The 144,179-nt window shown below is 44.8% G+C and overlaps 1 protein-coding gene and 1 pseudogene across 1 annotated transcript; one reads left to right on the top strand and one right to left on the bottom strand.

Moving 5' to 3' along the window:
- Positions 1-83,781: 83,781 nt before the first annotated feature.
- Positions 83,782-88,677, bottom strand: LOC120876972 (annotated as a pseudogene).
- A 10,761-nt stretch (positions 88,678-99,438) lies between these two features.
- NUP160 (nucleoporin 160) lies at positions 99,439-142,518 on the top strand. Its single transcript, XM_040259279.1, has 36 exons — positions 99,439-99,567; positions 99,846-99,957; positions 104,670-104,880; positions 105,404-105,626; positions 107,688-107,766; positions 108,087-108,201; positions 108,898-109,056; positions 115,628-115,705; positions 115,983-116,080; positions 118,360-118,444; positions 119,975-120,043; positions 121,640-121,723; positions 122,021-122,191; positions 123,123-123,222; positions 123,495-123,660; positions 124,327-124,454; positions 124,548-124,708; positions 126,226-126,359; positions 127,222-127,292; positions 128,179-128,338; positions 128,952-129,021; positions 129,606-129,704; positions 130,429-130,548; positions 131,018-131,113; positions 131,210-131,304; positions 131,402-131,498; positions 131,586-131,691; positions 134,450-134,610; positions 135,825-135,885; positions 136,688-136,798; positions 136,973-137,096; positions 137,789-137,890; positions 138,537-138,678; positions 139,818-139,943; positions 140,675-140,779; positions 141,431-142,518. Exons 1-36 carry the CDS (start codon positions 99,468-99,470, stop codon positions 141,518-141,520), a joined length of 4,209 nt encoding a protein of 1,402 aa, XP_040115213.1. The 5' UTR covers positions 99,439-99,467; the 3' UTR covers positions 141,521-142,518.
- The last annotated feature ends 1,661 nt before the right edge of the window (positions 142,519-144,179 follow it).

The raw sequence follows: 144,179 nt of genomic DNA, 5'->3' as shown, positions 1-144,179 counted from the left end.
GCACTGCACAGCATGTCGGATCTTAGTTCCCTGGCTAGGAATTGAACCCAATCCCCCTGCCTTGGAATCATGGAGTCTTAACCACTGGACTGCCAAGGAAATCCCAAGCCTCAGCTTCTTTACCTGTAGAATGAAGATAGTATCCATTTGGGGAGTTTGCTGTGAGGATGGGGAGAAAGCAATGGCAACCCACTCCAGTACTCTTGCCTGGAAAATCCCATGGACGGAGGAGCCTAGTAGGCTCCAGTCCATGGGGTCGCTAGAAGTCGGACACGACTGAGCGACCTCACTTTCACTTTTCACTTTCATGCATTGGAGAAGGAAATGGCAACCCACTCCAGTGTTCTTGCCTGGAGAATCCCAGGGATGGGCGAGCCTAGTGGGCTGCCATCTCTGGGGTCGCACCGAGTCGGACACGACTGAAGCGACTTAGCAGCAGCAGCAGCAGCAGCTGTGACGATGAAATGAATTAACTTACACAGCATGGCCGTCACAGGGCTTGAACTTCCTACAAAGCACAGAGCAGATATGGTGTCTGATTGCCAAACTCAGTTCCCCTTCTTCCTGGTGACAAGGCCACAGAACATTTTCTAGGCTCCCGTAGATGCGGCCATATGATCAAGATCTGACAGTGGAGTGTGGGAAAAAGTGTTCTGTGCTTGCCTCCTCCAGGCTCAGCCCAGAAAACCTTCTATGTTTCCAGCCCCAGGGCGGCCTTGATCTCTTGGAACTGGCAAAATCTATGTATCTGGATCCCTGAATGACGACGGGAAGTCCTTGCTGCTCAATGAGGAGCATCTGATTTGGACTTTATACACGCAAGATATCAACCTTTAGAGTGTTAACCAGTGTGGTTTTCGGGTTTATCTTTTACAGCAGCTAGCATTGCATGAATCAAAGGTCAACGCTAGGGAACTTCCCCGGGCAGTCCAGTGGCTAAGATTCTGCATTCCCAATGCAGGGGGCCTGGGTTTGATCCCTGGTCAGGGAACTAGATCCCACAAGCCGAAACTAGGAGTTAGCAAGTCGCGACTGAAGATCCTACATGCTGCAACTAACACCCAGCACCGCCAAATAAATACATAAATTTTTTTAAAAAAAGCTCAGTGCTAAAGATGAAGCCGTTACTTAGAGGGAAAACCTACACAGGTTTGATTTAAACCACGGTGGCTTTTGAAGCACCAAATAAGGAACAACACAACTGGTAGGGAGGACATTTAAATTCTCATATTGTACTCCATCAAACTTACGACGTCTTTTTCCCCATAATTTTAACATCTCTGAAATAAGGCCGTGTGCAGTAACGGGCGGCATCTCAAATCGCAAGCAGCCGGGAGATGGCGGTGACGTAGCGCGCATGCAGGAACTTGGCCAAGGTTGTGCATCTTGTCATCCTTGCCCTTAAGCTTTGGGCAGCGTCAGCACCGCAGGTGTTGGTTTAATCTCCGGTGACAATGTCTTCAAAAAGACTTCACGCTGATTTGGCACTGAAATGAAAAGTTATTGTGTTTTTTAAAAAGCAAGGAAACAGCAGCTTGATACACGATAAAAATCTATGTCTAAATAATACTTAAAAGAGCTCTTTCAATATGCACGAAATGGAAATTCTAAGTGATAAGAAAGCTTTATGCCATGTTTCTGTATTTCTTAGAAATCCATTAGTAATGGTGTGTGTTATAATTGATGGGTGCTTTGGCTCAGACGGTAAAGAACCTGCCTGCAATGAAGAAGACCTGGGTTCGATCCCTGGGTCAGGAAGAACCCCTGGAGTAGAAAATGGCAACCCACTCCAACATTCTGGCCTGGAGAATTCCATGGACAGAGGAGCAGGGTGGGCTACAGTCCACGGAGTCACAAAGAGTCAGACGCAGCTGAGCGAATAACGCTTAGATTTCGTGAAATTGTCAGCACGTCACTATATCAATGTTTTCAACCAAGGAAGGCATCCGGTGTAAATAGTTGGTGATAATAATTTAACAGCTTACCCTTGCCAAGAGCCAAACATGTGCCACATTCTCTCCTTTAATCTTCATAACAACGCGGTGAAGTGGTTACTGCTGTACGCGACTGCAAGTCATCCTAAGGCTGTCTGGGAAAGGAGCAGGGTGCTCAGAGGTGGGGACATAATTCATGTTGGGTGGGGGTGGGGAGGGCGCCTCCCTGAGGAAACAGGGAGACCTGAAGCACAGTACTAGGCGGCAGGTGCTGAGTGTTTGCCATGAAACAGGTGTGACGCAAGGCTATTGTTTTGACACTTCCTTGGTGGGCCTGTGGTTAAGACTCTGCGCTCCCCATGCAGGGGAGCAAGGTTCAATTCCTGCTCACAGAATGAGATCCCACAGGCGGCAACTCAGAGTTCACTTGTCACAACAAGAGTTCCCGAGAGCCACAAACGGAGACCTGGAGCAGCCAAATAAATAAAAATAAATCAAAAACAGAGTTTACTGGGTTAACTCTCTCTTCTCACAAAAGGCCTAAGAGTATTACTTTCAGCTCCATTTCACAGATGAGGAAATCAAGGCAGGGATAGAGAAGTGAAGTGATTTGCTCATAACTGCTGCCGTTGCCACTTCAGTCTTTGTGACCCCGTGGACTGTAACCCAGCAGGCTCCTGTGTCCATAGGATCGCCCAGGCGAGAACACAGAAGTGGGTTGCCATGCCCTCCTCCAGGGGATCTTCCCCATCCAGGGATCGAACCCACGTCTCTTATGTCTCCTACATTGGCAGGCAGATTCTAAACCTGGGATTTGAACCCCCCGGTCAGTGTGGCTCCAGAACCCTTCCATCTTACCACTTTCTTATCCTTTCTAGTGATTGAAACAAAGGAGTCATCTCCATCTTACCAAGAAGGGTGGCGGTAAGTGACCTGGTTATATGCACAAGCTTTGGAGCCAGGCTCCCTGAGTTCAAAGCCAGACTTTACAACTGACCGGCAAGGCATCTGACCTACCTAAGCCTTGATTTCTTCATCTGTTGTGAAGGTTTAATGAGTTAAGACACATACAGTGCTTGGATTGGAGCCAGAATATAGTCAGCCCTCAAAAAAAAACATTCCATAGGGATTTCCCTGCTAGTCCAGTGGCTGAGACTCCATGCTCCCAAGGCGGGGCCTGGGTTCGATCCCTAGTCAGGGAACTAGATCCCACACGCTGCAACTAAGAACAGCCCAGACACACAATTTTTAATTACCTATTATCTTCATAAAATACTCCTAATAACTCAGAGAACACTGAGCCTCAAGAGTTTAGCAATTTGTCAAAATCCACCCTTTTCAAGAAAGGAATCAGTATTCCAACCCAAGTTTCTTCACTCAGAAGCCCTTGCTCTCTGCATTACCCCATGGACATGCCTAGCAAGGATGAGTCAGCGGTTTAGACCTTCATCCTGAAGGTTTCCAGGAAAGGAGGTTCCCACTCCCAGTGTGACGCCTCGTGTTAGTATCTCAGATCCCTCTCAATAGTAAGGTTCTCTTGCCAATCTGGATTTCGTCTGTTTCATTTTAAAGTCGTTTCCGCTTTGAGAAGGAGAGAAGGTGGAGACTCACCAGCTGGTTTCTTTCTTTTGCAGCTTTCATACACTGTTCCTCACATTTCCTCACCCACGGAGAGAAAGCAGGGAAGGTTTTAGACTCCGGCACGAAATAGGTGCTCAAAAGAAAAACGTGTTGTGTGGAGAACAGATGGATGGTGTCAGAGGTGGGGGGTGGGGGGGTGGGCATGGGAGTCAGGGTGTGGGGGTGGGCAAAAATGGGGAAAGAGGACCAAAAGGTACAAACTTCCACTGAAAATAAATGTCACAGCATGTAACATGCAGCGTGTTGACTACAGTTAATAATACTGTCGTAGGGAATTCCATGGGCTTCCCAGGTGCCGCTAGTGGTAAAGAACCCCCCTGCCAGTGCAGGAGACATAGAGGCTCAGGCTTGCTCCCTGGGTCAGGAAGATCCCCTGGAGAAGGGCATGGCAATCCACTCCACTATTCTTGCCTGGAGAAGCTCACGGACAGAGGAACCCAGTGGGCTACGGTCCATAGGGTCTCAAGAGTCGGACACAGCTGAAGTGACTTAGCACAGCACAGGGAATTCCCTGGTCGTCCAGAGATTAGGACTCAGCGCTGTCACTGCTGAGGGCCCAGGTTCAATCCCTGATTGAGGAACTAAGACCTCACAAGCCAAATGAGGTGCAGCAAAATATGTGTGTGTATATATACACTAATGTGTTTTCTGAATAACAAATGGGTGAGAGAAGAGATACACATTCCCAAAGGCCCCTCCCGGACCACACAGACCCTGTGCACCCCACCCAGACCACTTTTCTCTCACACCCATTTCTTAGCTCCAGTGTTTCTCAGACAAAGGTGTTACAAAATAGTGCATTCTGGGCACACTGTGGAGCTCAGGATGGTATGTGGTGACACCCTAGGTTTCCCCATTCTTCATTCCTTTGGGCCAGTTTTGACCAAGAAGGTAGAGACAGAGGTGTGTGTGTGTGTGTGTGTGTGTGTGTGTATGTGTGTGTGATGGGGAGGGGTGCTCATTGAGGATGGGCAGGAGAATGACATGTGACTGGAGCCCTTACTCACATCCTAACAGCCCGTTGAGGTCATAGCTGTTGCAGACAGAGGAAGGTTGAGAGCCCTGTTAAACATTTGCTGTCAAGATGGAAGACCTGGGCCTTTGGTTACAAATAATAGAAACCCATCTCAACACACAGAAGGAACAAAGAAGGGCATGTATTGTTCACATAACTTGGAATTCCAGGGCTGGTGCTGGTTTCAGGTATGAATCAGGACATTCAAAAAAGACTTTGACTTTTCTTTCTCTTCCTTGCCACTCTGTTGCTCTTCTCTGTGTGTCTGAGGCGCACTCACCTTGGAAGGCAGGCTTTCTCTAGACAATGGCTGCTGGCAACCCTCACCTGACATGCTCCCCCAGCTTGCAGGGCTCTCCAGCCGTCGTGACTGTATTTACGTTGCGGGCAGTAGGAAGGGCTGCCCCCAGCAGCCCTGGGGTAGGGCCTGTTTCCTTTTGTCAAAAAACCAAAAACTTTCTCAGAAGCCTCGGAGCAGACTTCCCTGCAGGTCTTGTTGTCAATAGCTGTGTCACACGGATACCCTAGCTGCAAGGGAGTCGGGAAAGTGGGAAACGGCGCTGTCTTCGGTTTAGACCCATGGCCCGGGGCTGGCCACACGGTCACCTGGAAGAAAACTGGGGTTTCTTAAACCAGGCAGGAAAGAGACTAGACTGGGTAAGTAACCCAATGATGCCCACCACAAGGAGGTGTTGTGCTGCTGCTGCTAAGTCACTTCAGTCATGTCCAACTCTGTGCGACCCCATAGACGGCAGCCCACCAGGCTCCCCTATCCCTGGGATTCTCCAGGCAAGAACACTGGAGTGGGTTGCCATTTCCTTCTCCAATGCATGAAACTGAAAAGTGAAAGTGAAGTCGCTCAGTCGTGTCCAACTCTTAACGACCCCATGGACTGAAGCCTACTGGGCTCCTCCATCCATGGGATTTTCCAGGCAAGAGTACTGGAGTGGGGTGCCATTGCCTTCTCCAAGGTGTTGTGAGGCAACCTGAACAGATCTCATAAGACGCACAGAGAGGAGAAGTTTTGCAAAAAGCAGAGGAAATGCTAGCTAAACAGAAACAACTTCGGTGCACATTAGAATTGGGGAGGAAAGAGACGAAGGCCAGGAGAAGAAGTGAATCAGGGGAGGTGGGCGTGGCCAGGGTGGAGAGGATCAGCCAGCTGTGGACAGCACAGCACATTCTTGGAACACACAATTCACTTTTTTTTTTTTTTTAAGATAATACAACACATTTTTTCTTTTAAAATTTTTTTTTACTTATTTCTTTTTGGCTCTGCTGGGTCTTCTTTGCTACATGGGCTTTCCTCTAGTTGCTACAAGTGGGGGCTACTCTCTCATCACAGTACACAGGCTTCTCATTGCAGTGGCTTCTCCTTCTGTGGAGCACTGGCTCTGGGACGTGTGGGCTTCAGTACCTGTGGTGGGTGGGCTCAGTAGTTGCGGTTCCTGGGCTCTGGAGCACAGGATGAGTAGTTGTGGTGCACGGGCTTAGGTGCTCTGCAGCATGTGGAATCCTCCCCGACCAGAGATCAGACCTGCGTCTCCTGCTTTGGCAGGTGGATTCTTTACCACTGAGCCATCAGGGAAGTCCTGCAATTCTTACCTAAGGATATTCTGGAGAAGTTCAGCAGATACAGAGGATGCTTGGTGAGCAAGGAGCCAGGGAGGGATGTCACCCCACAGGCAGTCTGAGTTCTTCCCACTGTGTTTGTTCAGTCTCCATTATCGGAGCTCCAAGGTCACCCTAAACTAAAGCAACAAGGACGCAATACCTCTGGGGCACCAAGGAGAAACACGGCGGAAAATCTTCAGTGGTTCCCTGCCACCACGAACTCAAGCCCACACTCCGCAGTCTGGTCCCATTGGTCCTCTCCAGCTTCAGCTGTCACTGTCCTCCTCTGTCCTTTTGTTTTGTTTTGGCTGTGCCATGTAGCACGTGGGATCTTCAGTTCCCCAACCAGGGACTGAACCCGTGCCCCTTGTAGTGGAAACACAGAGTCTTAACCTGTGGCTCTCCAGGGAACCAACCCCCTGCCTGTACTTTCCTGACTCCAGGATTCTGTTCACACTGTCCTTCTGGCCCTTTCTTGGGTAAGGCCTCTCTGAGGCTCCTTTCTATAAAACAGGAAGCGCCTCCCTTGCTAGGTGGCGAGGGAACTATGAAGATGAGATAAACTATGGTAAGCGTTTCAAACACTACCAGGGCTCAGTCCATGCTAGCTATTATTTGTCAGTCCCTGTTTTGAAATCTTAACAAACTTGATATACACATTATAGTACTTATGGGTTCCTTCCTTGCCGTCTGCCTGAATGAATATGTCAAGAGGGTGAGCCTCACGAGGCCCAGGAAAGTGTGGGTGGCTGCCCTCTGCATCTGGCTGTCTGTAGTGGCGGGGCAAGCATGCAGCTGTTCTTGAAGATGACAGCCAGCCAGTCTGACGAGAGGCAGAACGCCTCCATCCGGCACGTGCTGGACGGTGCTGGGCCAGGCTGGGCAGAGGGTCAGCCTCCAGGGCTGGTCCCTCTCGCTGGCCATGGGGCCACACTGGCAAACAGAGCCCACCCACAAGTCTGCAGCAGAGCTCTTAGGAAAGTCAGACGAATTCGCCCACTGACGATGTGTGGTTCAGGCCGGCTGCCAGGAAGGTCTCCCCCGGAAGGCGGGAACCGACCAGTGTGAGGAGGAGAGGCCTGAGTGCCCCTCACCTCCCTTCACGGCCTGTCGGCAGTGACTCAGCAGGAAGCCAGCCAAGGCCCGAGTCACTCGCTCCCCTCCCACCACACCCAGCGTTTTCCTCCAGGGCTGGGAAGGCTGCTTATAGCTGAAGGTGTGAATCCTCCGTACCTGGGTCTAATTTCTTCAGCTTAGCATTTACAGGCACAAGATCTGGAGTCAGGCTGCTTGGGTTAGAAGCACGGTTCTGCCTCTTATGAACCCACAGGAGTTTTCTTAGGTTCTCCAGCCACAGTCTGCCCATCTGCAAGTGGGAACAATGACAGTACCTCCCTCACGGAAGAGAAGTGACTCAGAGCGTGCATGGTGTGCCCACGGGCTCCTCTAACCCCTCTGCCCTTGCCGCTTTTTCCTGCCTAGGTCTTCACTCCAAAGGCAGCTCCCACACTAAATCAAGATCTTTACTACATATTCATTTTCTCAGTGCAGCCCACAATGGCCACCCCACCTGACCCTTCCTCTTCCAATACTTCTTACCTTCTTTCCCAATTTTCCTCCGTAGTGCTTACCACCATCTAATATGATGATGTATCTTCTCTATTGTCTGTCTCCCTCCACCCACACTGGAATTCAAGTTTCATTTTTGTCTGTTTTCTTCGCTGCTGTATTCCCTGAGACCTAGAAAAGTGCTAACACAGAGCAGCTCTCAATAAACATGTGGAATGAGTGGAAACGAATGCCAACTTATTCACTATTATTTATCACCAATTATCATTATCATCAGTGAAGATCACCAGTAAAGTCTAGCATATTCTCATTCCGGTGAGAATGAGAGAGAAGTTCAAAGTTTAAAACTACACTAGATTCTGCAACTCTGCCTTTGGTTTGTTTCTACTTGAATTAATAGACTCTCAAAACTTAGAGACATCCACCGTTGGGGTGGAAAATCCTGTTAGCCACAGGGCTGGGCAGATGGCCGGTCATGTAAATACATAAATCTGATGGGGCCAATAAGGAGCGGTGAGAACCCAGGAAGCTGGGAATGGGATCCCCACCTAAAGGCATTTAAATTCAAATTTAAAAACAGCCTATACTAACCAAATGCGAAGATCCCCTGGAGAAGGAAATGGCAATCCACTCCAGTAGTCTTGCCTGTGAAATCCCATGGACAGAGAAGCCTGGCAAGGCTACAGTTCATGGGGTCACGAAGAGTCAGACACGACTGAGCGACTAACAACCAAACACATGTCTAAACTGCATTTCCCTGATTCCAGACTCTAACTGGAAATTTATCTCGTCACCACTAGATTGTCCTGATCTCACACTCTCCAAATATTGACATGACCCAGAGCCCCTCCTTCTCCCACCACCCTGACGTCAAGACTCCCGGTGGGCTGCACAAGTCTCACCGTCAGTTCCAATCTTTTTCTTTTTTAAACTGTATTTATGTATTTATCTTTGGCTGCACGGGCTCTTCCGTACTGCATGCAGGCTCTTCTCTGGCTGCTGTGAGCAGGGCTACCCTCTAGTGTGGTGTGCGGGCTTCTCCTCACGGTGGTTTCTCTTGCTGCCGGCCTGGTTTCTCTTGCTGCCGGCCAAGGGGCCCTAGGGCACTCAGGCTTCAGGAGCGGCAGCTCGGGGGCTCGAGAGTTTGGGCTTCCTAGTTGCAGCGCACGGGCTGAGAGGTTCTGAGGCACGTGGGATCTTCCCGACATGGGACTGGACCCTGCGTCCCTTGCGTTGGCGTGGGATCTTCCCGACATGGGACTGGACCCTGTGTCCCTTGCGTTGGCAGGTGGATCCTTTCTTGTTTTGTTTCTAATCAGAGGATAGCGGCTTCTGCCATCAACATGAATCAGCCACAGGTATGTGTCCCCTCCCTCTGGACCCTCCCGCCCACCTCCCACCCATCCCTTCCCACCCCTCTCGGTTGTCACAGAGCACCGGGCTGCTGAGCTCCCTGTATGACACAGCAAGGTCCCCTCAGCCGTCCACTGTATCTGTGGACACGTACACATTTCCGTGCTGCTCTCTCAGTCCCTCCCACCCTCTCCTGCCCCTGCTGTGTCCAGAAGTCTGTCCTCTAGGTCTGAGTCTCTCTTTGGCAGGTGGATTCTTAACCACCAGACCACCGGGGAAGTCCCGGGCAGTTCCAGTCTTAGCTACCTATTTTGAGCTGCTTTGCTGCCCTTTTAACTCTCCCAGAGTTCAGCTGGGAGCAACTCACCAGTAAATTCCCAAAGCCGAGCAGAGCTTTGGTGAATTAATGAATGACTGGATAACTCACACCAGTCACATGGGTGCGAGGCAGCTTCCTCACCTCCGTTATTCAGTCTGCAAAGACCTCCCACGGAGGCGCCTAACTTGCCGTTGGGATCTCTCTCTGGGAAGACTTTCCCCCTCACTCCTCCTCCAGGGTAAAGGGTGGTTAAAAAGACACAGATTCACATCGTGAAAGGGAACTCAATACTCTCCGCTCCATCTGTGTACAGACTGGGGTGACCCCACCTCCTCCCCGAGGACAGTGGGCGGGGACTTGCCTCGAGTTTGTATAAAGCCCCATCCTGGTGAAATTCCCAAACAGAGAGAGACTCCTCCCAAAGTACGGGACATTTACTCCTAGTTATGGAGACTGAGCCTCCCCTCCCCCGCCAGCCCCCCATCCAGCCGCCCCCTACCCCACCCCGTGGCATTCTCTTGTTAAAGTGGAAGAAGGAATTAAGCCCCTCTGCACACATACACATTCACACACCCAGCATAAAACTGGGAAACGGAGCTTAGACAGACTAGAGTTCTGACCTTCACTGGCTACATGACCTTGACGTTCCCTGAGCCTCTGCCTTCTCCTCTGTGAACTGGGAAGAAAACTCAAGTGACCTGATTGGGTGTGGGGAAAATGACAAGTGAGCCTGCCTCCTCCCCCAAGCTTGAACCCACCCTCCACACTCTGACCAGACATGAGTGGTCCTTCTCCCAGCTCCCCCCATGTACGCTCCAGCCCCCCGCCCCACATATACACTCCAGCTCCCCAGCCCTGATGTAGACTCATTAACTGTTACAGCCATAGTGTTCATCACTCAGTCGTGCCCAACTCTTTGTGACCCCATGGACGGTGGCCCACCAGGCTCTTCTGTCCATGGAATTATCCAGGCAGAATACTAGAATGGGTTGCTGTTCTCTTCTCCAGAGGCTCTTCTTGACCCAGTGATTGAACCCCCGTCTCCTGCATTGCAAGCAGATTCTTTACTGTCTGAGCTACAGGGAAGTCCCCAAAGCTTTGGAGATCCCTGGCATAGGGGATAAGCTGGCTAGAGCTACAAGAACTACTTATTTTGGAGGAAGAACAGGTCGGGCTTGGCGTCTGAAGTAAGAGTAGTAGCGGTCGTGCAGTCGCTCAGTCTTTGAGGCCCCATGTCCCAGGCAAGAATACTGGAGTGGGTTGCCATTCCCTTCTCTAGGGGATCTTCCTGACCCCGGGGTTGAACCTGGGTCTCCTGCTTTGCAGGCAGACTCTTTACTGTCTGAGCCACCAGGGAAACTGTTAGCTATTAACTATTACTGTTATTTAGGCTCAACCTGTGAATGAGAATGTGGAACCAAGACAGCCAGCCCACAGTCAGCTGGCAGTGCCCGCCACCACCCTGACTCTCAAAGCAAAGCACTTTGAAGAGCAGGTCCGATGTGACAGGTGCCAGTCTGTGCATCGTAAGAGAAAGCATGGCTATCTTTGAGCATCAGCCCACCAGCTCCCTGCTACTCCCGGTTACTGGCCCCAGAGCCCCACCCACCCCACCCATTCCTCTGTAGGCATCATTTCAGTAGAAGTCTTAAAGGATCACTGCTCTCCAGTCCTGACAGCTCTTCCTCTCTCTCTCTGTCACTGACACTAGAGCCTTTCACCTCTAAGGCCTTACGGGGCACGGAGAGAAGTGAAAACATGTAGAAGTCCCAAGGCTGCCTTAGTCTATGAGCTTTGCCACTAAGCCGCCTTGTAAACCTCAGAGAAGTAACTTCTTTTCTCTAAACTGTTGGGTTTCTGATCTGCAAAGACAGGAAACCAACATCCATTCATGGCTACCAGGTGTTTAGGCGCACGTTCGTATTGTTGTTTGATCTGCAAAATGAAGGGGTTAGACTATGTAATTTCTGAATTGCTTCTGGGAAAGGTTTCAGAAGTTGCTTTCAAAACCACTGCAGCTCTCAGTCCAGGGAAGGGGCTGTGACCTCGCAGAGAGAGCACGGGGCACACACCCAGGATGGCCTGGGTTTAAACCTCTGGTCTGTCCTTTCTCAGCTATGCTGACACTGAGCAAGTCATGCAGGCCCTCCGCACTTCAGTTTCCTCATCTATAAAATGGGAATGATAAAAAAAAATAAAAATAAAATAAAATGGGAATGATAACGTTCCCTCATAGGGCTGCCTGGAGGGTAAAATGAGATGGAGGAGGGGGTGGGAGCGAGCACTGCACTTCGGACACAATGGGGTTGCAAAGAGTCAGGCACTACTGAGCGCACACACACACAGGCTGCAGTGTGGGTTCCTGCCTGCTTGCGGAACTACCTAAAGATTTCAGGATGTCTTTATGCAAATCATTTCTGCTAACCCCCGAAGGTTTTTGCTTGGGTTTGGTTTGTGAGAAGGAAGCAGAAAGTTGCATCTGACGGTCTAAAAGAATGCTGATGACAAAGGTTTCATTTCTGCAGCCCGTGCCCCAGGCCAGCGTCAGAGGGCCACTGCCACAGACCTGAGCAAAGTCAGCCTTTCCCTGGAGACTCTGCTGCCCAAGAACAAATATACTTCTTTCCACACACAAAAAAATTATTTCCATTTTAAAAGTTCCCCTCCACTGTGCTGGGTGCAGTCCGGGATCTGGGTCACTTTCTCTGAGGGGCCCTCTTGACCCCCTCCTCTGTGTGTAGTTCTAGCCCCTCTTCCCACCTCTGGCCACTTGCCGTCCACCCTTCTGCTCTGCTCTTCTCCACAGCATTGATTACCACACAGCAAACACACCCACACTCACAGTCGCCCTGTAAGCACTGCAGGGATTAGGGCTTGTGGACGATGTGTTCACCGCAGGGTTTCCACTGCTGAGAGCAGACCCTGCACTAGCAGGCACTAAGCAAGATGTGCTGGGAGAAAGAATCTGAACCTGAGTTAAAGTCAAGCTGGCAGTTATGGCCAGATAATAATAAAACCCACTCCAGTGTTCTTGCCTAGAAAATCCCATGGACAGAAGAGCCTGGTGGGCTATAGTCCCTAGGGTCACAAAGAGACACCACTGAAGTGACTTAGCACAAATAAAATACCACATGAGCCCCTCACTTCACAACTTGCAAAGCCCTCTCACAGTATCCGTTTGATGCTGTTCATCTGATCTGCGTATTCTAGGTGAGGGACCTCAACGTAGACATGACGGGTCTCTGGAAGACAAAGCAAGCTCTCCTGGTCTCCTGGCCTTGAACGAGTCATTTCCCTTCTCTAAGCTCATTTTTCCTTATAGGTGAAAATGACAAGATGTAAACTGGGTCCTTTCTGGGGCTCAGACTTTTAAATTCTTAAATCCTATGACCTGACTGTTAAGCTTTTAAATGATGCTACCCATAAACCATAATTGCAGAATCAGAAGAAGCGGATGTGTCTGTCCATCTGACTCCATTTCCAGTCTTCTTCCAGACCTCACACCACGGGGGGATGCTCCAGGTGGGTCTGCTGAGGCGAACAGAAGCACGCAGAGTCTGTACAATGAGTCTGGTCATTATTTGTGTTATATGGTCAAGGCAATTCGTTTAGTTTAAAAAGAAATGACTCTGTAATTGGCTAGCTTTGCACTAGTCTCCTAACTCCATCATCTCCAGGCTCTCCTCTCCAAACAACCTTACATGGATTGCAGCCCGCCAGCCTCCTCTGTCCATGGAATTTTCCAGGCAAGAATACCGAGTTGCCATTTCCTCCTCCAAGAGATCTTCCCAACCCAGGGATTGAATCTGTATCTCCTGTGTCTGCTGTACTGCAGGGCCCCCAGGGAAGACCATCCTACACACTGCTTGGAGACTATATGAACAAACCTTGCTTTCAGGAAATCAAAAACCATCAGTGCCTCCCTGCTCCCTACAGCGCACACATAGAGGGGTCAGTCTACCACTCGAGGCCCTCCTCAGTCCCATCCTGACCCTTTCAAACAGGCCTCTCCACCCCACCCTGCTTCACTGCACAAGAATTCTCTGCTCCAATCAATTCAACTCATCCATTCATTCATTAACTATGTTTTACATTCCTGCTATGTGTCTGCTACTCCCAACTCTAGGCGCTGCTGTGCTGAACAAGAATACATTGTAGAAAGACAGGTAAAGGAGACAAGAGACAAATAAACAAGCTCAGTTCAGTTCAGTTGCTCAGTCGTGTCCGACTCTTTGCGACCCCATGAATCGCAGCACGCCAGGCCTCCCTGTTCATCACCATCTCCCGGAGTTCACTCAGACTCACGTCCATCGAGTCCGTGATGCCATCCAGCCATCTCATCCTCAGCCGTCCCCTTCTTCTCCTGCCCCCAACCCCTCCCAGCATCACAGTCTTTTCCAATGAGTCAACTCTTCTCATGAGGTGGCCAAAGTACTGGAGCTTCAGCTTTAGCATCATTCCTTCCAAAGAAATCCCAGGGTTGATCTCCTTCAGGATGGACTGGTTGGATCTCCTTGCAGTCCAAGGGACTCTCAAGAGTCTTCCCCAACACCACAGTTCAAAAGCATCAGTTCTTCGGTGCTCAGCCTTCTTCACAGTCCAACTCTCACATCCATACATGACCATAGGAAAAACCATAGCCTTGACTAGATGGACCTTAGTTGGCAAAGTAATGTCTCTGCTTTTGAATATGCTATCTAGGTTGGTCATAACTTTTCTTCCAAAGAGCAAGCGTCTTTTAATTTCATGGCTGCAATCACCATCTGTGGTGATTTTGGAGCCAAAAAAAATAAAGTCTGACACTGTTTCTACTGTTTCCCCATCTATTTCCCATGAAGAGATGGGACCAGATGCCATGATCTTCGTTTTCTGAATGTTGAGCTTTAAGCCAACTTTTTCACTCTCCTCTTTCACTTTCATCAAGAGGCTTTTTAGCTCCTCTTCACTTTCTGCCATAAGGGTATTGTCATCTGCATATCTGAGGTTATTGATATTTCTCCAGGCAATCTTGATTCCAGCTTGTGTTTCTTCCAGTCCAGCGTTTCTCATGATGTACTCTGCATAGAAGTTCAATAAGCAGGGTGACAATATACAGCCTTGACATACTCCTTTTCCTGTTTGGAACCAGTCTGTTGTTCCATGTCCAGTTCTAACTGTTGCTTCCTGACCTGCATACAGATTTCTCAAGAGGCAGGTTAGGTGGTCTGGTATTCCCATCTCTTTCAGAATTTTCCATAGTTTATTGTGATCCACACAGTCAAAGGCTTTGGCATAGTCAATGAAGCAGAAATAGATGTTTTTCTGGAACTCTCTTGCTTAGTATTTCAGATAAGGATAAGGATAATGTTACTGATGCTTTGATAACAATAGCGCCAACAAGGCAGGATGCAGTGATAGAAAGGCAGTGGGACTCCCTTCCATCCTGTCATCAGGAAGGTCTCCCTGTGGGGTCACATTTAGGGAAGGTTTGAGGCACATGGAACAACAGACTGGCTCCAAATAGGAAAAGGAGTATATCAAGGCTGTATATTGTCACCCTGCTTATTGAACTTCTATGCAGAGTACATCATGAGAAAGGCTGGGCTGGAAGAAGCACAAGCTGGAATCAAGATTGCTGGGAGAAATATCAATAACCTCAGATATGCAAATGACACCACCCTTATGGCAGAAAGTGAAAAGGAGCTAAAAAGCCTCTTGATGAAAGTGAAAGTGGAGAGTGAAAAAGTTGGCTTAAAGCTCAACATTCAGAAAACGAAGATCATGGCATCTGGTCCCATCACTTCATGGGAAATAGATAGGGAAACAGTGGAAACAGTGTCAGACTTTATTTTTCTGGGCTTCAAAACCACTGCAGATGGTGACTGCAGCCATGAAATTAAAAGACGCTTACTCCTTGGAATCAAAGTTATGACCAACCTAGATAGCATATTGAAAAGCAGAGATATTACTTTGCCAACAAAGGTGCATTGAGTCAAGGCTATGGTTTTTCCTATGGTCATGTATGGATGTGAGAGTTGGACTGTGAAGAAAGGTGAGTGCCAAAGAATCGATGCCTTTGAACTGTGGTACTGGAGAAGACTGTTGAGAGTCCCCTGGACTACTAGGAGATCCAACCAGTCCATTCTAAAGGAGACCAGTCCTGGGTGTTCATTGGAAGGACTGATGCTGAAGCTGAAACTCCAATACTTTGCCCACCTCATGTGAAGAGTTGACTCATTGGAAAAGACTTTGATGCTGGGAGGGACTGGGGGCAGGAGGAGAAGGGGACGACAGAGGATGAGACGGCTGGATGGCATCACCGACGCAATGCACATGAGTTTGGGTGAACTCCAAGAGTTGGTGATGGACAGGGAGGCCTGGCGTGCTGCAATTCATGAGGTCGCAAAGAGTCAGACACAACTGAGCGACTGAACTGAACTGAACTGAGGGAGAAGAAAAGGACAGCCATGTGGAGACCTGTGAAGACTCTTCCAGGCAAAAGTGAGAACAAGTGCAAAGGCCCTACAGATGGCAACAAACTTTACGTGTGCTTGGGGTGGAACAAAGGCCAGTATGGCTAAAGTAACGTAAGGCCAGCAGGAGGTTAGTAGCAGATGAGCTCAGAGAGGGAGGCAGGGGCCCTTTCACGCAGAGCCTGGTGAGACCTTTGGATTTTATTCTGAGTGCATGGGAAGCTGCTAGAAGATGTTCATAGGAGAATGACCTGATTGCTGCATGACCACTGCATGTGTGGAGTGTAGGTTGTGGATAGTACAAGAGGAGAAGCAAGAGGACCAGCTCAGAGGCTTTTGAAAAGTCAAGGTGAGGGGTGATGCAGCCTGAGCCAGGGTGAGGCAGTGCAGATGGAGGGAAGTCGCGGGACCACAGATGTTTCTGGATGTAGAGCTAACACCATCCATCTAACCCATCTAATGACAGATTCATTAGAGGGGACACTGGACTCTCCAGGTGGCGCTAGAGGTGAAGAACCTGCCTGCCAACACAGGGGACCTAAGAGATGAGGATGGGGTTGGATCCCGGGGTCGGAAGAGCCTCTGGAGGCGGGCATGGCAGCCCACTCCAGTATTCTTGCCTGGAGAATCCCCATGGACAGAGGAGCCTGGCGGGCTACAGTCCACGGGGTCACACAGAGTCGGACACGACTGAAACGACTTAGCGTGCAGGGCAGCAGAGACAGGAGGAGCCAGCACATTAGACTCACGCCTTCCCAGCAAGACTGTGTGCATGCCCCCTTCATCTTCTCTCCACCGCCACTCTCCGCTCTCTCCTCACCATCTCTGAATCCACCATTCCCACATGCCACCGATGCCCCACTATTTCAAGGGCACCTCCCTTTACGGCTTTCTTCAGTCCTAGGACTCTTTCTTCACTAGATCTCTGGTTCCTTGTGTGTGCGTGTGTGTGTGTATCTGTCAGCAGAAGCTGAGATAAATTCCTCTTCTGATGGCTGTGTCCTCCTTCCCCTATGAGGAGACTGGCTTCAAGGGTAGGGTGGGCACATCAGCAAAACTGGAGCACAGAATATGCCACGTTAGCTACGAGCACAGCCCTCCACTGGCGCCACCCGTCAGGGAAGTTACTGACTTCTCTGAGCCTCCGCTACATAGCTGGAGGGAAAAAAGAGAGAGATGGGGTGGAGGTGAATGCATGTGAAGTGCTCACTAGCTACCATGCCTGGCAGAGAGTAAGCCTTCCACTAATCATAGCTGTGGCTATTATTTGCAAGGCACTCGTGCTACTGGTGGCTACGACTTTGGGCAAGTTTCTTCCCCTCTTTGAGTCTCAGTTTATGCATCTGTAAAATGGGATGCAGACAGATTCGGCTCTAAGATTCTCCATGCCTCTATTTGGAAACACTTTAGAATCCACTTGAAGTAACGTTGTCCAAAACCTATGGTACGTGGTTTATTCTTCATAATGTTGCACCGCCCTCTATTGGAGGTACTCTGCCAGGATACTTGCTGGAAACAAATCAGCAGATGCTTAAACAGAAGCCCAGAACTCTTTCACCTTTATTCTGACAACTGCCTCTTCTTAAGGAAGATCTCTTTCCCTATAGCTATGGATTATTTTTAAAACAACAAAAAATGGTTTCTTTGCATTTTTAAATTCTGTCCCTATTCTCTTCCATTTTTAGAACTTTGTAAAAGTTTTTAGGGTTTAAAAAAAAATGTATCTATTTTAAGGTAATCCCAGAGTTACAAAAAAGTTGGAAGGATAACACAAGAAATACACTATATCCTCAGCCAGATTCCCTAGATACTTACAACTGATCACATTTGTCTTATTATTTTCTCTCTCTCTGCACACGCACACACATGTACACACACACATATATAATACATATATATTATTTCTGAATTATTTGAGAGTAAACTACAGACAAGATAAGCCCTTTTATCCCTAAATATTTTATTGATGATCATGTGATAGTATAAAATCTTCAGACTTTGTTCAGATTTCTCATTATCTCAACAGTTTCCTTAGAGCAGAACAAAATCTTGCATCCCATTTTACCTTTGGCTGTGCTGTTTATAGTTTTATTTACTCTGGAATAGTTCCAAATTTTTTCTTCCTCTCTCAAGACATTGACATTTTTGAAGACCACAGGCCAGGTATTTTGTAGAATATTCTTCTATTTGGTTCTGTCAAATGTTTCCTAACAATTAAATTCAGGTTAGGCACTTTTGGCAATAACATCACGAAAGTTTGGGGTTGTTTTGAGTTTTAAAAATAAAAAATCAATACGTTTAGGAAAGATATGCAATAATGATATATTAGAAATTATTATAATTGTGTATTTATTTGTTTATCTGCATAAACAATCACTTGAGCTCTTTTAAAAAGTACCAAGCCCCACCCCTAGACATCTTTATTATTTTGGGGTATCGCTTGCATACTATAGAAGTTTTTTAAAAAACTCTCCGGGTGCCTCTAATGGGGAATTGGGATTGAGTCATTGATTTCTATTCTGCTAACTCAGAAAAGAATATGAGACAAATTACAGAGATCCGCATAAATACTATAAGATAGGACAGATTGAAAGAAGGGAAGGACTCTCAGCAGGAGAAGGAGCCCCATGAAGTCTCACAGGCTCACTTTGAACGGCCTATAAATTTCTTCCAACAAACAACATGAAGATAATGAAGTAATGTTACAGACTGAGGCCACAGTTTTTTTCTTTTTGGCCATTGCAAGGCAGGTGGAGTCCAGTTCCCCTCTGCAAGGATCAAATGGGCAGCCCCTGCCTGGAAGGGCCTAGTCTTAACCACTGGACCACTAGAGGAGTCCTGACTGAGAGCCAGGTTTTAAATGCTATATAGAAGGGTTCCCTGGTGGTCCAGTGGTTCAGAATCTGCCTTGCAATACAAGGGATACCGGTTCGATCCAAACGCCCTGGAACCACTGGGCCCATGTGCCACCACTACGGAAGCCCGAATGCCTAGATCCTGTGTTCTGCAACAAGAAGAGCCGCTGCAACGAGAAGCCCGCACAGCGCAGTGAAGAGCGGCCCCCACTCGCCACACCAGAGAAAGCCCGTGCACAGCGACAGAGACCCAGCACAGCCAAAACTGCACCAATTAGTCAACCTCTTTAAAAATTGTATATACAAGATGAAACTACACTTATGTCTAGAAAAAGAAATTGAAGAAATAGACTAAAAAAATGTGTCAGTGGTTGCGTTTGAATGGTGACGTTATGGGTGATCTTAATTTTTCCCACACTTTTCTTTATTTTCAATATTTCCCTTAAATAATCTGAGGTATTTTTAGTAATTAAATTGTTTTCAAAATATCAATATATAATTATTAAAATAATTTTCATTTGCATAAGCACTTAATTTGCAAAGCTCACATTATTTCATAATAGTAATATGCAATAAGCAAATGACAATAATGATTTATTGAATGCTTACTATCTGTCAAGTACTATACTATAAGCTTTACATGCATTCTCTTTAAATCCTAACAGCTACTCTTTGAGGTCAATACTATTATGAACTTCATTTTATAAGATGAAGAAACAGACTCAGAAAAGTTAGTTGACTTGCCCAGGCTCAAATAGCTTCTAGGTGTCAGCAAGGATTTTGCTCTAAACATTTAGCATCTAACCACTGAGTACACTATTGTCTAATTGCTAGGAAAAACAAGCACTCTTATGCAAACTCCACTAAATTTAGTTATTTTGCATGTCATTTGTTAAAGATTGCTTTCCATATCGCATGAATGTTTAGTATGAAAAATGCCTTGGTATGCTTTGGTTAGTGGCTTAGAAAATGAGATGAAAACTCTTGCTATTACTTTGGTTAGTAGCTTCCCACCAAGATGCAAGCACAAGCAGAGTCACAAAATATTGAATAAATTACAATATTGCCAGGCAATATTCAGTCATTTTGTTTACAAGGATTTTAAACATGATGCAACATTTTAAAACATTACTAGAACAGAGTCATTCTTCATTCAAAAGACACTCAAAGTACGTCTTTAATTATTTTCCCATGTATCAAGACCAAACATTTGTTACTGAGCTCCATCTAAAAGGTTTAGTAGTAGATAAACAAAATTTAAAAGTCGGGTTTGGTTTAGTGTAGTTGAGTTTTAATCACTTTTGTTTTTAAGAAAAAGAACTGGAAAAATATGTGAGCTGTCCACTGTGAGTTACAGAACAAGCAGAGGGCTCAGGGTCAGGAGGCCTGGGTTTTGGTCGTCACTTCCCTTCTCTGGGCTTTTATTTCCTTATTTATAAAATGAAGGGACTGGACCAGACAATCTCGAAGGAATGTCCCAGCTCAAAAACTCATGATTTTACAATTGGAGTGTCCTGCCTTGCTCTGTGCTACCTGAATCTAATGAACAGCGAAACCGGCAGCCCTCTCCTAGCACTGAGATGGACAACAGAGGAGAAAGAGATCGAAGCGGTTTTCTCCCTGTCAACCATCCATCTGCTGAGGCTGCTCTCAGCTCTAGCCCCAGAAAGAAAAGAAAAACAGGAAATGAGACTGCCCTGGCAGTCCAATGGTTCAGACTCCCCACGTCCACTGCAGAGGGCACAGGTTCAATCCCTGGTCAGGCAACTAAGATCCCCACATCCAATACGCCAGGCAGCCAAAAAAAAAAAAAAAAAACTAGGAAAGAAAGCAGAAAAACTGAATTTTAAGAAGTAAGAGGGTTAGAGGAAGGAGAAAGTGGAGGAGCAGAAAGTGAAGGGAAAAGATGTCCCTTTTTGTTAAGGATTTTCATATATTTAAACATCCCAATACTTTATAAGCAGATCAAATTTCATATAATATATTTTGGTGTTCCAAATCAGATATAGTAGGTTTATATCTGTAAAGAACACTTTAAAAATACTGCATTTATTTAAACAATAGCTAGAAGGCAAAAAAAAAAAAAAAAAAGTACTGCATTTACTTAAAATTCTCCCATTTTCATTAAAAGAAAATTTTTTTATTCCCATCACTTCTAGTTTCTACAGCCTCCCTGTCCAAAATGGTAGCTGCTGGCTCCACAAGGCTATTTAAACATAAATTTAGATTAATTAAAATGAAATAAAATGTAAAAGTTAGCTCTTTAGCTGCTGTACTAACCATTTATCAAGTGTTCAATAGCCACAGGGGCTAGTAGCTATTGTACCGGGCAGTGCAAACTTAGAACATTTCAATTACGGAAGTTCTACTGGACACCACTATTCTTGAGAGTTTGATTAAAGGGAAACAGAGGGACTTCCCTCATGGTCCAGTGGCTAAGACGCCACTCCCAACTCAGGGTTTCTGGGTTCGATCCCTGGTCAGGGAACTAGATCCCTCATGCCACAACTAAGACCCAAAATATTTAAGTAAATAAATATTTTTAAAAAGAAGGGGAGAATGGAGTTCAAAACATTTGAGGGAAGATTAATTCAACAATAGGATAAATGAAAATGATGTAAATAGGCAGTTGTTAATAGTTTCAGTGGTTTCAGATGTGGATTTAGCCATTTATACGCATTCTGTCACTCCTTAAAATTTCCTCAGGAGGTGAACACACATATTAGCCCCATTTTACAAATGGTAAAACTGAGGCGTAAAGAGATTACATTGCCCAGGTTCACATAGCAACTGAGCGCACCTGGTTTAAACAGCACCAGACTCCTCGCCAAGAGACTCCTCAGGCACGACACACTCTAGAGAGTGGCACAGCCAACAGAAACGGAATGCAAACCACACATGTGAGTTTAAATTTACCTGTAGCCTCATTAAAAGAAGCAACAATTAAACAGGTGAAGCGAGTTCTAATGACGCATTTTAACTCAATAATCCAAACGCTGTCATTTCAACATGTAATAATTATTTTTTTAATATTTATTTACTTATTTCACTGCACTGCGACTTAGCTGTGGCACGTGGTTGAAGCATGTGGGATTTCGTTCCCTGACCAGGGATGGACCCCAAGTCCCCTGCGTTGGGAGTGAAGAGTCTTAGCCACTGGACCACCAGAGAAGTCCCTCTGCTAAGTCACTTCAGTCGTGCCCGACTCTGTGCGACCCCATAGACGGCAGCCCACCAGGCTCCCCCGTCCCTGGGATTCTCCAGGCAAGAACACTGGAGTGGGTTGCCATTTCCTTCTCCAATGCGTGAAAGTGAAAAGTGAAAGCGAAGTGCTCAGTCGTGTCCGACCCTCAGCAACCCCATGGACTGCAGCCTTCCAGGCTCCTCCATCCATGGGATTTTCCAGGCAAGAGTACTGGAGTGGGGTGCCATTGCCTTCTCTGGGGAAGTCTCTCAACATGTACTAATTATTAATGAGATATTTTTAAGTTCTCTTTCCATACAAAGACTTGGATATTCAGGGTGTATTTTACACCTACAACACATCTCCCCTTGGACCAGCCACATTGCAAGCACTCAAGAACCACATGGGCAAGTGGCTCTCCCCAGTATGGGGGTCCATGATGTCCAAGCAAGAACTTGGGCCACTGACCAGAAAAGCTCACTTCCGCAGAAGCAGCCAAGCCTCTTTCTCCTTCCCTCAGCCCCTGCCCTAGGCCAGTTTAGGCTCTGAGATCTCCCTTGGGTGCTGTGCATTCCTGCCCCTTTCAAGCCTCTTTCCCTTGGAGATATCCACACCCCCTGCCATGACACCCTGTGACCCACTGGGGACCCAGACTCTCTGCAGTGGGAGTGTCCGTGGTCAGCCTCCTCCTCCATCAAGGGGAGGAATGAGGGAGAGCAGACCCTGTCTCCCCTGCCCTGGGAATGGAATGCACACAGGGGTTCCTCCTCTTCGGGGAGGGGAGCAGCACCCCCAGCCCAGAGCATGGGGGAGGGGAGGTGGCTATAGGCCCTTTGGCTGGAATTTCTGTTCACGCCTCTTTCCAGGAACAGCAACAACAACAACAAAAACTCTGGAGCAACTTTGGCTTCCCTCTCACAAGTCAGGACAGTTGACCAGTTCCCAGGGTGGAAGTATGTGGACTTCAGCAACCCCTTCTTACAGCTCTTCCCCAAAGACTGCCATGTGGTCCTGTTGTGTATCCGCTCTTGCTTCGGCTCGTGTCCAGGCTTCCCGATCACCAGGATGCTGACTGTAATTTTATCACCTTCCCCTCAACCCCACACGCTCATTTCTACCTGTGCCTCTGCACTTAACGGTTGTTGTTTGTTTTGTTTTGTTTTTACGATGATGATTTCCCCTTTGTTTAATCGTTCCGGTGAAATTGGACTCAAAATAGAAAACAAGAGAGTGCTGACACGGAAGGGAAATAGGTCCGCTAGAACAACTACAAGTCCAACAATTGTTTCCTTACAGTTTCGAGTAACAACGCGCCAATCACCGCCCCTAAATATCACCAGCTCACCCACTTATGGACGTGACGTCACCTCACAATCCAGGGGCAGCCCTTTCACTCCCCAGACAGCATGCGTGAGTCAGGGTTCTACTAGGGACAAAGGTCTGGGGGAGATGGAAGTGGGTTTGGCTGTCAAGGCTTCTACCCTAAAGGGCCTCGTAGGGAATAAAGAGGATGCCCGCCCCGACCTTAGAGCAGAAACAGCAAGGAACTGCCTGCTTTGCCACAGGAGGAAGGGAACTGGAGAGGTGGGAGCAGGAGGGACATACCCATTTGTAAAGCAACCAGCTTTGGCCTGATTGGCCAATGCTGGTACAGTTGGTTCAAAGGTCTTTAATATCATCCCCAAATGGGGCCTCCCTGGTGGCTTAATGGTGAAGAATCTACCTACCAGTGCAGGAAACACAGGTTCAAACCCTCATCTGGGAGGATCCCACATGCTGCAGAGCAAGTAAGCTCATCACCACAACTGTTCAGCCCTCCCTGGTGGCTCAGATGGTAAAGAATCCACCCGCAGTGTGGGAGACCTGGGTTTGATCTCTGGGTTGGGAAGATCCCTTGGAGGAGGGCATGGCAACCCATTCCAGTATCCTTGCTTGGAGAATCCCCATGGACAGAGGTGCCTGGCAGGCTACAGTCCTTGGGGTCACAAAGAGTTGGACACGACTAGCGACTAAGCACTAGAGCCTGGGAATTGCAAGTACTGAGGCCATGCACTACATGCCCGAGTGCCTGTGCTATGCAGTAAGAGAGCAGCCCCTGCTCGCCACAACTGGAGAAAAGTCTGTGCAGCAACAAAGACCCAGCGCGCCCTAAAATAAAGAAAGAATAAAAAAACATCATCCCTGGATTGAAGGGATATTATCCCAGCACGGTCTGTCTTCTTCACTGTGAGAGGCAACCTTCCTTGGAGAGCACAGTTGAAGATTATGTTCTCTGTTGCAAAAAGAGAGAGAGAAGAGAAGGCCTCCAGCCTCTCCAGCCTCAAGAAACGTATTCCTGCTCTTTAGGGAACCAGGGGATGGGGAACGTCTGAAAGAGCTCCACATATGACAGAGATTCAGTGCTGCATTTGTTTTTACCTCTTCTGGAACTTCTTGGAACCTCTTCCAAGCACAGTTCAGATATTCAAGAGCAGTCATGCTTGGTCCCCATTTCAGCGGTTCTTTGCACATGCTCCATCACACCTCCTGGGTTTGACTTTTTCCCCACAGCATTGATCACTATCTGAAATTCTCTTATTCATTCATCTGGGTTCCAGTTGACCACTGGCCCACAAGTAAGACTGTATTGTCAGAAGGGCAGGATCTGTCAGGGCACTGCAGTAAACTGCCCCCCCAACCCCACCCCGGGTTTTGCAACAGTGTTAGCTGAAGTGGGCACTCAATAAGTATTTGTGGAAGTCCACAGAGGGCTGAATAGTAGTACCCAACAAAGTTACAAAGGCACATGCCTACAAAGGCACTCACAGTGACTGAAAATGAGATCAGGAGAGTGAATCTTATTTTTATTTTCCTTAAAAGAACCAAGGGAATCTCTGAACCCCAGTTATCAAAGTAATCCATCACACACAAAAGACCGGGAGAACCTAAGTCTACTTGGTTATAGACATTTAGGTAAACGAAGATACCTCAAATACCTGTGAAAGAACAATGACGCTCTTTGTGAACTAATACAGAAGGATTTCCTGAATCTACATTTTTCTTTTATCATAGTTGATTTACAATGTTTTGATAGTTCCAGGTGTACAGCAAAGTGATTCAGATATATATACATACATTCCTTTTTGGATCCTATTACAGGATATTGAAAACAGTATTCCCTGTGCTATATGGTAGGTCCTTGTTGTTAACCTATTTTACATACTGTATCTGTTCATCCTAAGCTCCTCATTTATCTCTGTCCTCTCCTTCCCCTTTCAGTTCAGTTCAGTTCAGTCGCTCAGTCGTGTCCGACTCTTTGCGACCCCATGAATCGCAGCACGCCAGGCCTCCCTGTCCATCACCAACTCCCGGAGTTCACTCAGACTCACGTCCATCAAGTCCGTGATGCCATCCAGGCATCTCATCCTTGGTCGTCCCCTTCTCCTCCTGCCCCCAATCCTTCCCAGCATCAGTCTTTTCCAATGAGTCAACTCTTCGCATGAGGTGGCCAAAGTACTGGAGTTTCAGCTTTACCATCATTCCCCTTTAGTAACCTTAAATTTGTTTTCTATGTCTACGAGTCTATTTCTGTTTCGTAAAAAAGTTCATTTGCATCATTTTTTTTGATCCCACGTATAAGCGCTATCATATTTGTCTTTCTCTGACTTATCTCGCTTGGTATGAGAATCTCTAGGTCCACCCAGATTGCTGCGCCGGCGTGATTTCACTCCTTTCTATGGCTGAGCACTGCTCCACTGTATATCTGCACCATATCTTCTCTATCCGTTCCTCTGTCAGTGAACATTTAGGTTGCTTCCATACATTGGCTATCGCAAATAGTGCTGCTATGAACACTGAGGTACACCGGGGTACATATATCTTTTTAAGTTAGAGTTTTCTAATCTTAAGGAAAAAGCAAAGTACAGGACAGTGTTAAAATACACTATTTAATGGTGGGGAGAAAAAAAAAGAGAGAGAGGCCGTGTATTTGTATTTTCTTATTTATGCAAATAACATTCCTACCAGGGTACCAAAAAACTAGCTATTAATATAGCAACAACCTACAGGGAGGCAAGATGGACTAGTTGGGAACAAGGAAGAATTTTCACCATAAACCTGTCTGTAACTTTTGAGTTTTGAACCATAAGAATGTATTACCTATTCAAAAATAAAGTCAATCAAACTGATAACTGTATTTATTTAAAATATAGATTGATTGAATCAACTGAAGACTGCAGTTCAGAGTTTCCCTTGGGGGCTTTCAGGAAATGTAAACCAGTGTGCCTCCCATTTTCATCCACAGGCTCAACCCTGGGCCTGCCCTCACTGTTCGTCTCCCTACCTCTCCCTACCACTAAAATAAGGCCAAATTCCTGAAGGCTGGGCCCCTGAGGGAGCTGTCTCACTCGCTCACAGGAGGTGTGTGAAGGACAAGCAGACAGTGGCCTGTGCTGACAAGAGAAACCCCCTGCATGCCAGTGTGTCCGTGTGCACAGAACGCGAGCGTGTCATCGTGTTTACCTTCCGGGGAGTTTGATAAAAACGAACTTCCTGCTTCCTTAAACTACTAGATAAGAGAAAATAAACTTGGCTCTGCTCTCAATCAACTGGCTTAGTTGAAACCATGGCGTCTGGGGAAAATCTGGGGTAAAGAGGTGGCAGCAGCCTCTGGTAGGCCTGGTGTATTCTGGCTACCAAGAGATAGAGTTGCCGTCTAGAGTTAGGATCACTCTTGAGCTGATGGGAAAAGGGTCTCTTAGAAGCCACAGCATCCAGAAAGATCAGGGCCAGCTCAGAGAATCCAAACTGGTCTCCTGGCCTGCCCCTGGAGGCAGCGAGCACGCACGGCCATTTTTGTGGGTGTGCAACCCACACTTAGAAGGACGCTTACCCTTGGTTCAATGCTCTGCTGCCAACATCTTGGAATTCTTAGTAAGTGCTTAACAAGCAGCCCACATTTTCGTTTTGTACTGGACCCCACAAATGAATCATCAGTTCTGCAGGAAGTGTCAGAAAAGTCCTTGCCATCTCAGGGCTCTGGTTTATTGTTTGCTGTAAAATACATACCGTCTGTTCTTGCATGCGTGCGTGCTCACTCAGTCGTGTCTGACTCTTTGCGACCCCATGGACTGTAGCCCGCCAGACTCCTCTGTCCATGGGATTTCCCAGGCAACAATATTGGAGTGGGTTGCCATTTCCTACTCCAGGGGATCTTTCTGACCCAGGGATCAAACCCCCATCTCTTGAGTCTCCTGCGTTGGCAGGCAGGCAGGTTCTTTACCACTGTGCCACCTGGGAAGTCCAATTTCCTATGAGCATGTTCTCGTTCACCAGTAAACCTGGGTTTATCAGACCCTTTCCTGAAAGCCATTTTAGGAGAGCTTGAGGGTCCAGGTACTTGCAACAGTGGACAGGCAGGAGGAGAAGGGCAAGGTCAAGGTCAAGGGACAGGCCACTTCAACAACTTGCGTACAACCAGACATTGCCAGCACTTCTTTCTATTCCTGGCTTCCACAGGGTGCCAAGAATTACTGGTTCACACCATAACACCTCTGAGGGAAATCTTCTCAAGAAAACAGAAGGGCAAGACCTCTAAGTGTTTGCACTTGTCCTTTCTTTCCAGAAATATTTATTGAACAAATAGGCGCTAGACATACAATAGGAAGGCACCTCCCCTGACTCATGAGCTTACAGTGTATGGAGCTAGGCAATAAGCAACTAAATGAACACAATCATGGGTATGAATTGCAATAAGTGCTACAGAGGAAACACACCGCTAAGAGATAAGAACTGGCGGGCAATGAGGAGGGGTAACGGGGCTGGGATAGGGTCATTAGAGGAGGCCTCTCTGAAAATGTGACCTTTGGCTGAGACCTGGAGGATGAACAGAAACGGCTATGTGTGAAGAAAAGAGGGAAGAGCCTGTGAAAGGACGTTGAGGTGTGCAGGAACCTGGCCTGTTGATGAACTGAACAAAGGCCAGAGAACAAGAGGGAGAGTGAGGAAGAGAGGGGCTGGGGCTGGAGAAGTGAGCGGGCGCCAGTTCCTGCAGGACTTGATAGACCCCACTGGGGAACTTGGTTTCCACTCCAAAGGTGCTGAGTAGTCTTTGAGGACTAGTAAGAGGGATAGCAGCATCGTCAGATTCGCATTCTGGCAAGGTCACTGTAGCTGATATATGTCCCCTTTCTCTGGAATGAAGTGGGGCAGGAGACCCCATGTGAGAAATAGTTAGGAGGCAGTTGCGGGTAAGAGATGACAGTGTCTCAGATAGGTGTGTTAGTGGTGGGAATGGGGGTAGGGGGTAGGGTGGAATCAGTGTAAATATACTTTAAAAGGGGGCTAGACAGGATTTGATGATGGATTTGGGGGATGGGAGTGAAGGGTCATGACCAGTAGGTATCTTACATGGGAGACTCAATGGCTGTAAATGACATTTACAGAATCAGGAGAAAACAGCTTTGGGGGGTGGGCACTGAGATTAAGAAACTGATTCTGAGCATGAATTTGAGATGACTGTGAGATATCATAGAGCAGAGATGGCTAACTCACTCCCCACTAGACAAGTGAGAGGGAGGCTTGGTCCAAAGCCCACTCAGAGGGACAGGATGCTCAGAAGAGAAGGGCAGGGCCAGGCTTCCTACTTCCTGTGAGTCACTGGGTCCTGGGCCCTCAGCTGAGACTCCAGGACAGACTCTCCCTGCGAAATCTGCAATGACCAGTGGCCTCCTCCTTCTACCCCCACTCCAGCCTCCCAGTGGCCTCAGTTTTTGACCTGATATGGTATTCACAGGCAGAATAACAAGGTTGAGGACAAATGCCCTATAAGGAGCAGGCTTGTGCCCATGGACGGGCTCATGCTCACTGAATGTGGGCACTAACTTTCTCTTAGAGCGCTGGGTCCCAGAACTGCCCTAGGAGGCAAGAGCCTTGGGTTGGTAAATCCTCCATCTGCATGGCGCCCGGGGGCTTACAGAGCATTTTCACATCCACTTTCTCATTCTCTGGACAACATTAGAGACCAGGCAGCGATTATTATTAATATTACTTTATATAAGGAGGTTCAGAGAGGTTAATCTAATTTTCCTAGGTCACACAGGTAATTGAGGAGTCAGTCTGTCTGATGCCAAAGCCAAAAGTCTTTCTAGAAAGCTGGGTCATTTCATGGCGGGGACTGCTCACTGCTGCCTTCGTTTCTGAGAAACAGAGAGGCAACTGGGAGAGCCCCACTGCCTAAGACACTACCCAGAACCACAGCCTATTAGAGTTGCAAGCGCCCACAGAGCTCCTATCCATCTCCTCATTTTACAGCTGACAGGAAAACAGACTCACAGAGGGAAGGAAGTTCGTGGCAGAACAGGACTAAAACCCCAATCTCTCGCCTAGATCTCTTTCCACTTCACTCAAGGCTTCCTGGGTTTGGCCCTCTTCCATCTACAGAAGAGTCAGCCCTTGTGCTAGGAGAACTCTGGGGGAAAGAAAGTAGGTAAAAGGTTGCTTGGCAACTAGAAAGGTGGGTGGGTGTGGCACCTGCCATCCATTTACCCTTCTTTCTTGTGTCCACATCCCCAGGCTTCCTCCAGGGGGGACCACTCCCAACTCCTCTTCAAGGCTCTGCACCTGGACGGAATTCATTTCCAGAGGTCCACGTTACTTCCTGCTTTAGGAGCAGGCCTGCGAGGCAGGTCTGGCCAATCAGAGCATCCCCTTTCTCTGGCCACAGTGATTGGCTCAGAAATGGGCATGTGACCTAAGCTCAGCCACTCACAAGCTCTCCCTCAGGACTGTCAATCTTATGAAGACTGCTTCAGTGGCTCCTAGGTCTGGCGGTGAAGACTGCCTGCTTCCAAAGCAGGGGGTACTGAGGTGATACCTGGTTGGGGAAATAAGATCCTTCCTGCTGCCGGGCACCGCCAAAAACCTGAAGGAAAAAAAAAAAAAGATTCCCTCACAGACCGAAGAAATGCCTGAAGTTACTTGTTTTTGCTGCCGCAGCCTGTGTCTTTTTTGGGCTTCCCTGGTGGCTCAGACAATACACGACTCGCCTGCAATGCAGGAGACTTGGTTCGATCCCTGGGTGGGGAAGATCCCCCTGAGAAGGAAATGGCACCCCACTCCAGGATTCTTGCTGGATAATTCCATGGAAAGAGAAGCCTGGCGGGCTACAGTCCATGGGACTGCAAAGAGTCGGACACGACTGAGTGACTAACACCTCATTTCCTGTGCTTTTTAGCCTAAATCTTTAGCCTTCCTGACAATTCATCCCAACTGAAGACCCCTCACCAACTCTTTTGAGGGGGTAGTTGGGAAATCAAACAGTAATACCATTTCTTGTATCTCCTGACAAATTGCTATTTCCGTGAGATGTAGTAGCTTTGTTCCTGAGGATTTATCTGGAAAATGAGACCTAGTGCAAGAAAATGCAGCTGACAAAAAATCTTTTAGTGATTCCTTTAAATCGATGACTCTCTGTTTGTGGTCCCCAGATGAGCACTGTCAGCATCGCCTGGGAACTTGCTAAATCCCTATCTACTGGCCACACCCCAGACATATAGTGGATTAGGAACTCTGGGGGAGGGGCCCAGGTTTTCAGAAGGTCCCTTAGATGCCCAACTGGGTGCGCGCTAAGTTGCTTCAGTCATGTCTGACTCTTTGAAACACTATAGACAGTACCCACCAGGCTCTTCTGTCCATGGGATTCTCCAGGCAAGAATATTGGAATGGGTTGCCATGCCCTCTTCCAGAGGATCTTCCCCACCCAGGGATCAGACTCACTCTTTTAAGTCTCCTGCATTGGCAGGTGAGTTCTTTACCAGTAGTGCCCCCCGGGAAGCCCTCTGATGCCCACTAGAGCTTGAGAACTACTTCTTTAAACCATTGAGCACACTCCCGTATAGATTTACTTAAACATTCAGATATGAAGAAAAATGACGCTTGAAAGTCATGTCTCATTTCAGACCAAACTTTGCGGGATCATTTTCTGTTACTCTTGGGAGGTGGAGACATCAGACTTAAGTTCTAATCCGCTCTCAGCCATCTGCTCACTGTGTGACTTTGGGCCAGTAATGCCACCCCTGAAGTTTCTGTTTTCTCGTGTGAAACACTTGGAGTAACAACATCTCCTTTATAGGAGATGGGCATGAAGTGAGCTCATCCCTGTAACCTTGCTAGCATATAACAAAATCTGGATAAATCTCAGCTCATTATTATCACATTCATAGGGCTTCCCTGGAGGCTCAGATGGTAAAGAATCTGCCTGCAATCAGGAGACCCGGGTTCAATTCCTGGGTTGGAAAGATGCCCTGGAGAAGGAAATGGCTACCCACTCCCGTATTCTTGCCTGGAGAATCCCAAGCACAGAGGAGCGTGGCGGGCTGCAGTCCACGGGGGTCACAAAGAGTCAGACACAACAGAGCAACTAACACACACATATCATTGTTTAATGGAACTAAGGCTACTAATCACTTACATGAAAACCCTAACTCCCCTCACTGGCTGAGAACACACTTCCCACGTGTCTGAAGTTAATGTTTGGCGAAAAGAATGAAACAAGAAGACCTAAGTGTTAGGCCTGGCACTGCCGATAATTTACCATATGACATGCAGTGAGCCAGTTTATATCTCTAAACCTCAGTTTCCCCATGTGTTAAATAAGCTGGTTGGGACTAAATAGGCTGCAAGGTCCTTCTGGGCTCAGACAATCTGAAATTCTAAGTCTTAAGCCTTGAACAGAGTTTTTTTAATTGCTCATAGAAAGCACAGTCTTCAGTCAAAATTATCTGGAAGCAGCTATTTCTTAGGAACTGTGAAAGGAGGGCCACCCCCTATAAGTAGGCGTTAGAGGGAAGCAAATCTTCCTACAGAGCAAATGTCTCTATAGATTTACTCCCTTCTCTTGGGGACCACCCCACCCTCCGCGCTGTATCACCAAGGAGCACCTCCTCACTCAACCAAGAGAAACACTTTCCCTTTCTCTGTCTACTGGTGATTGTTTCATTGCCTGGCTTGGGTTGAGCACTCAGAACACTCTGGCCAAGGGCCCTCCCAAAACAGAAAGCAGAGTGGCCACTAGCCCGTGAACCTGCCAACAAGAACAAGAAGTTCAGTCTCTGCTGGGTTTTAAGCCAGACTCCAGTTTAGCTTACAAAGTCCCAGGACTGCTTAAGCCAAAACGGCAGGACATCGAATCACCCCATTGCTTATCTACATTTTCTATGTTTTCCCCCCTACACTGGATGTTTGGCGTGTCTGTTTAAACTTCAAAGCAGTAACTTCAAACAAAGACTCTCATCAAGCGCAGGACTGATTTTCCTGGGTGATAACAGTACGGTGCGTGGGGGAGGCCCCATTCCAGTACCAGGGAACTGGGTGTCCTGGGAAAGTCGTTTCGCACCCCAGGGTCTGCTTTGCAACGTTGAAACGTAGGGGGAACAGGACCAGCTCTTGAGCTACACTACTTCCCAAGACAGTAACAGGCACCCCTCGAGGTTTGCTGGCTGGTGAAACCTCTGCAGAGTGGTCACCCTACAGGTAAAGTCTTGAGTCTGGTCCCGTGCCCTCCACGACCGCAGGCCACTGCCTGGTTTGGGGCAGCTGTTTGTGGATGTGAGTCAGTAGGGAAAATGTGCATTGACTGAGGCAGATCTATCGACGGTACCACCTGGGTGTCCTGCCAAGGGAGGGGGGCGTGAATGGGGAGGTCTCGGAAGGCTCACATTGTCCCCCAGACTCCCAGACTCACAAAGGATAAATCGGGAAGACAGTGGCGGAACACTGGATTCACCCATCTCCTCCAGGTTTCAGATAAGGTCCCTGGGGCCCAACCTGGGCAAGTGAGCCTTTAAGGCCACTCAGAGAGTAGGTGACCCCAGGGCACTGCTCCACCAACAACAGCCTGACTCTGCTTTTATGTCATGAAAGCTAGTGGGTCCTAGGATATTTTTTTTTTTTGCTACTAAGTTGATAGGCTAGGTGGACCCTTTAGCCCTGCTGGCAGGGTTGCTTGTCAAAACTGAAGAACTGCCTCTGGCACCCCTACCCTCTCAGCAGGAACCAGAGAGGCAGTCCAGACCCTGGCTGCATTTTTCCCAGGCTGTCTCAGACAAAGGGCTGGCCTGGCCTCGCCTCGTTATCTCTCGCTGTTAATCAGCCCCACTCCATTTTCTATCATGATTTATCCACAAAAGCCTCTTTGGTTGCCCAACAGGAAAGCCAGGCTAAGGTCCCAGGGTTAGTATGAAGGCCAGGCTGGGTCTGGTTTGATGAGAAAAAATACAACGGGTGTGCCAGGCTTGCAGGCTGCAGGACCTTCAGAAAGCCACATCTCTATAGAAAGAGGCAGCAGGGGTGGTGGAAAGAGCAGGCAGACAGGCCTGGGTTCAAACTCTGGGGACCTCCCAGCTGTGTGACTTTGAGTAAGATATTCAGCTTTCTGAGCCTCACTTTCCTCATCTATGAAATAAGGGTGAGGCTTCCCTGGTGGCTCTGTGGTAAAGAATCCGCCTGCCAGCGCAGAAGACACGGGTTCAATCGGAGGTCCAGGAGGATCCCACAAGCCGCAGAGCACCTAAGCCCGCGCACCCCAACTCGCTTTAGAGCCTGGGAACTGCAACCCCTGAGCCCACACAACACATGCCCTACAGCCCCTGCTTGGCACCAAAAGAGGAGCTGCCACTTGCCGCAACTAGAGAAAAGCCTGCGCAGCAAGGAAGACCCAGCCCAGCCAAAAAGAATAAATAAATTTTTAAAGTAAAATAAAATGAATTTTATAAAATAGGGATGATACCACTGACTACCCTGGTGGCTCAGATGGTAAAGTGTCTACAATGCAGGAGACCTGGGTTCAATCCCTGGGTCGGGAAGATCCTCTGGAAAAGGAAACAGCAACCCACTCCAGTATTCTTGCCTGGAAAATCCCATGGACAGAGGAGCCTGGTGGGCTACAGTCCATGGGATCGCAAAGAGTCAGACACAACTGAGCAACTTCACTTCACTTCACTGACTTCACTGCTGACCCCACAACTTGTTAGGCTGTGTAGGTAATACCATTAGCTCTGGGCCTGGAAAATGGGACTCTGGGCTTGTGTGTTTCCCTGATGCTCCTTATGGAGTTGTGCTAGTGAAGAATCAGAGGTTCAGCCCTGACCTGTGGACAAGCCACAGTGTGACCAGCAGAGTCCGTGCATAGGGTTTGAGGATGACTCTGATGTTTACCAGCTGTGGAAAACCCCTCCTCTTCTCTGAGATTCAATTTCCTAGTCTCTAAGTGGAAAGTTTAATGCCTTTCCTGCACCTAAGATTATGGTTATGAATGTGCTTCATAAACTATATGAAAGGCCAGTGTTATGCCTTCTCATTAACACATACCGTTAATCAAATCCTCCTGAGACCTCGGGCAAGTCACTAAACCTCTCTGGGTGTATCAGTCAGGGTCCCACCAGGCAACAGATGGCACATCCAAACTGGGTAATCCTATTAGAGTATAATAACAGGGCTATTTACAAAGATATGTGCATGAATGAATAGTGGGTATCTCAAGGTTAGTGGCCCCAAGGAGGCTTTACTTCTGCTTGGCCATGAAAGAGCAAAAGGAGAAGCAGTCACCAGGATCAGAGGCAGCAGCTGCATTGAGAGGCCACCCTCAGAGGAGGGGTGCAGCCCATTCAGGGCACCCTAGCATTGTGGTCCAGTGGCTAAAACTCTACACTCCCAATGGAGGGGGCCTGGGTTCGATCCCTGGTCAGGGAACTAGATCCCACATGCTGCATCTAAGAGTTCACGTGCCGCAACTAGAGAGCCTGCATTCTGCAACTAAGACCTGGTGCAGCCAGATGAATAAATATGAAATGTGTTTTTAAAATACCTTTGCTTTGATTTCCTCCTGCCCTTGGATCTGTGGGTGCTTTCCTTTGGCCTAATCAAACCAGAGACTTGAGAATAAGGGAACCCAGTCATACCGTACATCCAGGGCAGCCTCCCAGGATATAGCACAGAGCGGAAAAGGGTGAAGAGAAGATCTGGAGGGGCAATCGGCAGTATCCAGCACACTGGGCATCAGTGTCCTCAACAGTTAAAGGAACGTATGAAGGTAGCTCAGCTGGTAGGGAATCTGCCTGCAATGCAGGAGACCCCAGTTCGATTCCTGGATCGGAAAGTTCCTGTGGAAAAAGAATAGGCCTCCCACTCCAGTATTCTTGGGCTTCCCTGGTGGCTCAGCTGGTAAAGAATCTGCCTGCAATGCGGGAGACCTGGGTTCAATCCCTGGATTGGGAAGATGTCCTAGAGGAGCGAATGGCAAGCCACGCCAGTATTCTCGCCTGGAGAATCCCCATGGACAGAGGAGCCTGGCAGGCAACAGACCATGGGGTCGCACAGAGTCAGACATGACTAAGTGACTAAGAATAGCACAGCATGAAGGAGGTAGCCTCTCCTTCTGTCTCACCCTCTGATAGATTCTCAGCACTTTTTCTAAGCTTCAGATCCAGGTCTAGAAGGGTTAGACCCTAGAAGGGAACCCAAGCCCCCTCCTTGGGATATCTTTAGTCTTCCCAATTAATCGAGAGCAAAGGCATCCTTTCCTGGCAGCCCCCAATTTCAATTATTGCCTCTGAGGTCCATACTCAAAGCAGAGAGCAAGCCAGCCCAGAGGGAATCATCCCTTGGACTACTATGTTTTAATACTTAGTTTCCTCTTTTAACCAAAGGGAGCCAGGGGCATGTCTCAAATGCTAAACACATGCCCTTCTGCTTCCATTTACTGGAGGAAATGTAATGCAGTGAGGTCTCTTTAGGCCTTATCTTTAGAAATGATAAATTGCATACACGTGAACACACTGGAGCAATCTAATTTTTTCCAGCACCTTCTAGCTGGCAGTCAGCGTGGCTCCCAGGGGAGAAATCAAAGAGCTGAGCAATCTTGAAGAGACAATAGTTCCCGAATCCCATTTTTTCACTCCATCCCATTCCAGATGGGCGATATAAATCATGTGCCTATAAAAGAAAAGATAAGAGAGCTCTTCCCAGGAAAGCTCAACATGGGTGATCTGGGCGAGAGGTAAACCCGTGGGCTCTAGAGTTTTTAAAGTACAGATTCAAGTCCTTGCTGTGTCACTCACTCGTCTTCGTGGCCTTGGACAAGTGACCTAAGCTTCCGTCTCCTCATCAGTCCGCTTGATAGATTATGCTCACTTAGGACAATAACAATGCTTTACGAGGGTTATTTTGAGAATTGAACAAAATAGTACAAACACTTAGCACATGTAAGCCTTCAGCAAGAAGCAGTGGAGAAGTGGCGGGACTGCTGACAGACCCGTGACACCGAATCCATCATAGTGGCTCTCCCCTGGCCACAGAGCCCCACCTATGCTTCTTCTAGGGCCCGCCTCACTCTCCCTTGCATTTTAGCCACCCGTGTTATGCCCCTGCTCTCGGCTGTTGTTCAGTCGCTCAGTCGTTCCTTTGCGACCCCATGGACAGCAACACGCCAAGGTTCCCCTGTCCTTCATTATTATCTCCCTGAGTTTGCTCAGATTTCTGACCATCAGGTAGGTGATGCTATCTAACTTCCACAACTGAGTGCTGTTTCCACTTTGGCCCAGCTGCTTCCTTCTCCCTGGAGCTATTAGTAGCTGCCTTCTGCTCTTCCCCAGTAGCAAACGACACCTTCCGGCCTTCGGGGGGCTCATCGTCCAGGGTCGCACCCTTGTACCTCTTCACACTGTTCACGGGGTTCTCCTGGCAAGGATACTGGAGCACTTTGCCATTCCTTCCTCCAGCGGGCCACGTTTTGCCAGAGCTCTTCACTCTGACCCATCAGTCTTGGGTGGCGCTGCCCAGCAAGGCTCATAGCTTCACTGAGCTATGCAAGCCCCCTGGCCACGTCAAGGCTGTGGTCCACGAAGTGGCCCCCTGCTCTGGAGATGTCAGTCACAATGCTTGCCACACGCACAGTCTGCTGCTGTGGAGCACCGCCCTCCCCCACCCCTAACTAATACAAATCAAGGATACTTTTGTTAGCTTCTCAAGCAAATTATCATAATCAAATACTGTGTTTTAGTTAGTCCACGGTTACAGAACACAAGGCAAAGAGAGGCCGTCCCAGTTCTGTGATGGAGATGGTACCAGAATCTATGGATTTAATCATGAAAGCTGTAGGAACCCTATCAAACAAGCTGTGACGACGCAGAGAGTGCCCGTGGGTGGGCAGCCTGTCAACGCAAAGCGCGCCCGGAAAAGACGGGGGAGAAAAAGGAAGGGAGGTTTGAAACACACTTACCCTTAACAGGTTATTTTTCATATTTTTATCTATTTTACCTTTTATTCGTTGCTGCTGCTGCTGCTAAGTCGCTTCAGTCGTGTCCGACTCTGTGCGACCCATAGATGGCAGCCCACCAGGCTCCCCCATTCCTGGGATTCTCCTGGCAAGAACACTGGAGTGGGTTGCCATTTCCTTCTCCAATGCATGAAACTGAAAAGTGAAAGTGAAGTCGCTCAGTCCTGTCCGGCTCTTAGCGACCCCATGGACTGCAGCCCACCAGGCTCGTCCGTCCATGGGCTTTTCCAGGCAAGAGGACTGGAGTGGGGTGCCGTTGCCTTCTCTGTTTTATTCATTAGGAACTGGCAAATAGCTTTCCTGTGAGATCATGAGGTGAGGATTCCCATCCCAGGAAGGAACTTTATCCTTTTTTTTTTTTAAGTTAAGTAAACTGTAGCTCAGAGAGGGTGATTTACCAGAGTCACACAGCTAGAAAAAAAAGTTCTAATCTCAACAAACTGGTGTGCGTGTTTTGTGCCACCCCTTTCACAAATATTTGGCTCGCTCCCTCTATAAATAGCTCCTGAAGTATGCGGATGAGTCAACACCACAGGCTATTTCTCAAGGTTGGAAAGTTGTGTCACGATCCATGTGCATTGTGACAAAAATCTGACCTCAGAAGATCGGTCATCTAATCGGTTGTCTAATCGCTTCCATGCGTCTTTTGTGGTGATACCCTGCTGCCCTGGAGGAGCCCTTTCAGGAGCTGCGGTAAGCTGCGCCTCCAGCATCGTGCGTGGCGCCCCCCCTCCGCTCAGGCAGCCTTTAGAAAGTGGCCGAATCTCACGCCGAACACCTGAATCTTCTTCTTGCACACTTTCCTCCTCTCTCCAGCCACACTGCACTTGCTGTGTGTGCGTGCTCAGTCGTGTCCGACACTTTGCGACCCCACGGACTGTCTCCCGCCAGGCTCCTCTGTCCATGGGATTCTCCAGGCAAGAACACTGGAGTGGGTTGCCATTTCCTCCTCCAGGGGATCTTCCCGACCCAGGGATCGAATCTGTGTCTCTTGCGTCTCCTGGGGTAGGCAGGTTCTTCACCACTGTGCTGCCTGGGGGTCACTTGTTACAATAAACTCTCAAGGGCTCCTCCACGTGCAGCCTCTCACTATTTCAATCTATTTCACTCACATTGCTGACTGATTTATCCACAACCCTGCTCATATCATAGTATCTTCCTATTGCCTATAGAAGGAAAAGAACGCCTCTTACCCCCTTCAGACATGGCCGCTCTCTTTCCACTCCGCCTTTCCAGTGCTGACACCCCCGCGCCAGAGCTCCCGGGGCTCTCAGTGAATTCTGTTGTTCACTATTGCCCCCCGCTCCCCGGATGTTCCCCAAAGGCTGTGTCCAAGACCCAGTTCCCCTCTCTCTGTCCGCCTTTCTCTCTGTCTCTATTTATCTGTGTCTATCTCCCAGCTCTACTTCCCCAGTGAGGGTTCTGCTCTCAGAAGTCTCTCCCCTCGTGCCCGTAAGATAGCCGCCAGGGTCTTCTGAGACCACACGCTTCCACGTCACGTTTGGCGGAGAAGACGAACATCTGTTTCCTGGTAGATTCCATTGTTCGTGACAGGCCTGACTTTCTTCATACCCCCATCCTTTAATCAGTGCTCGTGGCCAGGGTTGGGGGAGGGATGGGGTGCACTCATTGTAAGAACTCCCTGAAGTTCCCGTCGCGAAGTTTTGGGTACGACTGACCCCCGCCTTCAAGTCCAGGGATGACCCCTGACTGCCTTGGGGTAATAGATGCTCTGGAGCCCCTTTCTCCCATGGAGCCTTCTCCTGACTCTCCTAACTAGAAAGCAGGCTCCTTCTCCCCTGAGCTTGCACAGCCCTTTCTCAGCATTTCTTCTAGTAATGCTGCAGTTACACAGCTGTCTGTGCACTCTGCGTGTGCTTAGTCATGTTCGACTCTCTGCAACCCCGTGGACTGTAGCCCGCCAGGCTCCTCTGTCCGTGGGCTTTCCCAGGCAAGAATACTGGGGTGGGTTGCCGTTTCCTTCTCCAGGGGATCATCCTGACCCAGGGATCGAACCCGAGTCTCCCGCATCTCTTGCCTTGGCAGGTGGATTCTTCTCCACTGAGACACCTGGGAAGCCCTGGCACTGTCTACCCTGCATTAAACTCTCCATCTCACCTCTGTGTCCTGGGCATCAGTCACGGTTACATCATACCCACAGTCCTGGGTGAGAATGGCCATGTCCACGTCCCTGGCTAAGCAGCCAACCCCAAGTTACTTTCTGCAACCGTGTCTACCCTGTCTCCCTGCTGGCCATGCTGACTGGTCCTGGGGTGGGCAACTGACCAATAGGCAGGCAACCTCAGGCTGTCTGGCAGCTTCCAAAATGAAAAGTTCTTCCTAGAGACCCCACTAATTAGCCTTACAGCCCTGAGTGAACTGCAGTGATGAGCAGAAAGCAGCTCTGTGTAAGCAGAAGCCAGAAGGCAAGAAAAAGCTACAGAGTAGAGAATGAAGACAGTCATCCTCAGGAATAAGGAAGTGGAGCCTCAGAGAAACCGACTAACCTGCCCAGCAGGTAGTCTAATTCTCAAGCCTATTTTCCCAGCCGGTAAACCACACTCTCAAATCACCACCCAAAGCAACTGCATTGCATTCTCTGCAGAAAAACGCTTATTATAGAAGTTAAAGAGGGAAATGTTGAAAGGAAACAATAGGGTCATTAGTGGTGGCTTCTTTCCCTGGGATGGTCACCCAGGGCCTCTCTTCTTGCCCATCAGTCTTTCTTTTAAGATTGTCCAGGAACTTTCCCCCACATCATACCCTGAATGCTTTTTATCCACTCTCAGGAATGTTTCTCATCTTCACTGATCCTGCATGTGACGAGCAAAAGGCAAAACGCTGGAAGAAGCCCATGGTCACAGCCCCCTCTGGGGGAGGCTACCCAGCCCACGACAACGCCCACATCTCAGAATGTTTCTCCACTCCCCCTGGAGAAGGGACCCCAGCAGCACTTGCTGTGTACTTTCATCTACAGTGATTTGTCTTATTTTCACAATAGCCTTGAGATGTAAAACTGAGATTACGCAGACGTTCCCTGGTGGTACAGTGGATAAGAGTCCGCCTGCCAATGCAGGGGACACAGGTTCAGTCCCTGGCCTGGGAAGCTCCCACGTGCCAAGGGGCACCTAAGCCCGAGTGTCACAACTACTGAGCTGGTGTACTGCGACCGCTGAAGCCTGCATGCCCTAGGGTCTGTGCTCTGCAACAAGAGACGCCGCCGCAATGGAAAACCCGCACACTGCAGCTAGAGAGGAGCCCACGCACAGCAAGAAAGACCCAGCGCAGCCAAAAATGAATACATGAATTCTTTAAAAAAAAAAAAAAACTGAGATTAAGTAAACCATGCAAGACCACAAAACTAACATGCTGTCATTATGATCTTAACACAAGTCTAGTGAACTCCAAAGCTCACACTCTTTCCACCATTCACTGTTGCCTCCAAATTGGAAAGACAAACGGGACTAGGAAATGGCAACCCACTCCAGTGTTCTTGCCTGGAGAATCCCAGGGATTGGGGAGCCTGGTGGGCTGCCATCTGTGGGGTCGCACAGAGTCGGACACGACTGAAGCGACTTAGCAGCAGCAGCAGCAGCATACAACCATAACATACAAGCATTAAGGTTTTCGCTTCATTTTCTTTTTATTGGCATCAGTAGTATTCATGACAGATTGTTATCTAGAGCCTTTATTTTGGCAATGACATGTCTGTAATACACTGAACGGACCCCTGTCTTGCTTAGCAAGCTGGTATCATGAGTCTGAGAAGTTTGTGCAGTGGTCATGTCCAACCACGGCATACAGTGTCGAAACTAGTGGCTGTCTCTGGGGTACTCAGACAGGATTCTCTTGCGATGAAGATATTACTGATGAGAAATGTTTAAAGGCCTGAGGGAAAACCCTCCCTTGATTATGGAACACTTCCAATATATCTCAGTGCAGTTGGAAATGTGTGTCTAATATTCTGGTGGGAGCTCTTCTCTACGTGTCCAAAGTCATTTAGGCAAGTGGGTCCAGGAACTCTCTCCAAATGTAGCTAAACTCCAAAATTTAAATGGTTCCTGACCTAGTTTCCAATCATTCCATTCAGTTCAGTTCAGTTCAGTCGCTCAGTCTTGTCTGACTCTTTGCGACCCCATGAATTGCAGCACGCCAGGCCTCCCTGTCCATCACCAATTCCCGGAGTTCACTCAGATTCATGTCCATCGAGTCAGTGATGCCATCCAGCCATCTCATCCTCAGCTGTCCCCTTCTCCTCCTGCCCCCAATCCCTCCCAGCATCAGAGTCTTTTCCAATGAGTCAACTCTTCGCATGAGGTGGCCAAAGTACTGGAGTTTCAGCTTCAGCATCATTCCCTCCAAAGAAATCCCAGGGCTGATCTCCTTCAGAATGGACTGGTTGGATCTCCTTGCAGTCCAAGGGACTCTCAAGAGTCTTCTCCAACACCACAGTTCAAAAGCATCAATTCTTTGGCACTCGGCCTTCTTCACAGTCCAACTCTCACAATACTATCACACTGATTTGAAAGAAGGAAATATTTTATCTGTTTCATTTATAAAATTCATAAATTAATTCTGAGTGCCAATATGGGGCAGGTACTAAAGATTGAATGAGGTGTTCCTGCAATTCTATACTAGAACAAATTAATGTTTCTTTCTGCTGATGCATTAGAGTTCATTTGAGCATCACAATATTCCTAGGGTAGGCAGAGCTGGTTTTACAATCTCTATATTACAAATAAAAAGCTTGAAGATGAGAGAAGTTATGTGTTTTTCCCAAAGTAACATAGCTTGTAAATAATAGATCTGAGACTCAAGCCCACTTAATCTAGGAGTCCCTTTTATGGAGTCAATGTTGCTCTTTGACATTTTACTTTTCGATCATATTTTAGACTTGGTATTTCTTGAAGGGCTCAGTGGTGAAGACTCCACTTCAATGCAGGAGACGCCTGGATCGGGAAGATCCCCTGGAGAAGGAAATGGCATCCCACTCCAGGATTCTTGCCTGGGAAATCCCATGGACAGAGGGGCCTGGCGGGTCACAGTCCATGGGGCTGCAAAGGAGTCAAACATGACTTAGTGACTAAACAACAACAGATTTCTTGAAGGCGCAGTGTTTTGTCTGTGATAGTTTGGAGTGAGTTAGCAAGCTATGGTCCGTGAGCCAAGCCTGCTGCCGCCTGTTTTAGGAAAGACCATTTCCCTGGAGCACGGCTACACGCATTCACTTGATTTCATGCTACAATGGCAGAGCTGAATAACTGCAACAGAGACTGTATCACACACAGAGCTTAACAATATTTCTGGCCTTTTATAGAGGAAGCTTGCTGAACCCTGTCTGCAATATAAATTTAACTTGTCTTCCCCTTGATTTTTATCTTTGGCCAGGGTCATGGGTCAGTCTGATACCAGGATCCGGATTCAGCCTAGGGCTCCCCAAGATGCTGCCGCTGCTGCTGCTGCTAAGTCGCTTCAGTCGTGTCCGACTCTGTGTGACCCTATAGACGGCAGCCCACCAGGCTCCCCCGTCCCTGGGACTCTCCAGGCAAGAACACTGGAGTGGGTTGCCATTTCCTTCTCCAACGCATGAAAGTGAAAAGTGAAAGTGAAGTCGCTCAGTCATGTCCGACTCTTAGCGACCCCATGGACTTCAGCCTACCAGGGTCCTCCATCCATGGGATTTTCCAGGTAAGAGCTCTGGAGTGGGGTGCCATTGCCTGCTCCATACCCAAGATGACAGTTCTGCAAATTCTCCCACTGATAGGGGTTCTCTCCATCTTGTTGTTGCTGTTTAATCACCAGGTCATGTCTGACTCTTTTGTGACCCCATGAACTGCAGCCCACCAGGCTCCTGTCTGTGGGATTCTCCTGGCAAGAATACTGGAGTGGGTTACATTTCCTTCTCCAGGGGATCTTTCCGACCCAGGGATTGAACCCGTGCCTCCTGCTTGACAGGTGGATTCTTTACCACTGAGCCACCAGGGAAGCCCTTTCTTCATCTACTTGACCTTAAAATTTGCCATGTGTCCCTTCCTCTTCTGGTAGACTTAGGGCCCCAGGAAAGCATATGACTTCATATCCAAAGGAGGAAATATCGTGCATAAACAAGGACTTGATTTGCTGGAAAACTGCCCTTATTAATTCTAGCCTATAGCCATGGCCCATTCCATTCTCTGTATGTAACATCTAACTTGAGAGGAGGCTATCCAAGAATGCAGTTGGGTGCACTGGACCTGGCCCCAAAGTCAAACTGACTCTCTAAGGCCAACGCTGTACTTTCCCAACTGTGCCTGAATTTGAAATGAGTTCTCCTTACTTTTCAGCTCTAGTGGAAGACCAAGAAAATGTGCTTATTGAATGGTCAGGGTTTCCATTCACCCAGCCCTTTCTTCTCCACCCAATGCGCCCTTTTTGATGTCCTCGTGGCAACTTGAATCCATCAGTGTGAGTCCCTATGCCTGGCACCTTCAGCATGCATCAGTTCGATAAACACGCCTAGAGTAGGCCCTAAGTTCTCCCTTTGAGGCTAGGCAAGTTGGGGGAACAGATGAGAGCCATCTAATCCAAATCCCTACACTGACAAAGACTCAGATTCACTTTTGGCATCATCTACAAAAGAACTTACAGGCTTCCCACGTGATGTTAGTGGTAAAGAACCCACCCACCAATGCAGGAGATATAAGAGACGCAGGTTCGATCCCTGGTTTGGGAAGATCCGCTGGCAGAGGGCATGGCAACCCACTCCAGTATTCTTGCCTGGAGAATCCCATGGACAGAGGAGCCTGGCGGGGGCATGTTCATGGGGTCGCACAGAGTTGGACATGACTGAAGCAACTTAGCACGCAAGCACACACGAAAGAACTTACATTTAGAACTACTGTGCTGCTGCTGCTGCTGCTGCTGCTGCTGAGTCGCTTCAGTCGTGTCCGACCCTGTGCAACCCCATAGATGGCAGCCCAACAGGCTCCCCCATCCCTGGGATTCTCCAGGCAAGAACACTGGAGTGGGTTGCCGTTTCCTTCTCCAATGCATGAAAGTGAAAAGTGAAAGTGAATTTCTGGAATTTTGCCTCCAGTTTCAGGTGATAGGAATGAAAGCTCCCAAATGTTTTATTTTTTCGGCCTTGCTGCATGGCATGTGGGATCTTAGTTCCCAGACCAGGGATTCAACCCACACCCTTTTGGGGAGAAACACAGAATCTTAACCACTGGACCGCCAGGGCAGTCGAAAGCTTCTGCGTCTTTATGTGATCCAGTGAAACCCCAAGTCTAAAGGGCCACTTTGGGGGTGGGGTGTTCCTTCACTTAATAAATCCTCTTTATGATGTCTAGGATCTAGGAGCTGAATAAGGTAGCCCTTGCCTAGGAGGGGCTCACTGGGTAGTGGGAGACACCCACTCTGAAGTAAAACCACAGGAAGTGCCGTTCTCGATATAAACCAGGTGCTGTCGTGTCTCCAAGGAGGAATGCACTGGAGCAATGAACTGAGGCTGGAGGAAGACCTCTCCTAGAGTAGTATTTGGCAGGGCCTTAAAGAATGAGAAGATTACAAGAGACAGAGATGAGCAAAAAGGCTTTTTTAAAAAATTATTTTATATATTTTCTTTTAGGTTATGCTGCATCTTCCTTGCCACAAGGGCTTTTCCTCTCGTCGCAGCGAGCAGGCGCTACTCTTCACCGCGGTGCACAGGCTTCGCGTTGCGGTGGCTGCTGTCGTTGCAGACCACAGGCTCTGGGGACACAGGCTTCAGTATTTGCAGCCCCTGGGCTTTCGAGCACAGGCTCAGTAGTTGTGGCGCACGGGCTTAGTTGCTCTGAGACACGTGGGATCTTCCCGGACCAGGGATCGAACCTGTGTCTCCTGCATTGGCAGGCCGATTCTTTACCACTAAACCAGGGAAACCCCAAGAAGGCTTTTAATTCAATTTAACAAACACCATTTAATCACCTACTCTTTACCAAAAACACTAAATTCTGTGCCTTTCTTGGAAGGTGCCCAGCATATACTAAGTTTTGCAATACTACTGTGATGCGATTAATCGGGGCAGACAGGGCCAGCAATAGCCTACAGAGCACCTTAGTTCTTATGAGAAAAAGCATCTGTCCTCTAGACGGTCAGAGGTCAACATCAGGGCTCATGACCTGGTAGATCTGGCTAGATTTCAGAACCACTTTCAAGCCCACTTACCCTCACACTAAGCTCCTCTGCGTGGTGAACGACCTGCTCAACTATACGTGGCAACCTTGGGAACAGGAAACACAAAGATGAGTAAGGCCTGATCTCTGCCATAAGGAGCTCATCTGGTCAAGGGGGGAAAAAAATCATATGAGATCATATAAATGACATAATAAAGGAATGTGCAAATATTATGGGAAGGAGCAGTGAGAGGGAGATGTGATTAAAGATGATAAAGCATGAAATGAGGGACCAGTTTAGGGAAGACTGAATACTCTTGGGCAGGAAAGGACAGGTAGCTTTATTTCTCTACCCCAGTGGATCCCAAGCCTGGAAGATCACCAGAAACACTTGAGCACATAAGAAATTATGTGCCCAGAGCAGCTCTCAGGTGAAGCCAGGAACTTCATCATCACAAGTTCCCCCAGGTGATTCAGTCATTTGCTGGGTTAGGGACCACAGGTGTGAGCTAAGCATCCAGCCTCTCCTCCCCCAGGACTCAGTTTCTCTTGGTGAAATAATAATGTTCAGAACTTTCTCCCTGCGGTAACAAGGAAATGAAAGTTCTGTGGTTGCTCAAGCTGACTGCCCAGGTGAAATTTCGGTTCTGCTTTAGAAAGAGAAAGGCCATCTGAGAAGTAAGGTGACCGACGCATCTGGGGGGTGGGCCACACACAGGTTGAGTACTTTTGATCCAGCTGTGTGGCTGAAAAGGAAAGAGGCAGCCTGACCGGGAGAGTGACCCCTGGGTGGGAGTCCTGCTCATGAACCCTCGGAGGAAACTGTTGTGGTGTCTCTGACCCTGACAACGATGCCCACACCCACGCAAGATTTTTCCTTCCTGCTCTCCTTGATTATGACCTTGAGCTGTGTTCTTGGGAAATTCAGTGCTTGGGTTACCCAGCTGGAAGATGAAGCATGCTCCTACAATACCAGGAAGGCAGGCGCGCACACACACACACACACACACACACACACACACACACACACACACACACAAGAATTCTATGTTTTTTTAAAAATCGATCCCTGGCCAGGGTTCAATCCCACATGCCTCGGGGCAATAAAGCCCCTGTGCCACTGCTACTGAGCCTATGCTCCCTGGAGCCCAGGAATCACAACTGCTGATGCCCGGGCACCTGGAGACCCTGAGCTCCCCAGCAAGAGAAGCCATGCAATAAGCCACGCACTGCTACGAGAGCAGCCCGGGCTCGCCGCAGCTAGAGAAAGACCGCGCGCAGCAGGGAAAGCCCAGCGCGGCCGAAAGCAAGCAAATGCAATTTGAAAACAAGTAAAAGAATTCTGGGGAGCCACAGTTCCACCTTCGTACCCACTAGGAGGAGCGTCCACACTGCCGTCCCTCCTCTCCTTTGCCCCTGCTAATGACAACATGGAGACTCACTCTATTATTCGAAAACTATTTTTACGTTAATTATATGCTTTCCTGTTTATAAATGCCTGATTTCAAACAAGCAAACAAACAAACAAAAAACGCTCTGGAGAGCTCCCTAGCAGCCTAGTAGTCAGGATTGCAGACTCTCACTGCCGTGGCCCAGGTTCAATCCCTAGTCAGGGAACTGAGACTCCACAAGTTGCACGGTTTGGCCAAAAAAAGTAATGTTTAATAAAAAAAATAATAATAATAACAAAAACCTCTGATGCCATCATAAGAAAAAGATAATATTTCCCTGAGGTTTATCATATATTGTTCTTAGTTCAAATTACTTATAGGAGTGGAGGTATACCACAATTTTATTTTTTTGCTTTTTAAAAATGAAAAAAAACTTTACTTTTTAGAGCAGTTTTAGGTTCACAGTTGAGTGGAAAGTGCAGAGTTCCCATATGCCCCCCTGTCCCCACACAAGCACAACCTTGCCCACCATCAACACCCCCACATGAGCGGGGTACGTTTGTTACAGTCAGTCCACCTGGACTGACCCATCATAGCCACTTCAAGCCCATGGTTTGCGTTAGGGGTCACTCTCGGTGTTGTATGGGGTCGCAAAGAGTCGGACGGACACGACCGAGTGACCTTCACTCACTCACCCTCTCGCGGTTTTATACGCTGTGGGTTTGGGCACACTCGTAACGGCATGTGTCCACCTCTGCAGTACAGCACAGAATAGCGTCACTGTCTCAGAAAGCTCTCTGCCTTCTGCCTATTCGTTCCTCTTCCTGCCTGCAACCCCTGGCAACCCTTTCACTGTCTCCATAGTCGTGCCTTTTCCTGAATGTCATATAGTTGGAACCACACTATGTAACCTTTTTAGACCGGCTTCCTTCACTTAGTACTATGCATGTGTTTCCTCCATGTCTTTCTGTGATCTTGCTATAATCACTTACTAGTTTGATGAGTTTTTGCTCAATTCTTTCAGATTTTCTACATAGACAATTATGTCAGTTCAGTTCAATTCAGTCGCTCAGTCGTGTCCAACTCTTTGTGACCCGATGAATCACAGCACGCCAGGCCTCCCTGTCCATCACCAACTCCCGGAGTCTACCCAAACCATGTCCATCGAGTCGGTGATGCCATCCAGCCATCTCATCCTCTGTCATCCTCTTCTCCTCCTGCCCCCAATCTCTCCCAGCATCAGGCTCTTTTCCAATGAGTCAGCTCTTCACATCAGGTGGCCAAAGTATTGGAGTTTCAGCCTCAGCATCAGTCCCTCCAATGAACACCCAGGACTGATCTCCTTTAGGATGGACTGGTTGGATCTCCTTGCAGTCCAAGGGACTCTCAAGAGTCTTCTCCAACACCACAGTTCAAAAGCATCAATTCTTCTGTGCTCAGCTTTCTTTATAGTCCAACTCTCATATCCGTACATGACTACTGGAAAAACCATAGCCTTGACTAGACGGACCTTTGTTGACAAAGTAATGTCTCTGCTTTTTAATATGCTATCTAGGTTGGTCATAACTTTCCTTCCAAGGAGTAAGTGTCTTTTAATTTCATGGCTGCAATCACCATCTGCAGTGATTTTGGAGCCCAGAAAAATAAAGTCTGACACTGTTTCCCCATCCATTTGCCATGAAGTGATGGGACCGGATGCCATGATCTTCGTTTTCTGAATGTTGAGCTTTAAGCCAACTTTTTCACTCTCCTCTTTCACTTTAATCAAGAGGCTTTTTAGCTCCTCTTCACTTTCTGCCATAAGGGTGGTGTCATCTACATATCTGAGGTTATTGACATTTCTCCCAGCAATCTTGATTCCAGCTTGTGTTTCTTCCAGTCCAGCCTTTCTCATGATGTACTCTGCATAGAAGTTAAATAAGCAGGGTGACAATATACAGCCTTGATGCACTCCTTTTTCTATTTGGAACCAGTCTGTTTTTCCATGTCCAGTTCTAACTGTTGCTTCCTGACCTTCATACAGGTTTCTCAGGAGGAGAAACAGACAGGAGAAAACTCAGACAGTTTCATTTCTTCCTTCCCAATCTGTATGCCTTTTATTTCCTTTCCTTTTTTTTTTTTTTTTTTTTGTGTGTGTGTGTTTCTTACTGAATTAACTAGGACTTACAGTATGATTTTGAAAAATATAGGTGAGAGGGACATCCCCATCTTATTCCTGATTTTAGTGGAAATTCTTCTAGTTTCTAACCATTCAGTATACTAGATGGAGGTTTTTGTAGATGTTCTTTATTAAGTTGAGGAAGTTCCTCTCTGTTCCTAGTTGCCAAGAGCTTTTATTGTGAACAAGTGTTGGATTTTGTCAAAGGCTTTTTCTCCATCTATTCATATAATAATGTGATTTTTCTTCTTTAGTGTGTTCACGAGATGGATTACATTTACTGATTTTCAAGTACCGAACCAGCCTTGCATACCTGGTACAAACCCCACGTGGCCGTGGACTGAGAGCTTCACCAACACTTTAAACACCCACCGCTCTCCCCCACCTTAGTTGGGCCAGGATGGTTGGAGGGGCTGGAGTTATGTATGTCCCTTTTCCCACATGGGAGGCTAGAGGAGGCTAGAGTTGGGTATCTCCTTTCCCCAAGGTAAGTTAGGTTCTGGTAAAACCCCAGTAGGTTAAGTTCTGATGAAATAATTTCTCCTGAGAGCAGGTTTTGCTAAGAACAGAATGCTCTAGCATATTTCAAAGTGGTTCCTTTTCCCCCTCCACCTGCTGGACTTCCGAGTACTTTGCTCCAATATTCACTGGGAGGAACATTGGTACAAAAGTGCGGAGGCCCCCTTATCACTGGGTCCCCCTGGAGCTCTTAACCCTCAGACTTATCCACACTGACCTTCCAGCAGTTTTTCAGTTATGGTTCAGGTCTTTCCATTATTGGGCTTCCCAGGTCTCTCAGTGGTAAAGAATCCACCTGCCAAAGAAAGAGACACAGGAGATGCAGTTTCCATTCCTGGGTTGGGAAGATCCCCGAGAGGAGGAACTGGCAACCCACCCCAGTATTCTAGCCTGGAGAATCCCATGAACAGAGGGGCCTGGCGGGCTATGGTCTATGGGGTCGCAGAGTCGGACACGGTGGAGTGCGCACGCACAGCAGGGTGGTTTCTGCTCCCGGAAGTTGTGATTCTCTGTATCCCCTCATCTGTCTGGTGACTTGCCCTGGGACCTCATTTCTCTGACAGGTCTAAGACAAGTTTGTTTTTTTCTTCTTTTTCAGTTTGTTCAGCTTTTTACTTGCTGTTATGACAGAGCAGCAACTTCTAAGCTCCTTACATGCCAGACAGGAAACTAGAAGTCCTCCACCATAATTTTTTCAGTACTGAGGAGTCTCTAAAAGGTCTTAGTCTGCCCTAGAAGAATTCAGTTTCAGTTAACGTTTGTCAAGCACCATCTATGAGTCAAATGTCTGGTAGATTCGTTCACATTTGTTATCTCTCTCAGCCCTCAAAACAGCGGTGACAGGTAGGTATTAAAATTGTCCCCATTTTACAGATGAGGAAGCTGATACTCGAAAAATGTAAATGACTTGGCAAGATTACATAAATAGAAAGCGATAGCACTAAGATTAAAACCAGGTCTTCTTTTAACTCCAAGGCCGGGGAGACAACTTTAGGAAACTAAAAGTCTGGAGTGATAATTTTAGAAAATTAGAAGTCTCAAGTGATTTCCGGCTCCCCCTGCTCCTCTGGGACCTTCGCTTGTGTTTGGGTTGGCATGGAGGTGGGGACATTGAGGAAGCTGAGTTCCACCCACTGAATCAAGGCTGTGGCAGAGGCTTGAGCAGCTATGGCCAATGCTATTTAGGTTTATTCTGACTTCCCAGAATAAACTGGGGAACGTCCTGCCAGAATTAACAGACAACAGTCACAATCCAATTTTTAAAAGCGATTCTTCCATTTTATTCTTGACTGTAGAGACCATAGGTTTATAACCAGGGTCTAAGCTTCCTCAAGGATCCCAGGGGCATCAGGAAGTTTGTGAATTTGTTGAAACTGTTGTGCGCTGGGTAGGTGCGAAAAAATGAATTTTTCTGAGAAGAGGGTTTATCTCTTTCATTAAATGTTCAAAGAGTTCTCTAATGCAAATGAGGTTAAAAAATAATTAGTACAGGCTTTGCCCAAGGAGAGTTTGCTTTTAAACGTTCTGACTCCAGCCTAGGGAGAGAACCAGATACTAGCAAAGAGTGCAGCAGTTCATATCAGGAAATAATAATCACACTAATACTTCGGTAATTACTTTTTTCCTCTGTGCTGATCGAGACATAGATCTGGCTTTGGTGAAACCAAGAAAAAAAGAAACCCCAACAATTTGTGCAGAGACCAAGAGGATGCATCTGTTTCCTGAATCAACCAGATCAAATGAGCCCTGAATCAAACACTGCCTGTGCTGAGGCTCTATTTTCTTCCAAAGAGAGATGAAGCAGTTGCTCTCAAAGGGGGAAAGAAAAAGAAAAATACAAAGAAAGAAAAAGTAAGTCTAGGCAAAATAAGAATAATAATCTCTACTTCTGGAGTAATGCCAATGAATTTCTTTCTTTCTTCCTTTCTTTTTCCCCCTTATCTTTTTTTTTTAACGTACTTTCTTGTCTGTGCTGCACAGAATATGGAATCTCAGTAACCTCACCAGGGATAAAACCTGCACCCCTTGCATAGGAAGCGTGGTCTTAACCACTGGACCGCCGGGAGAGTTCCAACCAAAGGATTTTTGATTCGCTGCCATCTCCAAACTAAAGTTCCCTCCTAACAGGTATTATTTCTAAAGTGCCGGTGAAGTAACTCCAGTCTCTGAAGTCTCATACAGTGAAGACGTTGGCTCGGCCTGCCCGGGTTTATTTCAGCAGGTGCTACATCGGGTCCTGCCGGCGTCGCCTGCATCTTTCTTGATCGTCTGCGTACCTGCCGCCATCGAGCCATGCCTCATCCATCGGTGTGCTTTCGGCTGCCTCTGCACTTTGCTTTTTTTTCCCTCTGCCTCTGCTGTTCCCTCTGAATGGAACGCCCTTCCCTCCCTCATCCCCCTCACTATCTCCTCCTCCGCCCACGGGACTCCTCTTCCCGGTAGTTTTTCCCCAGCCCCTTTGGCGGAATGTTCTGTCCTTGGCATCTCTGTAGTACCCTGCGGGCACCCTTATGCCAACACCCAGTGTACCACTGCACTCGAAGCCCCTTGAGGGCAGGAGCTGTGTCTTCACCTGGGATCTCTAGGTGTGTCTGACACACAAGCTTCTACCAAATACGTGTGAAATGAATGAGCACTTAGTTTCCCATCCGCACCTAATAAGGGGTATTAAGTAACAGATGCTTGTGCAAATATCCTGCTGTTGAAAGTAATCAAAATAGTCTCTGTTCCCCTTGCTTCCCCCTCTCAGAACCCGGAGATTTTAGAAATACTGACCTCTCAATATCAAAAAGCTCAATTTAACACCCCCCCCCATATCCAAGGAGCTCTAAGAAAAAAAAATATGATCTGAATTATCATAAGAAAACAGATTATATAATGCATTAAAACAAAAGGGAAGTTTTAGATTTTAGTCTCAAAAATATGGTTCCTTTTTCTGCGAACATGACAGCAGTGTTCAGGGTTAATGGCCATCACTGACCATTTTTTAAAAAATCTGCTGCGTGTGACACATAAATTCCTTTAACTATGTGTTTTTCCAAGAAGCTGAATCAGACCTCTTATTTAGTCATCACGATGCTCAACTTTCAAGTTTCAGAAATGTGGTCACAAAACAGAGAGACTATGTAAAGTTTTTAACTTCCTTCCTCCAAGAAAGGCAATACGTGGAGAGGAAAAAGGAAAACAGCCCAGAGATCAGTGACTTTACTAATTACATCTGATTGGGAAGACCTGCGCCTGCTCTCTGCTCAGTGTGCTTCAGGCAAGTGAAATTAATTAAATCACATACAAGAAGACATATTTAAATCTCAGGAATGACACTTGAAGTAAATCCAAATTTTTAAAGAATAGAATAGTTTCTCTCTTTCCTGAAAGCAGGTAGTTGTATAAAATAACCAGCTGATGCTAGAATTCCCATTCTTTTTTTGTATTGAAATGGGAGAAAAGCGTATGTTTTTAGATTTTAAAGGGACTTTGAAGATCAGTTACTCCAAGCTCTCACTCTCACTCATTCTGATTTGACTCATTATATAATCGCCCTGTCATTGTATTCCTGGGGAGCACAGGCGGAACCCTACCTAAAATAGACTTTCTCGGAAGGATTTGGTCCTCGGAATACTTGCCCCAAGGATCATCTAAACACCATCATTTCCCTCACAGGGAAGATGATGTCTAAATATAGGCTCCCAACCAGATGCACCCAAGGCTTTATGATATACAAAGCCTGTTCTCATCACTGTATCTAAATCAATAAAGAAAGATTCAGAGGCTCTCCAGAGTCACTCAACTTGTTAATTATGGAATCTGGACCAGGACTCCTGGTGTCGTGCCCTTTCTCCTTCACCCTGGTACTTCCTGAAAAGTATCCAAAGTGCTGTTTTGTATGGTTCTGGGCAGGAGAGTTTGGCCATATCCAGGGATAATATGGAGTTAAAGATTTCTGAAGTTTTGGGACTTCCCTGGTGATCCAGTGGTAAGACTCCGCAATCCCAATGCAGGGGGCCCAGGTACGCTACCTGGTCAGGGAACTATATCCCACACACCACAACTAAAAGGATCCTGCGTGCTGCAACAGAGATTCCCAGGGCTGCAACTACAATCCAATTTGGCCAAATAAATAAATAAATATTTTTTTAAAAGAATCTGATGGTTTACAAGGAAATGAACAAATCCCTTCAAGGGCATACTGCAAACAGCCCTTGTGGAAATGTAAGACATCTCAAAGCTGAGGAGAAACTGGTGTTATGCTTCATTTTAAAGCTTTTCACAGGATTATAGGAGAGGGTGTGTTGTAAGCATTACTTTCAAACTTAATGTATGTATAAGCATCTCAGGATCGTGCAAATGCAGATTCTGATTCACAAAATCTTGGATAGGGCCTGACAAAAGACTGTCCGCTGGAGCATACTCCAGTATTCTTGCCAAGAGAATCCCATGAACAGTATGAAAAGGCAAAGAGATATAGCACCAGAAGATGAGCCTTCCAGGCCAGAAGGTGCCCAGTATGCTACTGGGGAAGAGTGGAGGGCAATTACTAATAGCTGCAGAAAGAATGAAGCAGCTGGGCCAAAGTGGAAATTACACTGAGTTGTGGATGTGTCTGGTGGTAAAAGTAAAGTCCAATGCTATAAAGAACAATATTACATAGGAACCTGGAATGTCAGGTCCATGAATCAAGGTAAATTGGAAGTGGTCAGGCAGGAGATGGAAAGAGTGAACGTTGATATTTTAGGAATCAATGAACTAAAATAGATGGGAATGTGTGAATTTAATTCAGATACCATTTTATCTACTACTGTGGGCAAGAATCCCTTAAAAGAAATAGAGTAGCCCTGATAGTCAACAACAGTCTGAAATGCAGTACTTGGGTGCAGTCTCAAAAATGACAGAATGATCTCCGTTCATTTCCAAGGCAAACCATTCAATATCACAATAATCCAAGTATATGCCCCTACCACTAATGCTGAAGAAGTTAAAGATGAACAGTTCTATGAAGACATATGAGACCTCCTAGAACTAACACCAAAAAAAGATGTCCTTTTCATCATAGGGGACTGGAATGCAAAAGTAGAAAGTCAAGAGATACCTGGAATAGTAGGCAAATTTGGCCTTGGAGTACAGAACGAAGCAGGGCAAAGGCTAATAGAGTTTTGTCAAGAGAACGCACTGATAATAGCAAGCACCCTCTGCCAACAACACAAGAGAAGACTCTACACATGGACATCACCAGATGGTCAACACCAAATCAGACTGCTTATATTCTTTGCAGCCAAAGATGGAGAAGCTTTATACAGTCAGCAAAAACAAGACCAGGAGCTCTCTGTGGCTCAGATCATGAACTCCTTATTGCCAAATTCAGACTTAAATGGAAGAAAGTAGGGAAAACCACTAGGCCATTCGGGTGTGACCTAAATCAAATCCCTTATGATTATACAGTGGAGGTGATGAATAGATTCAAGAGATTAGATCTGCCTGAAAAACTATGGACTGAGGTTAGTAACATTGTACAGGAGGCAGTGACCAGAACCATCCCAAAGAAAAAGAAATGCAGGGAGGCAAAGTGGTTGTCTATGGTGGCCTTACAGACAGCTAAGAAAATAAGAGAAGCCAAAGACAAGGGAGAAAAGGAAAGATATACCCATTTGAATGCAGAGTTCCAAAGAATAGCAAGGAGAGATGAGAAAGCCTTCAGTGAAAAGAGATAGAGGAAAACAATAGAATGGGAAAGACTAGAGATCTCTTCAAGAGAATTGCAGACACCAAGGAAACATTTCATGCAAGGATGGGCACCATAAAAGATGAAAACAGCAAGGACCTAACAGAAGAAGAAATTCAGTAGAGGTGGCAAGAATACACAGAAGAACTGTACGAAAAAGATCTTCATGACCCAGAAAACCACCATGGTATGGTCACTCACCTAGAGCTAGACGTCCTGGAGTGCGAAATCAATTGGGCCTTGGGAAGCATGACCACGAACAAAGCTAGCAGATGTAATAGAATTCCAGCTGAGCTCTTTCAAATTCTAAAAAGTAATGCTGCTGAAGTGCTGCACTCAGTATGTCAGCAAATTTGGAAAACTCAGCAGTGGCCACAGGACTGGAAAATGTCAGTTTTCATTCCAGTCCCAAAGAAGGGCGATGATAGTGTTCAAACTACCGCACAATTACATTCATTTCACATGCTAGCAAGGTAATGCTCAAAATCCTTCAAGCTAGGCTTCAACAGTACGTGAACCGAGAACTTCCAAATATACAAGCTGGATCTAGAAAAGGCAAAAGAACCAGAGATTAAATTGCCAACATCCATTGGATCATAGAGAAAGTGAGGGATTTCAAAAACACATCTTCTGCTTCCTTGACTATGCTAAAGCCTTTGACTGTGTGGATCACAACAAACTGTGGAAAATTCTTAAAGAGATGGGAATACCAGACCACCTTACCTGTATGCAGGTCAAGAAGCAACAGAACTGGACATGGAACAACAGATTGGTTCAAAACTGGGAAAGGAGTACATCAAGGCTGCATATTGTCACCCTGCTTATTTAACTTACATGCAGAGTACATCATGCAAAATGCCGGGCTGGATGAATCACAAGCTGGAATCAAGATTGCTGGGAGAAATAACCCCTGATGTGCAGATGATACCACTCTAATGGCAGAAAGTAAAGAAGGAGTAAACAGCCTCTTGATGAGGGTGAAAGAGGAGAGTGAAAAAGCTGGCTTAAAATTCAACATTCAAAAATCTAAGATCATGGCATCTGGTCCCATCACTTCATGGCATGTAGATAGGGAAACAATGGAAACAGTAACAGACTTTATTTTCTTGGGCTCCAAAATCACTGAGAACAGTGACTACAGCCATAAAATTAAAAGACTTTGGGTCCTTGGAAGAAAAGCTGTGACAAACCTAGACAGCATATTAAAAAGCAGAAACATCGCTTTGCTGACAAAGGTTTATGTGGTCAAAGCGATGGTTTTTCCACTAGTCATGTACCAACATGAGAGCTGGACCATAGAGAAGGCTGAGCACCGAAGAATTGATGCTTTTGAACTGTGGTGCTGGAGAAGACTCGTGAGAGTCCCTTGGACTGCAAAGAGATCCAACCAGTCCATCTTAAAGGAAATCAGTCCTGAATATTCATTGGAAGGACTGATGCTGAAGCTCAAATACTTTGGCCAACTGATGGGAAGAGCTGACTCACTGGAAAAGACCCTGATGCTGGGAAAGACTGAAGGCAACAGGAGAAGGGGATGACAGAGGCTGTGGTGGTTAGATAGCATCACTGACTCCATGAACCTGAGTTTGAGAAAATTCCGGGAAATAGTGAAGAATAAGGGAAGCCTGGTGGGCTGCAGTCCATGGGGTCGCAGAGTCAGACACCACTGAGGGAATGAACAACAACACAACCTTCTGCCCGAGTCTGCCAATACTGCTGCTCCGTGGAGCACACAGCTACACACTGTGAGTAGCTGGTTGTAAGGAAGAGCTTCGTCTTGGAAGCAGAACACTTGGATCCAAGGCTCCACTATACATTTATGAGCCATGTGAACCTGGGCAAGTCACACTCTAAGACTGTTTCTGTGCCTGAAAGGTGGGGGTTATAATCATATCTCTCTGTACACCGAGACCCTTAAGGCTGTCATCTGCCATCCCTTTTCCGGGACTCTGTCCTAATGAGAGGACATTTTTGACCATCAGAGATGCTTCTCACAATACTTTCTATAACAGCGAAAAACAAGGAGAAACCTAAATAGCTAAAATTAAGGAAACACTGTAGAGTAAGGAAGAATAGATCCATTGTATTAAATATTAAGCAGCTGTCGAAAATCCTATTTAAGGAGAAGATTTAAGAATATGGAGTTGGGGCTTCCCTGGTGGCTCAGTGGTTTAAAAAAATACTCACCTGTCAATGCAGAAGACATGGGTTTGATCCCACATCCAGAAGGATCCCATAAGCCTCGGGACTAGCGCCTGTGCTCTGCATCAAGAGAAGCCACTGCAAGGGGAAGCCAGAGCACTGCAGCTGGAGAAAGCCTGCACAGCAATGAAGACCCAGCACAGTCAAAAATAAAAATAAATAAATATATATATATTTTTTAATGAATATGGACGGGGACTTCCCTAGTGTCCAGTGGTTAAGAACCCACCTTTCAAGGCAGGGGACAAAGGTTCAATCCCTGGTCTGGGAACTCAGATCATACTACTAGGCCAGCTCACCACAACCACATACAGAGCCCAGGTGCTCCGGAGCCCGCCTGCCACAGCTAGAGAAAACCCACATGCTGCGACTAAGACCCAATGCAGCCAAAAATTAAAATAGGTAAATTAACACAAACAAACAAATATATATATATATATATATACTATACAAAATCTCTGCCCTGGTTGACCCACAGGGACACTGAGAATCAAATGAGACAACAATTGATAATGCAGTATATAACTATGAGGTATTATATAATTATCGTCAAATAGCATTGAGAAAATCCAGGTCAGGACTCATTCCCTGCTTTGGCAGCCTGCCCTAATTCTGCAACATAATGTTGCCTAGAATGGCCAGCTTCTATCTGAACAGTCTCTCTTAGCAGGAAGACTTCATTCTGACTGTGATTAAAAATATGAACCCAAGAAGCAAAGAATATGCATTTCCTATTTCTGTTGTGACCCTTGAGAAAGAGGAAGAAGAGGATGACTTTTTAAACATTTCTGGGGCAAACTACTTAAAAGTTGAGGTGCAAAGGGCAGAAGGTTCTTTTAAGATCAAATCTGAGTTTGAATCCCAGCTTTGCCATGTATTGGTGGCGGGAGTGTGGGAGAGGACCTTGAACAAGTCAAAACCAATTTCTTTTATCTTCAATTTTCAAGTCTTAAAACAGCTTTCATAGTATTCATCTCCTAAGGTGATCTGAGGATTAAATGAAATAATGAATGAAAAGTGCCTGATATAGTTTTTGGTACACAGCAGACTCTCATTAGTCACATTGCTAATTGTGGAGGACATGCCCTGGGTGTGGATAGGACCGGTGATGTGCTTGTAACCAGTAGAACTAAAAATGCGATTAGAGTTACAACTGTGTACACGTTCAGTCGCTCAGTCGTGAATTGTGGCATGCCAGGCCTCCCTGTCCATCAACAACTCTCGGAGTTCACCCAAACTCATGTGCATTGAGTCAAAGATGCCATCCAGCCGTCTCATCCTCTGTCGTCCCCTTCTCCTCCTGCCCCCAATCCCTCACAACATCAGAGTCTTTTCCAAAGAGTCAACTCTTCACATCAGGTGGCCAAAGTATTGGAGTTTCAGCCTCAGCATCAGTCCTTTCGATGAACACCCAGGACTGATCTCCTTTAGAATGGACTGGTTGGATCTCCCTGCAGTCCAAGGGACTCTCAAGAGTCTTCTCCAACACCACGGTTCAAAAGCATCAATTCTTCAGAGCTCAGCTTTCTTCACAGTCCAACTCTCACATCCATACATGACCACTGGAAAATCCATAGCCTTGACTAGATGGACCTCTGTTGGCGAAGTAATATCTCTGCTTTTTAATATGCTATCTAGGTTGGTCATAACTTTCCTTCCAAGGAATAAGCGTCTTTTAATTTCATGGCTGCAATCACCATCTGCAGTGATTTTGGAGCCCAGAAAAATAAAGTCAGCCACTGTTTCCACTCTTTTCCCATCCATTTGCCATGAAGTGATAGGACCAGATGCCATGATCTTAGTTTTCTGAATGTTGAGCTTTAAGCCAACTTTTTCACTCTCCTCTTTCACTTTCAACAAGAGGCTTTTTAGTTCCTCTTCACTTTCTGCCATAAGGGTGGTGTCATCTGCATATCTGAGGTTATTGATATTTCTCCCAGCAATCTTGATTCCAGCTTGTGCTTCTTCCAGCCGAGCGTTTCTCATGATGTACTCTGCATAGAAGTTCAATAAGCAGGGTGACAATATACAGCCTTGATATACTCCTTTTCCTATTTGGAGCCAGCCTGTTGTTCCATGTCCAGTTCTAACTGTTGCTTCCTGACCTGCATACAGATTTCTCAAGAGGCAGGTTAGGTGGTCTGGTATTCCCATCTCTCTCAGAATTTTCCACAGTTTATTGTGATCCACACAGTCAAAGGCTTTGGCATAGTCAATAAACCGGAAATAGATGTTTTTCTGGAACTCTCTTGCTTTTTCCATGATCCAGCGGATGTTGGCAATTTGATCTCTGGTTCCTCTGCCTCTTCTAAAACCAGCTTGAACATCTGGAAGTTCATGGTTCACGTATTGCTGAAGCCTGGCTTGGAGAATTTTGAGCATTACTTTACTAGCATGTGAGATGAGTGCAATTGTGCGGTAGTTTGGGCATTCTTTGGCATTGCCTTTCTTTGGGATTGGAATGAAAACTGCCCTTTTCCAGTCCTGTGGCCACTGCTGAGTTTTCCAAATTTGCTTGCATATTGAGTGCAGCACTTTCACAGCAATATCTTTCAGGATTTGAAATAGCTCAACTAGAATTCCATCACCTCCACTAGCTTTGTTTGTAGTGATGCTTTCTAAGGCCCACTTGACTTCACATTCCAGGATGTCTGGCTCTAGGTGAGTGATCATGCCATCGTGATTATCTTGGTCGTGAAGATCTTTTTTGTACAGTTCTTCTATGTATTCTTGCCACCTCTTCTTAATATCTTCTGCTTCTGTTACATCCATACCATTTCTGTCCTTTATTGAGCCTATCTTTGCATGAAATGTTCCCTTGGTATCTGTGATTTTCTTGAAGAGATCTCTAGTCTTTCCCATTCTATCATTTTCCTGTTTTCTTAGATTTGTCTATTGGCATCTATTAGACAGCTGAAGTTGTTTACATCTCCTCTGAGATCCAGAGCTCATACTCTGAAATCACCTCCTTCAACTAACTCATACACACCAAGCCATTGTTTCCCTGACCCAGATCAACACAGGGCCAGAAATCAGACATCTAGGAAGAGCTGCTGTGCCCCAAAGCCCAGAAGAATCATTCAAACTAGCCAGTCCTAAGCTGTTTACTCTACCCACCTTGCCTTTCCTGCAAAAGCCCCAATCAGGGCTGTGGTTCACCTCTTCCTGCCTCCAGGCAAAGCTCGTGCTTCCCTAGGTGTCCCTGCATGGCAAGGGCCTTTGCTCTCAGGAAATGTAAGTAATAAACTCTTTCAAAGACTGACCTCTCCATGTCGTCACTCAGTCATGCCAATAGACTAAAATCCCCCAGATATAATGGAGATAGTTTTATCCCCTGAACGCCCTAGGAAATAACGGATTCCTTTTTTGACCTAAACTAGTTTGAGATGACTTTTTGTCACTTACAATCTAAAGAATTCAAACTAACATGTGCAAATTCCCTGGTCTTATCCCAAACTTCAGAAACTACACCCTAAACGTGGTCATTCTGTGACTCCCCTGATGGTCTGGTGTTTAAGCCTATGCATGCTCGTAATACAAGGGGCACGGCTTCTATCTCTGAGCGGGGAACTACGATCCACATGCTGCGTGGCACCACCAAAAAGTAAAAGAAAACCTTTTTTAAGACTATTCTTTTAGTCAACTGAGCACAGGCCCGTGCCTCGGCTGGACCTTGAGAATGCTCGCTTTGGGCCAAAAGGCCATAGCAAGTTCTTAAGTAGATGGAATGATCAGATTTGGGTTTTAGGACAATCACGATGACGGGCTTCGCTGGCCGTTCAGTCGGAGAAGAATCTGCCTGCAATGCAGGAGACGCAGGTTTAATCCTTGATTCGGGAAGATCCCCTGGAGAAGATGTCAACCCACTCCAGTATTCTTGCCTGGGAAATCCCATGGATAGAGGATCCTGGAGAGCTGCAGGCCCTGGGGTTGCCAGGAGTCAGACATGACTTAGTAACCAAACCCCCTCGATGGGTTTGGAAGACGGACCAGGAGGGTGAGAGAGGAGAGCGAGGCCACTTCCAGGCCCAAAGGGGCTACACACACCTGTGTGGTGCGGATTCCCCAAACTCTTGTGCCATTCTCAGGCCACTGGGTGTAAAAGGAAAAGGAAGGGATGTGGGCATTTGCTGACGCCGAGAGCTCCCTTTGTGCTGCTCGCCCTGGAGGGCGTATTTTTGGGAAGGGGTGTGTTCTGAAAGCAGGGAGGAAGTCACCACCCCATTGGAAAGAATCTGCCACCCTGCCTTCCAGCTGAAATATCAGATAGAGTCTGTCCTTCTCCATGGGCAGCAGGGAATGGAATGGCTAAAGGCTTTTTTCTTCCTTTTTTTTTTTTTGAGGGATTGTATGAAAGAACATGATGTCTTAGGTTCACAAAGGGAAAAAAGATAAGGGAAAAGTGGCAAGTTAGAAAGTCTATTGTGTATGTTATCTCTGTTATTTTAGATTAAGAAAAAGTAAATATGGCAGACTGGGCTCACAGTTGATGCCAGTCTGCTCCAAAATCATTGGTGTTTTTTTTTTTTCCCCCCTCTGGTTTTTGCATTTTGGCAGAGGGTTTTCCCTGGGCCTTTTCTGGTGCTCAGCACTGTGCTGCCTCGCTAAGGAAGACAATAGGAGGCCCACCAAGTCAAGCAAGAGAGTGGTGGGGGAAACAAAGATCTCCCAGAGCACTGAACGGAGTTCCCTGTGCTGTACAGCAGCTTCCCACTAGCTTGCTATTTTATGCGTGGTGGGCTGCCGTCTATGGGGTCGCACAGAGTCGGACACGACTGCAGCAGCAGCAGTGTATATATGTCAAAGCTACTCTCCCAGTTCGTCCCCCCTCCCCTCCCCCGACTGTTTCACACATGTCTGTTCTCTATGTCTGGGTCTCTATCCTGCCCTGCAACTAGGTTCATCTGAAGCGTTTTTCTAGACTCCACATATACTCTGTGATGACCTAGAGCGGTGGGAGGAGGTCCAAAAGGGAAGAGATATATGTATACAAATAGCTGATTCACTTTGTTGCACAGCACAAACTAACACAGCATTGTAAAGCAATTATACTCCAACAGAAAATAACAGTAATACTTGCAGTTGGGCTGATCAGCAGCCTGAGTTGTGAATTTTTCTTCAAAAATAACAAAGAAAAAGATCTCCCCAAACTCTTGAGACAGTTAGAGACCTTTGACATGTAGGTACTACTATGTTTAAAAACACATTCTTTTTCTGGTTGGAATATAAAAAGCAAGGGTGGCCTTAGAATGCCAGAGTTTCAAATGGAAAAACAATGGAGAGGTTGGGCGTATCCAGGGAGGTCAGCAAGCTGACTTCCAAGAAGCCTCATGCCTCTGGCGCGTGTGTCCCAAGCCAAGGCTGTCCTCCGCCTTGTCGTTCCGAATCCAGAGCTTGTCAGCTTTCGCTTCAGCGCTTAGGGTCAGACGTACTTTAGCTAAGTTTGTAAGACTGATGGATAAAAGTAAAACGCCAATTTATTCAACAGTACACTTTTTTTTTTTCAAGATTTATTTATTTACTTTTATTTTTGGTTGTGCAGGGTCTCCGTTGCTGCACACGGGCTTTCTCCAGTTGCAGAGAACAGGGACTTCTCCTGTTGCAGAGCGTGGGCTCTAGGCCTGTGGGCTCAGTAGTTAGGGCTCATGGGCTGTAGGCGTGTGGGCTTCAGTAGCTGATAAGTTGCTCCGCAGCATGTGGGATCTTCCCAGACCTGGGATCAAACCCGTGTCCCCTGCATTGGCAGGCAGACTCTTAACCACTAGACCACCAGGGACGCCCATCAGTAGACTTTAAATAGTAGGCTCAGGCTAGCTGAGTTAAGACTCAAACAATATAACAGAACTCTCCAAAGCATAATCATAATAGTAATAATAAAAGCTAACACTTATCCGGTACCTACTATGTGCTAGCCACTATGCAAGGTACTTTATATGAATTTTCTCGCTTAGTCTGAAATAGGTGCTGTTTGTTTGACCACACCACGCGGGTTGTAGAATCTTAGTTCCTCAACCAGGGATTGAACCTGGGCAATGAAAGCACCAAGTCCTAGCCCCTGGACCACCGGGGAATTCCCTGAAATAGGTACTTTCATTATCTCCATATTCCAGAGGAGGAAATTGAGGCACAAGGAGGTTAAGTAACGTGCCCAAGGTCATATGTCGACCTCCCATCTGGCCCTTGAGCTGGAATTGAACAGGACAGAAAGGAGACAGAAAACTTGAAGGGGAGACTGTGAGCTCAAGCCTCGCTGCTCCGAGGTGTGGCCCGCGCACTCTGCACCTCGGCACCTCCACCCAGACCCAGCCCTGCTCCTCACCCGGATGACCGGCGGTCTAGAAGCCTGGGGAGAAGGCCCCGGCACACACGTGGGTATTCTCACATTCAGACCCTCTAACCTTGGCCATCAACTAGCCTCACCAGCAGGGGATTTAGACAAACGGAAGCCAGGGTCAAAGAGGAAGGAGAGGCAGACTGCAGAGGCAGGCTGGTTTGAGAGTGTGAGTGAAGTGCTTCTCTGGGGTTGCTTGGGACTACTTTAGTGGAGGAGGCTCAGTTCCTACTTTAGGGTGTGGCCAGGAGACTTTGAGCACACATAAACGACCCCATTTGCATATGCTGGTTCTAGAAGCCAAGTGACGGAGCGGACACACAACAATGAGAAATTCCCATGGGGACCCAAGTGCCCATGTCAGCAGGGCCAGGGCGTTCGCTTCCTGAAGGCGGACCCACGGGGGATATGAAATCGTCATCCACTCGAGCGTCACTTCCTCAGAGAGGCCTCCTCCCTCCCTGTCTTCAGGCGCCATCTTGCTGTAATAGCCACACACCACCCTCCACTTGTGTTTTTAGCACTTACCGAGTTGAAGGTGAATAAATCTGTGGACCGTCTCTCTTTGCTGGACTGTCAGTCACCTGCGGACAGAAGCCCATATCTGTTGGCTCTTCTGCTTCACCGTGGCATCTCACCATGTCAGAGCACAGTGAACATTCAATAAATAACCCTTCTCCCCTCTTGAGCACAGCCAAGCTTCTCAAGTCACCTTTCTCCTTCACCACCCGTTCACTCTTCTACCTGCTGGGGACCCTACATCACTGTGCAACTTCCCCACGGCCAAATCCAGTTGACACTCTCAGTCTTGACTTACTAGATCTTAGACACTGAGTGTACTTTATCTCTCTGACTTAGTTCCTGCAAATGTAAAATGGAGTTAATAACAGAAACCACCTCAAAGGCTTATTTTAAGGATTCGATGATGTAATGTGTGGGTTCCCAGGTTGTGTTAGTGGTTAAGAACCCGCCTGCCAGTGCAGGAGACATCAGAGACACGGGTTCTATCCCTGGGTCGGGAAGATCCTCTGGAGGAGGGTGTGGCAACCCACTCCAGTATTCTTGCCTGGAGCATCCCATGGACAGAGGAGCCTATAAGTCTACACAGTCCACGGGGTCAGAGAGAGTCAGACACGACCGAGCGACTAACACAGAGGCTATGAGCAGTTCCATGTTAAATATTACCGTGTGACTCTGTCTCCCTTCCTGAGAGACTTCCTGTGTACAAGGTATCTGGTTTCATCTGTGCAGTTTTAGTGAAGCTGGGAATTACCAGCATATTAAAAGGGATATGTGCCACCCTGCAGCTGAACAAGGAAGCACAATCACACTGTTTATTTGAGGATTCCTAACTGTGCAGGCCTCTTTTCAAAAGTTCTCTGTAGAATTTTCAGGACAAAAATAGGTGTGAACTGTGCACCCTTTAGAAAGGAATGAGTTGGCCACAGTAGCGCTAAGATTGGTATTGTTCAGAGAATGAAATTCCTGTTCACTGATGTTGTTTTGGGTTGGGCTGACCTTATGAACTGGATTTCTTTTCAGATGGGTGTATTTTTCCTTATTGCAAATTTCCTTCAATTCATCAGCAGAAATTCTAGCTACTTTGCTGGGAGCTTGTGACCCTGGTTTGGACGGCTTCTGTACCCGCCTTTCGACAAATGTGGATTTATTTCTTTGTATTTTTTCCTAGCCTCTGCCTGGTACTTCCCGCTTCCCTCTGGGTCGCCATCCTTAGCCTTCTGTCACCAGTTTGTCTTCATCCCCTGTGAATCACTTCCTTTGGGTCACGAGTTTTTCCTCCGGCAAGAGAAGCTCATCTTTTTCAACAACCAACTTAAAAAAGACATTCTCTTCCTATATCCCTGCTTTTCCATTCATTCACTGACCCGAGGCTGTAATTCATGTATCAATGGTCATCTTTATCCATACTATAGGCAATGCCCTGGTGCTGAAAGGGGCGTTGACTTTTTTAACATAATCCATACCAAAATGTGCCAGTCCTAAATCCTATCAAGGTCTGTTGCCTGAAAGAACTCATTGTCTCTGAATTTTCCTACCCACAAATGTTTATTTTCTTATTAATCTGCAACCTATTTTCTTTCAAGAAGACTTTAAGGCTGCTTATAAAAATGCAAACACTATGAAAGTGTTAGTCACTCACTCGTGTTCAACTCTTTGAGAATCTATGGACTGTAGCCCACCAGGCTCCTCTGTCCACAGAATTCTCCAGGCAAGAATACTGGAGTGGGTGGCCGTTCCCTTCTGCAGGGGATCTTCCGGACCCAGGGATCGAACCTGGGTCTCCTGCATTGCAGGCAAGTTCTTTACTATCTGAGCCACCAGGGAAGCAAACACTTATAGGAATATCACATAAATTTGAAATAAGAAACATGAGGGAAAGCAAAGGTATAATTAAGATGCAAGACATGGAGTCTTTGCTATCAATGAGGCAAAAGTTGGCTCAGAGCCTCCTGGTATTCAACACAAGAAAGAAAAATGATGAATTACAAAATACACAGGGTCCCTGAAGGATAAACACATCAACTGCATAGGCACAGCATAATTGTTCTAAAACTATGGAGTATCCCATGGATCATTCCAAAGGAATTTAGTGGAGACTATCCTAATAACATCTTTCTCAAAGGATAGTGAAGGATGGCCTGGATCCTCCTTACAACACCAAAGCCCAAGATAGAAGCACTGATAATTCTACCTGAGCCTACAAAGCTGGGGTAACCTCCTCTGACACCACCCAGGAGTGAAGGATGGATGGAATGACCTCCAGGAGGGCCTGAGAGAAGAGAAATGAATACCTGCTGCTGGCCCTCAGGCTTTTGGGACCCTGTAAAATGCCAAAGAGGATGAGATGGTTAGGCAGCATGGTTGACTCAATGTACATGAATTTGAGCAAACTTGGGGAGATAGTGGAGGACAGAGGAGCCTGGCGTGCTGCCATCCGTGGGGTAGCAAAGAGTTAGACACGACTTAGTGACTGAACAACAACATAAGTGTCAAAGACTGCTCAGCAGTGAAGGCTCAGATCCAATTTACTTCTGGGGCTGTGATGACCGCAGACCCTTCTGTTTCCCTAAACTCAGTCCTCTGAATTCCACAGCCAGGACTTCCCTGCTGGTCCAGTGGTTAAGAATCCACCTTCCGAGGCGGGGGACATGGGCTCAGTCCCTGGCCTGGGCAGACTGCACGTGCCAAGGGCAACTAGGTCTGTACGCAACTATTGAAGCCTGCGCACTCTAGAGCCAGGCTCTGCAAAGAGAGGCCGCTGCAGTGAGAAGCCTGAGCGCTGCAACTAGAGAAAGCCCGTGGGCAGAGACCCCGCACAGTCAGGAAAAGAAGCAGATAAATTTAAAAGGAAACGAAATTCAATAGCCATCCCCCACCCGAGCCTTTGGCTTTTGGGGGGCCTTTTTGTTCCCACGAAGAAGAATGGGAAAGGAGGTGGTCAGCCTTGAGAAAGGCTGGGGGGCAGCCCCAGGCAGGAGTGTGAAAGAGGGCCTCGCTCACAGGTGGCCAGATGAACTTCCACAGGTTCTTGGGCCCACACTGACTTTCTTTACTGGTTTTTCGTTTTTATGAAATTCAGTTGAATCCACTGTGCATGCTGACATTGCCTGGCAAAGATGGCAGTATTAGCCCTGAAATTTGGTTTATTCACTATCAAAGTTTGCACAGTATCTTTTTCACTAAAACCTGATGTAGCTCTTTCCTATCAGGGCCCGCTGGTTTAAATCTCATGTCTAGGAGATGGACAAATTATTTTCAGTTGGAAAAAAAAAGTTTTTTTAAATTTATATCAATAAAACTCAGCTTTTGTGGCCATTTCTTAATTATTGTTAGTGTGAAGTTATAGCGTTTTCACTTTGAACCTCAAAGAAATCAGCCGTAATTGGCACATGATTTTCATAATTGTCCTGTAGGGTGTACGAGAACCCAAATTCATTCAAGAAAGCAAGGCTCGTATGTGCCTGTAGATTAGGAGAAGACGGAGAAGGGGCCAGGGTAGGGACAAGAATTGAAACACAGAAATGGTGACAAATCACCATCAAAAATTGAAAATCCCTCAAAATGAAGGATGAGAATAGCTTTCTCTGAACCATACTCAGTCTGCACAGAGTATCATCACCAGCAGGCATCCTGCATTTACCAAAAAAAGGAAAGAGAAAGCATTTTTTTCTAACTTCTTGTTAGTAGATTAATGGCTAACTTAACCTCCACTATAGTAATTCAACATAATCTAGAGTTGATAGAAATGCTTCTGTACAGGCTAGAGTTTATTAGTAAATTTTATGTTTTTTTATGAAAAGATTTTTTTAAAGTATGTGTTACCAAACTTAGAAATTGAAAAAAAAAATTTTTTTAAGACTTTCAAAACTATATGTTACTAAAAATAACACTGACCCTTGGTATTTGTCTGAGGAAGAATCTCTGGAGAGAAAAAGATTTCATCCCTTGGAGATAAATGGGGCCAGCTCATCTGCAGTCTTTGGTTTAATTAGCTAAACTTTTCCAGATGGAAAGCATTCAAAGCAAGGGAATAGTTCTGAGCCCCCTGGAATTGTTTTTTTTTTTTTTTTTAAAGCGTAACAATATGTTACATGTAAAAGAAAATATGTGTCTTTTATCTTGCCTTTAAAAGGCAAACCAGGAAGTACTTGGGAGCATTACAGTTTCGATTTGATGTTTGAAAGCGAAATGCTCTAATTTTATTCGATATTGAACAAACAAGCACTGAGTGTTTGCTTTTCTCCTGTGCTAAACCCTGGGGAAGGAGAAATCAGACAAGACCCCTGTGCTTATGGAACCTATAATTCAGCTGTTAATAGAGGCTGCAGTCTCGGGGCCTAGCACATCGTAGGGGCTGGATGACTTCACTGCATGAGTGAGTGACGGATAGAGACACTTGAATAAGGAGTTGCGGTGATAAAGTTCTGAACAAATGACTGTGGTCGGAGGGGAGCGTAGGGGCCTCAAGCTGTCAGAGGCTTCACAAAGACCATTTCTTAGGTAGGAGCACAAAAGACTTCCAGACCCAGAAAACAGCATGTGTAAAGACGAGCAGAGAAGAAAGAGTGCCATGTATTTAGGCAACAGCCAGTGTGCCTGGAGTTACAGAACATGGGGAAACGCGGGGATACAGAACATTCCTGGAAGATAGTGAGGCCCATGAGATGGATTAGGGCTCATTTGAAAAGGACTATGAAAGCCTAAGTTTGGACTTGATCCTTTAATAGGTGTTTTAGAAAGATGGCGAGAGACACAGTACAGAGCACACACAGAAGGGGGAGAGGAAGTAACAGACACCAACGGTTAAGTGCCCTGTTTCTGACTAGCACTAGGATAGATCCTCTGCACAGTTACACTAAATCTCATTCCATCCTTGCAACACGCCCAGTGTGCGCGTAATATCGTCCCCCAGTTCCCAAGGGGCAGACTCAGGGAGGTTAAGCGACTGTCTCCAAATTACACAGCTAATATAAGACGGAACTAGGGTTTGAAACCAGGGTTCTAAAAATCTTGTTAGAGAATAAAACAAATACCATCGGACTCATACAAATAGAAAAAAATGGACAGTGGAAGCTTGGAGAAAGTTTAGTGAATATGAAGCAAGACAGAATGCCTGGGAGACACGATAAAAGCATGACTCTACAAAAGGGTATTTACAGTAAGGGAGATACAGCCCAGGAAGTGGGAAGACGATCACAGAAAAGCCACAACATGTGTTTTAAAAATGCAAAGCCCCAGGGGGGAGAAAGAAAACCAGACAAGAACGCCGTTCACTCTGGTATTCTGTACTCTCTACTCCTTTTCCTTTTTTTTTTTAACTTTAAACAATTTGTTCTGAGAGTAACAAAGATACAGCGCATGATCTTGCAACTCTAATGCCCTAAATCAGAAACAGATGGTGCCTAGTTTCCTAGAAACTGCAGAATTTTGAGGACAACACCCTCTACACACTGCACCGCTAATTTCAGTTCCTTCACAGATACTAATACGTGACTAAATAATGTGGTTGCTGGGCATTGTATCGGAACATCTGGTTTTCTTGCTCCAGGATATTTCTGAAGGTTTAAACTTCTCTCCATTTTCGTGGTATGCTTCTTTCTGATTTCCAGAAAACCTTCATTTTTATCATTTAAATTTTGGAAAATATTGAACACGGCAGAAAATTTAAATCCCCCTAATCCTTCCACCCAGCAGTAACTAATGACCCTGGTTAACATTTTGACAATAGTAGTCTAATCTTCTACCCACATATGGGTGTGCACCCTTTATAAAAATACAGTGTATGGTGACTGCTTTTAACCTATTTGTTCACTGAATTTATTGCTAGCATTTATCCATATCACCAAACATTTATGATGACTGCTAGTATTCTGTCTTATTGCATAAATTCATTTATTTAAATAGATCTCTTCTCATTCAATCAATTCTACCTGTTGAACTGTGTGTTCTATGTATCAGAACTATTCTTGGCACTGGGTGCACTGTGGTGAGTGAAACAGGCAGAGTCCCTGCCCTCAGGAAGACTACAGTCCTATTATTGAAAGGTTTTATTATTAAAAAATACCATGGTGAGGGGATTCCTTGGTGATCCAGTGGTTAGACTCTGTCCTTTCACTGCAGAGGGGCTGGCTGGGTTCAATCCCTGCTCAGGGAACTAAGATCCCACAAGACATGTGGCACAGCCAAAGCAAAATAGCATGGTGAAACCTGGCCAATACCACCTGCTATCTGATTAACATCATCGGTAAACATTAGGTAGACAGCTGATACCCCTGATATGATGTAACTAGAAAGGGAGCTCACATCTGTGATCTTTCTCCCAGGAAACTTAGTCTTTTCATGATTTTTCTGTTTTTCATAAAATCAAACCAACCCAAATCAAGACATTCTACAAAACAGCTGACCGGTGCTCCTCAAAACTAACAAGATCATCAAAAATCAGGAAAAATCAGAGATACTAATTTCTCCCACCATTTTAGGGAACCTAGGGAGATGTGACAACTAAATGTTATGTGGTGTTCTGGACAGAATCCTGGAACAGGAAAAAGAAACAAAGTAAAAGTAGGGAAATATGGTTAAAGGATGGATTTTCCTTACTAACGCATCAATATTAGTTCATTAGTTGTGACAAATGTATCCTAGTATACTAATGGAAGTTGTTAATAGTAAAGGAAATGGGGCAGGAGGAGCATATGGGAACTCTCTGCACCATCTTGGAGAAGGAAATGGCAAAACCCACTCCAGTATTCTCGTCTGGAGCATCCCATGGACAGAGGAACCTGGCGGGCTACAGTCCTCGGGGCTGCAAGGAGCTGGAACACGACTTAGTGACTCAGACAACAACTGCACTACCTGTGCAATTTCTCTGTTAAATCTAAAACTATCCTAAAATTAAAACTTTATTAAACAAACAAACGCTGTGATAGTCATTCTTGTATCTTGAAGCACACCTCCGATTCTTTCCTTAGGATAAAGCCCCCAAAGTGAAATTGCTGAGTCAAAATGAACACATATTTTTACTTACCAGGGATTATTCTTTTTTTTCCCCCAGAGATTATTCTTTTAAAGTGCTTTTTATATGTAGATGCTTTGCCAACTTCTTAGAGATGTCTCCTTAACCTTATGTCTTCATTTCAGCTTTTTCCTATGTGACTGATTAGAAAAGACGCTGATGCTAGGAAAGACTGAGGGTGGGAGGAGAAGGGGGTGACAGAGGATGGGATTGCTGGATGGCATCATTGACTTAATGTACATGAGTTTCAGCAAACTCCAGGAGATAGTGAAAGCCAGGGAAGCCTGGCATGCTGCAGTCCACGGGGTTGCAAAGCGTCGGACATGACTGAGCGATTGAACAACAAGACTTCTTGAAGCTGAAAGGAAACCAAAGGAGTCGTGAAACTCAGCTGCCCTGCTTTACTGATGAGGAAACTGGGGTCCAGAGGCCTGAAGTGACTTGCCCAAGGTCAAGTGACAAGTGAACAGTGGGAAGCAGAACCCGTTTCCCTGTTGACTCTTATCTGTGCTGGGCTGTCCTTGGGTGTGTCCAAATGAAATTAAATTTTCTGACTCACGGTGGAATTGGAGTCAACACTCAGACCTGTGTCTTTTTCTGTAAGTGTTTGCTTCCTTTGTCTTGGATGTGGTTGCTGGAAGCTGAAAGGATTTTTAAATAAAATTAAAGAATGGACTCAGACACAACTAACAGAAGTGCTTGACTAAGTCCTTGGGCATATCAGTTTTCCTTTCTGAGCCACTGCTTCCTGATCAGAAAAAAAAAAAAAAAAACACTGGAATTCCAGCACCTACTTCTTAGCGTCTGACAGGTACCTTGTAGAAATTAAGCAGCTAAGTGCGGATATATCTGCAGAAGCCTAAGAAGCGTCATTTAAGGAAAAGGCATTTAAATGGGAACAAAGGGCACATTCTCTGCTAAGTGGTCTGTCATGGCCCAGGAAAGTATTTCCTTGCCTACATAGTCTCTAGACAAGGAAAAAATCCCAGACTTGGCATGGGTAAGGATGAAGAGGGCGATGGAGAGGAAGGGAGAGAATTGTTAGACTTCTTGGCTGGAGTTCAGAAACAAATAGTTCCCGAGCCTGGCATTGTTGGGGGCCGGTGTCAGGACCAGACCAAGAAGGCAGACAAGGAACTTGACCGTTCCTGACTTGGCTCCGCACACCGTTACTCAATAGAAACTGATGCGTAAGCAGGATTCTAGAGGACGCAGGAGAAGTATAAACAGTCACTGGGTGCGGTGTGGCTGCCTGTAGAAGCTCTGCCAGGCCCAAGATTACAGCCATCCATTTCTGGCTTATTTAATTTCCAGACATTCTTGCAGGATTTGGGTGATGACAAAAGCTAGTTAAAACAATACTCAAGTCTGGGATTTAGAAAAGCACTGGCCTTTGACCTCAAACCAGAGCCTCTAATCAAAGTCCTGACCCTGACTCAAGTCAGTGAGCGTCCTCCCTTAGCGATATGGAAATGACTTATTTTATTTGCCTATAAGCGTCTGTCAGCACCTGCACCAGATTGAAACTTGGCAGGCAAAATGAGGAAGGGGTCATACTTCTTCAAACTCTATTTTTATGGTTTGAACCTTTTTACTCTTTGAAGGAATAGAACAGGAGATCGAGTTAGAGAGCTCACAGGAGGAGATGAGAGAAGAAAAAATTAAACGGACGGCGATGTCTTCTGATGGTTATTAGCTGCCATCAGCATTTTGTAGTGGAAGAGGCAAAGACACGGGTAGGTTGGTTGGCACTGCCTGTGATCTCGGAGCAACAGAAGAAGGGACAGCCCTGAGGTTTTAGGGAAGGACACAACAAGAATGGAGCATCAGAAGTGGGTGCAACTTCGCAAGAATCTAGATTCAAATAAGAATCTATACTTAGAAATCTGAATCTCTAGGTTCTTAATTGTGTGCTTTTACAGGAAAAAGCATCTCTGGGCTTCATGTACATGCGAGTAAAACTGTTTACTGGATCAGCTTTAAAAACAAATTTATGTATTTGGCTATGTTGGGTCTTAGTTGCAGCCCCCGCGATTTTCGTTGCTTCATATGGAGTACTCTGTATGGCCCGTGGACTTTCTAGTCGTAGCATTTGGGCTCCAGAGTGAACAGGTTCCAGTAGTTGTGGCCTGCAGGCTCGGTGGCTCCACGGCGTGTGAGATCTTGGTTCCCAGATCAGGGATCGAGCCTTGCATTGCATGGCGAGTCCCTAACCCCTTGACCACCAGGAAAGTCCCATTTACTGAAGCAGCTTTGATCCTGGTCTTGAAGCTCAATATTAAACATATTTTACTGAGATGACTAAACTGTCCCTGTTGAGCCTGCCGAAACATCTGCTTCCTTATTGATGCCTCCAATTCCACCGTCCCTTTGAATTAGATGGTGAATTGATTATGTATCACATGTCAATCCCCGTCAACTGCTAGCAGCTGTCTGAATGACTATGTCGAAACAACAGTGAGGTAGGAAAAGACTCCCCCAACTGATTAGCAAGATGAGCAAGAGAGAAAAGAGTGACAACGCTCCGTGGGTTAAAGCAATGTGCGCTGCAGGACCCATACCTCTGGGAAGGGCAATTTATTAAGCTTTTATATCATCAGCGTCTCAGGTGAATTCATATCAGATCATTTCCAGCGCTGGTTTCAATAGGCACAGCACACTTCATAAAAGCAAAAGTCAGGATAGATGGTTCAAGCAAGGTTTTGCTTATTTTGCCTTTTTTTTCTGATTTTTGTAAATTAAATAATATATGCAAGCTCTTACAAAGATATAAAACTAACATTTAAGTAAGCATGGAATGAATTGCAACATACTGAAATTTATGGGAAAGATTATAGGAAAGGTGAAAAAAATCGAAGGCATACGGTCCCCAAGGATAGATCCAAAGCCCAGGAAGATCAGGTCTGGGTGGGGACTCTAAGCTTTCACAGGCCATCAGAAGGCCCTGGTGTCTGAATCAGGGTGGTTTCCTAACTGGGTAGAAAGAAATCATGAAAAGGGAAGTGAGATGTCACCGACACACTTCGCTTATTCCACAATTTTGCTTTTAAAAGAAACTTCTCCTGCAGGGGTCTGCTCTGGGGGTTTCCTGGGGAGAAATTCAAAATTCTAGACAGTATGTTGGGGCAATTATTAAGAACTTACAGTGTCAGCCTGGCTTCCCCATGAGTTACAAAGCATATAGTGATGTCTGCTGTGTTTCAACAAAGCCCACAAATATTAAGTTTCTCTATACTGGGATCAGATCAACCTTTCAAAAAAAACTTTAACTATTTACAAAATTTTGGTTTGAGATCCAATAAAATTATTACACCAAATCTACAATGATAATGTATAATTATCTTATATAATGTATAATGATAGTGTAAACTCCTCAGTAAGAAAGGAAAAGCTCTCGAAAAAGGTCCCCAGCCTTCTTACTCCAGTTCTCTCCCTGCTTTTTAAGACTTTTTGCCTGCAATGCTCTTTCTCCTTTTGGTACATCTCTTTTATATTAATTAGCATATTTTACTGTCTTTTCTCCTTTGTCTCTCTATTAAACCATTGTTGTTGTTCAGTTGCTAAGTCATGACCAGATTTTTGTGACCCCATGGACTGCAGCACACCAGACTTCCCTGTCCTTCACTATTTCCTAGAGTGTGCTCAAACTCATGTCCATTGAGTCATTGATGCTCTCTAACCATTTCATCCTCTGCCACTTTCTTCTCCTTTTGCATTCAATCTTTCATAGCATCGGGGTCTTTTCCAATGAGTTGGCTCTTTGTTATCAGGTGGCCAAAGGATTGGAGCTTCAGCATCAGTCCTTCCAATGAATATTCAGGATTGATTTCCTTTTAGGGTGGACTGGTTGGATCTTCTTGCAGTCCAAGGGACTCTCAAGAGTCTTCTCCAGCAACACAAATTGAAAGAATCAATTTTCTGGCGCTCAGCCTTCTCTATGGTTCAGCTGTCACATTCGTACATGACTACTGGCAAAGCCATAGCTTTGACTATACAGACCTTGGTCAGCATAGTGACGTTTCTGCTTTTTAATATGCTGTCTAGTTAATATGATGTCTAGGTTTGTCATAGCTTTTCTTCCAAGGAGTAAGCATCTTTTAATTTCGTGGCTGCAGTCGGGAGACTCCCAAAAGCAGAGTGTGTGAAAGTTTTATTCTGTCCACATATACTTCATGAACACTGAGGAAGTGCTGGTCACCATGCCAGGCACCAGTGATACAACAGAAAATGAGGCAGACAAGACCCCTGACTGCACAAAGCTGTAGCTTAAGGGATCTAAGCCCAGTGACTAGCAGCAGTAGCAGTGCAATCAAGACCGCAAGCCTAAATAAACAAAGGGTAAATGAAGCTACTGCCAGGAATTTGAAATTTAGTAGCTATGATTAATTTGGCAACACATATGTGAAAAGTAATTTTTTAAAAAAAAGCAGAAATAGAAAGTTTCAAGTCCTTTGCATTGTGGTTATATCCCAAGTCGTTCTGCTATCACTAACAGCTATTATTGAAAGCGTGGGAGGAAATGGCATTCCTAGAACCCAAGTAGACTTTGTAAAAAGTAGTCAATGTGAAATGATGCTAATATCAATCAAAGAAATGATTACCAGGCTTCCCTGGTGGCTCACTGGTAAAGAATCTGCCTGCAAATCCAGGAGACACAGGTTCGATCCCTTATCTGGGAAGAGCCCATGGGCCACAGAGCACCTAAGCCCACGGACCACAACTATTGGGCCTGCGCTCTAGAACCTGGGAGCCGCAACTACTGAGCCCACGAGCCCCGGAGCCCGAGCTCCACAAGAGAAGACTCCACCAAGAGAAGACCACTCACCACAACCAGAGAAATGCCAGCAACAAACACCCAACACAGCCAAAAATGAATAAAGTTAATTTTAAAAAAAAAAGGAAACCAGAATTGAAGAGACATATGTACCCCAATGTTCATCGCAGCACTGTTTATAATAGCCAGGACATGGAAGCAACCTAGATGTCCATCAGCAGAGGAATGGATAAGAAAGCTGTCGTACATATACACAATGGAGTATTACTCAGCCATTAAAAAGAATACATTTGAATCAGTTCTAATGAGGCAGATGAAACTGGAGCCTATTATACAGAGTGAAGTAAGCCAGAAAGAAAAACACACCAATACAGTATACTAACGCATATATATGGAGTTTAGAAAGATGGTAATGATAACCCTGTATGCGAGACAGCAAAAGAGACACAGATGTATAGAACAGTCTTTTGGACTCTGTGGGAGAGGGCGAGGGTGGGATGATTTGGGAGAATGGCATTGAAACATGTATATTATCATATGTGAAACGAATTGCCAGTCCAGGTTCGATGCATGATACAGGATGCTCAGGGCTGGTGCACTGGGATGACCCAGAGGAATGGGCTGGGGAGGGAGGTGGGAGGGGGGTCCAGGATGGGGAACACGTGTACACCCATGGTGGATTCATGTCAGTGTATGGCAAAACCAATACAGTATTGTAAAGTAATTAGCCTCCAATTAAAATAAATAAAGTTATATTTAAAAAATTTTTTAAAGAAATTATTACCAAAAAATTAACTAAGATCCTTATAAATGTAAGGCATGACTACTGACTTCTTACAATGTGCCTTGAATTCACTGTGTCTAGAACATGGACACGAAGGACAAAAAAGGCTTTGTAGTCAGGAAGACAATATGCAGTAATAGGTTGTTTTTCTTTTTAGAATCTTTCTTTTATTGATAAAATGTAGTAAATTAATCTTAGTGAATTTTCCCATACCTTAGTAAGCCCAAACATGCTTCCATACAGACAAGAAGTCCCCGTGCCCACCACAACAAAATGAAAAGTCTGGATATTTTAATATATGAGGAACATGAAAAGACAGCAGTGCTTCCCCCAATTTTTTTCCCACAGAACAATGGTCCAATGAGTTGTTCCTCGTAAAGGGTGTTTGTTGTTGTTCAGTCACTAAGTCATGTCCAACTCTTTGGGGCCCCCCGGGCTGCAGCACGCCAGGGTTCTCTGGCCTTCACTGCCTCCCGGAGCTTGCTCAAACTCACGTCCATTGAGTCAGTGATGCCACGCAACCACCTCGTTCACTCCCGGCCCCTTCCCTCCCTGCCCTCAATCTTTCCCAGGTTCAGCGTCTTTTCCAATGAGTCAGCTCTTCCCATCAGGTGGTGAAAGGATTGGAGCTTCAGCTTCAGCATCAGTCCTTCCAATGAAAAGAACATAGAGTCTGGGAAACGCATCACTCGTAAGGCCCTCTTGGAGTTTTACAAAGCACACCATCATATTAATGTCCCTGGAAAGTTCTGTGGGAAAGAAATATGTTGAACTTTGTCATCATCTCCCATGCTTATTTCAACCACTGAATTCTTCTTTGAAATAATAGCTATTTAGTTAGTGTAGGAAAATCTGCTTTGAAGTTCAATTTACAATACTCTTCTACTTAGTGGTGAGCTGGCAAATCAAGACATTCTCGAGGTAAAGCAAGATAGTAGTGTCAAGCAATAGAACTATTTTTCCTATGAAAGTATTTGTAAATAAAACATGCTGCACAAACAACAATCTTAGTAACATTCTGCATTTTATTTCTAAATGAACCCATCATCTCACCACTAGATGGCAACATAATTCCATTTAAGTTACTCTGTGTGTGGGTGTGTGCGCGCGCGCGCGTGCGCGCGCATTTTACTTCTAAAATGAAGTCATCACCTCACCACTAGATGGCAACATAATTCCATTTGTTACTGTGTGTGTGTGCGCACACGCGCGCATTTTATTTATTTATTTTTTTGCTCATTTTATTTCTAAATGAAGTCATCACCTCACCACTAGATGGCAAAGTAATTCCATTTAAATTACTGTATGTGTGTCTGTGTGTGCATAATTCCGTTTAAGTTAGTGTGTGTGTATGAAAGTGAAAGAGGAGAGTGAAAAAGTTGACTTAAAGCTCAACATTCCGAAAACGAAGATCATGGCATCTGGTCCCATCACTTCATGGCAAATAGATGGGGAAACAGGGGAAACAGTGTCAGACTGTTTTGGGGGGCTCCAAAATCACTGCAGATGGTGACTGCAGCCATGAAATTAAAAGATGGTTACTCCTTGGAAGGAAAGTTATGACCAACCTAGATAGCATATTCAAAAGCAGAGACATTACTTTGCCAACAAAGGTCCATCGAGTCAAGGCTATGGTTTTTCCAGTGGTCATGTATGGATGTGAGAGTTGGACTGTGAAGAAAGCTGAGCGCCGAAGAATTGATGCTTTTGAACTGTGGTGCTGGAGAAGACTCTTGAGAGTCCCTTGGACTGCAAGGAGATCCAACCAGTCCATCCTAAAGGAGATCAGTCCTGGGTGTTCTTTGGAAGGAATGATGCTGAAGCTGAAACTCCAGTACTTTGGCCACTTCATGCAAAGAGTTGACTCACTGGAAAAGACTCTGATGCTGGGAGGGATTGGGGACAGGAGGAGAAGGGGACGACAGAGGATGAGATGGCTGGATGGCATCACCGACTTGATGGATGTGAGTCTGAGTGAACTCCGGGAGTTGGTGATGGACAGGGAGGTCTGGCGTGCTGCGACTCATGGGGTCGCAGTCGGACACGACTGAGCGACTGAACTGAACTGAACGATGTGTGTGTGCGTGTGTTTTCCTTCATGTCTCACTCTTTGCAACACCAGGGACTGTAGCCTGCCAGGCTCCTCTGTCCATAGAATTTTCCAGACAAGAATACTGGAGCGGGTTGCCATTTCTTTCTCTGGGGAATCTTCCTGACCCAGGGATCGAATCCATGTTTCACGTTTTCTGTATGGGCAGGCGAGTTCTTTACCAGCTGAGCCACCAGGGAAGCCCCTTTATGTTACAACCACACCAAAAAGAATATTTAAGTTTTCTAAGAATGTACATGTGCATTTATTCACTTTCAGTCATTCTTTCAAACAACTTATTAGGAACTTTTAAGTTCTGAGAGCTCTGATGAATGTTGAAAATAAGACGAAAAATGAGACAGCTCACTGTAATTCGGAGGATTCGCTGTGATACGGGGTCTTTCTTCGGCATCTATGGAGATGTGAGAAGAGAGCTGCAGGTTGAAGTTTAAAAGGAACAAACGGAGCTTGGAAATGGGTTAAAGATGTTAGCTGTGGACTTTGAAAAGTTACATGAAAACCATCATCCAAAGATGTAAGAATCTGTGATGAAATTTACATAACCGGTACAGTCTCGGCCTCAGTTTGAGGCCAGAAAGGATGCTCCAGGAGACACTGGCAGCGGTGCCTGGTTACTGCCCTGGACCCAGGGCGGCATTGCTCTTGTGTGCCTGCAGTATGAGAAACAGCTGAACTGCTACACCTGAATCGAGCAAAACGATCCCTGTCCTTTTGTGTGTAAGCTGTTTCCATCTTACATGCCCCAAAGAAGTCCCACACGCCTATGATGCTGGTACGTGAACCCCGGCCCTTGGCAGTGAGAGAGGTGAGTCCTGACCACTAGACCGCCAGGGAATTCCCCAAGCAGTAGGCTTGACTTCATTGTGACTGCTAAGTCGCTTCAGCCATGTCCGACACTTTGCAACCATATGGACTGTAGCCCCCCAGGCTCCTCTGCCCACGGGATTCTCCAGGCAAGAATACTGGAGTGGGTTGCCAGGCCCTCCTCCAGGGGTCTTCCTGCATTGCAGGTGGATTCCTTATTGCTGAGGCACCAGGGAAGCCTTGACTCCAGAGGGGGCTGAATATAAATACCCCTCCAGCTCTCTACTGCTGCTCTTTACTGGCCGCTCGCCAGATTCTGCTCCCTCAGATCACTGTCTCCCAAAAAAGAGAGCCGTCTGGGACCCTGCCAGCCTGTCCTGAATCAATCTCCTAATGCCTTTCCACACACAGAGACACACACAACGCACACATAGGGGCACGATGACTGATTGCCTAGAATGAGTTCCCCCAGGATTGCCTCTTATCCTCGTTTTTCTCTAAACTTAACCTTCGGTTTTGAGTCACTGAGTTGGCTGTTGCATCAAATGATTCTTTAGTTTTACAAGTTGTCTTCCAGATGGGATCAGCACAGATACAGGTGCTGGTTGCTAATTTCTATAAAAATAACCACCCCCAGAGGAGTGTCATTTAAGAGCTTTTTGGGGGGGAAAAAAGAGCTCTTTGGACTTCATCTTCAATAGTAGCCAAAGAATTCAAGTGACAGGTTAACGCAGAAAATCTCTTGCAGTTAATACTTAACTAAGAACATTCAGAATGCAACACATACAGTTTAGGTGATCTCGGTACAGTGGTGGGAGAGCAGTGATTGATTGTAAAATGAAGATAATTAACATGTACACTGAGATTCCCAGATGGCCCAGTGGTAAAGAACCCACCCGTCAGTCCAGGAGATGCAAGAGACTTGGGTTCGATCCCTCGGTCGGGAAGAACCCCTGGAGAAGGAAATGGCAACCTGCTCCAGTATTCTTGCCTGGAGAATCCCATGTGGCCAGAGCAGCCCGGTGGGCTACAGTCCAGGGCGCCACAAAGAGCTGGACGAGACTGAGTGAGCGTGGTAGTAACATGCACACACTCTGTTGGGGGAGACTAAGGGGAAACAGGTGTTCAGCCTAGAAAAGCATTTCTCAGTGGATTTCCTATGATGTCAATCTGGGTTAAACTTTAAAACATTTAAAAACTGACTTACTAGCATTTGTGGATTCCAGATTGAGATCCACATAAGAGCAAGGTTTTCTGCTGAGACTCAGAACATTCTTTCATAAATGAGAGTTTGTTTCCCACTAAATTGATCTTTACACAGTTGACTGGTTTTGGTAACTACAGATGTGATGGGAACAGGGAAAAATAAAATATGGATAAAAATAGGGGAAAACCCAATAATCCCTGGATTCCTGGGAAATGAGGATGTCCCATCAATTTAAAAACCATATTTTTTATTGAAATTTTACTTCAACTGCACAAATGAAGGTAGCAGGTAGGAAATTGAAATGACACAATACAGTAAAAATAGCAGAGAACCAAAAACTCTAAAAAGGAAGTACACCCAAAGCATAAGAACTCAACATTCGTGTTCAGTCTTCAGTTTTGTTGTGACACTTGCTGCCTGCAAATAAGGCACAAAATAACTCAAGCATAAATCAAAATGAAGAGCCTGGAAAATTCTGATTTCCTAAATTTTCAAAAAACTCTATCATTGCAGCATATAGGCTTTCTCCCATTTTAATCTTAGAAGCTTCAAAGAAAAGGGAATGGATTATATACACACACAGCTGAGTGCCCACACAGTCATGCATGCACACACAGGCACACACATGGTGATAAGCAGAGTATCTAGTTCCTTCTTCCTACCACCTAAGTCTCATTTTACTTATTAAAAGTATGCACAGCCCCTCACTGTTTTCCCTTTATCTAATGATTTCTGTCACCGTAATTGCTATCATCATTGTTACTTTACTAGTATTGCAACTTAAAATTTAAAAGCAGTTCTGCAGGTGTTAGCCCACTACACAGCCCATGGATCTCATCTGGTCTGCCACCTGCTCTTGAAATAAAGTTTGATTGGATATACTCTCATTTGCTACAAATTGTCTATGGCTATCTTTGTGCTATAATGGTGGAGTTACAAAGTAGTGGCAAATATCTAAAATAGTTACTATCTTGCCTTTTACAGTAAAAGCTTGCCAACACCTCGTTTATAGTTTTGTACCATTTTTAACCCTCTTTTTGGTAACTGTACTATGGTTATGTTAAATGTTAACATTAGGGATTAATAGAGTACAGAAACCCTTTATATAACACTATTTTTGCAACCACTCTATAGTCTAAAATCAGAAGAGCTGCTTATTGGAAAAGACTCTGATCCTGGGAAAACTGAAGGGAAAAGGAGAAAGGGGTGGCAGAGGATGAGATGGTTAGATAGCATCACCAACTCAATGGACACGAATTTGGGCAAACTCCGGGAGAAGAGCCTGGCGTGCTGCAGTCCACGGGGTCGCAAAGAGTCAGACGTGACTTAGCAACTAAACAACAAGAATGCCTTGGAAAGGTCACTACATATTAGGATGACATGCACTACGGTGTGCAATTTAAAAAGCTAATTTTGTGGTGGTTGTAATTACATTATAAACATGTCCACATGCATAAATCTAAAAAAGGTTGAAAACCTACAATGAAGCCACGACATACTTTTTAAACACTTTTATTTATTTATTTTGCTGCATCAGGTCTCCACTGCATCAGGCGGGATCTTTGCTGCAGTGGTAGGCTACCTAGTTGAGGTGCTCGGGTTCAATCGTTGCGATTCACAGGCTTAGGTGGGATCTTAGCTCCCAGACCAGGGATTGAAACCTAGTCCCCTGCATTGCAAGGCGATTGTTAACCACTGGAACAGCAGGGACGTCCCAAATCTACAATATACTGTTTTACATTTGACCACTGGTTCGTATTTGTAGGAGTCATAATTTGGCAAAGCATTGTAATAATTTAGGAAGGCATCTAAATCTTTTAATTCTGGATGAATTTTATGCTTGAACCTATGAAATTGCATGAGGACTAAACTTGAGAGACTTCCTATCATTCTACAATTCCTCACTCTGGACAAATCATTTTTAGGACACTTTCTTATAAATATCACCCTCTGAAAGCATATACAGTTCCACTTTTTCTGTATTTTACGATCTTAACCTACATAGGGCTGATCTCAATTATTATCGCAACATCAAATATGACAGGGAGACAAACCTGAACCACTTACAATACAACAGTATAACTTGTGAAATTCTTTTTTATCTATTTAGTTATTTACTTCTGGCTGTACTGGGTATTCGCTGCCATGTGTGGGCTTTTTCCAGTTGCAGCGAGTGGAGGCTACTCTTCATTGCGGTTGGAACTTGCCAAATTCTTCACCAACGTTCTCTGAAAAAAACTCAAGTCTTTATCTTCCTTTTTAAAAAGAATTTTACTTGTTGTTTTTGGCTGTGCTGGGTCTCTGTTGCTGCTCAAGCTTTTGTCTAGCTGCAGCGAGCGGGGTTTAACTCTGGCTGCAGTGCTGGGGCTTCCCGCAGCAGGGGTTTCTCTTGTTGCAGAGCAAGGGCTGTAAGGCATACGGGCTTAAATAGTTGTGGCACACGGGCTTAGTTGCTCCACAGCAGCTGGGATCTTCCCAGACCAGGGGTCACACCCATATGTCCTGCGAGGGCAGGCAGATTCTTAGCCACTGAGCTGGCAGGGAAGCCCTCTCTTCCTTATTTTAGCAATGGATTATGGAAAATGTGTGATTTTGTCTTGACATGAAAATATTTCACTGCATGGTGATCTTACCTGATGGATTTCGTATTTTCTACATAACTGATAGAGGAACTCCTATACGATTGTCTTCCATCTTGCTATAAAGGTCAGGGGGAAAAAAGCAGCAAACTGGGAGAGAAACAGCCAGAGTAGTAACATCTGAAGGCTTTCAGAGTATGTTGGTTTTTTTCCTTCCTTTCCAACTGTTTGTCTCCATCATCTTACAGCTCACAAAATGTAAAGGTTTCATTGTTGGTGGTGTTCTTTGCAGGGTTGGTTTTTTTTTTTTTTTTTTTCCCCTCTCCAGATTAAAGTCCTATCTCTCCTTAGTTTGTTTCTCTAGACAGCATTTGACTTGCTCACTTCTGGCTTGATTGCATCACTGAGCTTTTCTTTTGGCTTACTTCTTTTCTCGTTTCATCTAAAATGTCCTGCTTCAATCTGTCCTAGTCCAGGCCCTCCGACTGGACTCTGCCGGCACTGCCCCGGGACCAGGGTGCAGAGTTTGGTCTGTGTGATGAGTCATAGGGCCTGTGATCAAAAAGATCTGATTTTTCTTCGGAGAATCACATCTGGAAACAACAGGTGACTTGCTGCCATTCCTTGTATTTGTTCTTTCCCAGGGTTTTCTTGTCGGTTCCGGTGTACGGTTGAAGAGGCCTTAGAAGTTACAGGCTCTGAATCTTCACTTTTGTCCCTTTTTCTTCTGTTTCTATTGTTGATCCCTTTCCAGCAATTCTTTTCCTCCTGGCCAGCAGGGCACTCATTTCCTCCACTAAATCAGTACCCTCTCGAGGAAGGGGTCTATTTCCACAACCAACATCTCCTTCAGATGAGGCCAAGTTCATACTGAACTTCCTCCACTTGGAAAGAGGCATTCTCCACCCGTGACACTTTGCTAAGTTTTGGGCCTGCAACTGCAGCTGCAAGTCCAGTTAAAGGGTGACTGTCTTCAGACGTGAATCCCAGGGCAGGGGTGGGGGTGGGGGGTGGGAATCCAGATACAGGGAGGGGAGGAACAGGGAGAGGGGGTGGAGGAGGTGGAGGCCCTGAGGATGGAAGTGGAGTGGGTGGAAGGGACCTGGGGAAGGAGGGGCGCAGGACCCTGATGCCTGGGCAGGACCTGGGGGGTAGTGGCTGGGGTGCAGGTGGTCCCATGACAATGCCCTGAGCAGCTGCCTGCAAGCCTGGCTCCGAAGCAGAGGAGGGCCCCAGCACAGGGTTCCGGGGCCTCTCCACCGAGGCAGAGGGCGGGGGCATTTGATCTTCCCTGCTCTCGCGCCCTCTCTAGCTGCTCCTGCGCTGTTACCGTCCCTCACCAGGTCCAGTCTCTGAAGCCTCTCCTACTCGTCTCTCCTGCTCCAGTGATCCTGGCGTTCCCTCTTCTCTCTCTCCAGCTGCTCCTGTTCCAGTCGCTCCCTCCCTGGACTCTCCCTTTCTCCCTTCTCCCTCTCCAATCTCGCCCTTTCCCTTCTTTCTCTCTCCAGCCTTTCCCACGCCAGCTCCTTTTATGGTTGCTGGGCTTGTAGCTGCCTTCTTTGAATTTCCAAATTGTGATGGGCCATTGTGAACTTGGGCAGGTAGTCGGGAATTTTGGCCATTTCCTATGAATTCAACACTTCTAAGGCATGCATCAGGGCACTTGTGAAGACACTGGCATCTTCTTTGCTGCCAAAGTTGAGACCCTACACCTGTCTAGCGTCCTGCCCTGGGTGGAAGGTCTGAGTAGCTTGATTGTATTTCAACCCTTTGGGAACAATACAATTTATCATGATCTGATGATGGTCCTGAATCTTCCTGCCCACCACTCCGAATGTGTTGCTGCCTGTATGATGATATATATGAACTCTGCTGAACCCAGGAGAACCGCCAGCTGGCACCCACTTTTTACTGGCATCATCTTAAACCCTTACAGCAGCTCCTGCCTGACGGCTATTCTGTTTAGTTTTTACTTTAAACATATTATGTCACTCCCTTCTCCTCTGCAGTTTTTGCTGAAAAACCAGCTGATAACCTTATGGGAGTTCCCTTGTATGTTATCGGTTGCTTTTCCCCTGTTGCTTTTACTATCTCTACTTTTGATTGTTGTCATTTTGATTACAGTGTGTCGTGGTGTACTCTTCTGTGGGTTTATCCTGTTTGGAACTCTCTGTGTTTCCTGTGGGTGACTGTTTCCTTTCCCAGGTTAGGGAAGTTTTCAGCTTTTCTCTCTCCAAATATTTCCTCAGGCCCTCTCTCTTCTCCTTCTGAGACCCTGATAATGTGAATCTTAGGGTGCTTACTGTTGGTCCAGAGGTTTCTTAAATTGTCCTTTCTTTTTCTGCTCCACAATAGTGATTTCCCCTACTCAGTCTTCCAGCTCACTAATCTGCTCTGCTTCATTTACTCTACTACTGACTCCTTCCAGTGTGTTTTTCATCCCAGTTATTGTATTGTTCAATTGTTTTGGTTGTTCTTTATACTTTCTCTTTGTTTAAAAGTCCTTCTAACTTATGGATCTGTGCATCCATTTTTCTCCCTAGTTCTTGGATCACCTTTACCACTTAGTCTGAACTCCTCTGGTAGACTGCCTATTTCCACATCACTTGGTTTTTCTGGAGTTTTATCTTGATCCTTCATCTGAAACAGATTCCCCTGCCACCTCATTTTGGGTTGTGTTTCTCAACTTTGGAGAAGCAGCCTTCAGTAGGAGAGGTCCTATGGGTCCCAGCAGTGCCCTCCTCTCTCATCACCCAAGGGCCAGGGACCAGTGGTCCCAGGGCAGTGTCTAGCCTGCATTTGCACACTACAGTCTGCTGGATTGTAGCTTTCTTCCTTCTAGTTTCTGCTCCCTGGTGGGTGAGAGGCTGCTCTAGAAGCCTGTGTAGGCTTCCTAGTGGAGAGGTGATGCCTGCTGATGGGTGGGAGGAGCTGGGTCCTGGCTCTCTGGTACGCAGGATGGTGTCTAGGGTCATGTCCAGAGGTGACTGTGGGATCAGGAAGTCTTTCGGCAACCTGTCTGCTAATGGGCAGAGCCGTGTTCCTGCCCGGTTAGTTGTGGCCTGAGGCATCCAGCTCTGAAGCCTACAGGCTGCTGAGTGGAGCCAGGTGTTGCTGCTAAGGACCCAAGCAAGACGCCTGCCTCAAGGAGAGTTCATGCAGAAGAATAACCCCCAAAATATCTGCCAGCAGCTTTTGGACCCCAGCAGGAGCCACAGGCGCCCCACCACCAGGAGACCACCCAGGACTATCAGGTAGGTCTGCTCCAGCCTCCTATGACATCATTGCTTTTGTCCTCCATCCCAGTGCACATGAGATTTTGTGCAATCCCTTTAAGAGTTGGGTCTGTCTCCCCCGGCCCTGTGGCGCTCCGGCAGTTAAGCCCTGCTGGCCTTCAAATCCTAATGCTCTGGGGTGCTCCTCTTCCCGATGCCAGACCCTTGGGTTAGGAAGCCTCACGTGGGCCTCAGGACTCTCACTCCTGTGGGAGAGCGTCTGTGATATAATGATTCTCCAGTGGGTGGGGGTGACAAGGGGTTGATTATCTTACAGGTACAACCCTCCTACCATCTTGTTGCCACTTCTTTCTGCCTTTAGATGCAGACGATCTGCTCCGGCAGGCTCCGGCCTTTTTTATCGATGGCTGTCCAGCAGTTAGTTGTGATTTTGGTGTGTCCATGAGAAGAGGTTAAGCTCAAGGCTTTTCCACTTCGCCATTTTGAAAGAACTACCTTTTTTGGAAGAAAAAAAAAAAGAAAAGAAACATGACTACATTAAATAGGCATGTGGATTGTGTGACACATTCTTTTTTTTTTAAGTATTTTATTAATTTTCTGTTCAGCCATTTACTATGTAACAAAATTTTAAATCTTTTAATTTTTTTTTATACATTAAAAAAATTTAAGTATACATCATAGGAGTGAGAAAATGCAGTGTATGGAAAGCACTGTGATAGACAAGTACCTAAGAAATTATCAGTCTGTTCTAAGTGGCACAAAGGTCACAGGTTGTGTGACTCGGAAGTCAATTTTGACTCAGGGAGGACATGCCAGTCCTCAGACCCTGGGAGCGCCTGGAGTGGGCTCAGTTCTGAGCTTGGAAATTAAGGAGAGATGAAGCTGAAGATCCAGCCTCTGTCTGACTTTCGGACCACAGATGCTAGAGCTTTAGTGCCAGGAAAGAGCTTGAAGGTCAATGAGTACAACATCCTCTCCTAAGTAACTGAAACAGAGACCCTGGGGCACTCAAGTGACCTGGGGGGACTTCCCAGGTGACAAGAGGTGAGCTGGGACAGAGCTAGACCTTGAACCCCGGTCTTCTACTGTCCAGCTGAGGCTCTTTCCAGTACTGCATCACCAATTTTGGAATTTAGAAAAGATCCTCCCTTTGCAACTTTTTCCCTGCTGGTTCCCAGCTGGCTGCTTATCTTCAGACAAGAGCTGATGTGTGAGTGAATGTCTCCTGCAGGATTCCCAGAGGAGACACTCCGAGGCAGAGATCTGCATGCAGGACATTTGCTGGAGAGTGTTCTCAGAACGAGCACCTTGAAGGGACAGAGAGAGGCAGGACTGGACAGAAAGAGAAGCTGAAGCCTCAGATATTTCCACTCACTGCCCTGGAGTGGAGATGGTCCTTCAGGATCGTTCCAGATCCAACCCAGGAGGTGAGACCTTCACACTCCCCACACTGACCACTCACTGGATGCAGGCGGCATAACCATAGGCCAGGCCGCTCCCTTTAGCTGAGAGCAAAACTCAGTGAGCTAACATCAGGGTGTTCAGGGTTTTATTCCTTTTTGGTGACTCGAGGGGAGAATTTGTGTCTGCTTTTTGCAGCCTCTGGAGACTGACCACACTCATGGCCCCGTCTCCACCTTTACATGCCAGTCATTTCAAATAACTCTGACCTTTCTTCGGTCCTCTCATCTTTCCAACCTCAGCAGGGACGTGTTCTCTTTTTAAGGACTATGTGATTAGACAGGGCCCACCTGCATGATCCAGGCTCACCTTTCCATCTCTAGATCCTTACTGTACTCATACGTAGTACAAAGTCCTGCCATGTAAGGTCACAGGTTCCAGGGATAAGGAAGTAGACATATGGGGTGGGGGGGCTTTACTCTGCCTGCCACAGTATGAATTAAATGTATTATAAGAATACTCCACATGTTCATAGCAGCATTATTCATAATAGCCAAAAAGTGCAAATAACCCAAACGTCCAGCAACTGATGTGTGTGTATGTGGGTATATAATGTTGTTGTTCAGCTGCCAAGTCCGACTTTTCAAGACCCCATGGAGTGCAGCACATCAGGCCTCCCTTACCATCTCCTGGAGTTTGCCCAAGTTCTTGCCCATTGAATCAGTGATGCCATCCAATCTTTTCAGCCTCTGTGGCCCTCTTCTCCAGCCTTCAGTCTTTCCCACCTTTAGCGTCTTTTCCAAACAGTCGGCTCTTCACATCAGGTAAAAGGATTGGAGCTTCAGCTTCATTATCAGTCCTTCCAGGGAGTATTCGAGGTTGATTTCCTTTAAGACCAACTCGTTTGATCTTCTCCCTGTCCAGGGGACTCAAGAGTCTCCTCCAACACCTCAGTTCAAAAGTATCAATTCTTCGGTGCTCTGCCTTCTTTACAGTTCAGTTCTCACATCCATACATGACTACTGGAAAGACCACAGCCTTGACTATGAGACGATAACAGGCAGGAAGGCCAGGGGTTTCCAAATGGGGGAAATAGGCTGCAAGTGTCAGACATTTCTTCTCTCTCTCTTAAGCAGCAGGAGGAAACAAACTAGTGTTACATTTTTCTTCTTCTCTATACAAATTTAAAAAGAGGTTTTTCTTAAAATTCTGTTGCCATAATGACACCTGGTTCTACCTGAACTTAACTTTTCTCAAACCTTGAGCTAACCAATGCATTTTTCTTATGGAAATGTTTGTCTTAAGCTATGTTAATGTGCTGTGTATTTACCCCAGACTCTGTCTTCAAGTTGGTTCCGGTTCAACGGCTCAGAACCGACTTGACAAACCAGTATGTGATACTCATGCATTGTCCTCCTAATCCATGTTAGTGAAACCACGTATCTGTATGGTCCTAATCCATGTTAGTGAAACCATGTATCTGTATGGGAATCCGCCTTTCTTCAAGATTCACGTCAATCGTTTTATGGCCCGGGATGACTCACCTGGTGCCAAGGTTATTTCAAAATGCATCTTGTGGGTGAGGGGCTGATGCCATTCTCTGAGTTTTGAGACGTTTCCTTTCTTTAATTAGCAGACTGCTAGTAGCTATATAACATCCAGCTAGACTGGAGGGCGGGGGGGCCTCTTTCTGCCCCCTTCTGATGTCTGTGTCAGAAGCTTTCTCTATCTCTTTTATACTTTAATAAAACTTTATTACACCAAAGCTCTGAGCGATGAAGCCTTGTCTCTGGCCCCGGATTGAATTCTTCTCCTGCAGAGGCCAAGAATCCTGGCGTCTTTCGTGGTTTAGCAACAACCTTTCAACTACACGGGCCTTTGTTGGCAGTGATGTCTTTGCTTTTCAATACATTGTCTAGGTTTGTCACAGCTTTCCTGCCAAGAAGCAACTGTCTTCTAATTCAGGGCTGCAGTCACCATCCACAGTGACTTTAGAGCCCAAGAAGAGGGACTCTGTCACTGCTTCTTTCTTTTCCCTTCTATCTGTCAAGAAGTGATGAGACTCAGTGGCATGATCTTAGTTTTTTTTAATATTGAGTTTTAAGCCAGCCTTTTCACTCTCATTCTTCACCCTTACCAAGAGGTTCTTTAGAAGCAATAGTTAGAACCTTGTATGGAACAACTGACTGATTCAGGATTGAGAAAGGAGTATGACAAGGCTGTTTACTGTCATCCTGTTTATTTATTTAACTTTCATGCAGAGCACATCATGTGAAATGCTGGGCTGGATGAGTTACAAGCTGGAATCAAGATTGCCAGGAGAAATATATAAATGTAGTATAGCTAAATCTATAGAAACATAAGTAGACTAGCAGTTTCCAAGGGCTGAAGAGGCGGAAATGGTCAATGACTTTTAGGGGTGATAAAAATGTTCCCAAATGAGATTATGGTGACTGTTACACGACTATATAAATATACCAAAGTCATTGAATGGCACAATTTAGAGGCGGGGATTTCACAGTATGTGAAGACTATCTTAAGAAAGTTGTGGGGCTTCCATGGTAGTTCAGAGGTTAAGAGTCTGCCTTGCAGGGCAGGGGACACCGATTCGATCCCTGGTCTGGGAAGATCCTACATCACTGAGAACAACTAAGCCCAGGTGCCACAACTACCCAGCTTGCGCTCTACAGCTGAGAACCACAACTTCTGAAGCCGGCGTGCCCTGGAGCCCGTGCTCTGAAACAAGAGAAACCACTGCGATGAGAAGCCCAAGCACCACAACCAGAGAAAGCCCACACAGGAACAGACTCAGCACAGCCAAAAAATAAACAAACAAAAAAATTATTAAAAAAAAAAAAAAAGTTGTTTAAAACTGCCTTACAGGAGAGTCCCTGGTGGTCCAGTGGTAGGACTCCATGCTTTCACTGCCGAGGGCCCAGGTTCAATCCCTGGTTGGGGGGCTAAAATCCTGCAAGCCTGGGAGTGTGGCCAAAAGAACAAAAGATGCCTTAGAGGTAATGTGTCTTTTATTTTATATCAAGACAGTTAGGCATGAGCAACAGGGGTGGCCTAGCCTAGCCAACAGGATGCAAGCTGATCTCTAAACCCCATCCCAGACACACCCAGGAGAGCTCACAGATATGCTACAAAAATAACCACAGAGACTTTCCCAACTCCTGCATATGCACCCTGGGCACACAGTGGATACAAACTAACCACAGGGGCTTCCTCAAGTAAACTTAGGCAGCTAGGAGCCCACTAAAGGGTCACTGATATTCTATATGTACATACATCTGGTTATAATAGACTGAATTATGGGAAGGTGTGCACAACAGAGCCTATAGTTATATAACTTACAAGTGTCAACTGGCCTTCAGCATATGCCCATTTCAATTCTTTTCTTGATTGGTGGTGGGTACAAGCCCTGTTTTACACAGGGCACAACCAAGAGGAGGAGATGAAGGATAAAAAGGGGGCAGCCGAGAGGGATGGGGGACAATTTTTTTAGGCGTAGAAAGTATTACAGGGTAGGGGTCGTCCATGTGGGCTGGAGTTGAGCCTTTAGGGACCCACCTTTCCAAACCCTAGTTAGTACTTGAATCCCTGGGGCTTATAGCGGCAGTCCCTCAGAGTCCTTCTGGGTCCCGGTTGACACCCTCCAAGCGCATTTCTTGTTGGAAATACCCAATGGCCATAGTGTAAGATCAGAGGCTTTGAGTCTCTGGATCTAGAAAGAGGTCATTGACATAAACAAAAGGTCTCCCATATAACATCTCAGAAGGAGGCACTTTACATCTGATTGTCCTTATTAGTGAGCAATGCTAAGACTGAATTCCGGCTTAAGGTGATGCCAATGGATGGAAACTGTATTTTTAACAAGCGCTTCAGAAAAGTCATCTACCTTACAGGGATAATACTACTTCACAAGGGAAGTGATGAGAATGAAATTAGAACATGATAAAATTAGTAAAATCATAAATAATGTCCCCTCCCAAGAGAGATGTCCACACCCTAACCCCTGGAACCTGTGATTATGCTACCCGACACGGCAAAAGGAACCTTGCAGACAGTTTACGTATTTAGAGATGATTCAGTTTACGTATTTAGAGATGCAGAGATTACTTTGGATTATCTGGGTGAGCTCAACCTAACCACATGAGTCCTTAGATGCAGAGAACCTTTCTCGGAGATCAGAGACAGAGATGACATTGCTGGCTTTGAAGATGAAAGAAGGGTGTCGACAGCCAAGGAATGTGCTGATCTCTAGAAGCTGGAAAAGACAAGAAAAGAGATTCTCTTTTTTGTCTCCAGAAAGAATACAGCCCTACAGACATCATGACATTAGGCCCATGAGACCCTTGTTGGACTTCTATAGAACTGTGAGATCAGAGTATTTTTTAAGCCACTAAATCTGCAGTAATTTGTTAATCAGCAATAGAAAATTCTTACCAAACAGCACAAAACTCAAGTTTCCCCATCCCATGGGCAAAAAGCACAATTACATTAAAAAAGTGAACAAATTCTGCTGACTTCTGCCCCCACCTACTCAGTCCCTGCTGAAGAGTCCCTCAAACTTCTGACGGTTCTCAGGGGATCTCTATATTCATGAAATGATCTGCTTCTGAAATAATCCATTTCTAATCAGTACTCTGTCAACTGTTTAAAATTGCTAATAAACAACAATGTCTTCTTGTATAGCACAGGGAACTATATTCAATATCCTATGATAAACCATAACAGAAAAGAATAAGAATGAGCTTATAATAAATGAGCTTCCCTGGTGGTTCAGTAACAGACAGTAAAGGATCCGCCTGCAATGCCAGAGACCTAGGTTCCATTCCTGGGTCAGGAAGATCCTCTGGAGAAAGGAATAGCTACCCACTCCAGTATTCCTGCCTGGAGAATGCCATGGACAGAGGAGCCTCGTGGGTTACAGTCCATGGGGTCGCAAAGAGTCAGACATGACTGAGCAACTAACACTTTTTTCATATGTAAAACTGAATCACTTTGCTGTATATCAGAAATTAGCACATTATAAATCAACTATACTTCAATAATTTTTTTAAAAAGGGGATTAAAATATTCCCTCCAAAAAAGAGATGCTGTACTGGATAGGCTCCAGTCTCCTTTGGGGACCACCTACACTAGACCCCAGCTCTTGCCAGGGACTCATTCCACACCTTTGATCACCAGGTTTCTGGAAAGCCTGTAAATGGGCACAGCTGCTCTGGGGTCATTCATTTGGTGGGGGCGGGAATGCTGGCTCTGTGAGAGCAGTCTCAGTGGAGCATCTGTGACCCCTCAGTGGTTCATAGAATTGGTAATGAACTTGGTCTCTTTCTCATTCTAGTCCCCCATTCTGCCTCCACAGGCCTCAGAGTTAAGTCCAGTGGGGCTGGGGAGGGAGATAAACCACACCACACCCAGAATGCTCCCCCCGCCACTACAGTTGGGCCCCATGGCATTAGGCGGTTACAGGTTCCTTCTCTCCCAAAGCAAATTTGTTTCCCAAGACTCTTTTCAGTCCCCTGGCAAAACAAGTTTGAAGAGCAAGAAGTGAAAGGCAGTGAAAAGGTGACAGGAACAGTGGACTGCAGTAGGCTGGAGGGGCTGCACTGCTAGAGTGGGTGTCCTGGTGTTACTGAAAGGAGTTTGTGGGGTCCGGCTGCTCGCCGCTCAAAGGACAACAAACAGGCCAGGCTGGCGGAAAGGAAAGTTTGCTTTATTTCAGATGCTGGCAACTGTAGGGGGAGGGTGGCAGACATCTATCTGTCCAAAGGCTGACTCCCCCCACCCCCTCCACAAGAACGGGGTGTGTGTGAGCTTTTATAGACAGGGGGGCGGTGGCTATATGCAGAAACAGCACAGTCATCTCTAACAGTCATCTTCAGATTAGTTATCAGTGCTCTGACCAGCATCATCTTGATTGTTTTCAGTACAGTTAATCTTCAGGTTCAGGGTCCCTTTGTTCTCATTTCTTTGCGGCCAATTCTTGGAATTGTGGCAACTCACGTCCTGGGTATGGTCTGGTCATCAAGTCGCTAACTTCTCCACCTGGTGTTTTAGTATCTGTAAGACAGCTCACAGGATATGGCTCAGAATAGTATCTAGAGCCCTTGAGAAAGAACTAAAGGTCCTTGACTTATGTTTAACGACTACATTATTATTATTTAGTCTCCTTTAACTGTTTTCCTTTGTTTCTGCATTTCTCAATTCTCTGATTAAACTTATTTTTTGACTAAAGTTTCCCACAGTCAAAAGGCAGGCAGAGGACATAGTGGTGGTGGGGGGTGGGGGGGGTGGGGGTGGCGTATGGTAAGGAGCATAGGGTCCTGCTCCATTTCACTAGCAGGAGTGAGCTGGAAAAACAGTGGAGAGCAGTTACAATAGAGGAATGAAACAGAATGCCAGTGAAGGGTTGCGGTCACTGGTAATAACAAGAAACAATAGAAGTGCTTAACAAATGTTAACTAGTAGGGGGAAAAAATACCTTTTCCCCCTGCAAAGGACTATTTTCCCCCAAAACTGAACATCTACTCTACCCTGTGCTGTGTTCAGTTGTCTGACTCTTGTGACCCCATCAGTTCAGCTCAGCTGTCATGTCTGACTCTTTGCGACCTCATGGACTGCAGCACACCAGGCTTCCCTGACCATCACCAACTCCCGGAACTTGCTGAAACTCATGTCCATTGAATCAGTCATGCCATCCAACCATCTTATTCTCTGTCATCCCCTTCTCTTCCTTTCTTCAATCTTTCCCAGCATCAGGGTCTTATCCAGAGTCAACTCTTCGCATGAGGGGGCCAAAGTATTGGAGTTTCAGCTTCAGCATCAGTCCTTCCAATGAATATTCAGGACTCATTTCCTTTAGGATGGACTGGTTGGATCTCCTTGCAGTCCAAGGGACTCTCAAGAGTCTTCTCCAACACCACAGTTCAAATGCATCAATTCTTCGGCACTCAGCCTTCTTCACAGTCCAACTCTCACATCCATACATGACTACTGGAAAAACCATAGCCTTGACTAGATGGACTTTTGTTGGCAAAGTAACGTCTCTGCTTTTTAATATGCTATCTAAGTTGGTCATAGCTTTTCTTCCAAGGACTAAGCGTCTTTTAATTTCACGGCTGCAGTCACCATCTGCAGTGATTTTGGAGCCCCCAAAAATAAAGTCTGTCACTGTTTCCATTGTTTCCCCATCTATTTGCCATGAAGGGATGGGCCCAGATGCCATGAGCTTCATTTTTTGAATGTTGAGTTTTAAGCCAACTTTTTCACTCTCCTCTTTCACTTTCATCAAGAGGCTATATAGTTCTTCTTTGCTTTCTGCCATAAGGGTGGTGTCATCTGCAAATCTGAGGTTATTGATATTTCTCCCAGAAATCTTGATTCTAGCTTGTGCTTCATCCAGCCCAGCATTTCGCATGATGTACTCTGTATGTAAGTTAAATAAGCCGGATGATAAAACAAAGCCTTGACCTATTCCTTTCCCAATTTTGAACCAGTTATTTGTTCCATGCCCAGTTCTAACTGCTGCTTCTTGACCTGCATACAGATTTCTCAGGACACAGGTAACGTGGACTTAGCCCATTGTGATCCCATGAACAACCTTACCCCATTATGACCCCATGGCCAACCTTACCCCATTGTGACCCCAGGGCCAACCTTACCCCATTGTGACCCCATGGACTGCAGCAAATCAGGATCTTCTGTCCATAGAATTCTCCAGGCAAGAATACTGGAGTGAGTTGCCATGTCCTCCTCCAGGGGATCTTCCCAACCCAGGGATGGAACCCTTACCTCCTTGTATTGCAGGTGGATTCTTCACTGCTGAGCCACTGGGTAAGCCCCCTACTCTGCCCTGTATACGACTAAAGCCAGAGTATCTTCCAAACTCCAAAATCACAAATGGAAGAAACGGCAAATTCCTTTCACCTATGCAAGTGAGCAGCATTTATGTAATTCCAGCAGGGAGCAGCAACAATGTTTACCTGAATACATTCAGTTCAGTTCAGTCGCTCAGTCATGTCCGACTCTTTGCGACCCCATGAATTGCAGCACGCCAGGCCTCCCTGTCCATCACCAACTCCCGGAGTTCACACAAACTCATGTCCATCGAGTCAGTGATGCCATCCAGCCATCTCATCCTCTATGGTCCCCTTCTTCTCCTGCCCCCAACCCCTCCCAGCATCAGAGTCATTTCCAATGAGTCAACTCTTTGCAAGAGGTGGCCAAAGTATTGGAGTTTCAGCTTCAGCACCAGTCCTTCCAATGAATATTCAGGACTCATTTCCTTTAGGATGGACTGGTTGGATCTCCTTGCAGTCCAAGGGACTCTCAAGAGTCTTCTCCAACACCACAGTTCAAAAGCATTAATTCTTCAGCACTCAGCTTTCTTCACAGTCCAACTCTCACATCCATACATGACCATAGGAAAAACCATAGCCTTGACTAGACAGACTTTTGTTAGCAAGGTAATATCTCTGCTTTTGAATATGCTACCTAGGTTGGTCATAACTTTCCTTCCAAGGAGTAAGCCTCTTTTAATTTCATGGCTACAATCACCATCTGCAGTGATTCTGGAGCCCAAAAAACAAAGTCTGACACTGTTTCCACCGTTTCCCCATCTATTTCCCATGAAGTGACAGGACTAGATGCCATGATCTTAGTTTTCTGAATTTTGAGCTTTAAGCCAACTTTTTCACTCTCCTCTTTCACTTTCAACAAGAGGCTTTTTAGTTCCTCTTCACTTTCTGCCATAAGGGTGGTGTCATCTGCATATCTGAGGTTATTGATATTTCTCCCAGCAATCTTGATTCCAGCTTGTGCTTCTTCCGGCCCAGTGTTTCTCATGATGTACTCTGCATAGAAGTTCAATAAGCAGGGTGACAATATACAGCCTTGATGCACTCCTTTTCCTATTTGGAACCAGTCTGTTGTTCCATGTCCAGTTCTAACTGTTGCTTCCTGACCTGCATATAGGTTTCTCAAGAGGCAGGTCAGGTGGTCTGCTATTCCCATCTTTTTCAGAATTTTCCACAGTTTATTGTGATCCACACAGTCAAAGGCTTTGGCATAGTCAATAAAGCAGAAATAGATGTTTTTCTGGAACTCGCTTGCTTTTTCCATGATCCAGCAGATGTTGGCAATTTGATTTCTGGTTCCTCTGCCTTTTTAAAAACCAGCTTGAACATCTGGAAGTTCACAATTCACATACTGCTGAAGCCTGGCTTGGAGAATTTTGAGCATTACTTTACTAGCATGTGAGATGAGTGCAACTGTGCAGTAAGTAGTTTGAGTATTCTTTGGCATTGCCTTTCTTAGGGATTGGAATGAAAACTGACCTTTTCCAGTCCTGTGGCCACTGCTGAGTTTTCCAAATTTGCTGGCATATTGAGTGCAGCACTTTCACAGCATCATCTTTCAGGATTTGAAATAGCTCAACTGGAATTCCATCACCTCCACTAGCTTTGTTCGTAGTGATGCTTTCTAAGGCCCACTTGACTTCACATTCCAGGATGTCTGGCTCTAGGTGAGTGATCACACCATCATGATTATCTGGGTCGTGAAGCTCTATTTTGTACAGTTCTTCTGTGTATTATTGCCCCCTCTTCTTAATATCTTCTGCTTAGTTCCATACCATTTCTGTCCTTTATCAAGCCCATCTTTGCATGAAATGTTCCCTTGGTATCTCTAATTTTCTTGAAGAGATCTCTAGTCTTTCCCATTCTGTTGTTTTCCTCTATTTCTTTGTGCTGATCACTGAGGAAGGCTTTCTTATCTCTCCTTGCTATTCTTTGGAACTCTGCATTCAGATGCTTATATCTTTCCTTGTCTCCTTTGCTTTTCGTTTCTCTTCTTTCCACAGGTATTTGTAAGGCATCCTCAGACAGCCATTTTGCTTTTTTGCATTTCTTTTCCATGGGGATGGTCTTGATCCCTGTCTCCTGTACAATGTCACGAACCTCTGTCCATAGTTCATCAGGCACTCTATCTATCAGATCTAGTCCCTTAAATCTATTTCTCACTTCCACTGTATAATCATAAGGGATTTGATTTAGGTCAAACCTGAATGGTCTAGTGGTTTTCTTCACTTTCTTCAATTTAAGTCTGAATTTGGCAATAAGGAGTTCATGATCTGAGCCACAGTCAGCTCTCGGTCTTGTTTTTGCCTACTGTATAGAGGTTCTCCATCTTCGGCTGCAACGAATATAATCAATCTGACTTCGGTATTGACCATCTGGTGATGTCCATGTGTAGAGTCTTCTCCTGTTTTGTTGGAAGAGGGTGTTTGCTATTACCAGTGCATTCTCTTAGCAAAACTCTATTAGCTTTTGCCCTGCTTCATTCCATACTCCAAGGCCAAATTTGCCTGTTACTCCAGGTGTTTCTTGACTTTCTACTTTTGCATTCCAGTCCCCTATAATAAAAAGGACATCTTTTGGGGGTGTTAGTTCTAAAAGGTCTTGTAGGTCTTCATAGAACCATTCAACTTTAGCTTCTTCAGCATTACTGGTTGGGGCATAGGCTTGGATAACTGTGATACTGAATGGTTTGCCTTGGAAATGAACAGAGATCATTCTGTCATTTTTGAGATTGCATCCAAGTACTGCATTTTTAACTCTTTTGTTGACTATGATGGCTACTCCATTTCTTCTAAGGGATTCCTGCCCGCAGTAGTAGATATAATGGTCATCTGAGTTAAATTCACCCATTCCAGATGGGTGAATCCCAAAATACATTACGGTTCATTATACAAAAAAACTCGTATACAGTCTCTCGGAAAAATTCCAACACCAAAGGACACTCTGCCCTTCACTGCGCCCGCCCCCGTCGCCCACCATCCTGTCCCCAAGGCTCGCTTAAGGGGGAATAAAAGGAGACAGAGCGGAGGTGCACTGACACCACGACGCAGGGAGAGGTGACCGCAAGCTCGGAACCCAGCAGAGGGCGCCCGTCTGCCGGGCCTCCCAGGACCTCGCCCCTCCCGGCAGGCTGAGACCGGCGTCCCGCGCCGGCGTTTTTAAAATGGAAACAAACCCGGCCACGCCCCCTGCCCCGAGGCCGCCGGGAAAAATGGTGCCGCCCCGTGGGGCGTCCTAGCCGGCCACGCAAAGGTTTCCTCAGGTGGAGTCCGCAGGCTTCCCCTAGCCCCTTCTCCCTCGGCTCCCTCCCTGCGCACCTGGTCTCCGGCTAACTCGATGGACACCTCAACGCAGCATCCGGCCGCCCTCGACCTCTCCGGGCTTCACCACCGGCCCGCCTGCCCCGCCCTCCGGAAGTGACGACACTCGACCGGCCCTGCTGGTGTCCCGTCGGGCCTCGCGGCGGCGCGGGAAGATGGCGGCGTCGGGAGCCGTGGAACGGAGCTTCGTGGAGCTCGTCGGCGCTGAGCGCGAAAGGCCGAGGCGCTTTCGGGAGTTCACCGTCTGCGGCATTGGTACGGCACCATCCCAGCAGAGCGCGATCCGAACCTTCCCCTCGGGCCTCTCCTGTGGAGTCCTCCATCCCAAACCCTCCCCCCGCCCCGTTACCCTTCTGAGCCCACATGCCTCTTAGCACAGGAATCAGAGCTACCTTCGGGTCCTGCTGCCTCCTCTTTCCTCCCCTTTCATTCTGTATGGACTGTCAGTCCGTCCTCCTCTGCTTTCTCAGCGACCTCAGTCCGTGTCACCCCCAGAGAACCACGTGTGCAGGCTGACCACTCACCTTTTACAGGAACTGCAAATGCAGCGGCCGGAGCCGTGAAATACAGTGAGAGCGCGGGAGGCTTCTACTATGTGGAAAGTGGCAAGTTGTTCTCCGTCACCAGAAACAGATTCATTCATTGGTGAGTGCTGTGTTTGGCAAGCCCTCTGGAAGGTCGGGTCGTTCGGCGGCTGAATTTTCGTGTCTGGCCCTAAGATGTCATTCATTTTCCCAGTGGTTGTAGACAGGAAAAGAAAAAAAGACTGCTTTCTGTTGATGTCTTAATCAGTGGAGAATTAAGGAGACCCAGAGTTCTGGAAGAGGTACCCTCCCAGGCAACACTAAAAGCAGGAGAAATGCAGCATAGGGGCTAAAGCCCCAAAGACCAGTTTTTAAACATGAGCCCATTATGTATTTGTAGTGCTTTACATTCATTCTATGAATGAAGCTTCTTTCATTCTGTGTGTTTGAGCCTTTACTTGTCAGGCACTGCTAGGTGTCCTGGGGACAAAATGACTAACAAAAACAATCCGTTTCCATCATGCAAGGCGTGGCAGTGTAAGAGAAGTGGACCTACCTTTCATGGGGCAGTTTTGAGAAGGAAAAAGGCATTAAGCTAATGTTCATACATAGGTATATGAATACAGATTTTTCATTCTTGCCTCAGAGAAGAATAGGGTTTTGAGAGGCTAATGGGAAGACCAGGTATTATTGGTGGGGCTGGAGAGGCCTAAAGTAAGTCACATTTAATCTGAGATTGGAAGGGTGAAAGGTTAGCCAAGCAAGGTGTTGCGGGAGAGATCATTTGAGCAAGTGGGATCACTATCTCCAAAATCCATGAGGTGAAAAGAATTTGACAGGTTTGAGGAACTGACTAAAGATCTGTGCGGTTTAACTGAAAATGGGCAAAATGGATAAGGACGTGAGAGATGCTGAGACTAGCAGCTAGGCTGGACTCATCATGAAGGACCTCAGGCTGTGCTTGGTCTTTGTTCTGGTGCACGGGCTTCTCATTACGGCGCCTTCTCGTTGCAGAGCACAGGCTCTGGAGCATGGCCTTAGTTACTGCATAGCATGTGGAATCTTCCTAGCCCAGGGATCAAACTGATGTCCTGAGGGTTGGCAAGCAGATTCTTAACCACTAGACTACCAGGGAAGCCCCAAGATAATGTGAATTTTATCCTGAGTATGTTGAGCAGTCATTGAAAGTCTATAAAGGATTACTAACATGATCAAAATCACATTTTAAAATAATCATTCTGCTTTGTGTAAAGTAGATTTGGGATGGATGGGTAAAATACAAAAGAGGTTTGCTTTTATGATGGACCAAGTAAAACACTGAAAGGTTGTTGTTGAATCACGCAAAGACGCCGGGATTCTTGGCCCCCGGAGGAAAAGAATTCAATCCGGGGCCAGAGAGGAGGCTTGATCACTCAGAGCTTTTGTGTAATAAAGTTTTATTAAAGTATAAAGGAGATAGAGAATGCTTCTGACATAGGCATCAAAAGGGTGCAGAAAGAGTACCCCCCTGTTAGTCTTCAGCTGGATGTTATATAGCCCACTCCAGTACTCTTGCCTGGAAAATCCCATGGACGGAGGAGCCTGGTGGGCTGCAGTCCATGGGGTCGCTAGAAGTCAGACACGACTGAATGACTTCACTTTCACTTTTCACTTTCATGCATTGGAGAAGGAAATGGCAATCCACTCCAGTGTTCTTGCCTGGAGAATCCCAGGGAGCCTGCCGTCTATGGGGTCGCACAGAGTTGGACACGACTGAAGCGACTTAGCAGCAGCAGCAGCAGTCTGTTAATGAAAGAAAGGGATGTCTTAAAACTCAGAATGGCACCAGGCCCCTCACCTATAAGATGCATTTTGGGATAATCTTGGCACCAAATGGTTCTTCCTGGGCCATAAAATGATTAACCTGAGTCTTGAAGAAGGGCAGATCACCATACAAATAGTTTCCTTTACATAGATTAGAGGAACAATATCTGTATAACATACTGGTTTGTCAAGTAGGTTCTGAGCCAAGAGGCAGAACCAACTTGAAGACAGAGTTTGGGGTAAATGCGTAGTATATTAGCATAGCTTAAGATCAACATTTCCATAAGAAAAAGGCATTGGTTATCTCTATGTTTGACAATAGTTAACTTCTTGTGAAACCTGGTGTCATTATGGCAACACAGTATTTTAAGGGACCTCCTTTTAAATGTGCACAGAGAAGGAAAAAATATCGCTAGTTTGTTTCCTCCTGCCACTTGCAGGCTATTTCCTCCGTTTGGAGACCCCGGCCTTCATGCCCGTTACCCTGTCAACATGTTGGTGACTCAGCTGTGGGAGTAGCTAGAAAAACAGAAATGGATGGATTCGAGATACACTTAGAGGGTAGCTTCATTAGGACCAGGTGATAGACTGACTATGGGATAAAGGATGGTAAGGGAAAAGGAGGGAGCAAGGACAAGTTCCTGTCTTTTGGTGTGACTGACCAGATATCCTGCAGAAGGACTGCCATCTTCTGAGATGTAGAAGATGGGTTTTGGACAGATGTTAAGTAGTTCTTTTAGACGTGCTATTAAAGTGTCTGTGTAGTTGCTCTTTGACAATGTCAGGTAGGCATTGAAATTTATAGGCTCAGAAGAAAGACCTATGTTAGAGGTGCAAATCTCATTGATTTCAGAAATATTTTTGAGTGCCCAATATGTTCCAACACAGTGCTGAAGAATCTACCTGCCAGTACAGGGGACACAAGAGATGTGAGTTCGATCCCTAGGTCAGGAAAATCCCCTAGAGGAGGGCATGGCAACCCACTGCAGTATTCTTGCCTGGAGAATCCCATGGACAGAGGATCTTAGCAAGCTGTGTAGGGCTTTGGATTGCAAAGAGTCAGACTGAAGTGACTTTGCACACACAATGTGTTCTGGTGAATGTTTAGGGACTGGGAACATAGCAGGGAATAAAGCAGACAATCCTTGCTCTCAGCGGAAGCTGATCAATAACAGTAACCCCAAAAAACAGTAGTTCATCAGGTGATATGTGGAATGGAGAACAGGGAAGGGAGAAGGGGAATTATTATGTTTAATATTTCACATAGGGTAGTTGGGCAAGACCCAGTGATAAGTTAACATTTGATCAGAGAAAATAAGGGTACCCAAGGGATGAGATTTCAGGTAAAGCCTTCGAAGAAAAAGGGCAAAAATACTGAGACAGGATCTTGTGTGTTGTTTTCAAAGAATGGCAAAGGGCCAGAAGTCTGCCTCTTGAGAGAATGAAGGATAGAAGAATAAGGTAGCCAAGGGGCAGATTAGGGCTTTGTCAGTTATTTCAAGGCTGTGACTTTTACTTTGAGCGAGAAGAGGGTTTTAAGTGAAGAAGTACTATGAATAACAGTGTTTTTAAAAGATTGCTTGTCTGCTGTGTTGAGAACAGAGTGTAGTAGGAAGGGATGGGAGCAGGGAGACCAATTAGAGGTTGGTGCCAGAATCCACACACAAGACGTTGGTGGCTTAAAATGAGTTTGGTATTGTTAGAGGCTGTGAGAAATCTTCTAATAGTGGATATGTTTTTAAATGATTTTGTTCGAATTTAGTGTCGGATCAGATGTAGGGTATATATAGAAAGGAAAAATTCAAGGGTGAACCCCATATTTTTGGCTTGAGCAACTGGAAGTTATGGAGACACTATCCATGAGTTGGGAAAAAAGTGGAGGTGAAGAAGGTGTTTTTTCTGGTTTGCTGGGTCCAGGAATTCTGTTTCAGACAGGTGTAGTTTGAGATCCCTGATATACAAGTGCAAGTTTGAGGCAGTAGTCAGGAGGTGAGTGGAGAGTGTGGGCTGAAGAAGATACAGATTTAGAACTCATTGTCAGTCAAAGCTGTTAAACCAAAGGTGATCGCCTATAGCAGTGATCCGCAAGCTTCTTGGCACCAAGGACCAGTTTCACAGAAGACAATTTTCCCACAGATCTGGGGTGGGGGGACTGGTTTCAGAACGATTCAGGCACATTACATCTGCTGTGCCCTTGGTTATTGTGACATCAGCTCCACCTCAGATCATGAAGCGTTAGATCCCGGAGGTGGAAGCCCGCTGACAGAGAGGAGATTTGGGTAGTGCAGTAGATGAGATCTGGTTAGGACACTCCCAGCATAGTGCTGTCTGTGGTTCTGAAGCTACCACATAGCAGAATTATAAGTGAGCAGGAGTCTATCCTGCTTCCTAGCACAAGGAAGCTTTAGAAGGGAAACACCCACATTTATAAGATCACTGTAGTTTGATGCTATAGTAATTATATGTAGAGGCCATGTTACACTATAAGATGTAAGTGTGTGGTGTGAATTTTAATCCTAGTGAGTTTAATTGAATTGACTATTGTTCCAAAGGTTTCCCAGGTGGTGCTAGTGGTAAAGAACCCATCTGCCAATGGGGAAGACAAGATAGACCTGTGTTCAGTCCCTAGGTTGGGAAGATCCCCCCTGGAGCAGGGCATGGCAGCCCACTCCAGTATTCTTGCCTGGAGAATCCCGTGGACAGAGGAGCCTGAAGGGCTGCAGTCCAGAGGGTTGCAAAAAGTCTGAACTAACTAAAGCGACTTAACACTTTGTTCTAAACGTACTATCAAGTTTGGAAATGTCTCCATTTAACAGAGAATCATATAATAATAGTTGAATTGCATATAATACTGTTTTGTAGACTATACAATGTGGTTTGGAATGTCAGAATTGATTTGAGTTTGCTTATCCAAAGTTTTTGAATTAGAGTTCACCTGAAAACTATTGTCATACATTTCCATGCAACAATCAGAAAGAAAAGCGTAAACTCTTTTTTTTGTTGTTTTTTACAAATGTCTCTTTTTAATAGGAAAACCTCTGGAGATACATTGGAGCTGGTGGAAGAGTCATTGGACATAAATCTGTTGAATAATGCGGTTCGCCTCAAATTCCAAAACTGCGTCCTTCTACCCGGAGGAGTTCATGTCTCTGAGACTCAGAATCATGTGATGGTCTTGATATTAACCAATCAGACCGTGCATCGATTGCTTTTACCACACCCTTCCCGGATGTATAGGAGTGTAAGTTGGTTAAGTGTAATGTCCTTTATTTCTCAGGTTACTCGGTCACCAAGTTAGTATTAGAGCAATGTCCTTTGGAATTGAAGAAAGGGTGGATTCCTTGCTAGCCCTAACCAAGCACACTTTCATGCTGCCATTGTTGTTTAGTCACTAAGTCATGATCGGCTCATTTGCGACCCTATGGAATATAGCCCCCCAGGCTCCTCTGTCCGGGGAATTACTGGAGCGGGTTGCCATTTCCACCTCCAGGGGATCTTCTCCACCCAGGGATCGACCCCACGTCTCGTGAATTGCAGGCAGATTCTTTACCGAGGAGCTGCTGGGGAAGCCGCATACTTTCCTAGTTACTATTTAAAATGATCAAATACATTCTAAGTTGCAAAAATAGTTTCATTAAAAAGAACAGCTTCTTTTTTCAACTCAACAATTTTTTACTTTAAAAACATTGATAGCAATTGGGAGGAACTGAGCAAAATTTGTTTATTTTGTTTTTAACAGATTTTTCTTTTTCATTTCTCCACAGGAGTTGGCAATCGAAAGTCAGATGCAGTCAATATTCACTGACATTGGAAAAGTTGATTTTAGGGATCCTTGCAACTATCAGTTGATCCCATCAGTGCCTGGCCTCTCCCCTGGTTCTGTCGCCTCAGCAGCCTGGCTGAGCAATGATGGGGAGGCTCTGTTTGCTCTGCCATCTGCCTCTGGGGGAATCTTTGTTCTTAAACTACCTCCTTATGACGTACCTGGTAAGAACGGGAATGCAACATGGATTTAATTTTAAACAGATACTGGCATTAAGACAGACGTTAGAAATCTAAGACCATTATCCAGTGCAGGAACTGCTTCCAAGCCACCCTAAATTGGTTATTCATCATTACTTTCCTGATGAGTCCCTAACACTTTACAGTTTTTCCCAAGAGGGTGGGATTTTACACAGTGAATGAGGAACTGCAGCTTACTGGAATATAGGAAAACAGGTGGCTCTAAGGTGGCCTATTCTAAGGCCTTTAGTAGAGATGAGTTGACTGATGTCTATTTTCAGTTTGAGGTGCTGTAACTAAAATAAGTTTAACTGAAACAAGGAAGCTCAGTGCTGCTACCATGCTCCAAGTTACCCCCTTCTCTTACTGAACTATTGCAGTTGCTTCCTAATTTCTTCCCAGACCTGTCCTTAGCCCTCTGCAGAAACTTCTCAGGCGGATGCCATTCCACTGCTCGAAGCCCTCAGGGCAGGGCTGTTCTTCATCTCACTCCAATAAACGCCATAAGCATCCTTAGGGCGCTGCCCTGCTGCCTCTCTCCCTGTGTCTTCTCATTCTTTCTCCCCTCCTCCAAACCAGCCACATGTCTTCTGGCAGTTCCTTGAACATACCAGGCACATCTGCCAAAGGGCTTTGGTGATGTTCAATCACTCAGTTGTGTCCGACTCTGCAACCCAATGGACTGCAGCACACCAGGCTTCCCAGTCCTTCACCGTCTTCCAGTGCTTGCTCACACTCATTTCCATTGAGTCAGTGATGCCGTCCAACCATCTCGTCCTCTGTTGTCCCCTTCTGCCTTCAATCTTTCCCAGCGTCAGGGTGTTTTCCAGTGAGTCGGCTCTTCACATCTGGTGGCCAAAGGATTGGAGCTTCAGTTTGAGCATCAGTCCTTCTGATGAATATTCAGGATTGATTTCCTTTAGGATTGACTGGTTTGATCTCCTTTGATCATCCAAGGGGCTCTCAAGAGTCTTCTCCAAAACAGTTAAAAAGCTTCAGTTCTTCAGTGCTCTGCCTTCTTTATGTTCCATTCGCAAATCCATGGATGACTACTGGAAGAACTATAGCTCTGACTATACAGACCTTTGTCAGCACAGTAATGTCTCTGCTTTTTAATATGCTGTCTAGGTTGATCATAGCTTTTCTTCCAAGGAGCAAGCGTCTGTTAACTTCATGGCTGCAGTCACTGTCCTCAGTGATTTTGGAGCCCAAGAAAATAAAGTCTGTCACTGTTTCCATTGTTTCCCCATCTGTTTGCCATGAAGTGATGGGACCGGATGCCATGATCTTAGTTTTTTGAATGTTGAATTTTAAGCCAGCCTTTTCACTCTCTTCTTTCACCTTCATCAAGAGGCTTTTCTTTGCTTTCTGCCATAAGGGTGGTGTCATCTGCATATCTGAGGTTGTTGATATTTCTCCCTGCAGTCTTGATTCCAGGGCTTTGGTGGGAATAGTCTGTCCCCAGCTACCACTGTGGCTCATTCTCTCAACTTCTTTAGGTCCTTTCTCAGTGGGTAATCTGACCACTTTTTAAAATTGTAACGCGCGCCACCTCCTCCCCCCATTCACTGTACCCTTTCTGTGTTTTCTTTTTCTCCACTTAAGGCACTCTGTTTACTTTGTTAACTGCCTGCTTCTCCCTTCCTCTCAGTGGAATGTTAAGTTCCAGGAGGACCAGACTGTTTTCACTTGTATTTTCTGCTGTATCTCTCACATCTAGAACTGCTCCTAGCACAGGAAAGGTACTGATTGTTGCTTTTGGAAAGAATGAAGTGCTGCTTCTGAGCAGCCACATGGGTTACCATTTGTAAATGGTAAAAATTTCCCCTCAGAATATAAAACTGCTGTTGCTCTTGATCCAGTAATGATTCAGAATATTTTAGTTAGGAGATATCTATGGAAAAGGTACAGCCTAAGACTTCCTTGGTGTAGAAAGCTCACCCGTTATAAATTCCTTGTTCACGGTTGCATACTCTTGTCTTTGGGTTTCGCCAAGTATGGTCACGAGGTGCCTTGGGTATCACTGGCCTGTTTTCTGTCTTGCAGGGGTGGTGTCAATCGTGGAGCTGAAACAAAGTTCAGTGATGCAGCGCCTGCTCATAGGCTGGATGCCCACAGCTATCAGGTGAGTGGTCTCTAGCCGGTGAATCAGAGAGCCCAAGAGTGTGAGCCTTTGCCCTGGTCAGCGGCGATTAGTGCTTCCAGTCTGACTCCAAGACAAATAAACGTTTTGCTGGAAAGGAGAAGGGTCTACACAACACCGCACTCCGTCTACCATAGTAACCGGACACGAGTCAGATAGAAAGTGTGCTATTGCACACCAGCCTGGAAACTCTTGCTCCTTCCGTTAAAAGTGTACATTTTATTTTGTCTCTTAAATTGCAAACTCCAATGATCAGGTAATTGGCGCCAATAAAATGCTAATGCTCAGCCTTCCGTTTTCAGAGGGGACCAGGGGCCTTCAGATCGTACCCTGAGCCTCGCTGCGCATTGTGCCGAGCACGATGCCTTCATCTTTGCTCTGTGTCAAGATCATAAACTACGAATGTGGTCTTACAAGGTAAATGCTACATTGATAGTTACTGTAAGTTAAAATAGGATTGCGAATTGTAGAGAAATTGAAATGTCTTGTTTCCTCTCGTAAAGATGATCAGATCTCTTACTTTGGAAATGATGGGCCATTTCCAGATTCAGACAGTTTCATTTAATTTTATTTTTCCTACATTTCTCCCCTAAATTTTTGTATTTTTATTTTGGGAAATTAAGTCCTACAAAAACGTTGAAGTCATACAAAGTACACTCCTCACTTCAGGACAAATGCAGTTTTAAAATGCAAGTTGGAAAAAAAAAATGCAAGTTGGGAGAACTTCTGCTGGTGGTCCAGTGTCTAAGATTCTGTGCTCCCTATGCAGGGGGTGCATGTTTGATCCCTGGTTGGGCAACTAAGATCCCACATGCCACACAGTGTGGCCAAAAACTTTTTTTTTTTTTTTAATAAAAACTTTAAAAAATAAAATGCAAGTTGGTAAAATAGTGTTCAACCTTTGAATACAAAACAGCTAATGATTTTATCTATCAGACCAAAGAAATGTTTTCATCTCAGCCCTTTAAAAAAAAAAGTAAACCTTAGGGCCCTTCAGCAGATAAATTGCATATGGTGCTAGATATGATGAATATGCATTCTTTAAAAAGGGAAGGAGTTTTTTTCCCATCTTGAATGTTCTTTAATACCACTTACTAAATCTTTTCTTGACAGGACCAAATGTGCCTGATGGTGGCTGACATGCTGGAGTTTGTCCCTGTAAATAAAGATCTCCGGCTCACTGCTGGGACTGGACACAAGCTGCGACTTGCTTATTCCCCTTCCCTGGGACTCTACCTGGGAGTATACCTGCACGCACCAAAGCGAGGACAGGTATGAGGCAGCTGAGACATGTATCGCGTTATTCTGTGTGTGCTGGCGTGGAGCAGCAGCGGCAGGCTCATCGAGCCTCTTTTCAGCTCCTCACATCAGCCTCTAGATGTATCTTGCATTGTTTCCACACAAAAAAAATGTTTCCACTTTTTGTGCTACTGTGTGAATTGAAAGATCTGAAAGGAAAATTCAGGATGAAAGGGAGCAGAGAGTTTAAAGGAACATGGGAGGAAAGTGAAGTGAAAGTCGCTCAGTCGTGTCCGACTCTTTGCAACCCTGTGGACTATACAGTCCATGGAATTCTCTAGGCCAGAATACTAGAGTGGGTAACCTTCCTCTTCGCCAGGGATCACACCCAGGTCTCCCACATTGCAGGTGGATTCTTTACCAGCTGAGCCACAAGGGAAGTCCGTGGAAGGAAAGGTTAACCAAAACTAAACAAGAAAGAGCTAGTTTGAAAGTCTGAGTGAAAAAAATGGAGTTGTGAACGGGATGTAGGTGTTATTAAGTAGTGCAGGGGAAGTTAATTTTATGAAATGATTTTGCTCATCATTCAAACATTAGCTGTTGTATGTCGATGAGGTATTTAGGATACAATACAGTGGTGTAAGGGTTGCCTGAGGAGGCCTTACAAAGAGCCGAGAAAAGAAGAGAAGCTAAAGGCAAAGGAGAAAGAGAAAGATATAACCATTTGAATGCAGAGTTCTAAAGAATAGCAAGGAGAGATAAGAAAGCCTTCTTCAGTGATCAATGGAAAGAAATAGAGGAAAACAATAGAATGGGAAAGATTAGAGATCTCTTCAAGAAGATTAGAGATACCAAGGGAGCATTTCATGCAAAGATGGGCTCGATAAAGGACAGAAATGGTATGGACCTAACAGAAGCAGAAGATTTTAAGAAGAGGTGGCAAGAATACACAGAAGAATTGTACAAAAAAGATCTTCACAACCCAGATAATCATGATGGTGTGATCACTCACCTAGAGCCAGACATCCTGGAATGTGAAGTCAAGTGGGCCTTAGCATCACTACGAACAAAGCTAGTGGAGGTGATGGAATTCCAGTTGAGCTTTTTCAAATCCTGAAAGATGATGCTGTGAAAGTGCTACACTCAATATGCCAGCAAATTTGGAAAACTCAGCAATGGCCACAGGACTGGAAAAGGTCAGTTTTCATTCCAATCCCTAAGAAAGGCAATGCCAAAGAATGCTCAAACTACCGTACAATTGCACTCATCTCACATGCTAGTAAAGTAGTGCTCAAAATTCTCCAAGCCAGGCTTCAGCAGTACATGAACCATGAAATTCCAGATGTTCAAGCTGGATTTAGAAAAGGCAGAGGAACCAGAGATCAAATTGCCAGCATCCATTGATTCATGGAAAAAGCAAGAGAGTTCCAGAAAAACATCTACTTCTGCTTTATTGACTATACTAAAGCCTTTGACTGTGTAGATCACAACAGACTGTGGAAAATTCTTAAAAAGATGGGAATACCAGACCACCTTACCTGCCTCCTGAGAGATCTGTATGCAGGTCAAGAAGCAACAGTTAGAACTGGACATGGAACAACAGTTCTTTGTTCATTTGGAACTGGTCCAAATGAACCAAATCGGGAAAGGAGAATGTCAAGGCTGTATATTGTCACCCTGCTTATTTAACTTATATGCAGAGTACATCATGAGAAACGCTGGGCTGGATGAAGCTCAAGCTGGAATCAGGATTGCTGGGAGAAATATCAATAAACTCAGATATGCAGATGACACCACCCTTATGGCAGAAAGCAGCAAGAACTAAGCCCTGTGGCACAGCCAAATAAATAAATAGATTGTTGGATATTGTGTTTGGCACGGTGCCGGGCCCTTTATGTACATTAACAGCAGATGCTTGGACCGTGTGCTTCCTCTGGACTCACACCCCACACATACCATCCATTTAATCCTAGTGCCATTCGAGCAAGGTTGGGTCTGTCCTCCTCCCTCCACTGGAGCCCTGATTCCCCCTGCTGGGTGCTGATCTGTTTGGGGCCCCTCCTCAGTCCCGCTGGGCTCTGGTGTCTCAGTCCATCAGCAGACTCCGGGAGACAGTGAAGGGCAGAGGAGCCCAGTGTGCTGAAGCCCATGTGTCAGGCACGACTGAGCGACTAAACGAGAGCGGTCCCGCTCCAGGGTGCCCTTTCACATGGATGCCCTCCTCACCCCCTCGGGCGCTGACACTGCGCTGGTCCACCCCCGTGCAGTGGACACCCTCCTCGCCTCCTTGGGCTCTAGTCTCCAGTGCGGGCTGTCTCTCCATGTGGACCCTCCTCGCCCTGCGCAAGTTTCCACCCTGCCCCAGGCCTTCCATGTCGGTGGACGCCCTCTCGCCCTGCTCACATTCATCGCCCGAAGCCAGGCTGCTGCCTGATACGGAGACTCTTATTCTTACCTCCTTGGGTTCTTTTTTTGTTTTGTTTCATTTTTTACCTTTTTGGCCAAACTGTCTCGCGTGCAGAATCTTAGTTCCCTGACCAGGGATCAGACTCACGCCCCCTGCATTGGAAACAGGGTCTCAACCACTGGACCACAAGAGAAGTCATTTGTCCTTGGGTTCTTGATTCATGCCCCCCGCTCCCTGGGCTCAGTAATTTGTTAGGATGGCCCACAGAACTCAGGGAACCACTCACAGTTACTGGTTTATTATACAGTAAATGCTGAAGACGTAGGTAAGGTGAGGTCCAGAAGGGTCTTGAGGCATTGAGGCACACCACCGTCCCGGCACATGGATATCTTCCCCAGCTTGGGCACTCCCCACACCCCATAGGGATAGGGGTTCTTACGGAGGCTTCATCACATAGGCATGATGGATTATTGAGCCAGTGGCCTTTCTTCCCTTTCTAGAAAATAGGGGTCTGGGCTGAAAGTTGCAAGATTCTAGTCAGGCTTCCTCTTTCTGGTGACCAGATGCCATCCTGAAGCTATCCAGGAGTCAGCTCTTGGAGCAGAAGGCGTTCCTGTCACTCAGGAAATGCACAAGGATTTAGGAGTCTGTGCTGGGAGCCAGGGTCAAAGACCAGCTACTAGAACAAAAGGTGTCCCTAGCGCCTCTGTCACCACTCCGAAGACTGCAGGGGTTTTAGGAGCTCGGTGTCAGGAGCCGGAGACCGACATGTATCTTTATTGCAACTTCGCAGACTCTGATAGAGATTTGTTAACTCTAGATCATACTGAAAAGCATTGTCATTTTAGCAGTATTAAGGTTTCTGCTTCATGAACACGGGACGCTTTTCCATTTAATGTTTTATAGTTTTCATGATACAGGTTTTGTGGGGTTTTTTTAATCAACTTATTCCTATGTATTTTATTCCTTTTGATACTATTGTAAGTGAAGTTATCTTAATTTCATTTCCGGTTCCTCATTGCAGGTTTATAGAAATATAATTGACTTTTTTATATTGATTTTATATATACTGAACTCTTTTTAGTTCTGGTAGTGTTATAATGGAATCCTTGGAACTTCCTATTTATAGGACAGCAACATCTGCAAATAAAGATAGTTTTATTACTTCCTTTCCAATTTGTGTGCATTTTCTTTTTTTTGTCTTAATTTCCTTGAACAGGTCCTCCAGTATAGTGTTGAATAGAAGTGACAAGAGTTGACACCCTCATCTTATTTCCAGTTTAAGAGAGAAAGCTTTGGGTGTTTCACCACTGAGTATAATGTTAGCTGTGTATCTTTTGTGTTGAGGAAGTTCCTGTCTATTCCTAGCTTGTTGAATTTTTATCATGAAAGGGTGTTCAGGTTGGTGCCACTGTGACATTAGGACATCAGTAATTTGACCCACTGTTGCTTTTTTGCATTATCAGTGCAAATATTAACACAATGAAAAGGGCGAATGATGTAGAATTACTGTGATGAGTTTTGACCTCACTGACCCCCTGAAATTAGTCTCGGGGACCTCTAGGTGTCTGTGGACCACATTTTGAGAGCCTGTGCTCTAAAGATTACACTGAGATTGGATGTGTTATTCTAGGATTAGGGTCAGATTGAGCAGAGCTATTACCTCCTTTGGTTTAAGCATTAAGGTTCTATTAATGGAGCCTAAAATCATAGACACTTCATTTTTAGCAGCCATGTAATGCTGGTGTGCCTATTCAGAGTATAATGAAGATTTGTTTATTGGTTGTGGTGGGTCTTTGTTGCTGCAAACAGCTTTCTTTTAGTTGGAGTGAGTTGGGGCCACTCTTGGTTGTGATGTGTGGGCTTCTTGTTGCTATGGCGTCTCTTGTTGTGGAGCAGTCTCCATTCCTCTGAGGCCTCTAGGATCTTCCTGGACCAGGGATCAAACCGATGTCCCTTGCATTGCAAAGCAGATTCTTAACCACTGGACCACCACGGAAGCCCTGTTTGGCCTTTTTAATCTCTGTAGTAGTTTACATCCATTCCTGTTAGTTTCATTTGTTTCTTCTTGGTTTTCTTTTGGTTCTTTGGACACTATTCTGTTAAGTGCATTAATTTAATCATTCTCAGCCTCATGTCCTCAGTGTTATATTATGCCATATGTATTTCCATGTGGGCTTCCTTGGGCTCAATGCTTAAGAATCTACCTGAAATGCAGGAGACATGGGTTTGATCCTTGGGTTTGGAAGATGCCCTGGAGGAAAAAATGGCAACTTGCTCCAGTATTCTTGCCTGGGAAATCCCATGGACAGAGGAGCCTGGTGGACTATAGTCCATGGGTTGAAAAACAGTTGGACAGGACTTAGCCACTACACAGTAATAATAATAGTTTCCATCTAGGACAGCAATAAAAATCTCAAACAGAAGTGCCATAGACCTGTGATGTGGTCTGTGGAATGGTTTTGGGCCACAAATTGTTTGTTACTAGTTTGCAATAAAATAAATACAGAAACTGAGAGAATGGAACCATAAGTGATTTGACGTTGCCACAGACATGCATGGTTTCTATATGTCATGAAAGTATTAGTCTGAGGGACTTCTCTAGCGGTCCAGTGATTTAAGACCCCATGATTCCACTGCAGAGTACGCAGGTTCAGTCCCCGCTTGGATTAAGATTCCCACATGCCACCCAGTGGAGCCCCGGCCCGTGTCCCCCAGCCCCCTCCCCAAAAAAAGAATATTAGTCTGGAGCAGGTTAAAAAATTTAAAAAAAAAAAAGCACACCTTTGTTCCTTTACTACAGGTGGTTTGAGAAGCGCTGCACTAGACCAGCGTTTTCCCAACTTTTTGGCTGGAAGAACAACAAATAGTTTACCTGGCTATCGACACCGTTATGTGGCGATGGACATATAACAGAAAACAGTTTTCATGAAACATGTTCACCATGGGTGATGAACTGATAAGCTCTTAATCTTTTTTTTTCCTTAAATGCTGGTTGAGACCTACTAAGTTGATTCATGTCTCACTAGTGTTTTGAGATATGTAGCTGGTAAAATGTAGCTGGAGGCAGGAATGAATGTGGCTACTACATATTTTTCTCATACTTTGTACAGTCTATTGTTTTCTCAAAGGGAATCACTATATATATATTTTTAAAGCTTCTTGTGAACAGTTGCTTATGTTATCAGGATAGAATCATCACTCTTATTAGTTTATAGTACATTTTCTTTGTCAAGAAATTATTTAAAATAACGTTCATTAAATATTATTTTTGAGTTTGACATCTTTTTTGTTTTGGCAGTAGAGTTAAATATGAAACATGAATTATAGGTTTTTGTTTGTAGTGAAGATTGACTCGAGTTGATTTTTATCATGTGTATGTTTTAAATTATTTTTGGTAAAAGCATTAAAAATAGGTTTCTGACCATAGATTCCACTTTGTACCCAAGGATAGCTACCATGGCGGGGGAAATAGTAAATATCAAGTGTTAGGGAGGATGTGGAGGCAGTGGCACCCTTGTGTATTACCCGTGGGGATGTAAGATGCTGCAGCCACTGTGGGGTGCAGCTTGGTGGCTCCTCAATTTCCGTATGACCAAGCAGTTCCTCTTCTGGACATATACCCAGAAGAATTCAAAGTAGGGTCTTGATATTTGTACACCCACATTCTTACCAACAATATTCCTGACAGCCACAAAATGGAAGCAGCCTAAGTCTCCATCGATGACTGGATAGACAAGATGTGGTATTTACATAAAACGGAATGTTATCCAACTTTGAAAGGAAAGAAATTCCGACACATGCTGCAATGAGGGTAAACCTTGAGGATATTGTCCTAAGTAAAAATACAGCCCCTAAAAGACAGGTACCATTATGTTGAGGAGTCAAGATCCTAGAGAGAGACAGTAGGATGCTGGTTGCCAGGAGCTGGGGGCGAGGTGGGCGGGAATGGGGGATTTAATGAACACAGGGTTTCTGTTTTGAAACACACAAAGTTTTGGAGGTTGGTTGCACAAGTATAAATGTACTTAATACTACTAAGGTGTACAGTTAAAAATAGTTAAGATGGTAAATGCTACATATATTTTACCACACATTTTTTTTTATTGGTTTTTGAATGCTAATAACTCTTGCTTGCTTAGAAAAATGGCATGTTGGTTATTTCAAGTATTAACTTAGCAACTTGTGTTTTATCAGTTCTGCGTTTTCCAGTTGGTGAGCGCTGAGAATAACCGCTACAGCCTAGATCACATCTCCTCACTGTTCACTTCTCAGGTAGGTTGAATCATGCTTTGCATATCACACAAGTACAGGAAAGAAGTATTGGCTAACTTAGCTGTTGTAATGGGATTGTAATCTTCAAGTGGAATATTTAATGAAACTTCGTCCAAACAAAAGTTGATTTGGATTTCACCTGGTTGACATGGCACCATCTTTTGTTTCCATGTTTTTACCTCTCCTGCTTATACGAGTATAACTCACCATAAAGTAGTACCTTTTCTGTCTTATTTTAACCTGTTTTTGTTTGTTTTCTCCCTACATTTCCTTCCAGGAGACACTGATTGACTTTGCCTTAACCTCTACGGATATCTGGGCCCTGTGGCATGACGCTGAGAACCAGACAGCTGTGAAATACATCAACTTTGAACAGTGCGGTTCCTCTCCTCTGTCCTCCTACCTTGCCCCAGGCAAAGTCACTCTTAGAGAAGGGAGCTCATTGTGTAGGGCAAAAGTCAAATGTGTTCATTTAAAGGATTCAGCCCTGGGTTTGCCTGCTTTCTGACATACCTTCTGTATCATTTTGTGTTCTTACCTTACGGTTTTAGGAAAGAAAAAGGATTCTTAGAGTTGGAATGACACAGAAAACATGCATATAACCATCTTTATTGGGAGAGGCAGCACATATCCAAAATACTTCTTTTTTTTGTTTGTTTTTCTAACGAGCTCTGGCTGGCTTTATTAAAGAAAAGCTGTACATGATTGACTTTTTACCAGTCTGTTCTGGCACGACCTGGATCACCTGCACCCGTGACAGCCAGTGTGCATGCTCTGGTATCTTCCACATGCGTTGCCAGTTCCGTGTTAATACCCCTGCAGCGATGGAGGCCTGTTCTGGCTAACATGGCCGAACACTGTACTTCAGATTTCCCCGAGGCTGGGTACTTGGCAAGGATGGCCGGTTTCGCTTTGCCTTGTCTGATCGTTGGCAGCATTTGCTCGTACCCCAGCACCCACTTTCCACTTTTCATGACGGGTTGGAGCCTAGAGTTGAGCAACTCCAGCGACTTTTTCATGTTCACCGTCTTCCTGCCTTAAGTGTGGGATGTCCCCAGGCAAGGCAGCCTCCAAGAAGGCTGGGGAGCGAGAAAGTTCCCAAATACTTGTAATCTGCACATTTCCATTGTTTTGAAGCAAAGTCCGTTTCTGAGACCCACAACTTCCAAAAGTCACTGCAGCCCCTTTGAGGTCTCAGTGTCCTCACCCTAACTAAGGTAAAAAGTAGATTCTACAACAACAGTGCTTCTCAAACTTCGTTTTTTGATCAGGAAACCCTTTTATTTACATAATATTCATTTTAATATTTTTAACAGTTACAAAACACATTTAAGAACCAGTTTTGAATCAAGACACTTCTGTAATTCCTGAAACGTATGAAGGATTCCCTGGATCATATTTTGATGCTCTTGGAACTACAGTTGCCCCTTGAACAGCATGGATTTTAAACTGGGGGGGGGTCCACTTAATACATCGATTTTTTTCATAGTAGTTACTCTAGTACTGTTGGATCTCCAGTTCCCTGAATAAGCTGTACCTGGGTTTTTGAGGGTCGGCACCTGTAAACCCCCCATGTTGTTTAAGAGTCAACTATAAAGTAATTGTACCCAAGGGGTCCCTCATGAAACCATATTCTAGATTAGAATTCTAGGAGTGGTTGCCCCCAGCTTGACCCTGAACCACACCTCAGAAAGCAGAGAGTACTTACAGATGGCATCCAGGCAAAGTGGGTTAAAAAAGCAAAGAATCCAGTGTCGGGTGAGTTTGAAACCTGGTTCTCCAGCTTATTAGCTGTGAGCTACCCTAAACCTCACTTTCGACATCTTAAAATGAGGGCAGTGTATCCTTCAAAGAATTATCATAAGGTATAAATGAAGTGTGGGATTCTCTGGTAGCTCAGCTGATAAAGAATTCGCCTTCAGTGCAGGAGACCCCAGTTTGATTCCTGAGTCGGGAACGTCCCCTGGAGAAGGGTTAGGCTACCCACTCCAGTATTCTTGGACTTCCCTTGTGGCTCAGCTGGTAAAGAATCCACCTGCAATGCAGGAGACCTGGGTTCGACCCCTGGGTTGGGAAGATCCCCTGGAGAAAGGAAAGGCTACCCTCTCCTGTATCCTGGCCTGAAGAATCCCCATGGACAGAGGAGCTTGGCAGGCTACAGTCCATGGGGTCACAAAGAGTTGGACAGGACTGAGCAACTAAGCACATACATGAAGTATATCTAGAATTACACCTGCGGAAGGTGTAGCATATGGTAAATGTAGAATGAAAGTTAGCTACTATTTGTAGATTTGTGTTTAGAGTTTTAATTCAGGAAGATGCCTATCAAAAGAAGTAAGAGCACTTCTATAATCCAGACTCCGCTATGAATATGTTTCTTTTTTTGGAAACTATTTTAAATAGAATTGATTGAGGACTTCCGTGATGATCCAGTGGTTAGGATTTCATGCTGTCACTTCAAGGTGCATGGGTTCAATCCCTGGTCAGGGAAATTCCACATGTTGCCTGGCGCAGCCAGAGAAAAAATAGAATTGATCAAGCAGTAGTTGCAGAGGTCAGCAATGGGACCCTTCCTGCCCAGATATTGCTAACCACATAAGCTTCATTTTTATTCATCATCTTTACGTAGACTGATGGACTTTTTTTCTCTCTAGTAATGTTGCAGGTCAGTGGAGTCCAGTTTTTATGCAGCCTCTGCCAGAGGAAGAAATCGTCATCAGAGATGATCAAGACCCCAGAGTAAGTGACACTGAAGTTTTATATAAAGAGATGATTTATCCTGATCATCAGTTTGAGAAGAACCAGTTGTATTAGCAGAACTCTTTAAGCTGCAGATGAAAGAAACCCACCTCAAACTGCCTTAAGCTGAACGTATTGGCTTGTGCTGCTGAGAAGTTCAGAGTTACCTGGTTTCAGCCAGGGCTGGAATAATGCCATTAGGGCTTCATTTCTCCTTTGTTTCTATTCTGCTTCCCTCCTTTTTGGGTTTATTGTTGAACAAGCGCAAGCTTGTTCAGAAAAGAGAGCGCTTCTGTTCTAGGTCGTGGAGTTGACCCTGGCCTGGCATGGTCACTTGATCAGAAGGATAGAATATTCTGGCTTGGCGTGGGAAACATGTCCAGCCTGGACCTTCTTATTGTGGAGGGTGAAGTTCAGCTGGGTGTGGGTAGAGGAGGAGTGATTCTTCAGAGAAAGGTAAGGAGTTTGTTAGTAAAAGAAAGGAAAATGGATCCTGGGCAGGCACAGACCATGGGTGTCCACTATACTAACTGTGTGAATAGATGCATAAAAACTAGAAACAAAATAAATTCTGATAGAGGTATATGCTATGAAGAATACAACTTTAAAAGGCAATGCAGTAGAGAACAAAACAGGCCAGGCTCCCTGGTTTTCAGGGACATCCTCAAGGCAAATGGAAGAAAAACTTGATTCTTTACTGTTAAAATGAGCTTAAAGATTATGGACTCTGGGTCTAAGACATTAACTCTTTGTAGGATTGGGAAACCCATTTTGAGTATCTGAAATTGAATATTGCTATATTTTTAATCCCAAGAGTTTATTGGCATTTAACTTTCGTCTAGAATTCAAAATCACATGCTTATTTTTTTTAATTTTTGTTTTTCTCCATTTTGGTCATTTTATAAATGTCCCTCAGAACCTCACTGGAAGGAAGGAAGGAAACTTGAATAAAGATCAATCAAATTTGCTACTTGTTGGCAAATCCGGTTTATAAAATTTGATCAAAATAATTAGACAGTATGAGACTTCCCATGTTGTTCTCCCTACTTCATTTCCCCACTTGATAGAGCTTATTGCAGTTTCATTTGTTTGTTTTTTATATATATATATAATGCCTATTCTTACTGATTCCTTTCCTTTTCATATGTGAACCATGAATGAGGCCTTTTGTGGATGGTGAAACTAGCTTAGTTTAATTGTCCTCTTACTGGTGTTTATGGCTAGTAACCTAGATAGGAACTCTTCACTTTTAAGACTGGCATTTGGTAAGCTGGCCCACTGGAGTGCTCCATGAGGAGCACAGTGTTCTCAGTGTAGTACATCCGTTTGGTCCAGAACGCTAGAGGCTTCACTCTCAGGGTGAAAATTCATGACTGCTCCGCCACTCTGCTCTACGCAGAGGGCAGAATCTCTACGTTCACGTAATAGAAATGCAGGCTTTGGTTTTAATGTGTTGGATTCTTCATTCAAATTTTTCCAAATTTTATCTTTTTTAGAATGATGCTAATTCTTGCTTCAATGTTCTAACAGGAGATGTATTTGCAGAGTCTTTTTACACCAGGGCGATTCATTAATGCAGCTTTATGTAAAGCTTTACAGGTCAGTGAAAAAATATTTCATGTTGATCTAAGACTCTCCTATTGGATTACTATTAATTTTTGTTGTTTTGCACATACTAACCCCAACATGGTTTTGCAATTGTATATACAAATGTTTATAAATGCTGTTGTAATTTTTTTTAATGTTCTTTCCATAAGAATACCAAGAGTCCCAATGTGGAGAGAGGATTAAGGGCACTTTCCAAATGACTAGTGAAGCGTGATGCTAGTAAAGGAGAAACTTGCACCTACACTGTTGTAAAACCATACCTTACCACACTGCATATACTCTCTATACTAGAAAGAAATTTTAAATGTTTTCTTGGATAGGTTTGCTGGTACGGTTTTTACCCTTTTGTTAGTACAGCAAAGGTCTGACTTGGTTCAGGTTCAAGAAAACTCTAAAAAAAAAAAATCTAAGCTTCAGAGTTAACAGGGTATAAGAGATGGCAAGTCACTTAGACTTTGTTAAATTGCCACTTAACTTCATGAATTTGAAATAATCACTCATAGAATTAAAAAATCCCTTAGAATCTCCTGAACTGACCTCCCACACAAAGCAGAAATAACCTTCTGAGGCTTCTCTGACAGACAGCTAGTCAGCTTCTAGTTGTCTCTGCCTCCAGTGACAAGTATCTCAGCTCCTCCTGTGTGACTTACCACTCAGAACTGTGCCATCTGAAAGTTTATCCCAGGGTATTCCCTGGCAGTCCTGTGGTTAGGACTCGGCACCTTCACTCTTAGGACGCAGGTTCAATCCCTGTTTGGGGAACTAAAATCCCACAAGCCATGTGGTACAGCCAGAGAAAAGTTCATCTTAGTATTAGATCAGATTTAATCCTGCATCATTTAGGTGGCATCTTTCTTTGGGAGCTTCATAGAACACGGCTCTTTTCTATAAAGCAACTCTTCAAGTATTTTAAGCATTTTCTGTGTTATCTTTCTCCAGGCTCAGTACACCCAGTCCCTTAACTTTCTCCCAGGTGATATGGTTTCCAGATCCTTGACTTTTCTTCTGGGTACATTCGTGAATATCTGGCTGTTCTATGTTTTCTTTTTTCTCTCTAATAAAACTCCAGGATGACACAGTCACTTACTTCTAAGGCATTATTTCTTTCATCAGCCCTTCTTGTTATCAGTAATCCAATGTACAGTTTCTCATGGTGTCTCTTGCAGACTGAGATCCTGAATAATCAGTAAGGCACCGGTCACAAGCTTTACTTTAGGAGAATCTTTCCCAGTAGAGTGACCTACCTCCACCACTACTCTCGCTCACCTTTGCGCCTATCAGGATGTCTGTATTTGGCATCATCTTACATCTTCCTTCCAGCTGAGCAGTAGATGTTATGTTTCGTTTTATAATTCTTGCAGGCTCATGAGTTTTTATAGTTTATCCTGGACTACAGAAACTATTTCAACTTGCTGTGATCTCACAGTTAGAAGTTATTTGCACAATGTTAAGAGTAAATGTGTTATTTCAGGCATGTCCATTGTCTATTGTATTGTTATACATTGCCTCAGCATCTCCTGGAGTATTTTTCATTTAGTTTTTAGTATTATGTGGTACTCTAAAGTGTCTCTTTGTTTCTCTCTTCAGATTTTCTGTCGAGGAACTGAGAGGAATTTAGACCTTTCCTGGACGGAACTAAAGAAAGAAGTTACTTTAGCTGTTGAAAGTGAGGTGAGGTTTGATTAAAGAAAGACAATTTCTTTCATCTCATTGTGGGGCAGATTGGTACCAAGAAATTGTTCAAATTGTTCATTGGACCTTGTTGCTAAGAGATATAAATTTCTAAACCTTTTCATTAAAGAATTAGATACATATTTACAAAGTCTATGGCATATATACTTCCCTGTAGTTTAAGGAATATTCACTTCCCTATGGTTTAATAAAGTGATATTAAACATTTATGTTTGGTGGAGGAAAATATCTGAAATGGTATCAAGAGTTTCTTTTTTCTTTTTTTTTCTTTGCCAGCTCCAAGGAAGTGTAACAGAGTATGAATTTTCCCAGGAAGAGTTCCGAAATTTACAGCAGGAATTCTGGTGCAAGTTCTATGCCTGCTGTCTTCAGTATCAAGAAGCCCTTTCTCATCCTCTTGCCCTGCATTTGAATCCACACACAAACATGGTGTGCCTGTTGAAGAAAGTAAGAGAGTGGAAACACACAGAACTCCTGTAGGCTGTTCAGTGGGTCTTTCAGAATGCAGTGTCTATTGTAAACTGTAGCTAGCTTTTAGGACTTTGGTGGGTTTTCTCTTATGGGGCGGAGGGCATCCTCAGAATTATAGTTAATTTGTGTTTAAATAGTCTTCTGCACTATTTACCCTTTTCTGCATCTTGTTCACCTTGTACATTGAAGTGATTCCCTATTTGAAAGTTACAAGATTAGCACGAAGCACTTCTATATCCCCTTCACCCAGATTCACCATTTATTAACTTTCATTTGCTTTTCTTCTTGAGCCTCTTGAGAGTTAGTTGTACATATCATGCCCCTTGATCCTGACACATTTTAGCATGTATCTAAGCACAGCAGCATTCTTTCATAACTGCAGCACAATTTAAAGATCAGGCAGTTTGATATTGGTTTATATTCACATTTTACTAGTTGTGCTTAGAATTTTTCTTCCTTGATCTGGGATCCAATTCAAGATCTTGCATATATTGAGTTGTCATGTTTCTTTACTTAATCTCCAACTGTTGTCGGCCTTTCTCTGTCTTTCGTGACGCTAACTTTTTAAACCGTTTGTTTATTTGGCTGCATCTGGTCTTAGGTGCGTCCTGTGCGGTCTTTCGTTGCCGCATGCGTACTCCCTAGTTATGGTGAGAGGGCTTAGCTGCTCCGGGCCATGTGGGATCTTAGTTCCCCGACCAGGAATCAAGCCCTCGTGCCCTGCATCGCAAGGCAGATTCTTAAGGGCAGTCCTGACGTTGACCCTCTTTGAAGGCTACACCTGTTATTTGATAGCGTGTCCTTCAGTCTGGGTTTGTCTGGGGTCTCCTCATGATAAGATTCAGGTCTCAACTATTTTATGCCCTTAAACACTCAGATAATATAACTGGAAGATTTGTGTTTGCAGGGGTACCTGTCTTTCCTTGTGCCTTCCTCCTCAGTGGATCATTTGTATCTCCTCCCTGATGAGAATCTTTTGACAGAGGATGAGACAACCATATCTGATGGTAAGAGTGATTATTATGTCCACATTCAAGCTGCTTTCTGCATAAGCCCTATGCTTTCATTCAAACAGATACAGAAAACATCGACGGCCACTGTGACCTTTCCTGGTCAGTGTACCTCACTGTACATTAAAAAAAAAAACTGAGGAGGCCTAAGCATCTCCAAGACTTCAGATAGCTATCTGTCATGTATTCTTAATATTTTTTTAGTATTATATTAACTAGCAGCTCTTCGTTGACCTGAGACGTGAATGTCACCTTTCTCTTACTTACAGACGTGGATGTTGCTCGGGATGTCATGTGTCTTATAAAATGCCTCCGGCTGATTGGAGAGTCAGTAACTATGGATATGTCAGTAATGATGGAAATGAGCTGTTACAACCTACAGTCTCCAGAAAAGGCTGCAGAACAGATTCTGGAAGATTTGATCACTATTGATGTGTAAGGAGAATTTAGGGTAAAGTCCATTTCCTAATGGAAATTTAGCAATTCTTAGTGTCAATATCAGGTTTGAATATAATTCACATATGTACAAAGTAGTGGCTTAAAGTGAATTGTCATGATTCTAAGTAGCTGTTTTCAGCTTTTAAACAGAAAATCTAACACATGAATTCAAGTCTGGAAACAAGACTCATGAATTATAGTCTAGCTATTAACTATGATGTGAGGTCAGTCAGTCGTGTCCGACTCTTTGCGACCCCATGGACTGTAGCCTGCCAAGCTCCTCTGTCCATGGGATTTTCCAGGCAAGAGTACTGGAGTGGGTTGCCATTTCCTTTTCCAGGGTATCTTCCCAACCCAGGGATCGAACCCGGGTCTCTCCCGCATTGTAGGCAGATGCTTTTACCATCTGAGCCACCAGGGAACTGAGCTGTAAATTCTAAAATGTAAATGTATTTTCCTCTAATACATTTTGTCTGTTATTTCTGGAAAAAAATGAAGGAAAATTTGCTACATGGCATGAAAGTATCTTGTATACCAGAGTGATTACTTCACTCCTGTGTGACATGGCTGGTTTTCCTGTTTCATAGAGCATTTACCTTACAGGGGCGTAAAGAGTCTATCACATACATTCTCAGAAGTAATGGTTTTCTAACTTCCTTATAGAGACAATGTAATGGAGGATATCTGTAGTAAACTGCAGGAGATTAGGAACCCAATCCATGCCATCGGACTTCTAATACGGGAAATGGATTATGAAACGGAAGTAGAAATGGAAAAGGGATTCAATCCAGGTAAATGACAAAGCAACAAATACACCTTTTGATTTAGAGAAAACAGTAATACAGTTAAAATTTTAAAATTAATTATTATTTTTTAATTTACAGCTCAGCCTTTGAATATTCGAATGAATCTTTCTCAGCTCTATGGTAGTAGCACATCAGGGCATATCGTGTGCAGAAGTGTGTGTAAAATTGCCAGCACGCGCTTCCTCATCTGCCGAGACCTTTTGATCTTACAGCAGCTACTAATGAGGCTAGGAGATGCTGTAAGTACTACTTGAGGGAAAGCTTGTCAAATCGGAAGCCTGGTCTTGAGCTGCAGGCACGTGGCGGAGCATCAGCTCCGAGAGCACAGAGACATGTGTCTTTGTTCACTGCTCTGTCCCACGTGCTTGGCCCTTCGCGGGTCCTCTGTGAATGCGTGCTGATTTAAGAATGAGTGAGCCTAAACTGCAGATTAACCATGTATATGGGTCGGGGGGGGAGAATGTATATGAAGCAGGTTGTTTTACTCTTAACCTTTGTGTATATCATGGTGGGATAATTTTCCAGAATGGCTCTCCCAAAATGTAGTAGTAGTAGTACAGCTCTGGATGTGACCACAGGGTACCATTTAGGACGGAGGAGAGAGGAAGAAAGAGAAAAAGAACTTCTCTCCTTCTCCAGTGCAGGATTTGCCCTAAGCAGTTTTGAAATTGCAGAGTTGGTTTTGGAGTCCTCCCAGCTCCATGCTGTGCCTCCCTGTCCATCCTCGCCTTTTAGCCACCAGGCTTGTGTTGCCAGACTGCTGTCCTTGTCTCTCCCCGTCCTCCCCGCCTTGAACGTTTCACATTCCAAAGTTAACCTTTCTGCCCACCATCAGAAGGCCCATTTATCTCACTGATCTGAGCCTGACAAGGAAGCAATTTGATTAAACTAATTCATATTAATATATAAATAAACTGAAAGCCCTTTGGAGCTCCCGGGGGTGTTTATACTTTTTAAATCAGAACTCATTAACTCAAGTACATGGCTAATGGCAGAATTTCAGGTAAAAGATAAGGAGAAAACATTCCGAAAGATGATTGGTTTAGGACGACCCAGGAGAAGCAGGACCCTTTCCTGAAAGTTGTCTGTCTGTTTGCCTCACAGCTCATGGAATCTTAGTTACTTGACCAGGGATTGAACCCAGGCTTTGGCAGTGAAAGCCCAAGTCCCAGCCACTGCACCACCATGGAATTCCCTTTGTGGTTTTGTTTTTTGAGTTTGTATTATATTTTAATATTTATTTATTTGGCTGCATCCAGTCATAGCCGATACCTTTGGGGTCTGTTCCCTGACCAGGGATTGAACCCGTGCCCCTAAAGTAGAAGCGTGGAGTCTTAACCACTAGACCAATAGGGAAGTCCCAAAGCAACACACGTTTTTAAGGCTACTGATATTCTTGTCAAGTTTTCCTCTAATGCTCGTATTTATTTTTACCCAAAACCAGAAGATTAAGAAATGTCTTAGATTTCCCTGTTCCTCTTCTTGAGTCGTGAACCTACAAATTTGGTGAAAGTTAAGCAGTCTGTTACCGTTTTCTTTTTCGCCATCAGCTCCTGTGGGCTGGTGAGCTGTTTTTGTTATTTTGCACTGTTAAGTGGGTAGATCCTTTTGCTACCTGCTACCCCAAACGCAATAGGTGTGTCGCTTTTACATACGCCCTTTGTAACTGTGTTTGTTATTTCACCGCCATCTGAACCTAAGGGTTATCCTTACTAAATGCAATTTCCTGTCTTACACACCCACCCATGACATGCAGGTAATCTTGGGAGCTGGCCAGCTCTTCCAAGCCCAGCGAGACCTACTGCATCGAACAGCCCCCCTGCTCTTATCTTATTACCTCATTAAGTGGGGAAGTCAGCGCTTGGCAACTGATGTTCCAGTTGACACCTTGTGAGTTTCAGTGTTCTGATTATTTTAAAAATAAATTGTGAGCTTAATGATTCTTTTCCATTGTCTGATAGAAAAGCAAATTAAATATCATGCTGTAGCATGATATGCCTTTAAAATTCAGAGCTTTCAGATAACTCCATTTTCTAAAGATTAAAGGTAAGTTATAAGAATGAAAATAATATAAAAAGAATGAAAGCATTAAATATGTATTATTATATGTGTGTATGAATAATGTAAAGACAAATCCTGTGGAAAGCAAAAGAAGATGAGGTCACTTTGCTGTATGACTCGGAGCTCAACCCGGTGCTCTGTGACAACCTGGGGGCGTGGATGGAGTGAGAAGCGGGAGGGAGGGGACGTTTGTATGCCTGTGGTTGATTCATGTTGACCTGTGGCAGAAACCAGCACGATATTGTAAAGCAATTATCCTTCGGTTAAAAATAAATAATTTTTTTTTTAAGTTGAAGTCACAGAGAAAGTTAGGCCACATACGAAAATATGCTAATTATCAAGAGTAGACTGAGATTCTTTATAACCAAAGTAAGAAAGAAAATTTAATGTGTACCTAACAGACTGACGCTTCACTTAGATAAGCCACTTTGCTTTCTGGCCAGGGAAGGCTTTTCATGGCGTGGAGGCCTAAGAAATTTCTGCCCTGGCTTCTCCTTGAAGGATCGCTGGGTGATATGGGAAACAATCTAAGCCACAGCTCATTTTCCAGATACTTTTGTGCTTTCAGTGGTGCGTTCATGTGTAATTTATTAGTGAAACTGACAGTGTTTTAATCGGCTAACTTGTTGAAGTAATGTTAGCATAGGAAAATTTATTGAGCTTTTTTGTTTTTTTCCCCCTTTCCTCACAGGGAGTCTAATCTTCAGCATTTATCAGTGCTGGAACTAACTGACTCTGGTGCTTTAACGACAAATAAGTTTGGTAAGGACTGGACTGTGTGTGCATTTTATTTTAAGTTTGGCATTTATTGAGTGTTCATTAAGGTGGTCTTTTGCCGCCTTGCTTTAGAGAAGGTGCCTCGGCTGTGCTTTCAGTTTGAGAAGGTGTGAGCAAGCTGTGTCCTGAGACCTCTTTGGTTGTGACAAGTAGTATCAGATCAGACAGAAATGAAGGGTGTTGCCTGTATATATGCGCACGTGTGTGCCCAGGCATGTCCAATTCTCTGTGACCCCCAGGCTCCTCTGTCCATGGGATTTCCCAGGCAAGAATATTAGGGTAGGTTGTCATTCCCTTCTCCAGGGGATCTTCCCAACCCAAGGACTGAATCCATCTCTCTGGTATTGGCAGGCAGATTCTCTACCACTGAGCCACCTGGGAAGCTATATATATATATGTGAACACACACACCCCAAGTATACGTGTGTACAACTGCTTTTCCATTGTATACTGATACTCCAGTGATTAGTCATTTTTTTAATTTACTAAGTTCATATAGCTTTTGTAATCTTGTCTTCATCAGCAGATATTCAAAAGGAGTCCTCTCATGCTTGAGAACCATTCTGGAGAATGTATTCTGTGTTTTGGTATAAAATTTAGACTCTTAGGACTATGTTTATTAGAAACATTCGAGAGGAATGGCATGACTGTCATGTTAATTTAGTGGCTTTTTTATTGCATTTATATAGTACTTCAGAGTTTACAGATTGCTTTTATTTATATTGCCATTGATTATACCAGTGATGCATTTTATGTTTTTAAATAATAAATGTTCTTTGTGACAGGCGTAAAATGAATTGGTAGGCTGTCTTAATTGAAAATTGATACTACTGTCACAAATTGGTGACTGTTAAAACTTTTTATTTTTAAGTATCTAGCCCTCAGACAATTGTGGAATTATTCTTCCAAGAAGTTGCAAGAAAACACATTATATCTCATCTGTTCTCTCAACCAAAGGCACCTCTAAGCCAAACTGGATTGAACTGGCCAGAGATGATCACTGCAGTTACCAATTATTTATTGCAGCTCTTGTATCCTTTCATTTAAAAGCTAATTGAGAGGGTTTTTTCCTATCCAAATAGCCTAAGATTCAGGAATATTCTGCCTGTGTAATGAAAAATTTTAATGAGGTTGGATGTTTACCCCCCATCGCAATAAGAAATGATAGTTATTATCAGGTATCCCTTTCTTTTTTTTTTTTTAATTTGTTTTTTTGCTCCGGGGGTGAGCCACATTTTATTGGTGCACACACAGTTAATACCTAGATTGCTTTTAAAACATACATTTATCAAATATTTATTGAATGGTTTTGTATGCCAAGCCCTGTGTTAGGTACTGAGTATCCATTGGCATAGTATGCTTGGGCAATATGCTAGCTAAAATAAGAAGTGAGCACCAAGAGGTGAGATACATGCTTTAGTTCTTTGTTGGTTGCATTCTAATGCAGGTGATTAGGCTCCTAGTATATAACCTTTCCACTGTGTTTAATATTAAAGCTATATAGTTATGTAGGAAGAACATGTGATGTACCACCTTCTATTTACTTTCTTTTTAAAAATTAAGCCATTTCATGGAGTTTGGGTGCTCAGTGTGTATATTTAAGCTTTACCAAAACAGTAAATAATTCCCTTAACCAATGACTAGATGGCCTAGCAATCCTGGTTGTCTCTTTCTAGAATGTTTGATGGGAAATTGTCAGTATGTACAATTGCAGGTGAGTACTGTTGAACATATCAGGACAGTTATTCTTGTAAAGAAGGGGATTTCTAGAACTTTTTTCTTTGTAAATGTTTCCTGCATTTTAATTGGGCTGATAAGACCCACAGTAATTTACACTGGATTACATGGAAACAAACACCAGAGAGATTTTCTTTACTTCATTCTTGGCAGTATCATTCCTAACACAGTGTTTTATAAAGTACTTTTTTGTTAATTCTCTCTATTGGGTTCTCTTTATAGAAAGAAAACGTATCATTATCCTCATATAAATCCTTCACTGGAATCTAGTCAGTTGAGCCAGTAAATACCAAAAGTTGGAAGGTTGCCAAGATGGAAAGTGTGTTTGTTTTCATGTGATAGTGTTATTAGAGTCCAGTTTGCTTTCTTAGCGTGTCTAATAACTTATTAATAATTTAAGAATGGATTAACAGGATTTGGTTTTAACCTCCAGATGCTTTCTGAAAATACAGCTTTTGTGTTGAACGACCACTATCTTCTCTCCCTCTGAAGAACATGGAAATGAATATCTCCTTAAGGGATATTTATCCTCTAATCAGAAACCATCTTTTTGCCTTTAAGGATTATATTCAGTTGCTGCATCCCTGGTGTCAAGTCAACGTTGGTTCCTGCCGATTTATGCTGGGGCGGTGTTACCTGGTTACGGGAGAGGGGCAGAAGGTAAAGTGCATCTGAAAGATGAGCAAACTTTAGAGCAAGGAGGACACTCAGTTTCCATCTCAGGGAGGGGATTGGAGGCCTAGAATCCTCCAGATAAGGGTAAAGAAGACTAACGGTGCCAGCAAGTGGCATGATCTACCCGTGGGGACCGTTTAGCTTCATGTACTTTACAGATTGTTTAGGACACAGGAAAATATGAAGAAGAATACTTTAAAACCCTCCTGCCCCTGTGCAGTGCTTATAGGGATACATTTTTGTGACGAAAATATTTCTCAGATACATTGTTTTTATAGCATGTTTTTTTATGCTGTTTTTTTTCCCATTATGGTAGTTTACATTTCTGATTTTTTTCCCTGACATCCTGTTATGTAAACTTTCAGACATAAAAGTCCAAAGACTTTCATACTAAATCCCCCACTCAGATTCTACAAAAATTAACATGGTGCTATAGTTGCTGTATCACAGGTATTCATCAAATATCTCCTTAAAGTTTACTTTGTAATTAGCAACATTAAATTAAAAAGTTAGATAAATTAAAATATTAAATAATGCATCAGAGAGAATTTAGATACAACAAACAGTAAATGCAGTCATTTACTTAATAATTACTTAAATGATTTTCTTTCTTTTTTTTGGCTTTTCTTGGTATAAGAACTCTTGGCTCATATTATCTGGAAGTGGAACAATCTATTATAAGTCATTTTATGTCCTTCTGTTCCTCTAGGCTCTGGAATGTTTCTGCCAGGCAGCGTCCGAAGTGGGCAAAGAGGAATTCTTAGATCGCTTGATCCGTTCAGAGGATGGAGAGATTGTGTCCACCCCCCGGCTGCAGTATTATGATAAGGTTCTGGCATGGTTTGGTCCTTCTGACACCACACTGGGTAAACATGTAACGGGCAGGGAGGCAGGTGAATGAGAGTCTGACGTTAGCATATACACTTAACACATAAACTAGGTAGGCGAGGCCCTACTCTACAGCACGAGGAGCTGTGCTCAGCGTCTTGCAGTTTCGACGCCGCTGGGTCTCTAGCTGCTCGCAGGCTCTCCAGCCGCATCGAGCAGGGGCTCCTGTACTTGCGGTGCTCGGGCTTCCCCCCGCGGTGGCTCCTCTTGTTGCAGTGCGCAGGCCGCAGGGGCGTGGGCCATGGTTGTGCCTCAGTGGCTTAGTTGCATGTGAGGTCTTCCTGGGCCAGGGATCGAGTCTGTCTTCTGCATTGGCGGGTGGACTCTCAGGCACTGGCTCCCCGGGGAAACTGAAACATGAAATAAAGTGAATTGTATCCAACCTGAAGTGCCCTTATATTTGTCCCTAGGTCTTGCGTCTGCTGGATGTCGTAGGTCTGCCTGAACTGGTTATTCAGTTGGCCACATCAGCAATAACTGAAGCAGGTGATGACTGGAAAAGTCAGGTGAGATCTAACCGTGTCCTGTTTATTACCCTGGAGCTCTCTCATGGGTACGGTGTTCTGATTTCTGTTCTTTTTTCCCCGACATTTGATACTTAGGCCACCTTAAGGACGTGCATCTTCAAACATCATTTGGATTTAGGGCACAATAGCCAAGCCTATGAAGCGTTGACCCAAATTCCTGATTCCAGCAGGTAATCAAACCCACAGTCTTACTTAGAGGAGGCATTTTTCCAGCCCTGGGTAATCCACAAGGAAAATGTACACTCGTATCCCTTTCTTTCCTTCTAGGCAGTTGGATTGTCTGCGGCAGCTGGTGGTAGTTCTTTGTGAACGTTCCCAACTTCAGGATCTCGTGGAGTTTCCCTATGTGAATCTGCATAATGAGGTCATCTTATTTATCCACTGATGGCTGGATGTGGTTCTGGTGGTTGTCTTGACGGCTAACGTTGATATCTTGCTTCCCCTCCTTTAGGTGGTGGGAATAATTGAATCACGGGCAAGAGCTGTGGACCTTATGACTCACAATTACTATGAGCTTCTGTATGCCTTTCACATCTATCGTCACAATTACCGGAAGGGTGAGCACTTGAAGCATGTCGTCTTTGTGGGAGGCAGCCTAATCAGTTGTTTCATGCTTTACAAAAAAGTATTATCTGTTTGACTTAATGTAATTTTTACCTTCTTTTTACCAGTGGACAAGTGTTCTCTACAGGCATTTGGGGAACTTACATTTAAGTTCAAGATTTGCTTCACCTCTTTGTAGATTACCTGTTAATCTTAAAGATAGACACTTCTCTGCCAGAATTCCCTGGCGGTCCAGTGGTTATTAGGACTCCATGCTTTTACTGCAAAGGTCCTGGGTTCAATCCCTGGTCAGGGAACTAAGATCCCCATAAGCTGGTTGGTGCAGCCAAAAAAAAAAAGATAGATATTTCTCCCATTTTAGAACGTTCTTGAAGCATTTCCATTGAGATGGCGTTCTATGTGTATCTTTCATCTAATTTTAAAAGAAACTTTATTTCACTAAAGGCACCTTGAATTTTTGTGGCTGGTTTCTAAGTTACTGTACAATTTTGCCTTTGGCCCTTCTTTCTCCTTTCTTTTTGTTGTTGATTTACTAATTTATTTATTTATTTTTGGCTGTGCTGAGCCCTCCGATTTTCTGCAGTTACGGTGAGCAGTGGATACGCTCTGACTGCAGTGTTTGGGCTCCTCTTGCTGTGGAGCACGGGCTCTAGAGCACAGGCTCAGAAGCTGTGGCACATGGGCTTCAAATTGCTCCATGGCCTGTGGGATCTTCCCAGACCAGGGATCAAGCCTGTGTCTCCTTCATTGGCAGGCAGGTTCTCTAGCAATGAGCCACAAGGGAAGCCTTTGGCCTTTCTTTTCTCTTACTTGTGCTGACCCTTTAGAGAGTAAGTTGTGGACATCATGACTCAATGCATAAACACTTCAGATGTTTCCAAGGACATTTTCTTATATAACCGCAAACTGAGAAAATAACTGATTTTGTGAACTAAATGTAGATGTAGTGCTCTTTTCCAAAGTGCTGTTCATGTTTAAATGTTGCCAAACATGGCTAGTACGTTTCCCTCATACTGTCGTCACCCCCTGGTCTGGGATCATGTCTTGGATTTAATTGTCCTGTCGGTTTAGTCTCCTGTAATCCAGAGCATTCTATCGGCCCTACTTTGCCTTTGATGACAGTGATACGTTTGAAGAGAACGGGCCAATCAGTTTTGTAGAATGTTTCTGAATTTGGATTTATTTGGTGACAATGAGATCTTTATCAGGTCAGCTAAAATTAAAGGATTACACGGCTGTTTTAAGATCATATTTTACAAGATAATCATTGCGGTTACCCTTTGGAACCACTAACATTTTTATACTATTTTCACTCAGGAATTTTTTTAAATTTCTTATTGATTTTCACTGGAAAGAATAGATGGAAATAGTTCATAGGCCTGTTCTTAATATTCCTAATGGTAAAACGTGTTTGCATGTTCTTTGACTAATACAAGAAAGTCAGTATAAACGATTCAAGATCTCTCACTGCTTTCACAATGACAGCATCCATTACATCCACCTGATTAAGACCAGTTTAGCTGGATTAATGTTGAGATCTTTCTGGAGCAAGGCTGTTTTTCTGACAAAAATGTCTTACGTATTCCAGGCACTCAAAAGTATTTGTTGGGATGAAAAAGAGTTTGATTTGGTTTGAAAACTGAAAGAGAATTTTTAAATCTGTTTAGTTTCTGGAGTCCCATGCTGTCTCAAAACAATGATGAGAGTATGATCCTGGGGGTCTTCCGTGGCAATCCAGAGGTTAAGACTCCGAGCTTCCAACACAAGGATGCATGTTCAATCCCTGGTCGGGGAGCAAAGATCCCACGTGCCATGTGACTCGGCCAGAAAAAAAAAAAGAAAGAGTTTATGACCTTGAACAGACACTCAGATCCTGAGTGGTGATAGGTGACCACAGGGTTGAAACTAATTCTCCAAGCTAGTGTTCGGTGCCACCTGGGTATGTGGTAGCTAAACTTGAAAAGTAACATTGTAGATGTTTTCAGAATTTTTTTTTTTTTTTCCCTGCCTTTCTTGGGGATTGTAAAGTACATGTAATATAAACTACTATCTTAACTGTTTCACATGTTTAGTAGTGCTAAGCACCTTCACATGACCGTGTAGCCAGTCTCCAGAATTCTTTTCACCTTGCCAAACGGAAACTATACTCCTTAAACACCAACTTCTCGTTCCTCCTTCCCCATCTCCTGGCAACCACCATTCCACTCTTTGTCAACAGATTTGGCTACCAGAATCCTCTAGCATTTGACTTGTCATGACTAGCGTATTTCACTTAGCATAACGTCTTCAGGTTCATCCATCTTGTAGCATCCATCAGAATTTACAATACTCTATTGTATGGATGTATTGATAACAATTTTGATGGAACCTTGGATGTTTCCATCTTTTGTTTGTTATGAATAACACTCCAGCGAACACAGATGTACAAATAATTCTTTAAGACTGCTTTCAGTTGGTTTTTTTAGGGGGAGGGAGTGGTTTATACACCCAAAAGTAGAATTGGTGAATTATAAACTAATTCTGATTTTTTGAAGAACTGTTTTTTTTAGTGGCTGTACCAATGTATATTCCCTCCAGCACAACACAAGGGTTCCAATTTTTCCACATTCTTAGCAACATGTGATTTGTTGTTGTTTTAAGTTAAACTTGATTTTTTTTTTTAATTTTAACATTTGGTAAGTATGACAGATTTTCTCTGTGTCTCTAAAGAGATACATTTTTGAAATCCTCATATCTGTTATTGCCTCATAGCTGGCACAGTGATGTTTGAGTATGGAATGCGTCTTGGCAGAGAGGTTCGAACTATCCGGGGACTTGAGAAACAAGGCAACTGTTATCTGGCTGCTATTAATTGCTTACGACTTATTCGCCCAGAATACGCATGGATTGTTCAGCCAGCATCTGGTGCAGTGGTATGAAAACTTTGTATGCTGGAAGTTGGGGATAATTTAACTTATTTTGTTTGGTCTTTTGAAAATACCTCATTTTGCTTCATTTCATTTAAAACTTCCACTGGGATATTTGTGAACTTAATCTATTTTTGCAGTGATTCATTTGTTTTATGTTACTACCCCCTTTGGTTTCCAAGTTCAGAATTACTATAGGAATAAGTATGGTTGTTTAGTTGCTAAGTCATGTCGGACTCTTTGCGATCCCATGGACTGCGGAATGCCAGGCTCCTCTGTCCTTTACTATCTCCTGGAGCTTGCTCAAACTCATGTCCATCAAGTCAGTGATGTCATCCTACCATCTCATCCTCTGTCGTCCCCTTCTCCTCTCACCTTCAATCTTTCCCAGCATCAGGCAGGGTCTTTTCAGTGAGTCAGCTCTTTGCATCAGGTGGCCAAAGTATTGGAGCTTCAACTTCAGCATCAGTCCTTCCAATGAATATTCAGGGTTGATTTCCTTTAGGATTGACTGGTTTGATCTCCTTGCAGTCCAAGGGACTCTCAGGAGTCTTCACCAACACCACAGTTCAAAATCATCAGTTCTCTGAATAAATATTACAGAGTGGTTTTGGAATTAGACAACCTGACTTCAGGGAAATTATTGTATCATCATTGTCCAGTTAGCCTCTTGGATAATATGGGAATGATGGTGATAATAATATCTACCTTACAGGATTATTTGGGTATTAAATGAGATAACCCATGTAAGATTGCATAGAATAGTGACAGTGCCTGGCCTGCAGAAAGTGCTCAGTAAATGCTAGCTGTTTTTATTTCATTCATTTTTGTTAATTTAATGTATTGTTACTGTTTTAAAGGAGGTGAACCTTGAATTTTTCTTATCATGCTGATGGGGTATTCCCAGTTACTTGTATAGTTCCTGCATATACTGTTCTGTTTTCCAGGGTTATGAGTGAAGCATGTAATTTTGTAAACCAAAGAAAGTCAGGTGGTTTATATGGACATCAAATCAGTGTTTTTGGACTCAGTACAATTTTAGCTAAGTGAGCCGAGTTTTTTTGTCTAGAAGTTCCAGTAACTTTGTGAGAAGAGCTGTGCCAGTTGAAATAGACATAATTTACACTGAGAAAATTTAAGCATGAAAGCCCTGGATCATAGTTAATGATGTTAAAAAAAATACTGATTTTTCACAGTTAAATCTCTTGCTTTGTCTTCAGTATGATCGCCCTGGAGCATCCCCTAAAAGGAATCACGAGGGAGAATGCACAGCTGCCCCAAGTGAGTCGGGGATCTCAGGCTGATTTTTCGCTGAATGGCACTTAATTGTTACACTAGTTGCATTTATATTTACTTGTTTTTTATATAGTACTTATCATAGTGTGAACAATCATATTATAGTATATTGTATATGTATGGTAGTTACTTTGTTAAAATATGGTAAAATTTCTTATCAGTATTCTGTCTGGTTGCCCTTCAAAAACTTTGTATGCCTGTGTGTGAAATGAAAATCCTTAAAAAAGGGTGTGTGTATGTTTGTTGCTTGCTGTGTTCAAGTCAGCTTGGTATACTTTTTTAAATTAGGTTCCTTTAGTGTCTCTATAGAGGCATGATTTCCCTTCTCTTTTTTTCCTTTTCTTCGTGACGGTGCCTTGAGGCAAGTAGTCTCTGAATTTTCCAACCAGGGGTTGAACCCCCATCCCCTGCAGTGGGAGCACAGAGTCTTGGACCATGATTCCCTTCCTTAAAGAGCCCGCGCTCTAGAGTTGGACACACTTGGCTTTAATTCTGCCTCTCACTTTGGGCATGTCCCTTACTGATAAAGATGACAGTATTTCACAGTTGTAAGAGTTAATTCCTTGCAAGTGCCTCCCTGAAGCTGTTGTTATTAGAGTGCTTTGACTTGACTCGGCTCTAGAGTGAAGCAGGGTCGTTTGTTTTATTGAGCCCTTGTTTTCACCCTATCGTCTTAAAATTAAACGGACAGTGACTTAGTGTTTAGTGGAAGCTGACGGGTTGCATTTGTCTAATAGGCACTTCCTTTGTGTTCTGGGAATTGACAGTGTTTTCCTTTGGCTTATAGTGAATAGACAGATTGAAATCCTGGAACTGGAAGATCTGGAGAAGGAATGCTCCTTGGCCCGCATTCGCCTCACCCTGGCTCAGCACGACCCCTCGGCGGCCGCTGTCGCAGGTGGGCATTTGGCACCAACAGCGCGTTTCAGGCCCGGGCAGCAGACGTAGTGTGCCATGTGGGTGTGGAGAGTGTCGTTGTTATTCTGGGCATTCACCAAGGATGCGGTCTTCGGGTTCAGTTCACTGGCATGTCCCAGTGGTTGCACTGAATAGCTCTTTTCCACTTCCGCAGGAAGTTCATCCGCAGAGGAGATGGTCACTCTCTTGGTTCAGGCTGGCCTTTTTGACACTGCCATGTCACTGTGTCAGACTTTCAAGCTTCCCTTAACGCCAGTCTTTGAAGGACTTGCTTTCAAGTATGTATAAAATTGCTTTTCTGTAGTCTTAACTTCCTAACATAGTCTAATTTCCTAGTCTTAAATTTCTAGAATATTCTTAATTTTCTATTTACTTCACCGTTGCTTAGTATGAAGCAGTGATCACACAAGCCAGTATCTTATAAGCCAACTCTAAAGAAGTTTTTTGTGTCGTCTATTTTTTTTTTTTTTTTTTTGGTAGTTGACTGTGAGGTTTTTGTGTGGGGGAGGGGTGTTAATCTTGGTTTATAGCGTCTTCCGAGAAATCAAATCTGGCACTGCCATGCCCACATGCCCGCATGACAGTAGGTAACCTGTGTGTCCACTTAGACAAGATGTGTGTTCTCTTCAGTCCTTTAGGGCATCTCTTGGCCCACACATTGTTTAAAAGTGCTTCTTACTGATGTTACGTCATAGCTAAATATTGGTCAAGTTGTCTGTGAGTTAGAAATAAACTTTCAGAATTGTTCATCATCAGTTTTCTCTTGTAAGTAAATGATCTCTTAACACTTCTTAATGGCCTTACGGGTCATCTGGTTACGTGACTGTGAAAAGAGGGAAAGCCAATATCCCAGCTGGGAATTCAGTAATAGATTGGAGCTAAAGTTGTCATCTTATCTCCAGGTTTAGTAGCAACATAATGTGCATTTCAGCAAATTGATTTACTGTGTGTGGAACCATTCTCCTTTCAGATGCATCAAATTGCAGTTTGGAGGAGAGGCAGCGCAAGCAGAAGCCTGGGCCTGGCTAGCAGCCAACCAGCTTTCGTCAGTCATCACCACTAAAGAATCGAGGTATAGCCCTGCCAGCCCGGCAAGGGCTTACCCTCCACATCCTTCCCCAGTGCACCCAATAAGTGGCTACCCGAACGTGCACGAGTGTCTTCAGAATCCTTCTCTTAACAACCCTCAGTGCCCTTCCCTTCCCTGAATTGCATTTATAATTTGTATTATGCAGCTTAGCACTTTAGGATTATAGCATTTTACAATTACAAAGTCCTTTTTTAGAATAGCATTTTACAGGGATGAAGTCCTTTGACATTACTTTTCAGGCCCTAAATTCACACCAGAGTTACTATCAAGATACAGATTATAAAACATCACCCTAATCTTCTAAATCAGAATTTCTGCATGATTCTAATGCTTGGTCAGGGTTGGAAACAGGGGTCTGAGCCAATTTCATTGTTTTAGAAATCTGGAACTAATAAGTAAAGTAAATTGTTGAGTTCATATGTGGTTGTTGGGAAATACAAAAATCCAAGTCACCTAGTTTCTAATGCCACCTCTAAGTCACACTGGCCCTAATAATGTTAGTTATTGTTTAGCTGTATTGTCAATTCGTTATGTCTAAGGATTGTTTTCCTTGTAAATACATGTTTTGAATGGTACTGTAATTACCTATTAAGAATCTGGAACTCATAAGTCCTCTCTTTTCATCAAGTGCTACAGATGAAGCCTGGCGGCTATTATCAGCTTACCTGGAAAGGTACAAAGTCCAGAATAACTTATATCACCACTGTGTAATCAACAAGCTCTTATCTCATGGAGTTCCTCTGCCTAACTGGCTAATAAACAGTTATAAGGTAAGTGGTACCTTAGCTTGTAGAGAGTGGGAACCTGGTCTTTATTGTCCAGAATAACTTTATGAGATGATTAAAAAGAAAAAGAGTGATGATTTATGGAAATATACTGACAGATACTTAGAGCTTCTTAATCTTAGCTAAAAACTTTAAAAACAGTTTGCTTCAGTCTCTATGAAGTACTGGGTGTGAGATTTAAAGTTCTCTGGGTTGGTGACCAAGTTAATATGTGCTGGTGTGCCCAGTGAACAATGAGTATCTATTTTAGAACAAAGAGTTTATGTGGGACACTGTATTTACTATTCATTACTCAAGAAATCACAGCAGTGGGTGGAATAGTTTTCAAATACTGCAACAGGGTTTCTCTTAGGTTTTGTCAAAACTGGGTTCTCAGGCCGCCTGCATTAAATTATTTGGATGGTAGGCTTCTTTGAAATATTTGATTCTTGGGTTCTATCCAGGACTTCCAGAATCAAATTGCCTGGAGTTAAGATCCAGGATACGAATTTTTAACAAGGTCCTAATTTGATTTGATGCATGCCTAAATTTGAGGACTACTATTTCTGAAATACATTGGGAAGAATAGGAAAAAAAGAATACAAAGCTTAAAATCAAGAAAGTTAATCTGTTTTCTTAAGTTAGAAAGTAGAGAAGGCAGCCAAGTTGGTAATGGTTAAGATGGTGATCAAATCAGAATGTAGAAAGCATAACTGGGGTAATTAGGAGAACCTTCCTAACTGAGGCTATATTCATTTCTCTCTCACCCTGAGTTTACTACAGATATAATTCAAGCACTGAAAGTTGGTGATTCTTCATGTATTTCTTAGAATTAATGTGACTATGTTGTCTCTGGTACTCAGCATTTCTGGGAAGCTTTGCTGACTTACCGCTGTCAAAACAAAGTAGGAAAGAATGAAAATGTGTCTTAGATCAAAGAACAGGTGAAGAAGGGCCTCACAAGGTGCCCGGAGGTAACTAGGCTCTTGGGAATCCAGCCCTCATCACAAGATAAGCAAACCATGGTGTTTGTCTGTTTATAAAGAAAAGCATCAATGCCAGGGAATCGGACACTCACCATCCTTTGGACAGTGCCCAGATTAGGTGGAAACCGCTACATGTTTTTGACCACTGACTTTTTACAGAAAGTTGATGCAGCTGAGTTGCTCCGTCTGTACTTAAACTATGACCTTTTAGAAGAAGCTGTGGAGTTGGTTTCAGAATATGTGGATGCTGTACTGGGAAAAGGACATCAGTACTTTGGAATTGAGGTAGGCTTGTCTCCACATTTCCTTTAATTCTGTATTATCACATTTGCTTTTTCCAAAGGTTTTTCCAGATAACTTGAATTTAAATTTCAGACTGGAAACAGTATCATTCATTAACAATTTAGAGAAAAGTTTTGTTGAGTGTGTTTATCCTTAATTGGCCTTAGGCCTGCTTTAAGATAAAAGATGCTGCTGCTGCTAAGTCGCTTCAGTCGTATCTGACCCTGTGCGACCCCATAGACGGCAGCCCACCAGGCTCCCCTGTCCCCGGGATTCTCCAGGCAAGAACACTGGAGTGGGTTGCCATTTCCTTCTCCAATGCATGAAAGTGGAAAGTGAAAGTGAAGTCGCTCAGTTGTATCCGACTCTTCGCGACCCCATGGACTGCAGCCCACCAGGCTCCTCCATCCATGGGATTTTCCAGGCCAGAGTACTGGAGTGGGGTGCCATTGCCTTCTCCAGATAAAAGATGACATGAATTTAAAAATATACATTTGATTTAACTAAGAAAAGCACTAGTTCCCCAGTTGAAGAGTTGGGGAGGAGGGGTCCAGTCAGGTGCACACGTATGTGTGTGTGTGTGTGTGCATGGATGCACTTGCATGCACACACACACAATTCCTTGCTGTGAAAAAAGAAAGCGTTCATGTTATTGAATCCTGTGGAAGTAACTGCCCAGAAGAAAGGGTCCACTTTTCAGATTTTCTGCAAACGATCCATATTTTTCCTTTCAGTTCCCACTGTCCGCCACGGCTCCAATGGTGTGGCTCCCATACTCCTCCATTGATCAGCTCCTCCAGGCTCTGGGAGAGAACACTGCCAACAGTCACAACATCGCAGTGAGTGACCCTGTCCTGAGGCACCTTAGATTCCATAAGTCCTTGAGCGAGCAGTTGCAAAGCCTGCTCTTCTGGTTCTCAGGGATTAAGAGAGGGGCCAAAGCCATGCATTGCCCTTTACGTGCTGCCCAGCCCCTCTATGAAAAAGTGAAAGTGAAGTCGCTCAGTCGTGTCTGACTCTTTGCGACCCCATGGACTGTAGCCTTCCAGGCTCCTCCATCCATGGGATTTTCCAGGCAAGAATACTGGAGCGGGTTGCCATTTCCTTCTCCAGGGGATCTTCCCAACTCAGGGATCAAACCTGGGTCTCCCAAATTGCAGGCAGACTCTCCACCGTCTGAGCCACCAGGGAATTCTATCCCTTTACGAAATGATTAGTTAAATCACATATAAGTTTTCTGGTCCTGGGACAAGAGCTAATAAAGCTTTTATTAAAAATACTGGTATGATTTGCATAGTTAGAAATTCATTAAGAAAACAAGTTTGGAGTATTGTATGTAATAGAAAAGTCCAGTTCTAATGGTGATTAAATGAAGCACAGTGGCTGACAGCTTTATCAGGGGACATCTGGATGGTGACATTAAAGTGATAACTTCAGTCTTTTTCGATCCTTGACCTATTCTCTAACAATTCCCTTCTTTTCTCCTATAGCTGTCCCAGAAAATACTTGACAAATTGGAGGACTACCAGCAAAAAGTTGATAAGGCAACACGGGATTTGTTGTATCGTCGGAACTTGTGACCTGGACAGTTGCCCAGGCTTTGTAACCGCTTGGTGCCTCTTCAGGATTGAGACTTTACCCTACAGGAAACCTGTACTCCGGGCCAGCTTTTACGCCTGTAAATGACTTGTACAACAGTCCGGCCTGCATTCTGCACAAGAGAGAAAAGTTGATGAAGATGAGTCACAGGACCTGTGCTTGCTGGTGGTGCTAACACACAGATTTCTGGGTTTCAACCTTGGTCTCAGACAGCTGCTTTTTTATATGATTCACAAGCTTTTTTAGAGTTTATATTTTTTTAAACTACTGAAGACATTCTTTATCTGCAAATTAAACCCCACCTTCACTTTCCAAAATAGCTGAGGGTTGTTGGTTTGTTGTAGCTGACCATCAGAAGCAGTCAGTGCAAATCCTTCCATTCTTCCCTATTGCTTTTTGTATTTCAGTGAAATTATTTTGGTCCAGAATTGACATGTATTTTCTGTATTGCAGGCAGAGGCTAATGATTTTGCATACTCTTTTCATTATTTATTGTGGAATTTTTTTTTATGATCTTCAATAAAGTAGTAAATAATTTTCCTAGATTAACCCTAACATGATGACCAGCTGTTGAGGAAGATGTCTTGAATCTGATTCTGAGGCTAAAGTGGAATAAACTCTTAGCCAAGAAAAAAATTGAAAATTTATCATCTATAAAAATAATATTTTCAGGTAAATTCCATTAACCGCTATGATTTATGATAATCAAGCTGGACTTGATCACACAAGTAGTCTAATAATGTATTGGACCAAAATATAAACTCTCCTGGTCAGATTTAGAGGCATTCATGGCCACAAATTTGGGGAAACGTGAAAAAATAAACTCTTGAATTTTATTCTGTATATTAAAATTTATCTTTTAAGGAAACTATCTGTATAGTACTTACTTGTATGCCCTTTGACCTTCCTTGAGTTTTTCATAAGCATTTAACTTTTATACTGTCAATATCATATTTACATTATATATTTTAAATAACAATGTGGGTTTCCCTGTGGTACTGTTATTGTAGATATTGCGGTATATGGTTCTTTTTTCACTTCATCTCTGCCATGATTAATGCGAAGTGTTTGATGCAGTTTATGCAGCTCCATAAACATGTGACTGCCAGTTGTAGCAAAGAATATATTTTGACCTGTATATACATATATAACCAAGAGAAAGCTTTCTCACTTATTATATTTTCATGAGTGACTAATGGATGATAACCTGCAGTCTGAAAACTATCAAACCCTATTGTAGCCATTTCTGGAGAAGTAGCTCAAGACTGGCCCCGGTCCAGAAAGCTGCTCATTTGCGTAGAAGAGCAAAGCAGTGGTTTCCATGGTAGCAGTTCATAAGACACTGACCAGCTCTTCTGTCCATTTTCTTCCATCTTCCTCACTTTGATTTCCAACCAGAGCAGAGAGAAGGTGCGCACATTCTTTCACGTCACTTTTCGCATCACTTTTGAGTCTGCAGTTTTGTATTCTGGACCATGTGATGGATTAATAGCATCATCTCTCCTTGTTTCTTCCAACTCTGACAATTTTCTGATTATAAATTGTTTTTAAAAGGACTCCCTTCTCTTTTAGTACTTCAGTTCAGTTCAGTTCAGTTGCTCAGTCGTGTCCTACTCTTTGCGACCCCATGAATGGCAGCATGCCAGGCCTCCCTGTCCATCACCAACTCCCAGAGTTCACTCAGACTCACATCCATCGAGTCGGTGATGCCATCCAGCCATCTCATCCTCTGTCGTCCCCTTCTCCTCCTGCCCCCAATCCCTCCCAGCATCAGAGTCTTTTCCAGTGAGTCAGCTCTTCTCATGAGGTGGCCAAAGTACTGGAGTTTCAGCTTTAGCATCAGTCCTTCCAAAGAACACCCAGGACTGATCTCCTTTAGGATGGACTGGTTGGATCTCCTTGCAGTCCAAGGGACTCTCAAGAGTCTTCTCCAACACCACAGTTCAAAAGCATCAATTCTTTGGCACTCAGCTTTCTTCACAGTCCAACTGTCACATCCATACATGACCACTGGAAAAACCATAGCCTTGACTAGATGGACCTTTGTTGGCAAAGTAATGTCTCTGCTTTTGAATATGCTATCTAGGTTGGTCATAACTTTCCTTCCAAGGAGTAAGCGTCTTTTAATTTCATGGCTGCAGTCACCATCTGCAGTGATTTTGGAGCCCCAAAAAATAAAGTCTGACACTGTTTCCCGTTTCCCCATCTATTTGCCATGAAGTGATGGGACCGGATGCCATGATCTTAGTTTTCTGAATGTTGAGCTTTAAGTCAACTTTTTCACTCTCCTCTTTCACTTTCATCAAGAGGCTCTTTAGTTCCTCTTCACTTTCTACCATAAGGGTGGTATCATCTGCATATCTGAGGTTATTGATATTTCTCCCAGCAATCTTGATTCCAGCTTGTGCTTCTTCCAGCCTACTGTTCTTCATGATGTACTCTGCATAGAAGTTAAATAAGCAGGGTGACGATATACAGCCGTGACGTACTCCTTTTCCTATTTGGAATCAGTCTGTTGTTCCATGTCCAATTCTAACTGTTGCTTCCTGACCTGTATATAGGTTTCTAAAGAGACTTAACTACCATTAAATACCAGGGTTAAAGAACCCACCTTTCAATGCAGGAGACATAAGAGATGTA

This window comes from Oryx dammah, unplaced genomic scaffold (genome assembly GCF_014754425.2).
Source record: "Oryx dammah isolate SB20612 unplaced genomic scaffold, SCBI_Odam_1.1 HiC_scaffold_17, whole genome shotgun sequence".
Classification (NCBI taxonomy): domain Eukaryota; kingdom Metazoa; phylum Chordata; class Mammalia; order Artiodactyla; family Bovidae; genus Oryx; species Oryx dammah.
This window is presented reverse-complemented; position numbering and strand designations above follow the sequence as displayed.

Bases quoted from the DNA above. Each gene is read 5' to 3' on its own strand.
- NUP160 (XM_040259279.1), top strand. From the start codon at position 99,468: ATGGCGGCGTCGGGAGCCGTGGAACGGAGCTTCGTGGAGCTCGTCGGC. The intron at 105,627-107,687 runs GTAAGAACGGGA...TCTGTCTTGCAG, and splicing joins ACCTCCTTATGACGTACCTG to GGGTGGTGTCAATCGTGGAG. The intron at 127,293-128,178 runs GTAAGGACTGGA...TTTATTTTTAAG, and splicing joins TTTAACGACAAATAAGTTTG to TATCTAGCCCTCAGACAATT.